Here is a 142,751-nt window from a genome sequence, read left to right as displayed (position 1 = left end):
CCTCTCTCTCCTTTATTGAGAAGCAAATTTACCTTCAATTTGGGTTAATTTAAGTCGCGTTAATTTCAAATGCGTTAATTAACAAGAGCGTTAATTTCTTATAATAAGGTACTCGTTTGATTTAACTAAATAGGGAACGCCGCAAGTAATTTTCAGCTAAATTCGTACTGTTTTCCATCAGTTCATTACTGGTTCGGCCGCTTCGGCAATGCTCTCAATCGAACATTCGTCGGTTCCTCGTCGGATACGAAAGAAACCATCCTCGCCCCATTCCTCTCCCCAGCTGTTTTTCACAATCCAGAACTTCTCCCCAGTCTCCTTGTCTGCTCCATATCCCACGACCAGGACTACATGATTTGTTATCTCGAATGGGTTGAATTTGTCCGTCAGACCTGTGTAATTCCGCGGTATTAGAATGACAAACATAAGTGAATCGAAAACCTGACTGAAATACGTTCACAACAGTGGCGGAACCAGAGCTTGAGCTAAAGGGGGGGAGGGGGGTTTGTTTTGCTTGCCCTGGCGGCTTTTCTTCCTTCTATGATTTCTTCGTTTTCAACCCAAAACAAGGGGGTGTGGGGCCTCCCCTAGATCCGCCACTGCACAAAGTACGTGTCCCAGATAAAGATGTTAAGAGTGGAAAAGATTGAGGTGGGTTAGCTCCGGTCAAACTAGCTTGAAACATGATCCCACCCCGCCTTCATTGAGGACCTAAGAAATCTTAGGGTGAAGGGGGAGTCTTTAAAGACCGTTTCTGAGGGGGCTACTGTGTGGGTACCTTTGATCTTTTTACAGCATTTATGGCGCTCTTTGTCTCATACTTGGTACTTTTTACTTTTTGCAACAACTTCTCAATTTCGATTTGAATTTTTGTTGAGAAAGTTTGCTGAATGCTCGTTTGATATCATTTACCTTTTTGCTTTCGTTTTTGGGCTCTTCCGTATGATATTTTTAGCAGAAAGAAGCCAAGCGATTTTTGGTTTGGAATGTCCTGTAAAAGGAAGAGCGTTTTATGAGGCCGCAGTCCTTGCCCCACACAACGTTGGTAGGAGGATAAACAACCGCACTCCCAAAACGGCTGGAAGTCAAGCCTACCTAGATGCTGGTCTCTGGTCTAGACGGGAAAAACTAGACTGCGGTCAAGATGAGTGCAAGATCGATTTTAGCCAATCACGTTCGTGAATTATGCAGTTCTCCGTCCTTGCGAAGACACAGTCATAGTAGGTAAAAAGCCTGCCTCTTACCAATCAGATCTGTTTAACACCACATGGCACAATCTATGAGTAGCTCACCTGTGTGATGATATATTCCTCCTTTGTAATTCTTGAAGTCACTATACACTTCAAAAGAGACTGCTATTGGACCATTTTTGAGCAACTCTAATCTCATCAACACTTCGTTACAAGCTCCATAGAAACCACCAACGTAATGGTAACCAGTCCCAAACTGCCTTGGACATGCCTGCTCATGGCAGGGAGCATCTTGGGCTTCATATGGGAAACACTGTTCATCCACCAATCCAAAGTCTTTAGCATACTTGCTGATGAGATAAGGAAATCCTGTGTAGATAAGATAAATTGTCATTTAATAAATGAGCCAGGTATGTGAGGACCTAACCGTAAGATACTCATGGTTCATGCTCCTCGTCTTACTTTTTGTCTTTTTTCCTATTTAGACTAATAATAAGATTATATGTACAGCGGCATCGATTTTTATTCAAATTAAAACATTGTCAGAACACTTCTGAGGTGATGATACATGTATGACATGACTTCTCCTTCTACTTAAGTTCAGCTAAAGCTACCTTGATAAACCTGTCAGTGTAAAACGAAGACTGCAGACTGCAGACCGGGGGTAAAATGCAGACTGAGGGTAAAATGCAGACTACAGACCGCAGACTGCAGACCAGGGGTAAAATGTAGACTGAGGGTAAAATAAAATATTAATAACAAAAAACGAGTCATAAGAATAAAATAAAGAGTGTTTTGCTTGATTAAAGGAAGTTGAATTTTGAACACGTTGAGTTTTGGCATCTTTTCTATCAAAATGGTCTTACTAACGATTATTTGAGAACGCCGAAATGTTATTATTTCTCGGGTTTGCCGGGATAGCCGACTGTCACCTTTCAGCAAATACCAATTCACAAACCTCTTGATATATTAAAGTCGAGTACAAAGATTGAATGTCTTTCACAAACCAGGCTCGATACCTACAAGTTTAGCTTTCCTGTTGTTGTGCTGTCGTGTTTTGCTTGCCTTGTGTTCCGAACAATTCCAAGGCCATTTGAAGCAACTAAGACACGCGGTGGTTTGAACGTTTGTTAAAGACTTTGTCGATGAAAACAGGATGAAGAAAATGTGCTGCAAGAGTTGGTCGGTCCCAGACCTGATCGCGTAAACAAAATTCAAAATGGCCACCACGTAAACAAAGGAAAGATGCATAGAGTTACGTTTTTTTGGGGCCCTTGTGGGAAACTTGGTTCAACAAAATGGTGAGTTCAAGAACTCGAGGTTGATAATATAATGTTTGACTAAGGCTAGGAAACGCCTTTTCGTTTGAGTTTTCTGGATTTTGGAAAAAAACTTACGGTATGGGTACGAACACTCCCAAGTATTCATTTGATCCAGATTTGATCCTCGTGTTTTTACTAATATTTTATTTTACCCTCATGATTAGTATGCATTTTAACCCAGGTCTGCAGTCTGCAGTCTGCAGTCTGCATTTTACCCTCAGTCTGCATTTTACCCCCGGTCTGTAGTCTGCAGTCTGCAGTCTGCGTTTTACACAGACCGCTTGATAGCGGAGCTCCGGCGGCCCGAAGGGCCGCAAGGACGAAGCCCCATTCCTTAGCAGATTTGGTAACCCATCAAGCCGGGAAAATTTGGTTATTACGTCACCGTACGAGCGAGCGAACGCCGTTCGTACAGACTCTGAGGGAGGGGGAGGGGAGCCTCGTGGTAACGCGAACAGGGGAACGGAAGAATGCCATGTTTTTTTGGCGGGAGTTTTAAAGAAAAGAAAACTCATTTCTATTTGTTATGTCAACAAACGATAGCGGAGGTTGATCCAACGTTTTTAAGATGGGGCTGCACTGAAGCAAAAAACAGAAACAGAAAGCAAGAATTAACAGGCAAAGAAGTAGCGAAGAAGATCGCGAAAGAGAGCGGGACAGCTCTGGGGAAGGAGGCGAAACGAATGATACCGGTTTCGCCCCATGGTGAGTTCGCCCCCAACGAGTTCGCCCCCACTATAAAAGCTCTATTTCGAGTTCGCCCCAAAATTTTGTATTCGTATTTACGTTGTTGTTATCGAGTTATTAAACGTTTTCTTAAAACAATTTCAGTCTATGTATGTTTGATAAGTTTAGATGATGATTGTTAGCTTGTTGCAGCCGGCGCGCGCACTGCGGCAAAGTCAAACGGTTACCGGTCATCTCGCCACCAACGAACTCGCCACCAAGCGAAGTCACCAAGCGAAGTTTCCTCACTAAGGCTGTGGATAAAAGAACGAGGGATGATCTCTATATGCGACTCGATCTGGTTGGGGGCCCGGGGTTGGGGGCGAACTCGATCAAGTTGAGTCAATGTGCGTGCGTTTAGATGAAAATGATGTGGGGCAGTGAGGCGACCTCGGTGGGGGCGAACTCGCCATGGGGCGAAACCGGCAGCTACCGTGAGGTCAAGATGGCTGGATATTGGCCAAGTTCTTTTTTTGCGACTTTGTGGACCGAGACGGAGTCGAGATCCATAAACTCGCAAAAAAAGAACGAGGCCAATATCCAGCCATTTTGACCGAACAAGCTTGGTCAATAAAGGATTTATTATATGGCTTTCGGGGAAATTTTTCTTGCGGGACACGGTGGGTAGTCCCGAGCGGGCAAGATAGCTCCATGTTGCCCGCTCGGGTAGCCAATCACAGCGCAGGATTTGATTCATCTTGCCCGCTCGCGGAGCTTGCCATATAATAAAGGTTAATAAACCATTTTGAGCCGAAGCGAACAGGATTTGCTAAACTTACTTGTGACATATTGTGATTACAAAGTATTTCCTCGTTTTGTTAGTTCAATTTGTTCAGTTTGGCGAAATGCTTGGGTGAATTTCCAGGTTGATTTGGTTGAAAGCTGGTAAAGCTACCGCCGGTAAAATGACTGCAAAGCTAAATTAAGCCGACGGAAAAAATACACACTGTGATATTCAAATCTATGCTCAAGCGTAAATAATTGTTAAACGTTAACACTGCAAGCTTAAACAAATTTTCTTCATGCTTTCTTTTATTCGGTCATCCTTAATTGAGAAGGGATTTGCTGTTTGATATCCAAATGTAGTGATATGCATATTGTGTTTATAATGTAGATTTCCTCGTTTTATTTTGTTGTTGTTCAATTAGGTCGGTTTGCTGAAATGTCTATAGTCGAGTAGGCGGTTACGCATGTAGACCCTGTCGACAAATAAAGTTCTACTTTGATTTCGATTTGCTATTTCATTTTATTAGTGCCACTGCTTTTGGTTGGCGGTTACATGGCCCCTATTTTCCTAATGAGAGGTTATTCCCCAGTGCAGTATTTACATTTAAGGAAATGTTCCATAAAAGTGAGATAGTACTAATTAGAAAAAAATACTTGGGAAGCGCTTTACTCGGTTATGAACAGCGTAGATGACATTTACATACCTAGAAAAAGTTTAGGACGTAGAACTCCTTGCCCTGACCATTTCTCGGGAATAAAAATCACTTTGATATCCATACAAAATTTAGTTGGCGAGAGCGCTCGCCTCTCTCTGCTCTATTCTTCACACTAATTTTTTTATTGACTAACTTATTAACTGAATGTCACTGACTGTTTTCTTTGATGTACTGTACTCTTTTGCTCATCGAAGAAAGTTCCAGTTTCTTCCTAGCTGTTTCCTTCGTCCTGTCTGGTACCAATTTGTTTGTGATATAACTTTGTGAATTTTCTATTCTCATACGATTTTATCTCATCAGGGTAATAGAATGCACTTGAAGAGTGTTCAATCATCGTTTTCAGTCGCTACAATTTTCCGCAAAAAAGCAGTAATTTTCTTAATTTTCTTTTGCTTTGTTTTAGGACCTTTTAGCAGGCCCGTAATCGGGCTGTGGGCATTACAGACTGAAGAATAGTTTTCAAGTAAAGAATTAGATTCATTTTAGTGTTAAGTATTTTTAAATTATTATGAATGAGGCATTTCATTTCATTTTTTTTATTTTTGTCACACATGATGTTTTACGATTTTACCGAGGAATACCATGTAAATGTAAATAATGCAATAGAATTAGCCAAACAGAGCGTGCATCATATCGGCTTAAAACACAAGCCATATATAATAAATGTAGGTAAAAGATATTTTTATGACAGAGAACTGGACAGGGCAAGAACTTCCTCTTTTGTAAATATATTAGTTCCTCTCAGCCCTGTCAAAATGTCTCAGGAACCTTCATTTTTGCAACCTAGAGTCCATTATTTTCCACCACACCTAACACAGAAGCTCACCAAATCCTTACTAATAACTAACATGGGTTTATCTCTGGCCTTTACTTTGTACCACATGTCTATTCTGATATCCTGCCTTAACTGCTAGAAACAATTTTGACAGAGCTGTTTCAACAGTTTCACTTAAATTGATTTCCAGTTAAACAGCGCTGCATGTAGCAGTGTAATAATGAGTATGAACTTTATGGAGGGTTTTAAGTGCTTTTTTTTTTTTCACGATTACAGAAGACAACAAAATATACATGTGTATACATTATAACCTGATGTTGGTGTTGGTTGTGAATCGTAGTTCATATTAGTCATCCTATTACAGGTAAGGGGAAAAGTTCAGAAAGTTCAGAACATCTCTTCCTCAGCATTTGAGTGCCTCCTTTGCTAAAATTAGTCACGCTTTAATTGTTATCAGTCCCTATGAATTCATAGAGAATTACCACCTAATGTGGAAGTCCTTTCTTCAAGTGAAGGAAAATGACACTGCAAAAAGTTACAAAAAAAAAAGTTACAATGAAAGTAAAAAGAATTGTGAATGTTGATCAGGACTTGGTGTACATTGTACATCATGTAAAGGTATTTGGTTAGTGCCAAAGGCATAACATTTCATGTATTTGCTTTTTCAGGACAAATGATACAACAGGGATGTTTTAAAAGATGTGATCAGAAAAATAATGAGTATCGTCCAGGCAGCACCAGTTAATGGATGGCGTATACAGACAGTAAGAGGTACTGTAAGCATCACCAGGTAATTAAGTTAGTTTTATACTTATGACTTCTTGTACTTGGATTTTGTGTCATTTCATCATAAGAATAGGTAATGAAAGATGCATTAGTTGATGCAATTTATTTTCGAAGACAAACTTAAAAGTCTGTTTATGGTGGATACCTGCGATGTATTAATTGAATGTAAAGCAAACACACTGTTATAGATATACGTGCATCAGTTAATATTGAATAATCTGAAATTTCAGCGAGTTTGAAAATATCTGTGACAGTTGTGAGGTGAGGGCTGTTACATGTACACGTAAATGGCTCATACGCGATTTTTCACTTGTTATCATTTAGCTGTCAATACACCGAATGCAAATATGGCGGACCGCTCGGTTGTCGCCCGGGACGAGTCGCATGCAAGCGAAGCTAGCAAGTCAGGCTTTGATGCTTTGTTTTGACAGAAAAGTCTTGCCTCGCCGTCGATCTGGTCTGTTCTTGTTTGGCCCTCCCTATAAATTGTTGTGTTCCTGAATACCACCAGAAGGAATTGCATGAAATCTTCCACAGCAGAGAAAGTGTATTTTTTTTTTTTCGTTTCCGCGGTCGCCTCTCAGGGAAAACAGACGAAGGAAAGTAGTTCACGATCGCCGAGGGAACTGTTGAAGTTTGTTCTTTTCACTGGATACAACAATGGGGGCAGTCGAAGTTCATTCGCTTGGTTATTACACCGTAGTATTTGTTTCGTCCGATTCCGTGCGAGTGGACGCGAAGTCAACTTCTTCCTTTGAGACAGAGGATGTTGTTCAAGAGGAGCTTTTCTTTACTTTGGGGAAGGTACTGGCCATGTAAATCGTGTTGGAGCACCACCAGACACTGCATAAGCTCCTCATTTATACGATTTTTGTAAGATCTTCTAATGTAAAATGTAGCAAACAAACTTTAGTTCCTGCAGCGATCGTCAACTCCTTTTCTTCGTCTCAACGAATTGGATTGATCCACTATTTTCCCTAAGCATAAGAGGCGAACGGTGGAAAATTTATATCCCTTCTCGTGGCGTTCAGAAACACAGCAGCTCGTAGCCACAGCTAAATAAAACTGACCAGATCGACGACGAAGCAAGACTTTTCTGGGGAAGCATTGTCAAAACAAAACAAAACATCAAAGCCTAACTAGCATCGCTTTCATGCGACTCGTCCCGGGTGCCGACCGAGTGATCCGCCAAATTTGCATTCGGTGTATATGTTCTGTAAATCAATTTTAATAGTCATCTGTTAGTGTGCAACAATCTACAGCAATATTTAACCAAATAATGTATAGTGTATATTAATTAACCAAATTATGCTGTTTTCAGTTGGCCAATGCTACTACATTGTAATGTGATCTTGAAGCGCACAAATTTACAAACATGCCTAGTGTCAACTTGTCAAATGTTTGAACTGGCCAGACAGTCTAGATTACAAAACTTTCTGAAAGTTGTCATTACCAGGTAAGATATTTCTGAAAGCATGTTTTGTAATCAATGATTTCTTCTCAGACATTGTTTTCTTCAAGAAAAGATTCATACTCCACATAGAGATTTTTTTCTTTAAGAGCTCCCTCCTCCTCATACTTTGGAATTTCTAATGAGTGGCCATGAATGGGTGTTAGGTGTGAATATCTTCTGGAACTGCACATTCAGATTAAGTCAGCAAGAACATCAGTATTTATCCTGACAAAGTCTGATTTTCAGTTATATGTACAACCAAACAGCCTGGATAGCCCTTTGATTGGGACTGTGCACCTTGTTGTACTGCAGTGTTCCAGTTTCTTGTTTAAAGCAAATTGCATTTGCTCTCGAAAGCAAGTCGCCAAGTTCATAACAGTTATATATGTTTGCTTTTCATCTCAGGGCAGAGCCTGCCACTGTGAAAGTTTGGATACCATCATCCTAGCATTTGATTCACTAGTGTAGACACTTAGTAAACAACTAACAATAAAGTACACTGTATAGCAGTAAAAGGAATGTCATCTGTAGGTAATAAATTACAATTGATATGTCTTTGTATGTTCACAGGAGTTCAAGTAGCAGCTATATACAGTATGATTACATCCCTGTTCTGGTAAGTCAATGTATAAGCAGTGTACACATGGGCAGCCTGGATTGAAACATCAATGATTTTCAAAGCAACCATGGCCAGGTGAGATATTTCTAAAGAAATATAAATTCAAGGTCCTTATGATTGCTTATAGGGATTGATTTGTATTGTAAACAATATCTTACTGAGTGTAATTTGTCTTGTGTACTAATTGTTGTAGAACACAGTGACCACTGTTTTCACAGGGATATTAAAAGTGAAAAGTTTCATAAAAAAATGCACTGGGAACAAATTAAATCATCATAGATGCAGCTTCTGAGAGATCCCCAATATTAATGGGACATACATTGTACATACATGTAAAAGAGCTCAATAATTTATTACTTAAGATTTTAATGCTTTGCTTGGTTTCTCTGTATTTACAGACAACTTGATGCCATGGTAATTTCTGCAATAAGTTCATTGAACAAACTGACTTGGAAGTTGAGTTCTGCAACCCATACTGTTTGTAGTAATATCATAGCTGCAACATTGTGACAGATACACTGTATTACATTTTTAAGAAACACCTATGATACATATATTAACTAATTATTTAAAGTGCCTGTTAAATTTATCAGTTTTTCTTAGAGATACATTGCTCATCATGTCATGATTTGTTTAAATAATTGCTTTTTTGGCTTAAAAATGATATTTATTGTGCTTGGTTTATGGTGCTCGTACATCAATTTTGTGATAACCTGCATTGGGCATGGCATAAATTAACATTTTGGCAACACAAAATGGAGAACTAGGTCTAAAGCAGAGTTGCAGGATCATTATTTTTGTTGTAAGAAAGAGTTGAGAAATTTGTGACATTCTACGGACAGCCTTACCATTTGCAATGTCCAATAAGGTTAATTTGCTCCCTAGTGTTGTACAAATAGTGTTCTCTAAATTTTAAATTATTTCAATTGTTGTTTAAATGATTGCCTTAGAACCCCATGTCCAGCTTTGGTGCATGTAGGATACTGATGTATTGTTTATCCATTTTGTTGTAAATTATCTTTAATTGATGTGCCAATCAAAGCATATCTTGGATGTGTTGGGTTTGTCTGACAAATGTACCTATGCCTCATAACCTTTTAGGGAGGCGTGGTGGCCTCATGGTTAGTGTGCTCGTCTCCAGATTGAGTGGTCCAGGTTTGAGCCCTGGCCGGGGACATTGTGTTGTGTTCTTGGGCAAGACACTTTACTCTCACAGTGCCTCTCTCAGCCCAGGTGTATGAATGGGTACCGGCGAACTTAATGCTGCGGGTAACCCTGCGATGGACTAGCATCCCATCCAGGGGGGAGTAGAAATACTCCTAGTCGCTTCATGCTACAGAAACCGGGATAAGCTCCGGCCTGATGGGCCACTTGGCTCGCATGCAGACTTTACCTTTTTACCTACCTCATAACCTTTGAGTGCATTTGTTGTGTAGTGCAGACAGAATACATGCACATAACATAACTTATTCATAGCTTACTTATAATTCTTGGTATAATTTAACATGATAGCAGAATTAATTAAGGGAACCCAATAACAGCTCCTGCAGTCCACAATCTCAGTCGAGAAAAAGAACAAATCACATTGGAATTGAATAATAAAATTATATCAGAAGCCTATGCAAGTATTCATGATCAGCAACAAAATATCATATTGAGTTTGCTTATATTTATACTTTGAGAGATGGTGCAAACCCTTCCAGCAGGAGGAGACTCCATACAAAAATGAAGATTGCTAACTGTATCTTTGGGGCTCAAGTTAGAAAACAAAACTTTTTTAACTTTTCACATTTGTATACTATTTTGGTATTTTTGTGAGATTTCATTTGGTAGAGATTTGGGGACTGAGTATATTGTAACCACTGCATTTCAATCATGCCCCACAACGAAAAAATGTATTAACTTCTTGTTGTGTGGGAGTTCCCATGTTAAATAAGAAAGAATATAGTGATTAATAACAATGTCTTGTCTTTCTCAATAAGAATGAACAAGAAATGCCACTAAAAAGCACAGAAGACAGTTATGTTATGTGATCAACATTTTTGGTGGCTCCACTGAAATCTTTGAAATCATGGCTCTATTTTTATCATCACACCATCTTGCACCTCGATCTGCTGATGTAATCCTAGTTTAGGCTGAAACTATAAAATCGTTTGCAATTTACCTCACATACATGTACATGTTGGCTTATTTTCATCAGTAACAACATTCCAAAAACTAACTTTAGGCTTGGCTAAATCTATATATTAAACCTGTAGTCATGTCAATCCACGTCAGCCCTCTGTTTTAACTCCTATTCCCTGTGCCACCCCGACAAAAGCACCTTCTGGCCCACAATTCCCTATCTCACCTGAGACCCATATCACCTGATCTGTACCCACTACCCTATACATGTAGCTAATCTTCCATGACCCCACACCTTGGCTCGGTTCTCCCTGTTCTGTTCTAGCTTTAACCCAATACTACGATCACAAAGCAGTTAACACCAGCTATGCAGGCTACAACTACAGCTATCCCAAACCTAAACCCCCACCACATGATAACTATTAGCCATCTGCTTACTGATCCCTTTCCTCCTACGTGACACCCTCTGCTACCCAACCCCATTATCCCATCCCCCTGAGTCCAGTTTTATCCCAAAGCTGCTACTTGGCAGCATTCCCTATCTTTAAGCCCCTATTCCCCAAGCCTTTATTTATCACTATCCCCTTAGAGTCATATCCCAGGGCCTTTTGACTTCATAACTCCTATCCCTTGCCCATAGTAATCCAGTTTTGCTGGCCAATTCTCTTGGGAAAGATGGTCACTCACTCCCTAGTGTTGCATGACAAACTCATGAGAAAGCCAGAACTGCACAGGGGAGGATTGAGGATTTTTCTTAGGGGTGGGGGGGTGCAGCAGTAAGGAATGTCGTAACTGACTGATGAGGTATACAAATTTTAAAAGCGAATGCGAAGAAGGAGGATTCATCTCACGGGGGGCACACCCCTGCACCTTCCCCCTAGTTCCACCCCTGCTGGAATACTCCACCCATACCCTCTCCTTCCTGACTCAATTCCCTATTAATGAAACCTGCAACAACAAGTAACTTACCTCCTTCACAACCTTGAGAATATTCAGAACAGCTCACAATGTCTTGAGTAGAGAACACTGGGGTTTCAGTGACATTCGACAAAACACGAACACGAGCCTCAAACATTGCAAGGGTGCCAAAAGCATAACAACTACCACAAGTGGCTTGATTTCTTACTGGACTGACATAGTTTTTCCCATCAACATCCCTCCAGTCAAACTCATCTGGAAGTGACTTTGCTTTTAAAAGATCTTCCTCTGTCACTTGGCTGAAAGATAAGATAATATAACCTTATTTAATTGCCTGATTTAATAAATTAGAATCTTATGTAACTGGTTTATATGCCTGTATTGTATTTCATAAGTTTAAAAATACATGGCATCAAATTAGATATCATAGTTTAAATAAACATTTTTTTTTCAAGGTGGGAGAGCTCTGTAAGCTTGACAATGTAAGACTTACTAGAAAAAAAAACAACAACAAAAAAGGAAAACTTGATTTAAGCAAAACACTGATACATGACACAATTTAGATGTGCAAAGCTAAAGGAGTTCTGTAAGAGTTTAGGCCACTCACCTTGGTTTGGGGAAATTAAACCTCTTTGGCCCACCTGCTCTGGAAATCAACTGTGCCACAGTCATCCCTTTATATTCATCATACACCACAGCTCTCCAGGCACTCTGTGCATTGTTTATTTCATTGACAAACACCGGATTAGGGATAAACTTCCTATTTTCAAGATCTGTCAACAGCTTCAAGTTTTCTTCTTTAGGTGGAACCTTCTCAGAGACTTTTTTTCCTGTGTTTTTAAAATGAAGCACGCAAAAAATAACGTACAGCTGACATCTTCACGCTGGTGTCATGTACCTGCAAGTCCCTTTTCCTGTTGCCAAATTTGTGAAGTTTGAGTACTTCTTCATTGACATAATCAATTTTGGAATCGTTGGCAGATTTCAGGGGGTGCAACATCTCTGACAATTTAAAACTATTCGGGGGAGGGAGTATACCCTGAAACTCCTCTCCCCTGTTCTTTTCTGTCACACCAACAGTTCTTATTTTGCTTTAACATTTTTTAAATTAGCTTTGTTGGATGAGTTCAACAAGGTGGGATTTAAAATTTGATTGCTAAAGAACTTCCTCATACATATTTATGTGGGAAGTTTAAAATTATTCATATTTAACAGTGGGGATTCAAACTATTCGATTTTTTTTAATGGGGAGCTTAAATCTTTGCACTTTTGTAAAGATATGAAAACAGTGAAAGCCCTCTAGGGATCGATATAGACACTTAAAAACTGTTTTGACAAATATCTATAATTTTCTAATGGAATATTCATACACTATGAGTGTAACTCAAAGCAAGCAATTCAAAGAGGTTATTGTTGTAGGGTTGACTGAGCTGTTATACTTCATAACCCTTCCTGAAAACCCTAGTGACCATATTTCAATTCTCCACAATTAGATCATTTCACAGCAGTCTGACCTTTCAAAATATGTGTGCCACTAATTAACAGTAAAGCAATTTGTGCTCTCCTGCAGGTTTGAGGCATTTGTCAAATGAAACATCATAAACGCCTTTGAAAAGCGTTCTTAATATCTTCATTTAAAAGAGCAAACTTTGTAACCTATTCCACATATTTCAAGACTCGAAAAGCATGCCCTTGGAGGCAATGCAGACCCTTACGACCTCTATGGTACAACCCACTCCCCCTTAGGAAAATATGAAACAAACGGAGAAGTGATTGATCACGTAACCACCACCCCCCCCCCCCCAAAAAAAAAAGAAAGCACGAATAACCTCTTTATATATGGCATTGACGAATTCTTTTTAAGAAATAATGTACCTACCACTGTAGCATGCCCAGTTTCCGGGTTTGTATTTTGCAATGTCATGGCTCCAGCCGTTAAGTGTCCTGTCGCAGTAGCTAACAACTTTCTGGCCGCTTTTCTCGTAGGCAGAAAATGCAAAGTACACCTTGCCATTGATCTGAACTTCAAAACCTTGATTGTAGATCAAGGTCCAAAATCCAACATTGCCTTCATTATCAACTGCGACATCGGGAAAGAACAGTTGGACTTGAAGTTGCGACACAGCTTTGAACTCGGAACAGTTGATCGTGTTGTCGTGGCCTTCCTCTCCGATAGAAAAAAGCCACGTCCCTCTTATTTCTTCATACGTGCAGTTAGCGGGGGTATCTGCATTGACTGAAATGCAGGAGGAAAGCAGAAAAATGCACACCGCAGCAGCAAGGAGAAACGCCATTTGGTACTTTGAGATAAGGACTACACGCGACTTTTTATGTCACGCAATTTACCTCTTAGGCACGTAAAGCACGTACAAACAAACACAGACGCCTTTGTTTGTATTGGATGTCTAGATCTCCCGGGGTGTGGAAAACACGGGGTCGTGTGGAAAACACGGGGCCGGGTCTGGTGGAAAATACGGGGTCTGGTGGGAAACTTGGGGTCTGATGGAAAACACGGGGTCTGGTGGAAAACACGCGGTCTAAGTGCAAAACAGGGGGTCTAAGTGGAAAACACGGGGGTATAGTAAAAAATGAGAAGTCGAAATTTTGTTAGTTTAAAATGCAATGAAAATCAATTCAGCATCTCGGCGTGAAACGCATTTCTCAAACATTTCGTGAGAAAGAAAACCATTCAAGGGCCAACGTCCGTGCAGTGGTATGTGTATGGGGCGTCTATTTTATTTTTCGCAGTAACTTGAGTGGACTTTTTTTACCTTTATAAAAGCAATATTAAAAACATAGGCACGCAAGGCGTGTAAGAATTATTATTTTTTTGTTTGTGTTAAGTGTCGGAGATAGGAGCATTCATGGAGCTGTTTACAGTAATGATTTGGTTAATTTGACAAGTTTTTTTTGGTTGCGATGTACAGCCAGAAAGAAACTGAGAATTTATGGTGTACATGCGATGTTACGTCGGTCATGGTAAGATAGCTAAATAGTAAGCCATAAAATGTTTGACTGAACAAACTACAGCAATCTGACACGTCTCCAGATTAATGTACATGCCATCTTATTTTCAAACAGGCAATTTGATTCGTTCTTTGATACAACCCACACTGTGATTGGTGAGACACGCGGACATGCATAACTCCCTCACTCACCGATCACATAGCCCTTCCAACCCCCAAGAGGAATTTTTGCTCAAAAATACTCAAGTTAAATAAGAGACCTTTTCGCATTTTATACGAGTCGTAAGTTTACCCTTTTTACACAACGCAACACAACACTACGTAACCGAAAATAGAAAGAAAGATAACAAAAACCTCTCTGACACGTTAAAAGTCTGATTTAATCAAATTGCACACTAACTTGGTGCTACGTAGTCTTCAAAGAATATTTGAGCAGTTTTCATACTTTTTACCTTAAAAAATATCGGACTCAAATGAATGTCATCAAATAAAACTATTAAACTGCTACTGCAGAGGCGTAAAAACCGTCCAGAAATGAGAGCTTTTTTATTTAATATCCTGGAAACAATAACCGATAACTTGTCAGCTCTAATTGAATTTACTCCCATATAAAAAACAAAAGTGTTAAGTTACCATTTGTAACTAAAGATAGCAAACATCTTGTGGGAAAGAGTGGTGACGATTCGTCAGCTCTAATTGAATTTACTCCCTTGTGAAAAACAAGAGTGTCAAATTACCCTGTGTAATTAAAAAATAAAAATATCTCGTTATATTTGTATGCAACAAGAACACAACAATCGTTACCTGCACTTACTATTGTAAACATTAGAACTGTTTCAAATCTAAATAGTCTCGTCTCCTCTAAAACATGTCCTAAGAACTAGAAGCGACGATTGGTGACCTCTAATTTAATTTACTCCTTGTGAAAAACAAAAGTATCAAGTTACCTTTGTAACTAAAAATGAAAATATCTCGTGCCATTTGCATACTACTAACTCACGAACTGTTTCAAACCTCAAGGCCCATCTCGTTCTTAACTAAAATCCTCAGCCTAAACCACAGAAAATGTCGAAGTAAACCCAATATATGAATACTTCCTCCTCTTTTATAGAAGAATAAATATGGCCGTTCTGAACTCTATCGGGGTCGAATCTTCTCACATACCATTTATCTTTACAACAAGAAATTTGATTGGCTGTTTATAATAGATCCAATCTGATTGGTGTGACATACATCTCACTCACTCACTCACTCACTCACTCACTCACTCACTCACTCAATAATAAAGATTGTTTTGCTTAGTATCTTTAACTATGAAAAGCGACAGTTGCCGTATTTGCTCGATTAAAAGCCGGTTACCTGCAAGCTGGACTTCAAGAAATGCAACAAAAATTACCGTAGAATACAACGAATAAACAAATAAAATATGCCTGCCCAGCCGGGCCAAATTTGAAACAGAAGCTAAGGGAGCTTAAAGGGTTATTAATCGAGAAATAAACAAATAAAATATGCCTACCCAGCCGGGCCAAATTTGAAACAAAAGCTAAGGGAGTTTAAAGGGTTATTAATCGAGAAAATACAGTAACCTCCTTAATTGAAATGCCAGTTCCAAAATAAATTCTTGTGTTCTTTCAAATAAAACAGAAGTGCGGCGTAGTACTGTAGTTGCCTGCGTTAATTTCAGCGCGAATAATCTCCACTCTTACGAATGTGGATTTCGTTTTTGGTGTCTCCTTACACACGAGTTAACAAAAAAAAAATGTTGGTCTAGTGAAATCAAAATGTTATTCCCTTTACATTAACTATCGACTGGGACCTCACTAGCGATTCAGAAATGATAGAGTTCAGGTTTATAATTACTTCTGTGGTATTGTCAGGGACCGGTCATTATTTATCGCCTGGAGGTGGGGGAGGGGCGGCGGAGGAACTTTTTTTTGGGGGGGGGGGATCATTGGATTTTTAGAATGACAGAAGGGAGGATCAGTCATAACTGAGAGCCCAAAAGGAGGATCACTAAATGTCACATGCCCATACAGACTTGGTGGACGGCTATTTGGCACTCTACACTGGAAAAGTTAAAATTTCCATGGACATGTCAATTTTCTTTGTAAATTACAATTTACATGTTGGGGTTTCGTAAAATAAAATTACAGAAAAATTATAGATTTTAGTACAGCATGTTAATGTTCTGTAAATAGCGATTTACATTGTCTTTGTCGACGATGACTATTTGAAGAACACGTAAAATATTTTACGCACTTTTACAATATCTCCCGTTATAAAACACATGTAAATTGCCGTATTAAACATGTAAATAATTCAACCGAGCGCTGTAGAAAGTTTGGAAATGTTATGTTTGTAACCCTGTGAAAACCATGTAAATGAAAAAAGGGGGCCTGTAAGAAACATGTAAAAACAATTTAAATCAAAAAAGGGGGCCGGTAAGAAACATGTAAAAACCATGTAAATGAAAAAGGGGGGCTTGTAAGAAACATGTAAAAACCATGTAAATGAAAAAAAGGGTACTTGTAAGAAACATGTAAAAACCATGTAAATGAAAAAAGGGTACTTGTAAGAAACACGTTAGAACCATGTAAATGAAAAAAGGGAGCCTATAAGAAATATGTAAAAACCATGTAAAGGGAAAACCTAGAAGTTGCACGGGTGCGGTGGGGGGCTGTAAATAGCCTGTTAAACACATGTAAATTAAAAAGGGGAACCTTACAAAGGCTGTGAAAACAATTTAAATGAGATAATGGGGACTTTTCGAAAAACTGTAACGACCATGTTAATGTAAAATGGAGACCCTTTGAAAAAAGAGATCTGAATTTAAGAGAAGGCCTGCTTAAAGATCGGTAGTCAGTAAAATTTTTCGCCTTATGTCGTTAGTCGGTTAACCACATTCAGACCCTCCTTAAACTTTGCAAAACCCGTGTAATGGAAAAGTGGGGTCATTTAATAGAACTCTCGTGTAACGGTTCAACCAACGGAGACTGTTCAAATGATGTAAATTCCAAGTTATCGACAAAATGGAACTTTCACAGCACGAAATAGCAAATTTACTCAACTTAACGACTAGCGTAAAGTTGCCGGTAAAGTTGGAGAGAGCTTTATGGCAGTATTAGGCCCCAGTTATATGGTCTGGGGTACCCAAGACAGCTCTCCCTCGGAGGCAACTTTATCGAGCGTTTATATGTGAAAACGTTGTCCCTGTAGTCCGAGTCAAAATTGACCCTACACGAGTATTCATAACTGGCCCTTATTGAAAAATCAAATGTTCAAGTATCTCTCTTTCTTTAAGTTTTCCTAGGTGATTCGATCAAAGAGGCTTTTGCGGAGTTAATTTTCACTTCTTTGATACAAATTTCTGCTGTAAATACTAAATCTAGACATTTCGTGACACTCGCCACGCCGAGAATTGTCTCGGTTAGGCGAGCCAAATTGTTTATATGAAGAAAAGGTTGTCCCGTCTGCCAGGGTCACCCTACCTGCCGAGGCGAGACAACTCGCCCACCCGAGTTGTCTCGCCCCCCGACGGGTTCGCGATCCTCTTGTAAACGGTTGGTTGAGTTTTACAAAGAAATAAGTGAAAAGTTTCCTCGGCCAGGGTGACTTGGGGTGGGGTTGTTTCGATTAACAGAGACCATATAAATGGGGCCTTTAAAAGGCGCGTATAGTTAAAGTGTAACACCGCCAAAAAGCTCCGTAACTCTATCGTGAAGCCCCCTTTTGCGTTGAAGCCAGAGTTACAGTCCTCTAAAGTCTCAGTGTGTGCAACAGTATGCTTTAAATTGAAGTTGCGTAAGAAGGTCTGCACAAAACTAAATCGCTGCATTGATCGACACTGCACTAAGCTGTCTTCTTGTGAACTTTCCGCGCACCCAGAACGACGACAAAACTAGAATTTTTACTGCATGCACATGCAGACGTCCCAAGCTCACGTCTCGAGAAAAGCGAAAAATTAATTCTCGGACACGTACGTACGTACTGATTCATGAAGGTCCATGAAAACGTCACGTGTTGTCTGAGTCCAAAGCGGAAAGAGCCCTGGTAACTGAGTTAAAACTGAGCCTCTCCCCACCCCCCCCCCCCACCCCTCCCCGCCTCACCCCTCGTGATCTACAGCGCATTGTTGTTGTTGCTGATACTGAGTTTTAATACCGCTGTTGTTTTTATTCACGGTAGGTTATTACATGGGTTGATAAAGACTCTACTAAACATGACTGGCAAGCGGTTTCCAGTCCCTTAGATGTTGGTGAAGCGGCTGTAGATATCGCACACAGCTCACTGAAAACTCCAGGTAGGATGTGGCCATTATTTAGCTGTTGAGTTGTCTTAGCTTTTGCACACCTAGGTCCGTCAATGAGATAACACGGGTCTTAATTAGCTTTGCCATTAATAATTATTAATCAATTATTAATTAACTAGTAATTATTTAGTTAATTGGTGATTAATTCAACGCCAATATTGGGGATTGGTCTAAAAGAAGGAGTACAATGCCCTCTCATTTCGTCAACCTCTGTTTTGTTCATTGTTCGTGCCTTCCTCTCGTTTTTCTCGTCAGTCTCGTAAAAACAATTTTTTTTTTTGTTTGGGTTTTTATTAGCCCTGATTATTTCCCAACCTTTTTCTCACCACGGGACAAGAACTTCAGTTAACTAAGTCTTAGAAGCCACTCTCTGGGAGAACCAGAATTAGCGGCATGAAAAGTTACTCAAAGATTTTATCCAGTGGTAAAGTATGGCGCTTTTTATTGGTTAATGCTGTCTATTGTTATAGTCTTTTTAGATACACTCTTGCTATTGGCTCAGAATCAGGCCGTATCTCTCTTTAATCCTGGTGCCTGAATGAAGACACAAATAGAGGTGACCAATAGATTCTTCTTCAAGCTTTGGAACAATCGTATCCTTGTTTATGAAAAGCTGTCTACGTTCGAAAGCTACGGAATGCGTTATTGTTTTGTAAGTTTTCGTAGATTTATTAAAGCTAATGGGTTAATGTAGAGGGAGAGGCTTGTACTGAAAAAAAAAGTCACCCGGCACTTTATTAAAAAAGTCTTATTTCTTCCAACGGTTTTTTCTTTTACGTTACGTGTCGTATGCAGGATCTGTCACGTGCTCGCCGTGCGACGGTTGCGATGGAGGCGAAAAAGAGACTTTGACGACAGCTTATGTTTACAGCTGGTAAGTTGTGGCTTGGATCGCAGTGTTAAAATATTTGATGTGACTGTTTCAGCGTGACTAGTTGTGTTACTTTCACGCAATACTACCTTGAAATTACTTACGCCTACATTCAATGTAAGCGATACAGCTTGGATCAAACTGCGGCCGCAATGTGGAGGCCTCTACACAGGCACTGTGCTTTTAGTTGACGACAGCGCTTCCTTCGTGTTAACGTAGCGAAGGGTCTCTGTTTTTGCTGGATGACAGCACAACCTGTTTAAAATCAATAGAACAGAGAACAGACTACAAAGATCAGTAATGAGACTGAGAATATAAATTGCGACGCCTTTTATTGAAATAAAACGATTCAATTTTAACGTAAGCTATCCAGAAGCTTTTATTTTTTTGACGTTTTTCGTTACAACAAGTGACGATGACGAGTCGCTGTTCCCAATGATAAGTTTTTTGAAATCTATTTTCAGTTTCGTTGCATGTAGTACTATTGTCATATTGTTCACGTTTTCCTGACCTCATACTTCGCGCGTGGGAACCTCATTTTTTTCGCATAATGTTTTTACAATGGATGACAGCACAACCTGTTTCAAATCAATAGAACAGAGAACAGACTACAAAGATCAGTAATGAGACTGAGAATATAAATTGTGACGCCTTTTATCGAAATAAAACGATTCAATTTTAACGTAAGCTATCCAGAAGCTTTTATTTTTTTGACGTTTTTCGTTACAACAAGTGACGATGACGTTTCGCAGTTCCCAATGATAAGTTTTTGAAATCTATTTTCAGTTTCGTTGCATGTAGTACTATTGTCATATTGTTCACGTTTTCCTGACCTCATACTTCGCGCGTGGGAACCTCATTTTTTTCGCATAATGTTTTTACAATGGATGACAGCACAACCTGTTTCAAATCAATAGAACAGAGAAGAGACTACAAAGATCAGTAACAAGACTGAGAATATAAATTGCGACGCCTTTTATCAAAATAGAACGATTCAATTTTAACGTAAGCTATCCAGAAGCTTTTATTTTTTTGTTACAACAAGTGAGGATGATGATTCGCAGTTCCCAATGATAATTTTTTGAAATCTATCTTCAGTTTCGTTGCATGTAGTACTGGTTTCATATTTTTCAAGTTTTCCTGACCTCATACCTCGCGCGTCGGAACTTCATTTTTTTCGCATATTGTTTTACAGCTACCTCACGAAACCAAAACCAACAGGTGTGACAACGTTACATCGATATCAGTCAGGCAGCTAAGTGCTTAAAATAACCATTCACAGTTTACCCCGGAAGAGGTTCCTGGATCATCCGCCCTTGGTTGCAGGCATGATCCTTTGTCACTGTGCTGTTTTAAGAGGAGCCTGGTTGGCCAATACCTGATTTCTTCTGACAATATTACTGAGCTCTTAAGCAGACGGGTGATGAGAATATAGTCAATTGGCGGACATACTATCTTGAGTTACTGTTTTACCCGGTACCCTAGCCTACCCATAGCCGCAATTCAATAGCTGTGTCTACTGTCTTGATCACCTGCAATATCAAATCACTGCTATGATGTCGCCGGATGAGCGAATTTGGGTACAGTAAATACCTAATCGTACCTTTTTTTGTTACCCTTTAGCAGCAAACAGCAGACTCTTTTGCTCTCCCCAAGAATATTGTGGCTCAACTGAGTCTCGCTAAAATACGAACTAAGTCTCAACCAAACCGCCTGAAATACCATCAAAACATACCAAAAAGGTTCTATTAGGCATACATTCCTTTAGATTTAATCTTTTTGAGAATGTGGTGGTTCATCGGGAAAATTTGTTTTCAGCGCCTGATCATTTTGTTGGTGCTTAAACCAACAGGTACAATCATAAGTATGGATTGCTGGTTACGGTGCGGACTTGTCGCTAATCAAGTTTTCCTCCGGGAGTCACGTGAGTCGAGTTCCTGGCCCATTAGGAGGCGAGATTCGTGTCTCTCTTTTCCCCATTCCTCTCCATTCCACCCCGACCCTATTCCAGACCCACCCTCGCCACCCCTCCAATTGTGCGTGTGACATTTTTGGTTTTTGCGTCTTTTTTCGCTTCTCACTCCAAAAAGTAAGGGAAAAGAAAAACTGTGGTTGGTTTGTCTACATCTTCACGTCATATTGATGTCATATGGCAATCTGTCTTCTTTGAATAAATACTTGGATCATTCTTTTTTCCTTCAAAAACGAAATACTGCACTAATACTTAATATCGTATTTTTGGGAAAGTGTTTTAAAAATAGCTTTGAAAAATTGCTCTTTACATTTGCCACTAACTGCATGTTTTAATAAACCTTTTAAAAGCAATGGTAACGCAAAAAGGCTTGTCTTGAAATTAATCAACAGGAGAATAATTTCAGTAGTCTCTAAATCGCTAACTAACGCGTTTTATGTAAACAATTGAGGATGGAAGATTATGCGTGCCCATCTCACAATAAATAGAAACCATTCTTACGAGTTAAAGACAAGCATTCCAAAATTTCAGTTTTTTCGGAAAACGAAAAATCTGACATGACAAACTTGAAAATTTCACTTTCTAATTTTCCCGCGCAACGTCTGATTTTATGAGATAGTTACGGATATCCGGTGTTTTACTTTCCAAAGCGAACAGTGTAAAACAAACCTGACAGTAAAGTTCACTCCATGCTAGGAATACAAACTGGTCTTCAGGCTTTTATTTCAAAATTCACTGAACATTGGCGAGGTGAGTACAACTTGTCCTGAATTGTATGTTTTAATTTAACAATACCTACGAGCTGAACTAAAGGGAAAAAATATTGTTTGGCCAAGGTATAAATACACGCGAAGTGTTCCCTGTAGTTTAGGAAAAACCTCATGGCAATAGGACAGTAATTAAGAAAAACGTTTTGGGCAAATGGGAGACTTTGCAACTAGGCTTTTAGCCTTTTATGCGCTAAAGAGAAAGTATCAGTATTTGCGGTGACTAGAAAATTTGTTTGTCTATTTTTTGAGTTGAATTGATTTAAAGATTTTAGTTAAAGAAAGAAAACAAATTAAGAGGGAATTCATTTCATTTGTCGTTCACCGTAAACGCCATTCTTCATCTCTGTTAAAAAGCTTATTCACTTATGGACCTGATCGATCACTCCGACTTTAACGAGGTTGAATTTACTTATGAAAAGTTTCCTAAAGCCAAAGTCGATTTGTACATTCCAACATTTTGTGGTTTGAGCGAATGGGAAATATTAAGTACAAAAGTGACAAATTGAACTTGTACCGTTAATTTATCTAGTCCATCAGACTTGAGATACAATAAACAGATTTAGAATGCTAATATGCTAAAACATGGCTTTTTCCAGTCCCTACTCTTCTTCGTAATGGCACAAAGTTCATTACGTAATGCGTAAAAATTCTACAATCAGCCTTAATTACTTGGTTTATATTTCAGTTACAAGACTTACTGATCGAGGAAGACGTCATGAATTACGTAGAAGAAATTTTACATGCTATCTGTATAGCCTTAGTTGTTGCAAATTTCCTTCTCAACACTAGTCGTGCTTTAAAAGCCATCGAGTTATGCAAGGAAAGCTTGGTTTTGCTCAGTAACAAAGTGCTAAGTATAAAAAAGCCATTACGGCAAAGAATGTACGGAAGAATCTATCATACCATGTTTCAGGCGTATCGCCGTGTTAACGATCAAACAAAAGCAATAGCGTGCGGCAGGAAACTTCTCACCATTTGCCGCGAGTGTGGTGATACAGGCAAAGAAGGTGCGCTTAGCATAACACTGGCACAGATATATCAGAGTCAAAGTATGTATGCTGAGGCAAAAGAACTTTTTGAGAGAGCAATCCCTCTCGTGCAAAAAAAAGGCAACAGGAGAGAAGAATCAATGGCTTTTGGAGGCCTGGGAACTGTGTTCATTTCTCTCGGTGAATACGTCAAGGCTAAAAGATATCATGAAAAAGCACTTGCGGTCAGCATGGAAATTGGTGACAGAGCAGGAGAACGAACATGTTATGGAAACCTAGGAAATGTGTTTCATTCTCTCGGTGAATATGTCAAGGCTAAAGAATATTCTGAAAAAGCACTTGCGATCAGCATGGAAATTGGTGATAGACCAGGAGAAGGAACATGCTATGGAAACCTAGGAAATGTGTTTCATTCTCTCGGTGAATATATCAAGGCTAAAGAATATTCTGAAAAAGCACTTGCGGTCAGCATGGAAATTGGTAACAGAGAAGGAGAAGGAGCATGTTATGGAAACCTAGGAAATGTGTTTGCTTCTCTCGGTGAATATGTCAAGGCTAAAGAATGTTACGAAAAAGCACTTGCAATCAGCATGGAAATTGGTGATAGAGCGAAAGAAGGAACATGCCATGGAAACCTAGGAAGTGTGTTTCATTGTCTCGGTGAATATGTCAAGGCTAAAGAATACTGTGAAAAAGCACTTGCGATCAGCATGGAAATTGGTGATAGAGCAACAGAAGGAACACGGAATGGAAAGCTAGGAAATGTGTTTCATTCTTTCGGTGAATATGTCAAGGCTAAAGAATATTATGAAAAAGCACTTGCGATCAGCATGGAAATTGGTGATAGACCAGGAGAAGGAACATGCTATAAAAACCTAGGAAGTGTGTTTGCTTCTCTAGGTGAATATGTCAAGGCTAAAGAATACTGTGAAAAAGCACTTGCGATCAGCATGGAAATTGGTGATAGAGCAGGAGAAGGAACATCGAATGTAAATCTAGGAAGAGTGTTTCGTTCTTTCGGTGAATATGTCAAGGCTAAAGAATATTCTGAAAAAGCACTAGCGATCAGCATGGAAATTGGTGATAGACCAGGAGAAGGAGCATGCTATGGAAACTTAGGAAATGTGTTTTATTCTCTCGGTGAATATGTCAAGGCTAAAGAATATTATGAAAAAGCACTTGCAATCAGCATGGAAATTGGTGATAGACCAGGAGAAGGAACATGCTATGGAAACCTAGGAAGTGTGTTTCATTCTCTCGGTGAAAATGTCAAGGCTAAAGAATATAATGAAAAAGCACTTGCGATCAGCATGGAAATTGGTGACAGAGAAGGAGAAGGATCACTGTATGGAAACCTAGGAACTGTGTTTGGTTCTCTCGGTGAATATGTCAAGGCTAAAGAATATTATGAAAAAGGACTTGCGATCAGCATCGAAATTGGTGACAGAAAAGGAGAAGGATCACTGTATGGAAACCTAGGAACTGTGTTTGGTTCTCTCGGTGAATATTTCAAGGCTGAAGAATATTATGAAAAAGCACTTGCTATCAGCATGGAAATTAGTGACAGAGCGAAAGAAGGAACATGGTATGGAAACCTGGGAAATGTGTTTCGTTCTCTCGGTCAATATGTCAAGGCTAACGAATATAATAAAAAAGCACTTGCGATCAGCATGGAAATTGGTGATAAAAATGCAGAAGCACTTCATTACGCACAGGAAGGCTGTTTTCATGGATCGCTTGGTGATAAAGATAAAGCCAAAGGCTGCTTTGAGAAAGCACTTGCGATTGCAGTTGAAATTGGTCACAGAAAAGGAGAAGCAATAAGTTCCCTCAAACTTGGGGAAATACTTCAATCTCGCGGCGATCATGACGTGGCCGAAGAATATCTTGAGAAAGCACTGTCAATAAGTGAAAATATTGGAGACGTTGAAACTGAGTTTGCTTGCTATTGTTGTCTTACATTGACGAAGTTATCACGAAACAACTTCCCGGACGCTTTTTCCCTTTTGTTTCGAAGTATTGAAAAATCTGAAAAAATGCGAGGTTTTCTTCAAGACAGCGACCAATTAAAAATATCCTTTGCGGACATGCATGTTTTTCCCTATCAGCAGCTCAGTGAATTGTTTCGTAGTGCTGGAAATCCTCAGGCTGCTCTTTATGTTGCAGAGCTTGGAAGAGCTAGAGCCTTAGCAGACTTGATGGCAACTCAGTACTCTGTTGAAAATCGCATATCAGCTGACCCGCAATCATGGACTGTTGTTGAAAATGTCATGAAGAAAGAAAGTAACTCTACCTGTCTATACATTTCTTATTTTGATCAAACAGTGTTTTTGTGGATTCTTAAGACAAGCGGAGTTATTCAGTTCCGAAAACTTGAAGTGGATAAAAAGACTCTTTACACAAGATTAGCAAAGGTTGCTGAAAATTTGGATGAATTTTTTGCTATCATGGCTGAAAGCTTCCGAGACTTTGGTATTTTACCCGAGGAGGTCTGCGAAGATCGATCCTTGAATGACAATAACATTGAAACAAATCCTGAATCTTGTCAGGAAGAGGATCCCGCAACTTTGCGACAAGGTAAGCCTGGGAATACGGATGATCCCGAACCGAGTTTAACATTGTTCTACGAACTGCTCGTCAATCCTGTATCGAACTTCCTTGACGAGCCTGAAGTCATCATTGTTCCTGATCGCAACCTGTATCGTGTTCCATTTCCAGCTTTACTCAGTGAAAGTGGGAAATATTTATCGGAGCGTTTCAGAATCCGCGTGGTTCCTTCTTTGTCGACCCTGAAGCTCATTCAGGACAGTCCTGCAGACTATCACCGTCAGACTGGTGCTCTGGTAGTGGGTGATCCTGATGTTGGTGTGGTGATTTACAGGGAAGAAGTCAATAAAAAGTTCGTACCATTGCCAGGTGCAAGAAGGGAAGCAGAGATGATCGCACGACGGCTGGGCGTTTGGCCTTTGTTAGGACAGGACGCAACAAAGAAAGCGGTACTTGAGAAGCTGAATTCAGTGAGTCTGATACATATTGCTGCACATGGTAATGCTGAGAGAGGAGAAATTGCTCTTGCCCCTCTAGATCCGGTCCCTCCAGGATCTACCACACTAACTGGAATTCCACAAGAAGACGACTACCTTCTGAAAATGTCCGACATTTTAAAAGTCAAGGTGCGAGCTAAACTGGTGGTGCTAAGCTGTTGTCACAGTGGTCGTGGACAAATTAGAGCCGAGGGAGTTGTTGGTATCGCTCGCACGTTTCTAGGAGCCGGTGCACGCTCAGTGTTGGTGGCACTGTGGGCTCTAGACGACAGTGCAACAAAGAAGTTGATGAGTCGTTTTTACGAGCACCTTGTTCATGGAGAAAGTGCCAGTAAATCTCTTCACGCGGCCATGAAGTGGATGAGAGATCACGGCTTTACCAAGGTTTCAAGGTGGGCACCGTTTATGCTAATTGGAGATGACGTGACATTTGCGTTTGAAAAAGAAAGGTATGTTTCTAATGACGAAGAAAAGGTTTCATAAATTTGGTCAGTTAGTTACTCATTAGGCTTGATTTCAAGCCGTTTTGTGAGCCCGCGGCTGGAAATCGAGCCTATTTACCTATATGACTTTAAAAAAAATTGAAACTCCCAACTTTTCTTCTTTCGTGTTTACAAGAGCAAAGTCTAGCTGTGCTGTACACAAAGGAGCTACAGAAGTGTATCAACATGTGTTAATTTCCAATTATTGAGAATCTTTATTTTAAACAAAGGACTTTCTTGTGCGGCACACTGAGATCTCTCATTCCTGTCATCTCTCGACCGTAAATTTGGTACTTATGCTTAAACGGTAAAGTGTTCTCGTACCATTGCCTAGCTAGTGCTGGGAAGGAAGAGATGATGGGACGCGTATGTCTGCAATTAATTAAACTGTATTAATCATCTATATGAATATATATATTTTTTAATGCTTTATCTTTTGCTTAACAGAAACTACTGTTACACAATGGTTAGGATACTTTAGATATCTTCAAATTACTTTTTTTTGGTGTTATAGGAAACAAAGACCTCGCTGATGAAATACTCCATAGATATACGAGAACAAGATATGAACCAAGAAAGACCAGGAACTTCTGCAAGGACAGTGTAAAATAGAAAAGACAATGCTGCATTGATTTTCTTTTATGGCCATTGTCTGTTACGAGCACAATTGTTTATTTTTCCTCAGGAGCAGAAGAGAAAAGTACGCTTCTTTGTTGGCGTGATTGCAAACTGATGTTTTTGTTGTCGAAAATAATCAGACATATCTCTTAAGAAGGCTAGCACCTGTCAAGCGACTTTGTTGCTTAAAGTTGATGCAATTAAGTTTCTTCGATGGGGAAAAGGGAAGGGGTGCTCATGTGAAAGGGGTGGGGATATTCCTTGCTGTCTCTTTTAGGATTGTCAATTGTGATTGTTTTTTTTAGCACTTAAGCCTTAAAGGTAACTTTGCAGTTTCCGAACACTTCGGATGTTAGTTGCTGGTATGTGAACTTACATCAGTCACACGGTTCTTAGTGGAACGGCGGAATTCTACCGGCTGTAAAATCGAATGTAGCCACCTGTTCCGGTGATTAAAATTTCTCCACATATAACAATAAATTAAGACTTGCACACTGAGACGTTTGAAGAAGAAAATAGTCTTTTAATTAAAAAGGTGACACAGCACTACTTGCTACATCTAATTTTATGATTATAAACAACTCATTTTCCGTGTTACTTTGCCCCCCCCCCCCCCCCCCCAAAAAAAGAAATGCATGAAATCGCATCTTACGCTGGCTTGCCCCTTCGGAAGAATCGGGCCCGCCTGTTATGCTTTATTGGACGCCTGTGAAAACTTCTGCTAAGAACCCTGATCAGATATCGAGAATCGAAGCCGACACGGATCAAGAGCCTGAACCATTGCGGCTTCATTAGTCTGTAAGTCAGCATCATAGTTAGAAATATTACTATCGTATGACCGTTAAAAGCATTAAATATACAAGTCGAAAGGTGAATATGTGTGCGAAGACATTGACGGAGGGATCACGAAATTTATTAATAGCTCTGAGGGGGATACCAATAAAATAACATTTAAAGGTGGGATAAGCTAAATGTTTACTGTCTTAAGCCGAAAATCCTCCGCCACCCCCCGGGCGATGAGTAATGATTGGTCCCTTAGTCGCGCTGAACGCGCAGGTCTACGGTCGAAAGTGATTATTTGTATAGAAAGGCTCTTTCATGGTTAAAGATACTAAGCAAAGCAATCGTTATTTTTTCATTATTTCTTTCTCAAAGGTATAAAAAAAAACCCACGTAAGTTACTGCGAAAAATAAAATAGACGCCCCATGCAAAAGAAAACCACTGCACGGCATGTTGGCTCTTGAGCTTTTGAATGGTTTTCTTTTCATGGAATGTTTAATTTGCTTTTTTGATCGAAAAACGCGTTTCACGCCAAGATGCTGAATTGATTTTCATTGCAATTTAAAATAACAAAATTTCGACTTCTCATGTTAGTGAGGAAAATTTATATTTTGGCGAAAAAATGTTTCCCCGTGTTTTTCACTTAGACCTCGTGTTTTCCACTTAAACCCCGTGTTTTCCATCAGACCCCGTGTTTTCCACCAGACTCCGTGCTTTCCACACCCCGTGTTTTCCACACCCCGCGACCCGGGATCCCGAAACCCGTATCCCGGGACCCCGGCCCCGCGTTTTCCATCTAGCCAGGTAAAATAGATACAAGGGCACAAGACTAAGACTAAATAGAACTAAAAACCATTTTTCGTCTGAGACGGATGTGGAACTAACGCGAGCTGTGATTGGTCGGTGACCGATGTTTCACCAATAAAAAACGTGTACAAGCAAAGAGTTTTGATCATTTTTTCGATGTTTGCGCCTAAAATAACCCAATTTTTCTTTTTGGTCTTGGTTTTGGTTTGGGTATCAGTTGCAATTTTTGGCTTTTTCCTTTTTTTTAAGCATTCGGTTTTCGGTAAGAAAACTACAAAAGAGGATTTTTGTTTGGTTTCCTAGTTCCCAGACCTCTTTATATCACCTCGGTCATTCATTTGGTCCAGACAGGAGCCATAATCGGGGACGGAGACCGTAAGCGCGCGCCATTTCAAGTATTGGGGTTGTCCCCATGATATGGGACAATAATTCTATTTTTAGAACAAATTGCGCCATCACCTGCGGCACACGCGCGTGCATGCTGCGAGGATTTTTGCGGATGTCGCGCGGGGGAAATGACGTCCGAAATTCCCGAAATGTTTCATGTTTTTGCCCCACAACTCAACGCGTTTACGTCTGTTGGAGTTTTGCTTAAGTATTTTCGTCGTAAGCTGCTCCAGTTTGAGTGAAGTAAGACAGTGTCGAATTTAGGTATGTTCCGCTGTAAGCTTATATATATCGCTGACCAAGTTGTGTTCCGACTGATGCTTCTTTTACATGAGCTGTACATTACTCCACTTTAAATTTCACATATGTTGAAGATTAACAGCTTTTCCATTACACAGCAAAAAACTAGCTGGATATATTTAGATATAGCAGAGCTTCAGGACTTCATAGTTTCATAGCTCCTCTTGCCACACGCTTGCGAGGAATTTGTCAGTCTATCGCGACCGAAAAGTAAAACAAAATAATTGCTAGTTTGAGTTTCGCTTGAATTGTAAGCAACGCTTGATGTTTCATCGAGGCTTAATAACTTTACGTCCGTAGATACTGCTCAGTTTTATTCGTGTAAAATCCAGTAAATTCTCTGTTGTCGACGAATGAGAGCGCCCGCCGATGCGTGTTTTGTACAGTCAGTAAACATGACAAATTGTACTTCCGCCGCACTTTCGTGTGAAAGCGTACATCGAACTCAAACAATAGCTCTATAGTTTTTAAATATGTTTAAGATTGATAAATGTTTGAGAACATATTAAAAGCTAAGCTGAGTGAATAAAGCAGTGAATAAAGCAGAAACAATCAGCAAAGTTACGATGACGCTTTCTTTAATCAACTTGGAATAACGATTTCGATTTTGTTGATCGAGTTATAAAAACTCCTTGTCTATTTTCATTTTCGCAGTGTAAAACTTCACTATGCTTATGTTGAAGAAACACATATGATGTTAGTAGCCTTTTTTGCATTCGTGAAATTTGTTGCAGCATCTCAGCACAAAAGATAACGAAAGAAGTCTTTGTCAAGATTTGTTGACAATTGAAAACACCGACTCGGACTTGAAAGTGCACGAGCTGCACTTTGCAAATGAGCTAATTGTACGCGTCAGACTTTCCTTTGAAAAACCTTTGCAAACTCACCAAACAAGCAGAGACAATAAGAAACCATCAAAACAGGTTTTGGTTATGATTAAACATTGTCTGAGAAACTCACAAATTAACTCGATACCAGAGTAGAGAGTTTTCTTGCTATATTCTTAAGCATACGCGTGAGCTTACAACTAGCGTGAGCAGATCTTATTATTCATTCCCAGCGCGAGATTGAAGTCTTGTTTTCGACCCTGAAAAACCCACCTTTTCCGTTAGCTCAGAGCATTAAACTACATATAAGCGCCCTGGTTCGTATTCCCTTGCCTTATTCCCTGCCATCGCTGTGAAAAATACGCAAGAGAATCTCTAACTCTCACCATTTGATCACGCAACTTGACAACATCCACGCGAGAGCCCCTGACATGTGCGTGAATCCGCGCGGATATATGACGTCAGGATGGCGCAATTTGTTCTAAAAATAGAAAAATTGTCCCATATCATAGGTGCGCGCGAATCCCGAGACTTACGGTCTCCGTCCCCGATTATGGCTCCTGGTCCAGATGAATTCTACACGAATCAGAAAAAAAATCCATTTAGAAATTAGAATTATCTTTTTCTCTATACCAAGAGCGCCATTTGAAAACTCTCTACTACAGCAGCGACGAGAAACGATATCTGGAACACACTTCGACATGGGACTGCGCATGACTTGTTATGTCACGCGATATACTCGAATGTTTCTCACCCAATCGAGTTCGCACCCACCGAGTTTGCGCCTCTGAACTCATTATAATCTTTCTATTTCGAGTTCGTCTTCACCTTCAATGGATTAACGAACGAGAAATAAAGATGTTTTGTTTGACTTTGCTTCAATATCAGGCCCTAAGAGAAATATAAATTTTAAGCACTTGATCGCCAGTTGAATCGATGTGGGTGCGAACTCGGTGGGTGCTAAACAGTCCAGCTACCACTCGAATTCACGACAACAAATCAAACTCGGAGCTCAGAGGATGATTCTGCACTGGATATGCCAATCTGTTTATAAACACAGTAGCTATGCAAAAACTTTCAGATAAAAAATGGAAACAAACGTACAGAAACTAGACTACCATATAAACACACCATGATGGATGTGGAAACAACGCGAGCTGTGGCTGGTCGGAGTGGTAGAGGGGCGTTGAAGTTTTCGGTTTCACGATTTGCTTTGTATTCCATTTTTCAATAATGGTGAGCTCCTAACATGTTGAAATCGCTGCATTTTTATAAACACAAAGCACTATCATGCACATAAGTTCAAACTAAACCCCGCAGATCTTGGATACAATAATAAATTGCCATTTTTAATCATTTATTATATTGTCTTATACTCTCCCGTATAAATACCCTACAGATTTACAAATATGCTGGGGTTTTCAATGCCACAAACATTGATAACATTTGTAGTTTTGAAGGTTTTATGAGACACTACGATTCACTAACAACTACGATATACCACACAGTTTTGCAAATAGAAATGAAATTTTCTGAGGCTTAAAAAGGCCATAAAGTTTGGCAAACATGTCCTCATAAGGTATCATTATATATAATTACGTTATTACATACTACCGACGATTCTCGGTGTAACTCGTAAGTGTTTGGCCTATTTCCTGATTGGACAATATCTAAGAATCGATAAAAACGAAGCAGTCTTAGTTGCATGAAGCCATAATCAATCTTGTGTTCCATTCATCTCCTCCCTTCCCGGGTTTATCTCCGGCGACAAACTACAAAGTGTATTGTGTGTAAAAACAAACAGAAAAAGAGTTCGGTCACAATACTTTTCACGCCTACAATTCGCGTAGGGCTTTCCTTTGAAGAATTACAGTGGCCAGTAAAAATGTCTTGAAAATATGATATGATAACAATTTACATTCATGACTTAATTGAAAATAATCTTATTCTAGTCAACCCAGGCGATATAACGTTAAGCTAGATTGAGACATTTCTTGACGGTTAGGACGACATTTTGCACTTGAGGGACAGAGTTTGTTTCTAAGAGGTGCGCGTACGGCATAGGAATGTCAGCTCCTGTAACTCGGAAGATTGGTGCATCAAGATAGTCAAATGCATCACCTAAGAACGAAATAGAAACAATTATATTAATTGGTATTATGCTGTACAAGGTGATACTGACTTTTTAAGTCTGTGGATAAAACCCTAGTGTGTGGCAAATCAAATGAAAGCTATTGAGCAGTACTTCCATGTGGTACTGTTTATTACACTGCAGAAGGTGGTTCTAACTTTTAGTCTATTATGTGACCATTCAAATGAAAGCTACTAAGAAGCACTATGATATGGTGCTGTACAAATATACAAGGTGGTTCTAAATTTGACATCTAATTCTTTGAAGGAAACCCTAGTGTAACTATTCATCTGAAGAGCAACTGAAAACTATCGAGCAGTACTTTAAGTTAGGTCGGTTCTAATTTTTAGGTCTGTGAGTAAAACCCTGGCGTAGGACCATTAAACAATTGATTGAGCAGTGCTTTCATGTTGTAAAGATTACTAAACTCTACACATGTGAATTTTTAGGCTTTCAAACGATGAAATGTACGTCTTTTCGTTGGTACAGTTCGTTTTTGTTTTTCATTATTTTGCAAAACGAAATTTTAGATTCTTTGCAATTTCGAACTAGGGGACCGTTCATTTTTTATAAGGTAGGGGGGGCTGGTGGGATTTGGGGGGGGACCATGCGAAAAAAAATGGCTTTCGAGGGGGGGCCATCCCAAAAAAATAAGGGAAAAAGGGGGGGTCACGTGAAATATTTCAGTAAAACTTTAAAATGGCATAATGTTTGAATATCAAAAAAATTGCTATAGAATAAACATAGAAGGCAGGATACAAATTTATTACAAACTTTCCTTCTGCTTTAAAAAAACGTTTGGCGACAAAAAGCATTTGTAGCTACTGAAAAGAAGTATTTAACACTGTTATTTTCGAATGCAACTTTCACCGGCACTCATCTTCATCTCCGCTGTCGTCGAGTTCTTCGTCGCCGCTTGTGCTGCTATGGGAGTCTCTTTCACCAATGCTGCAAGAAGCAGCAATGCTTTCCGTCAGAGTGTACTCTTCAGGGTACATGAAGGTGTAAACATAATCTCTGACTTCCCGCTCAAGGTTGGTGGTGATTCTGCTTCTTGCAGCATTGGTGAAATAATTCCCTTCCAAGAGCTGGGCGATGTATGGCCCATCTCTTCTACATATCGACGTGGCAACATCCTCAACTTTAAGACACTCTTCCGGGACGGCCGTTCTAGGAGGGTACACAAGGCATTGTGGAAGATCATTTCCTAGCGGGTTTCCAACACAGATTCCATAAACTCGTTGGACGTTGTTTTCAGTCCGCTTCTTCTTTCTTTCATTTGACTTTCTGCGGTTTTCTTTTTTCCTTCTCCTTTTGTTGATGTGCTGTTTGAGTATGCCTTTGAATATGCTGTTATAATTGCTCTTCTTATATTCTAGTGCTTCCATGTCCTGCGTGACCTTCATCAACTTAGCTTCTGTACATTTGATCTGTTTTACATTAAAACTGTGGGTAAATTCTTCGTCCTGCTTTAAAGCAAGCCCGTTGGACTGAAAGAGTGTGGAATCGTGTTCCTTTACATCTTTCAATATGACATTCAACTTTTCCACCATTGCTCTGTGCTCTTTGATGGAGAAGTTCAGTTTTCTTCCATCACTGGGCTTCAACTGGTACCCTTGCATGGAAAACTCACTCGCCCTTTCTGAACAGCCATCCGCACCTAGAAAAATTGCTTCTTTTGCTTGTAAGATGTCAAACTGCCTGGATCGTTCAGCTGTAAACCTTTTCTTAAACGACTCGTCGCTTTCGCCATTATTGCGCATTTTGGAATGAGCCTCTTTCATGATGCTCATGTAGTAATGCGCTCTTTCCCCGATTGGATTAACAATATAAAGAAGAAAGAGCATGGAAGTGGCAGGCTGGTTTTATCTGACCCAGAGAGCGTTGCTCTATTTGCAGATAAGTTTATTCTCAAATCGAAGTTTGTGGTGGATTATCCTCAGCATCTTGAAGTGCTGGAATTTAAAAGGAAAAAGAGAGCAGAAGAAAAGGCAAAGTTAAGTAGGGAGGAGGATTATCCTTGGACTGAGTTGTGCGAAGGTCTAACCAAGCTTAAAAAGCTACGTGTTCCAGAACAAAACAAGTACTTGAACCACCACGGGCTGAAGCAGCATTTGAAAAGCAGCAAGAGTGAGAAAGTAAAGGCAATTGTAAGACATTCATGCTTGCGGCAGAAGAGTCCTCTCAGAGCTGGCCAACCAACACTGAGAAATGCCAGGACATTGACACAAAATGACAACAGGGCAAGTGCTGACAGCAGTGAAACGGATGAAAGTGACAATGATGAGTATGACAGTGATGCCATTGACTCTGGGGGAGGAGATGACTCAAGTGACGTCATTCTTGCATTCATCAATTCAGATGAGGAAGATGCCAATGAGAGGCCAAATGCCACACGCTCAGGGCGAGCCATAACTAGGATATCCGAAATTGACTTCTCTTTCTTTTGATTTGTTTTTTAAACAACAGCTCTCTGTCGTATAGAGATTGTAAATATTGTCTTCATAGTGAGCACAATAACGTGAAGTAGGGGGATAATAGAGAAATATTAAAAAAGTTGAAATCTAAATATTGTTTGTTCAATTTTTTTTTTTTGGGGGGGGGGGTCATCCCAAAAAATGACCGCTATAAGGGGGGGCCATGTGAAAAAATTGGTAAGCTGAGGGGGGGTCATGCGATTTTTAAATGGTGCTTCCCAAATCCCACCAGCCCCCCCTCCCTCATAAAAAATGAACGGTCCCTAGGTCGCGTTGCTAGGATTAAGAAGGAAACAAAAATACATGTATACTTCTATCAACTAACTTTCCATAACAGTAGCAGCAATTTCCGCCCCCACTCCAAAATGAGGCCAGCCTCCTTCTACTGTGATCAAATGGTTTGTTTTCTTGAGGGAGTTTCCAATACACTCCGCATCCATTGGACGAATGCTACGAAGATTGACTACCTGAATATAAACAATAAAAGACTGCTAATTCCACGGGGTACAAAAGGAACTGGGACACCTTTTTTTCGTTCATTTTTGATATTACATATTACAAGAATTTAAGGAGCTACGTCATGGTTTGCGTACTTGAAAAGTTCAGACTACATTTTTCAACTTCGTCATTTGTAATCCGTGTTAATCTGCTCCATCCTTAACCATCCTTGTTCCTTTATGGTTTAGTGTTTTTCTATCCTAGAAAATACGACGCGCAGCGGAGTATTTTTGACGAAATTCGAGGTGTTTGCATAGCCGATGAAACACTGTCTCGAGTGTTTGTTATATCTTCTCAATCGAAACAAAAACTAAAGAGTAAACGGAGAAGTAAAATCGTCAAAATCTATGCTAATAAAGTCCGGGTATACAAACCTCCTTCACGTTTGTGATTTCTTTTGTTTTAACTTTATGAATTATTAACGAGTTTGAAAAAGACCTTTCAAGACCTTGAATTTACATGTTCAAATTCAAGGGCTTTTAAGCTGTATATTAACCCAGGATGTTGGCTGAATTCTCTGTTTATTTCGGGCAATTCTGTTGAAATAGCAATGCTAACCTCTACTCGATTTTTTTCTCTTGGATTGAAAGTTGGTTTATTATAATGGTGGCAAGGAGACCTACCTCACAATCAACACCTTCTGCCTCTAACTGTTTGGCAGCATCCAAGGCAATCTGAACGGATCTCGAGTGTGCCACTATGGTGATATGACTTCCTGTGGAACAATGACAAAAAGAATGACATATTGTGTTCTGAATATATTCAATATGCCTTATTTCATATTTAATGCTGTTAGAATAATTATGCTCCAAGACCTGTGATGTTCATTCAGTGACGGTTGAACTGGTTTTGTATTTCACATAAAGTTGAACCTCCACTTCTAGCCACCTCTCTACAGTGGCTCCTTTTATTGTCCCAGTGAATGGTCCATTTATCCACACTTACAACCTCTCTACAATGGCGAACCCTCCACAACCGCAACAGCCAATAAAGACAGTGCATCCCAACTGCCAAAATCACTTCTCATCAAAGGCTTGTTAATCAATGACTGACAAATGGTATTTATAAAGCACCCTGTCCATTGTTATTTTTTATTGTAACAGGCCATGGAACTTGATATATCCACACGTCATTGGTCTCTGTTTCTGTTTGATCTCTGCTGTATTGATATATTTTGATTGTGTTATGTACAGATATGCTACAATAAGCATTTTAAATAAAAATTTTGCAACCCTGAAAAACACAGGTGTCATATTACACCCCTACCTCCCATAACAACCACCTCCCTACAGACAAAGTAAGTGGCGGTAAGAGGTAAATTCTGACAAAGTAGGCCAGACAAACCCCTGTGTCCATTTTCCCTCTGTCTCCAGGTGGACATTGTAGAGAGATTTGCCTTAAGTTCCTCTGCATGTACATGTTTAGTGAGTCACTCTGTGCTTTACTTTCCATGTTTAGCCAAGGCTAGAGAAGAATTACCTGCTCTCTCAACTTTTGCTTTGCCGAAGGGAATTACAAAATCTGGGTCCATTGCTTCATCTGACATCTCAAACTGGGCACCATACATGACTTCATTTTCAAGAACCACAACTAAAATAACACAAACACATCAATTGACACAAAATAAAATTAATGTATGCCTGTAAAATTCAATTAGACATTTCTGTTCATTGATCGAGGCACAGAAAAAGAAAATAAGAATTAAAAACAAAAAAAACAAAACAATGCAAAACAAAAAAAACAGCAGACGAATGTCTGTGTCGGTGTACACACCTAATCTTATCATCATAAAAGACAGAGGCAAAATCCTAGCTAAACAAAGTTCCTAGGAGAACACCCCAGAAAGTACAATTTCTCCTCACCACCAATTCATTCAAAAAAATAAAGTGCTGGTAAAATGAGATAAGATAAAATAACTTGCAGCCAGGTTCACTGGAACACCAAAATGGAAATTTGTCACATTAAGGGACACATTTTGTGAGGTCACAAACTCTATGGAGTATCAGAATAACTCAATATGGAACATGCTGTCTAGCATGACCTTCTACTTAAGGTTACAGCTGTAAATTGCTGTAATCTTCATATTTAGCATAAAAAAGTCACATTTGATAGCCCAAGCCTGGGGGATTTTGCAGTTAGGCTAGCAGATTTTGTTTGTTTGTTGACATTTTTTTAGTTTTTCACAACTTTTTAAATTATTCCAACAATATTGTAGTAACAATAATATTTCATGCAGTGTACCTGGATCATTATCTCTGACAGCTGCTTTTATTAAACCTTTGGCATCTTCAGCAGAATATGGAGACACCACCTGAAGTACAACAAAGGCAGACAATCAGATGGTGGTGAAAGAAAATACTAAATTGTTACAAAACATAAAAACAGATCACCGCTCACTCATTGCCTTGCCTAATGTTTAGTGTACAAGGGTCGTCTGCATATGAGCCAAGTAGCCCATCAGGCACCAGGCCGCTGTATGTTTTCATATTTCTACCCCCCCTCCCCCTCCCCCTGATGGGATGCTAGTCCACTGCAGGGTTATGCAGGTCAAACGCACTAACGATAAAGGGGGTCTTGGTTCCATCCTTAACTGGGTCACGGTGTTGTGTTCTTAGGCTAGGAATTTTACTCTCAAACTGCACATTGCAGTATTATTTTGCTTACCTTGAGACCAGGACAGTGACCGTACCAAGCAGCATAACATTGTGAATGCTGTGCAGCCACTCCTGCTGCTGCACCGTTTGGACCTCTAAATACAATAGGGACTGGTACCTAGTTTAAATCGCAAAATAGGAAAGTTGAATTCATGGCTCCAAATATATTTAACTTACATTATTTGATCTGCATTTCTGTGAATGAAACAATTTACTTGCAACAAACACAATTCTGTGCTATGTTGTTGAAAATTTAAAAATAACAATAATTCCTTACCAAATATATTTCTGCAACGATGTGATAATGAATGCAAAAAGATATTGATGCAATACTAAAGTAACAAAATTGACAATTATTGCATTACCTGACCGGCAGACATGTAGAATGTTTTTGCCGCTGAATTTATTATCTGCAATGCAAAGAAAAGTCTCATATCCTGTAGATATTCACATACAAAACTCTTTTCACATATAGTACAACTATAATTTTAAATTTTACAAACATGCTTCTAATCAGTGGAAACTTCTGCCTTCTTTAGTGTCAATGTTGCAGAAGGTACAAGTTTGAAGACAAATAACAGTTTACTGCTAATTAGCATGTACTGTAATATGCAATGTGCATAAACATACATGTAACAATTTCAGCAAGAGGGCAACTGGTTTTCACAGGCGGGCTAATCGTTTTGAAATGAACCTATTTATAGGAAAAACGTTCCTCTAGATGGTCAAACCAGGTGGGCAACATCATCCTTGCAGCCGATCAATTTGCCTGGTGCCCAGCCCTTGATAGAACCCTTGCCGTACTGACAAAGATGAGCTCCAATTAGCATGCTGAAGTTTACAGAGGGTTTTTCTCAATTTAAGATGTTTGAAGGCAGTTACATATAAGCGAGTTATTATCCATATGGCTAAACAGTCATATAAACTGTTTCAATCACATAAAACTAAATTACATGCAACGCTTCCTTACCTGATCAATAGCTTGCATTGCAAAATTGAAAGTCATGAATTCACAGATGGGTCTTAGACCAGCCTAAAATGGTATGAAGGCAGATTGCTTAAATATAACAATTGCAATCAATTATTAGAATCAGTTCTTTTCCATGTGATTAAAAGTTAACTGGTGTGCAAAATATAACATATTTATCCAACCAAAAATGCATTTCAACCACAATGAAAAAGAGGAAAACCCCAGAAGCCAATGGTTTTGGCATTTTTCTTGTGTAACAGGAATTGTACATGATTCACCAGGGCTGTCACTACAAACTGCATGGGGCCAGTATTTTCCTGGGCTTTAATGAGTTAGAGTCCCAGCTACTTCTGATGATTTATAGCCTGTGTAGCAAGCATTCCCAAACAAAGAGCTTTTTTCACATTCTGGCCACACGCAAATTGGCGCAAGTCCAAGGGAATCAACGAAGCAGTGGGTGGTGGGGTAATCAAGGGAATTGGCTACAAAAGAAATTTGAAAAATGATACACCTATCCCCAGCTGGAATGGCAATGACACATTTGCCATATATGTTTATGAGTATTTCTTTAAAAGCAGATTGTCAAAGAAAACGCCTATGATTCCCTGGCTACTTTATTTATTGTTTGCGCACCTTTGTCAAAATTTAGTCATGATTGAGTGTAATCAGTTTTGAAATTAACAGTATTAAATCAAACTAAGATAAAAAATCAGAGGGCTTCTTACCATAGCTGCACCTACTGCAATACCAGCAAAACCCATCTGCAATGAATTTGACTGAGTTAGAGAAAACCTGGACCACATCAAAATTAAACATCTTTACAAATTCCCTGATCCTTACCCATAAACAACAAAGTATGTAATATCATTGCCAGCTTACCTCACTAATAGGTGTGTCAATCACTCTCTTGTCGCCAAACTTTTTCCACAACCCTTTGCTTACCTGTCAAGATACATGTACATGAACATGGCTGTAGTTAGCTAACAAGGTTGTCACATAAACAGGGTTCAAACCCCAGACTCCTGTGATACGTGTAGGTACGAAAAGCCTTTTTAACCCAACTAGCTCATGCAGACATGTAGCTCTCAATGCTTAACACTGCATGTATACTAGTTTCTGCACCATGCGACAGCTAGGAGTTTACTACTCCCCCCAGATGAGATGCTAGTCTATAAAATGCTACTTACAAGAAAGCTTGCAATAGGCCCTTAGAACGACCCAGTCACATGGTATGGAATTCATTATGCTGGGACGCAAGCTACACAGTGGGGCTTCCAAGACAAAGGAACTCGTACCGGCCAGTCCAGCCTGGCTTTCCTTTGTTTCGAAAGTCCCACTGTGTAGCTTGTGTCCCAGCATAATTAATTCTGTAGCATGTGACTGGATCGTGCAAAGGGCCTATTTGCCAGAACCCATCTATAATACACCTGGGTTAAGAGATTGATAGATAAGAGTCTATCCATTTCACAAGAACATGTTTAATCTCCAATTGTCAACACTGAATGATGAGAGAACTAAACGCATATAATGTCAAACAACACAGAGTGATAGACTCATTCCCAGGTCCCTATCTCTGAGGTTGGGTAAATTATCCTTTTATGCTCTATCTCCCCCCCAAGCCTTTAGTGTTCCTCATTTGGATAATGACGTAAATCTAGAAAGAGGGGGCAATAAAGACTGACTACAGTTAATTTAACATAATATAACAGGAGCAAAGTGTTGGTTGATCAATGTTCATTGTTCAGTGTTCAATGTTCACAGTTCACCGTTCAATGTTCATTATTCATTCTTTAAGGCCTTTCTTGTTGTAATCCATCAGTTGCCACAGGGCTAATGGTGGTTTCTTGGGTGGGAGTTCAGTTGCAAGAGAAGTTGAAGCTGGTGGGCTCACAGGCATAGGTGGTGGATCTGCGACAACCTGAGGTGGTTTTCTAGGGCATGTGGTGGTGGCACTGCCGGGGTGGCACAGGGTTTGTTGTCGGCTGCTCAGTTTGCGTGGCTTGAGCTTAGGTTTGCAGCAGGTGCATTGCACTGTGAGAGCAAAGTGTCTTGCCAAAGAACAATGACCCTAGCCTGGGCTCACACCTGGACCACTCAATACAGAGTCCAGCAAGCTAAATGTTAGGCCACTGCACCACACAACCTCTGTGATATACGTGCACTGTATGAAGCCTTGATAAATTGGGAGCAAGTCAGCTTTGAAACCAACAACAATTATTGACCTGCTGACAAAGCGTATCAAGGAAACATGGGCGTTAACACAAGCTGTCAAATAACGTGGTTTTAAATAATCACCTTGTAAGCTCCATCATACATGGCAACTTCTTCACCCAACAAGAAGACGCGGTCATCTCTCTTAATCTCTTCCTCCATAGCAGAGTTTAAAGCATCTCGAATAGTCATCTGTTATAAAAAAAATAGAACTTACAATCACAGGATAATAATAAAAGAACTGTGAGAGTCACAACATTATTGTATTCAGTTTTATCAGAACAATAAGCTGATAGTGCTGGTAAAAAATAAAAATCATTGTATCACTTTCTGGTAACTATAAAACTACAGTCATGTGGAACCTCATTAATCCAGTCACCAACAGGCCACAAAAATCTGGCCACATTAACAGGTACTTTTGTTTTGTTTGTGAATATCTTTGTGTGATACTGCAGGAAACTTGTTCTTTTATTCTCATTTACCATTGGGCTGCAGATCATGGTAATACTGGTGCTTTTAGAGTTGCTGTGTATTGTAAAATCTGGCCTTTCTTACTTTTGCCTTGTATCATGTTTGGAGCACAAGTGTAAAGGTTGGAAATCATAAGGCAAATGGTGGCTGCTTGTGGCAAAGATTATACGAATCTACTTTTCAAATAATCGGGTTTACCTTCGAGAAAAAAAGTACATAATATTAGATTGATCAGTAACCAGGTTTTGGTTAATGATAGCGCCAGATCAGATACTACTGAACATTTGAAGGCATGTACTAAACATAGTGCATGCATTCAAGATCGATCCAGATTGATTATCGTCTTTGATTACCTAAGCTTAGCTACCCAAAATTGCACAAGTAGTACATAAGCATAAAGTAATCCAAATAAACGCTACGATTGAAGAAGTTAGTTTAATGTTTCCAAAACACTGTCTTGCAAAACATGATATTTCCCGGGATATTTGCACTCACCGTGGCAGCGACGCGAGGAGTTGTGCTGAAAGCATTTCGACAAATCGAAGAAAGGACACCCTACGATGAAGAAGTGCAAATCAAGCAAAAGTCTAGACGTGTATTGTTGGCAGGTGTGAAAGGATTTACCTTGCTTGGGGTCCGTAGAAAGGTTCCAAAGAGCGCCATATTTGTCTGTCCTGGTCTGCGCAGAGAATATTCGGACTTCCGAGCATATTTTTTTCAAAATGAAGGACCGCAGGCTCAAACTTTTGAGGCGAGGGCTGCTGGGTCGACAACGCGCAGGCTTAGGAAAGGGCGTCATGCAGACCTTCGAGCTCGTCACGCAATCTTTTTTTCCCCATGACTGGGACCTCTTTTAAAATACGGACTCCAAAGGGAAACAAACAAGTGGGAGAGGGTTGAGGAGGGGCATATTTTAGCAGTGTCCTTCTCAAGAGATAGAAGGTATAATGTGCATCTCGAAAACATGACTTAGGGGGCTTAGGTGGAGAGTCGGCTGTATTTTAATGGTCGCTCTTATCTTAGGTTAACCATCGGTCTTCACCATATAAACTTAGATTGGGATATAAGCCTCATAAGGTGTTTGAAATAGTGACGAAGCCGTGCATGATTAACCATGCTGAAAGAGCCAAAACTAAGCCTCGTGATTAAAGTTAAGAAAAGACTCGATTTCAAGCCAGTCAGGGTGGCAAAGGTTTTAACGAGTGCGAACTTCTCAGTAAGAAAAGAGTGCTGTGCTCAGCCACTAGAGATAGAGGCACAGAATAACAGATTGTAGACAATTCAGTGTTCACAGCCCTCTGTTTAATTTTCTCGCATTCTCATTCGATCGTTGAACGCGCGGAGAAAATCGCGCGACTGACTGAACGCCAGCGTAAAACGGGAGACTTGCTCACCTCCCCACCCCCACCCCGCGTGCTTCGCGCTCGCCTCGCTGGCTTTTTTTTTTTTTTTTTTTCGCGTGCATTGAAAAGTAGAGAGGCTGTGGACAGTGTAAAAGATTGTGCATATGACGGCTCTGTCGATTCCAAGCCCGTCCATACCCCCATACTCCCGGGCAATGCACACGCATTTGACAGCTTGTCGGTCCCCTTCATAGGGCATTTGCTCGCTAAAGGCTGCCCGGAGGTGGGACATTTGACAATTTAGTCAAAAAGAAAAAAAAAAAAAGAATTATACATCAGTGCTTTGTGAAAACGGAAGCCTGCTTTATTAAACATCAGAGAAATTAACCCCACGTAAAGAACTTAGTTGTAAATTATCTTTCTGACATAATCCACTCAAAGCTAGCTCGTCAGTGCCCTGCCACCCCCATACCGGCAACCTCGTACGAGAAAATTGAGTCGAGAAGCGATGGCGAACTCCATAGACAACGATCATATAAAAACATAAGCTTATTACATAAAACACACAGGGATAGGCCTTTCAATGAGTTTTCTTTGCAAGGATCGTCTTTGCAAGTTTGTTTTTGGTCCCGTCCACAGTACTACGCCGGAGGAATTTGAAAACGGTGGTTTCACTCTGAAAATGCACCAAATGTTTTCCACCCACACTACGCCAGAGGAATTTAAAAACGTATAACAATCACCAGTTAATTATTTTGGATTTGTGTTTGAGAAAAACTTGGATAGGGAAATCAAATGATAATCGTGACTCCATCCTTTTCAAAAAGCTCCTTTTTCAAAATGTTTTCCGTCCACACGAAAACGCAAACTGCGCGGCGTTTTCAAATTCCTTCGGTTTGAAAAGCGTTTTCGATAAGCTTTGTTTTCGTGACGGATTAGAGCGGCAGTGGGCGTACGTAAACCGTAGAAATAAAGCTGCGTTTTCAAATTTCTCCGCCGGTGGTGTGGATCGACGCTGCCTTTGTCTTTGTGGAGATCCGTTTGCAGACCAGGCCTGACTCTTGACCATGTTCGAATCAATTTCAGTAACAGTCATAATCAAACTATAACAAGATTACAATACCAATTAACCGAGGATGCATTTTCACGTTAGCGGCCATGAGTACACGGCAATGTCAAGAGTTGAACTTTAACTTTTAATATGGGGTATTTGCATTGTTCTCACGGCCCCGCCGAGGGGATTTTGTATGGACCAGCTTCTCCACGGTGGGGCATTTGCCACCTTATGAAAAGAAAATGTCAAATGCCCGTCCAATACCCGGGCGGGATGGGCAGGCTTCGAATTGACAGAACCATAAACGTTGTAGTGGATAGATTTCTGCATTTTAAAAAGTCCATAAATAGATTTAAATTTTAACGCAAAAAGTTCACGTCTTGACTGCTACACTTCATTTGCTTGGCTTTGAAATTGTAGTCGTATGCGCCATTGATTTCTTTATACAATGGAACCCCGCTCTTTGGACATGGTCTACGGTCAGTTAACAATGGTTTTTTTCTCCAGAAATTCAACCAATCACGTATATAATGCAACATAGCTTTGATTTTGTCTTGTGTTAAAGCAGTGTGGAAAAATTCCTCCTCTTCCTCTACTGAGATCAAAACGGCTGGCAAAGCTTGAAAACGCTGTATGCACAGCTGTAATTCCATTCAAATTGTCGACTTTTTCCACCCATATTCTTCTGCGTTCCACCCATATTCTTCTGCGTTCCACCCATCCACCGCCGCCATCTTGAATTCGTTGATGCATCAACTTTTTCCCACGTTTTCCCCATTTGTTTCCTTTTCTAAATAAATAAAAAAAAGAAAATGGGAAACTTGTTTGACTCAAACCAGTTTCAAACTGCTCCTATATATTATGTTTTTAATGAATTCCTTAACACTCCGACCAAAATGTCGTAAATTAGTCCTTACAAGTGACGTGTTCACGGGGCAACACGATCTCCTCCTCAAATGAAGTATAATCATCATTTGTCATATACGTACAAATGAAGTATAATCCTTCAACCCACCTTGTGCACTATTACTGGTGCCTTCCTCAGAAAACTCAACAGTTTCTTCATCGCTTAAACTTGCATCAAAAGAGGGCCCTCGGTTCATCAAAATGAAGGGAAGCGCTAATGATAAATATTCTAAGAGGATATAGTTTATTTAAGCTCATATCATGCGTTTAATAACGACGACTTGATACATGTATTTGACTCTCTTCTAAGAACGAAGCATGTAGAAACAAAAAGAACCATTCAAATTGAATGAGATGCAAATGATTGGCCCAGTATTTTACAATCTAGCTTAATCTTTTTTGAAAAAAATAATTATGCTTAATAAGTTCTTAATTTTAGAGCGAAACCGCCACTAAAATGCTCGAATAAAGCTTAATGCTTTTTACCTCACTAATATGCTAAAAAAGAGCCGAAGAATGTACAAAATTAAAGCCTACCGATACAAAAAGACAACCAAACCTTCAAAACTGCTGTAAGTCGCTGATTTTGAAAACTCTGATGGCTTTCGAGAACGCGGACGATATTTGTACGTGTTTATTCGATGCCCAGAGACCGAATCTCGATAAAACTCGAACTCGGATTCTCCTGCTTTCCTTTTCCGTGGCTTCTCCTGTTCAAAAAGGGCTTCTGCTTGTTCAATGAGCTCATCCAAACTCGCGGCGTCTTCGTCCGCCATTTAGTAAATGGAGAATCCAGTCTACTTTGGACATCACGGTCATTTGCAATGAAGGATTATACTTAATTTGCACGTATATGACAAATGATGATAATACTTCATTTGAGGAGAAGATCGTGTTGCACAGGGACTAGGCAATGCGAACGGCAGCGAGACAAGTCTTGGTAAGTCTTGCACACTTGCCCCTTCAATTCGGACCAGTTTGATTCGTTGTAAGTCGTAGGAGCCAATTTAAAACCATGCACCCTGTGGTTAGTCTTTCTGATAAAATTATACATGGTCTTCATAGGCTCGATTAGGTGGATAGAGCAAACTACGCAGCTCAGCTTGCGCCTGGCCGCCATCTTGGATTTATACGCCGGAGTCCTGGGTATCAGCGGAAATTCTCTGGGTTACGCAAGCGCACAACAACTCTTGACGTGGCCTAGTTCTTGTCATTGATTCCACGCGAAAATAAAAAGGTCTTTGCCGTGATCTTTTGCCGATTTTTACACGACCATGGGACTCACTATATCAAGTTTGTTCAACCGGCTCTTTGGCAAGACAAATATGAGGATATTGATGGGTAAGATTGCTCTAAATTGCTCGTAAAACCTTCATCTTTCACCGTATAATTTTGTTGTAGTCCAGTGGAATCTCAATCGAAAGAGTTCCTCAAATGCACTAAGGCAATATAGCCACGCAATTAACTTTATTTTTGCCTGTATTCTAGACTGTGTGATTGTCTACTTGTAGCAAAATCGGTTGAGTCGACAGATAGGTGTATCTCTCTTAAGTTCATAACTGTGGTGTCTTTTTTATTTACAATTACACATTGTGAAAGCTTACTTTCAGTCAATAGGTATGATTGAATACAGTCTGCATTATGTAGACTTAAGCTTAAGTAATTATTTCAGAATCAATGAATTTGTCTATAAATTTGTCATAGCAAGAATGGCAACTTCTTTAATTATCACTAATCAGAGGATGTAGGGCTAGTGTAAACCTCAATGCTTATGGTAGTATCTTTAATTTGTGTACAGTGTAGTTTTTGGCACAGGTGTAACTGGCGAATACCCGGCCTTTTTTTAGCGTTATTTAAGGTGATTCCACTTAATAAAGAGAGAATATTAACAAATTGGAAAGAGAATGTCAAAGCCTTATGTGCCTTGTGGCATAAAGAGATATAGGATATAGGCTAGGATTAACAAATTCTCAAACTTCATCTACTTGGTAATTATATTATGTATATCAGAAAATGCATTAAAATATAGGGGTCACCGTGCTCATTTTTGCACAACATGGATGGCCTTTATAGCAACTTTACGACCGATGAGGTTGTCATTACCTTTGGGTTATTGACCAAGTGTGAGGTCAAGATGGCTAGATATTGGCCAAGTTCTTTTTTTACGTGTTTATGGACCGAGATGGACTCGAGGTCCATAAACTCGCAAAAAAAAGAATGAGGCCAATATCAAGCCATCTTGACCAAACAAGCTTGGTCAATAAATGATTTTTTTTTTTTTTGGCTTTTCGGGGAAATTTTTCTTGCAGGACATGGCAGGTAGTCCCCAGCGGGCAAGATAGCTCCATCTTGCCTGCTCTGGTAGCCAATCACAGCGCATGATTTAATTCATCTTGCCCGCTCATGGAGCTAGCCATATAATAATTAACCTTAGTTAGCAGAAAGGGGCACTAGAAATTCTAAGAAAAGCACTCATTGGATTACATTTATTAGAGAAGTTAAACAAAATAGACCCTGAACTTACAATTTCAACCATGTTAGTTAGACAGGAGTTATGATTCTACTACAAACTTAAGAATTCTCTGTGTGTGCACATACCCAGCACTACCTATAGACTTGTTCTTTACAGGATTAAAATCAATATAGTTTTAAACAGAATTTCAAACTATTCTTCAAATCAAGATATATTGTAGATAACCTTGTGTAATTTCAATTCATGCATTTAAATGTGGGAATCACCATGCTTATTTAAGAAAAAACGAGCATTTATTTCGCTGTCGAGCTTAGCCTAAGGGAAATCCCTATGTTTTGTACGCGCACACACTGGCACATGCGCATGCACTAATGAGGCGTAAATTGTGCGGGATGCACAGTGCAATTCTGAGGAATCACCTTAATCCCAATGTAGTGGTATGTGTAACTGATTAGACTTTGCCTTTTGCATTTGACAGTTGGCCTTGATGCTGCTGGGAAAACCACCATTTTATACAAACTTAAACTTGGAGAAATAGTCACTACTATTCCTACCATTGGTAAGTACCATACTTTAGATAACTTAGATCAACGAGAGCAAAGAAACAACGCACACACATGAACAGTCATGTATTTTGTTTTAGTAGTACATGTATGTATCGAAAGAACAGAAAGTACAGAAGTACATATGCATAGTTTATCGGTGTATGACATTTGCAGAAGGCAGACTGCAGACTACATTTGGGCCAAAATAGCTGGTTAGCCAGAATGTCACCCAGGTTAGCCTGAATAGTGCTCAGGTTATCCTTTTTATGGTTAACTCTGGATAATGGAAATGGGAATACATGAGAATGCAATGAGTTAAAACAACAAACATTCTGCGGTCTGCGGTCTGCAGTCTGCAAATGTCATATGTACACCGATAGTGTATCTATACATCTCCCCACTGAAGGTTCATTGGGTTAACCTCCCATCCACCTCTATACTGTACTTTCTTATCAAAATTTTGGTATTTGAGCCCATTCACCATCCCCCCACCTTGCTGGAATTTCTGATAAGTTATTGTGTGTGTTGTAATCTTTGGCCCATATGAAAATACAGACGTTTGAATAACTGTATTGTACAAAGAATTGTATACATGTAAGTCAGATGAATCTAATGTGTTGCGCAGTGCCAATAGTAAAACATTTGGATTTCCAAACTTACATGATTCTGTGGTTCAGTGTTAATATTTTCTCTTCCCTCTGTTATAATAAAAGACAGATTGTCGTATAGTGGGCCACTACTCACTTATACCGTATTTTAAGAAAATTCCATCTATTTTACCCTTTTTACCAGGCTTCAATGTTGAGACAGTGGAGTACAAGAATATCTCGTTTACTGTTTGGGATGTTGGTGGCCAGGACAAAATTCGACCACTGTGGAGACACTACTTCACAAACACACAGGTGAATGTTTTGTTCTCTTGCAATTACAAGTCCACCCTGCAAGACAGTTCCCTTCTCTTTCTGTTCAGAGAGAGATGAAAGGCTTAAGAACCTCTGCTTACAGCTGCTCAATTCCCGATTGTGTATGTACAAACTACATGACCTGCACATCACATGCTGTGCTTTGTCATACAAAATGTTATGTACAGCTATTTTCATTTCACAACAAATTGTCCAAATCCCTGTTTTTTTGTTAATCACAAAAACTACAGAATTTCATTCTACAAAGAACTGAGCAGGAAAGTTACGTGTAGTCCAATATGTTTTGAGCCCTACAGTACCGCTCAAAAGTAAGTTACCACCTCTCGTCTCGTTTCTCGCGAGACGAGACTCTCGTCTCGCGAGACGAGACTCTCGTCTCGAGAGACGAGACTCTCGTCTCGCGAGAACCATTCAAGCGTATATTTTGGAATGAATTACAAGCAATTAGCTTGCGAGAAAACGATTAAATTCTCGCGACGCGGTGAAGTTTACCCCGCGAGAGCATCTGGTTTTGCAGGCTCTTGTTTCACACGCCACTTCAAGGGAGCCAACTTTAACTTACAAGCGAAAAACTTAAATGAAAGTGATGAAAAACGAACGGCAAAGACGTTCGCCGAAACTCGAGTTCGGCGGTCGCTTTAATTATTTCATTGCAGCGTGTTGACTTTGCGTAAATATGAACGACAGCTTTTAAGTGGAAACTTGCTTCGTAAGACCCAATACTATCATCGCAAATGAAGAAAGTGAATGGAAACATTGCTTTTTATTCTCAAATCAAGACGTTGGTGAAAGTGCTTGAGCAATCGATGAGTAAAGTGTCAATAGTTTACGGATTATTTTTAGTCCGTAACGCAGTGAATTTGCATAAGTGTACATGTCCTTTGAACTCGCTTTTGAATCGTAAAACCGTTGTTTTCATCCATAAAATTGAATGTAATCAGTCATAAAAATCGAAATATTAACCACCGGAAAGAGAACTTCGGTAAATCTGTACATGTTTCGTCTGACAGCGAGAAAGGAAGTGAATTTTTGATTACATAACAAATCGAAAACGTGACTTTGACTTTATGCACGCGTCCTTTGCTAAAATAACAATCGCACGTGGTAGAAGTGTTCAAAGAATTGGAACGTGAAATGGAACGCAGAAGACGTCAGTTTGAATACTGAAAGTTATGTTGATCCTAATTTCCTTGTTAAACGCGCTCACCAAGAGAGACAAAGTCTGTTGAGCGATTGATGGAAAGATTGCGATCCTTTGGTCAAATTAGTTGTGTTGATGTTGAACTCGCCTACATGTACATCGATCGATAAAAGGCTTTCGGAGAACCCTACAAACAAAGAGAAACGTTTAAAAAATGAAATGGCTTTATAGGAGTTTTTAATAGCAAATGCTGCGAGATAAGCTGTGTCACAGAACTCGCTTAACTGCAAAGTTAGCAACGCGCGTCGATCAGCGATCGAAACACGGTTATGAAAATTGTGAACCGCTCGAAGGCCAAGAATGGTCCTGAACGGTCCGTGTTTGCTTTTAAACATGTCACTGTTAACCTGTCTTTCATGTATACAGCACCTTTCTACTGAAGTGACGTTAATGATTTCATAAATCGCAGCGCTAGTTTGGCGAAAGAAGCCACTGGGATCGACCAGCAAAAGAAGCAATTTCAGCGTACAGGTCTGGACACCATGGAAGTCATGAACGATATGTTTTCGATTGAAAACTGAAAAATTTGCGGCGTATATATTCACAGATACCATTCTCAAACCATGTGGGTTGAAAATTTCTGGAGTTACATCTTTTATGAACGTGGTAAACATGGGAAATCCGGCGCCGGCGCTCGCAAGCGAAGCTTCGTCAGATCGCGCAAAGTTTCGCTGTGTTGTTGCTGCATTGTTTGCTTCACAATAGGCTATTAAAATCTCGCGAGAAGTTCAGGCAACCGTACTTACAGTTTTTTAAAGCTCTCGCGAGACGAGACTCTCGTCTCGCGAGACGAAAGTCTCGTCTCTCGAGACGAGAGTCGCGTCTCTCGAGACGAGATTCTCGTCTCGCGAGAAGGTGGTAACTTACTTTTGAGCGGTACTGTATTTGTCATGTACCATAGAATTCCGACAGTAACAGTCCCCCCAAAAATAATGGCCCACCCAAAAGTAACGGCCCTTTGAAGAAGTCACTAAAGAGAAAGTCTCTGCTCTCAAGTGCAATGTAGATGGAACATCCTGACTACAAGACTGAACACTGACTTAAAGAGTTATTTGTGATTTTATTTCAAACTGAAGTTTTCTTGAAACTATTATTTATGAGCTGTATTTGTCTAGCAGCAGAGTCAAATGATGTACTGTAACGTAATCAGATGTACTGTGATACATGTATATTGCGACCATTACACTTTTGCCCTACAGTTCCAACGTTTAGGGCCTTTTTTTGTTTATACAGTCTGCTTTGTTTATGTGGGTAGTTAAGAACATACATAAATGGAACTTTTAAATTCATGTGTTATGTGTCTGCTTTGTCTGAAGCGACTGTTTACTTACCATACAAACGTATTTTAACCATCTGAAAGTTAGGGCTACCCATAAGTAAGGGCTACCCGAAAGTAACGGCTACCCTTTTGCCTGCTAAATCCGAAAGTAACAGCCCCCATTGCTTTCAGAATTCTATGGTATATATTTTAAAAACTTGTTGAAAACCAGTATATAAATTCGTTATTTGCCTGATTTTTGATGGCCGCCCATCAAAGGATCTGGCAGGTATGAGCAGAGGTTCTCTCTCGTCTCTACTTGACTAGAAAGAGAAGGGAATCTTTATTTCACAGGGTACTGTGTACATTGTAAGGCATAAAATTAACGTGTGTATATCCTGGCATAATCAATCATATAAAATCAATCCTCAATTACATTTCTAGCATATTGATGTGATCACACCAATGCTAACAGTTTTGATTTTAGTTTTGCGCACATGTGTTTGATGTTTATGTTGCTGTTTTGTTTATCACTGTTTTTTATCTGTCTCCTAGGGTTTGATATTTGTTGTTGACAGTAATGATAAGGAAAGAATAAGAGAAGCCAACGATGAACTGCACAAAATGGTAAGTCATGTTGCCAGTTATTCAGAAGAAGCTTTGACATCTGAAAGCAAACTGTGCATACACTCAATTGATATGCACATTTTTTTGTATAAACACATATGTGGATGGCCGTACCCGCATATTAAATGCACATACATGTTGTAGGTCAAAATGAAATTCAGGTTAAAATGAAATCCTTTGTCTCTTAACCCTAATTATTCATGGATCTTGATGATTTCCCTAACAATTACATAATGCAAGCCTGCAAATAATTTTTGTCTGTAAAATTTTTTTTCGTGGATTTTGTAACACAAGTTGTTTGTTCACACGTGTATTCTGTATTTTCCCATGTATCATGTTTCCCACGATGTCTAAGGAAGTTTCATTAAACAATATTACAAAATGCTAATTTGCAACTTACAGCTTCAAGAAGAGGAACTGAGTGACGCTTATCTACTGGTGTTTGCAAACAAGCAGGATTTACCAAATGCCATGTCAGTCAGCGAATTAACAGACAAATTAGGACTTCACAACATTAAAAGCAGAAAGGTGAGAAATGCTAGATTTGGATCACAGGGTTCGTAGCCTGAATCCATGAATGGGTTTTATATCTGATAAAGTCTGCATACAAGGCCAGGTGGCCCAGCATGCTGGTGGCTGTCGGCAGTTTCTGTTGCATGATACAACTAGGATTATTTTTATCCCATACCTAGATGGGATGCTAGTCCCTCACAGGTTTACCCCCCAGCACTAACTATTTGGGTACCCATTTATACACCTGGGTGGAGAGAGGCACTGTAAGAGTAAAGTGTCTTGCCTAAGACTGCAACAATGTCCCCAACCAGGCCTCCAACCCTGACCGCCCGATCCAGACTCAAGCACATTAATCAAGAGATGACCATGCCTCCACAGGTTTTATGTCTGATATAGTCCATTCTCTGGTGTACATTTGTCTCTGCCTACAGCATAAGATGTGGCTGTTACATGGTCATGTTTCGGTAGAGAGATTTGTAGTTGTTTTTCATGTGCAAAAACATTTCCGGAATTGTATTTGGGAAGTTATTTCAGTTCATGATGAATGTTTAAAGTTTCCCAGAAGAACTTGCCATTTTTATTGAGCCACAGAATTTGGCATGGTCAAAGAAACATGAAAGGCTTTGAAAATGATACAAAACCGTAATTAGGACCCAAAGTCCCTTTGGAAAGGCCCAACAGGAAAACGAACAATCATTTTTAGGAGTTCTATTTCATCTACAAATGTTTTGCACATGTTCTATGAGAAAGGAACCAGCATGAATCCCGTGTATGTACATGAATTAATAAATGTAATAATAATTATAATAAATTAGGACAACATGATGTTCATGTGACTTCCACAGCGTGAAAAGTAACCAATCACAGGAAATGACTTTTACACTGTTGAGCTTACTCATTGACTAGCTTAAAGGTTGCGAATTTGTTTTAATATTTTCCCTTTTATTTTCTCATTAGTGGTATGTGCAAGCAGCATGCGCCACTGAGGGAACCGGCCTGTACGAAGGACTCGATTGGCTCTCAAATGAACTTTCCAAGTGACCTTGCTGAGTTGGAAACGTAGAGTTTTTATACATTAAATATTGTAAACAGCTAATTTTGTTTGACATTTCAAGATCAGTTTCTAATGGGTCAAGGTATTTATAAGCGATCAAGTCAGTCAACTGTCATTTACTTGTGGTTTGTAACTTAACAACCTCACATAGTAGATTGTGGACTTCTTGTTGGTTCTGTACAATTCTGAACAAGTTGACTGTGAGGACACTCGAGCCATGAACACTTGAAACTTTTTTGTTACTTTTTTTGTGGCACTAGAATGAGGACTTTTCATATTATGTAAAGGATTAGCCATCGTACATCCTGATCTTTTACATAAGATATAAAAAGGCTTCATTTTATAGTCACCAAAAAATATATAGACAAAGAAATGTTATGTGTTGCGGCTCCAGTGTCCGTACTGTGAGAGTAACGTGTTTGTTGTAGGCACTTGTGAAATTAGAATTATCAAAAGAGCTCTGTATTTGCATTGCTATCAAGTAAGGGACCTTTAAGGTTAGATATATATTTTTTGCGGTTTATCAGTAATGTAGGCTTGCTTATACAAATTTATTTTGATGGTAACTGGACAAATTGGTTTGAAATCGTACTCCAACTGAAAACCACGATCAAGGTAATTAATTTACTTCTATCGCGGTTTAAGAACTTTTGAGACTTTTCAGTTAAAATAATGTTTATTTTACTACAGTTCACCAGATGGCAACGAATTTCAAACTCCACAGAGCATTAGCATTAAAAGAAATCCTTTTATACAAGAGAAATTGAAACGTTGGTTAGCGTTTTCTTGTGGATTAGTGGAAAATCGGTTACTGAACAACTCGGCTTAGTCTTGTTAAAGCTGTTGGCAAAAGGTTGAATTGGAGGACAAAATCCGGTTACCGATTAATCATATCTGTCACAAAATTTGAAGAAGTGTAGGCAAAGCAACTGAAAATCTCCCATCAGAACAAAGGACAAAAATTCGTTTGAGTGTGAAATTATTCAATCACAAGACGAAACCCTTATGGGTGTTCACGCTCCATTTCAATGAAGACATCGAGTGTGTTATCAGCCAATCTCATTCGAGAATTGTTAGGTTTGATTCTTCAAGGAGGAAATTACAGTGTTTGATTAGTTTTTCTGGGAAACCTTTAACTGAAAAATGTATTCAAGCGAAAAATAAAATGCTTCAGTTTTCAACATGAAACTAATCCCACCTCAGTAGTGCATTTTGATTCGTTTACAAATTCTTATTGTTAGCCTGTTTGTAACTATTGTAGTAATTTAAGTGAAGCGTTTAGAAGAATCCTTACTCAAGTCAGTATGATGTTTGTGGAAAAGCGTTTAAAGATATATAAATAAAAAGAGACAACTTCATCTTGGTGGCATCGTTATGATCATTCACTCAATTGAAGGGTGGGTTGGGGAGGAGGAGGTGGTAGACGACAGTGAGACCAATGTCTTATCTCGGGGAAGGGTTTCGTGGGGAAGGGGGTCCAGTCCCCCTTTTTATGTTCCAAAGTGTGACTAAAAGGGCCTGCACCTTTTGGAGCAAGATAAGCCCGTCTTTATCCATAAACATTTTGCACCTTTACACAGATCTCTTCTTTTTTTTTTTTTTTTTTTTTTTTTTGTATCCGTTGAAAATTGACTTTATCACTATGCAAACAAAACGCATACAAACACCTACCAGTATTGACAGTTATAATTCTGTAATTGTCTGATATCCCACTCATAATTACTTTATACCAAAACTTTAAATGTTAGGTTAAACAGGTGTGAAGAGCTCGACTACAAACTAGTTCAAACTCAACGTTTTTTAGTTCAGAGAGCACATGGCTTTATAAACTACTTTGACTAATGTCACGTACCTTGAGACCTCATTTAGACTATTTTGTTATATAGTTATTAAAAAGACGATTTTCACTGAGTGTCAAAAGTAATTCGCATTTACTACAATTGTTTTCAATTGCCAATTTATTATACACTACTCAGCCAATCACAAACCGTGGTAAAACCAAAACTAAGACCAAAGTAATTGATTACTTTCGACATTTCATTGAAAACCGCTCTACTAAGCTTACTGAAAAAAAAGAAAAAACAAAAACGCGCCACTTTCTCAACCAATCAGAAGTAAAAGAGAAAGCAATCGTTAGTGGCGCGGACATGTTTTCCCGCGCTTTACGTCGACTACTTGTATTAACTTCGATTTTTTGATTGGTCCAGTGGGATATCTCCGTGTGACCTTTGAGATTGGCCAGGGATAATTATTTTGCTTTTGGTTTTACAAGACTTCGTTGAAAAACACTGTAATGGTGAATGAACCGTTAGCTGAAATAAATATTTCGAGCGTTATGAGCCCATGCTGTAGAAAACGTTTCTCCAGGAGCCATACATTAGTTTTGTTCACCCAACGTTTTAAAGTTAGAACGTTTTATTTACAATTGTATTAACAAAGCCTCAAACTGAGTTTCCTTAACGAATTCCACACGCTGCGTTTTTTTACTTTGAGTTTATTTCATAAATGATTCCCAAATCACCTTGAAATAAGCCAAGATCTGAATTTGTGTAGAAGAAAGAAAAATAATTGTGCCACAGGAAAACCAACAATCAAGAATATCGATAGGTAAGCTGTGTAAATGAGCGGCTCGTCACCAGACTCCAGCGAGGGGTAAAATACTGGATTTAAATTGAGATCAATCTTCACTTCCGTTAAAATAAACACTATGGTGAAAACAACGTACGCGGCACCGAACATGTAGGCGTACATGACGTGAAAAAGCCTCACGGGGATGTGACTGGCCAGTGTGTCCACAATCATGAGAACAAGATGAAGGACATGCTTTGGAACGTCCAGGATCCCAAGAAAGGTGTAACGCACTTTAAAGAATAACGCAAAGTAAGCGATCATACAGACGAAGGAGCTGTCTGCGGCGAGGGTGTGTAACACCCACAGGACCTCGTGGTGCCAAGAGAGATGGTTTGTAGTTGGAGGTAGGCTGTCGTCGTTCTCGTCTGGTTTTAAAGCGCAGGAATTGGAATTCAACGGGTCACTGCTATCTTGGGTGATTCTGTCATACTGGTCACTCTCTTTGGATCCGCACATCGAGCGATGGAATGCGGTCAGCGAGCCAACCAGAAAATACAACGCGGTCACCGCTAGGCTCCAGTTTCCCAAGTGAATGATCCAGCCCCCTGTCGGTTGATCTAAGCCAATCCAAACCAGGTGACCAATGGATAGTGCAGCGTAAAATAAGCGAAGGAAAGCGAACAGTGGTCGTGGCAGGCCCTGTATTGACAAGAAAAAAATAGAATAAGATGTTGTGGAAAGACCGCCTCACTTGTTCACAGTGCAACAGGGGTGGTTATTGAAGCAGACCAGATTACGGGACATCGATACAACTCAATATTGAAGCATTTCTTAGTATAATCAACTTAAAAAAATAAGTAAATACTTTGCAAATTACACAGCTAACGTTCTTCATCACAAATACTACAGAATGGTGTTTGTTATGATACGGTTAAACCGGCCATAATTTTGGATGATGAAAAAAACACTCAAAAAAAGTTCTTTTTTTCATTTTGTCGACGCAGCTATATATACATGTACTAAAGCATGATTGGAAACTTCAGTCGTTGATTCTCGAATCTTCGCGAAGCTTATAAGCTAAGCAAATAAACCTTTCGCTGTCTTCGGTCCTTTTTAAAACAACAAGTCGTTTACTTGAAGGCTTAAATGAAACATAAAAGATTTATTCTTCATAACCATCCAACCATCGAGTAAACGATATAACTGAATATGATTAGCGCGCTTTTTATAGTCAAAAAGTTGAAAACTTTGATCAATCTGTTGCGCTGTTGTTCTCATTTCGCTTCTGAAAAACAAAAGTTTGCCGAAAAGCCTCTGTCAAATCATTGCAGTTTTATTGAGCCACTAACTCTTTTGCTGACTTTTTTAAAGGCGTAATTAAAAATTCTAGTCATAATTATTATTATGTATGCAAATCCTCCGACCTGTCTAAGAGGCAACCTTTGATATGCTTACCACGAAACAACGAAAACAAGTTCATTTTTATTCACATCTACCATCGTTCGGAGACAAGTCTCTAGTTCTATTCTTAGCTGGGGTCTGGCCTGCTCAGTTGAAAATTAAAATATAACTTTTAAAGCTCACTTCCTTCCTGCAACGAAATTTAGGCGGTTAATTAATAAGCAGAGGAATATAATTTAAATGTTGATTTAAATGGTATTCGAAGAGAAGAAACATTTCTACCAACAGAACGCAGACTTGTATAACTTGCGATTTAAGCTATACAGATAACACGTTCCCGAACTAGGGCAGAGAGAAATTACTGTTATAATTCGAATTCGTGCCTTAAGATTCCGCAATGCTTCAGCGTGTTGTGAAAACTCATCTGTTTGGCGCGTGAAAGTATTTCACTTATCGGCATGGCTTATAACAGGACTAGCGGTTAACAACACACTTACCGGGGCATCGGTAAAGGCCCTGGAGTCGTGATATCGTAATCCAAGCTTCCTAATGCTACATTCCTCGCCGAGGGCCTTACAGCAACGGCCCATACTTACTCTGACGAAGGTCCTCAGACGTCAACAACAAGATACCAACTGAACAAAAGAATGGTCTAAGAGAAATGCAAATCTACATAAATCGCTTTTAGGCGGGAATCGATCCCTTTCTTTCAAGCGAAAACAATGAGAATTGAATGTTCATTCAAGCTTGAGTATTTTAAGGGTATTTAAAACAACGCTAAAAGCTTGCTCGCGGCAAAAGAAAAGAAGGCTTTTTCATTTTTAGAAGTGTTTGTAATTAAGTTATATTTCCTCAATTTGAGATAAAATGACTCGTTTTGAGTTCCGAGTAGAGGCTATTGCAATTGTTGATCTCAATCACTCGTACAAACTTTCCTTATTAATATTCTGGTAGCGATTTCTTGACACATTCTCTGTTAAATTCACTGAGGCGTTTAACATTTCTTTATTATTTACTTCATCAAACGCGCCCCACCGTTAACTCCCGCTCAAATCTGCATAGCGCTTTTTGACGCTTCATTGCTTAAATGCTTTGCTGCGTGAAAAGTGCGCAATATTTGTTCAGTTTGTTCCAATATGTCGACCATCAAAAAGTGGCTGAAAGTAGTATTCTCCGAGGAATTTAGTATCCACAGCTTGTCACTGAAGTTTCCAAATGCCGAGTTGTTTTCAGAATCACCGGTAAGTAAGTAATTGGTGCTGAAGTTCCTAACAGACAAGACTCATTTGTAAACAAAATCTAAAATTTTTAGCAACTCTTCGGTCGTTGTTGGAAGTTTATCTATTAAATCCCGTTTTGCCGCGTATTGCAAGCTTAGGCTTTTTAAAAAAAGTCCATAAAAGGTCCATAAAAGACTTCTGCTTCATCTTCTTTGTATCATGTCTACGATGTTCCGGTTTAATCGGCCCAAGAGGAAAGATTGACTTCGTAGTACGGATATCCCTGCGCTTTCGTCACCTTTTCTTAAATTCTCCTAATTTGATCAAATTTACTTCTTTCTTTGAAGGCTATTTCGTTGCTCAAATTCTGGAGTTTGAAAAAGCACTTGGCCATCGCTCTTGAAATAGCCGCTTGCCACTTCCTTCCTGTGACCGGCTGTACATGTAGCGATGTAACCCTATGTTCCTGTGCGAAAGCTTTTTTCTTGCCTATATTAGGTGCTCAGTTTAAGTCTATTTTCCCATCATTGTTACTAAAGAACGAAATAGTGTTTTAATTGGAATTTAGTTGTCATGATTTAGAGACTATCGGGAATCCCATTGGGCTGCAATATCTGTGCTATTTTGAAAACACTCAAGTTTTTGAGTTGTTGTCATGTTTTTCTTTACTTTTCTTTCTGCGAACATCGGCTTCAATGAACTGAGAAGACAGCTACTGAGTCTCGTAATTGCAAAACAGCTAAGGCGTAGAGTACATTGAAGTACAATCATTGCCCAGGGGTAACTTCTGGAGTTTATTTTGTACATCGATCCTTCAAAGATCTGATTGGTTTTTTGTCACTGCGTGCGACTTCTTGTCCTCGCGCGAGCGATCACGGTAACCAATAAGAAATCTCCTTTGTGCTACATGTGCGTCATTGCATGAAAATTTCAACCCGAATTTCAATCGTTTTTCTTTTATCGCAGAATTGAGAGTGGGGAATAACTGAGATTAAAAATGTTGTCCGTTAATATCTTAGTTTTTCCCACGCATGACTTCAAATGAGAGACAATTTTTTTCAATTCAATCCCGTTTCAGTGGTTCCCACCGGCGTTATTCATCATTTACCGTCTCGTGTTGACGTCATGCTGTGTGATCTTCACAATGGAAAGTATTCTCAGCACTCCCAGTTATCTGTGGCTGTTGCAGTTGGACAACTGGAGTATTTCCGCAGTTTGTCTGTATTTCGTCCTTTCCACTCTACTCCTCGTTTACCACACAATTAAAACTTGGAAAGATGACAAAAGAAGAGAAGAGGAGGAGAAAGCGAAACACGAGCACCACACGGAAAAGAGCCACTTGGCAGAGGAGGAACTGGGTGCAAGCGAAACAGACCTGCTTTGGGCGGCAAGCGAAGATGGAGAGTCACACCAGGTAGATTATCACGAAGACAAACTTCCCTGTTACCACAAAGTAGTGTGGCTTTTGCAAACCATGGCGGGAAATAGCATATTGGTGGTCTCATTTTGCTACCTGGTTCTGGAGGGGCAATTGAACTCTTTAGTCCTTGCCATGTACTTTACATTCACTGCCTTCATGATCATTGAGGCAATATTCAGCTTCGCACCAATCAGGTTGCTGCATGTTGTTTATTCATACATTTTTACGCTAGCATACGTCCTTGTTGTTGTTTTATTTTACTTCATAATTACTGATCCTAACAATGCGCCTGATGACCTGCCTCGATTTGTAAATAGGATCCATGATCCATTTTCTTCTGCAATGGTATTTCTCATTCTAATAATTGGACAGCCTTTATTTCAGTTGCTGTACTTTGCTATCCATAAACTTAAATGCTTCGTGTATATTAAGTATTACGGTTACTAAATCAATTGTTTTGTTCACTTAGAGGATGAAATACTATGTTCGGCCTGTTTTGCCATAGATCAAGTAGTATTTTTATATATACAGATCGTTAGAGTAATGAAATTAAATAAAAGATAGATTAACTTTTATTTCATCGATATCTTCATATTAAAACAATCTCAAAATAATAGTATTTTGATAGGATTTTATGAAAACCAAAACCAAAACAAGCAAACGAACAAGCAAACAAAAACTTAAACACAAAGAAATTTCCTCTGTCAACCACTAGTTCCAAGGTACAATTGAATAATGGAATCCCGTGAATTGGAGCTCTTATTGTTTCGAACCTTTCTATTATTCGAAGTAACTTTTTGCTCCTTTGGCAAACCAACAACAACAACGACAACAACATAGGGTGAAAATTCGAACCTTCCGATTTTTTTCGAACCAGTTTCCATTGTTTCCAAAAATAGGTCTTCTACTGTACTTTAATTAAGTGGAGAGATACAGATGTCCTTGAACTAAACCGAACCCTATAACAGGCAAATAATGCCATTTTATTTCATAGAATAACTGAGCTACTACGCGCTCTCTCATTGGCCGATAGGTGTGTCTGTATGAAAGTATGTAAACACGGTTGTGACGTTTTAGATTCGCGTGTAGTTTAGAGAAATATTTGATAAAAGCAGTAGAGGACTATTTTCCGCTTTTACATAGCTTCATCTAAACACTCGGGTGGTTGGGAGAATTCTCGAAAGTTATCCAAACTCTCGACTGCGTCTCTGGTTTGAATAACTGTCTCGAATTCTCCTAAACTCCGCCCCCTCCCCCTCCCCATCGTGTATGGAAGAGGCCATGTAAATGCGGAAAAAAATAATCTATTGCTTAAATAGATAGTGCAACTGTAAATATAGGATCCGAACCAGATTCATGTGCTGTATTTGATCGCGTTTCGTAAGGCTGGACCAAAATTGCTGGCCTGAAGTAAGACGAAAAACGGTTTCTTCTTGATAGAAAACAATTTTCTGTTGTACCTTAAAAACATTATATCTTCGTAAGCGTATTGTAGCCTGCAGAACAGACGGATTAGCGGGGCAGTGAGCGAGACGCGATACACGAGCGCGAAGCGCGAGACGAAAAACGCTTCGCGCTCGTGATCGCGTTCCGCGCTCGTGTATCGCATTTCGCTCTCTACCCCGCCATTCCGTTTCTGCAGGCTAGCGTATTATAAAACTGAGACCTGGAAATGCTATTTTTCTGCACGGACTTATTTGTAGTACAATAACAAGAGGTTGTGAAACTTTTACTGTATGCATTTGATGGGACAAACGGCAAAATACCGATTAGTTCCAACTGCTCTGTTTTGTCATTTCCTTCTCTAGAAGCAAAGTGTGTAATACAAAATTTACACAACATTAAATGCTGGAGTAGAAAAGGATGAGAATAAAATTTAGAATGAAAAACCTATCAAGGGAATATTACAACGTAATAAAAACGGTACAAAGTTTAGAACAGAATTGGCTAGCCAACGTATATTTTAGATGTTTTACGTTGTCAACAAAAATTACAAATTTCTTGCATGTTTATTTGTTGTTGAAGGTTAATGGTTTCCCCGTTTTCGTAGCCTAATACTGCAGCATTCACTCAACATTGATGATCTGGGAAGCCTTAACTGTGTCAAATTGAACGAAAATTAAATCTCTCATTTCTTTGTGAATAACCAGTGGCGTCGTGGGGTCATGTTTATCCTTTTTTTCACCTTTCGTAGCCCGAAGTTTTTCTTAGAATTTTAAAAAAAGAGTTCTCTCCTTACTGCTCATCGTACAGTTAGGCAACTCCACACTACGCCAGGGAAATTTGAAAACGCAGCTTTATTTCTACGATTACGCCTACGCTCCACACTAATCCGGACCAAGAAAAGAAGCTTTTCGAAACGCTCCTCAAACCGTACCGGGGGAATCTCAAAAGGCCGGCTTGGTGTTTTCAGTGTGGACGGAAAACCGTTTGAAAACAGAGCTTTTCGAAAACGAAGACTTAACGATAATTATGGTTTTCCTTCCCAAGATTTCCTCAAACACAAATCCAAAATGATCGGTGATCACGGTTGTGTTTTTAAATTTCTCCGAATTAGTGTGAACGGAAAACACTTGATGCGTTTAATTTCGGAGCGAAAGCTTCGTTTTCAAATTTCTATGGCGTAGTGTGGACGAGGCTTAAAGGGAGGAGAGGTAAAAGGATATATATTGAACATTTTCTACAAAATGAGTTATATTTTAATATTCGTTTGACTCTCTGATATGCCCGATAAACACAATTTAACAAAACCATGTTAATATTAGTACCAGGCAGTAATGGTTTGCTAAAACTAACTAATCCTGAAACATATCAGTGGAAAAAACAAAACTTATACTATATACTTGTCCATCGAGATCCTGAGATTCCTAACGTTGCACCAATTGTGTAAATAGCGCGAGGAATTTGAAAACCCAGGTTTCACTCTGAAAACTCACCAAATCAGTGTTTTACGTTCACACTACGCCGGAAAATTTTGTAAATGCAACAATGGCTAGGCGTTGTTCGGGAAACGCGCCCGCGCTCTCGGGGAGGAACAAAGACCGGACGCGAGAGAGCGGGGAAAATCGAGACTACCATGACCGGTCATTTTGGATACAGGGAAATCACATGATTATCGTGACGTCATCGTTTTCGAAAAACTCCGTTTTCAAAATGATTTCCGTCAACATGAAAACGAAAAGTTGGCTTTTTCAAATTTCTCCGGTTTGACGAGCGTTTTCGAAAAGCTCCGTTTTCGCGAAGGATTAGTGTGGACCGCAGGCTAGGCCTAACAGTAGAAATAAAGCTGCGTTTTCAAATTTATCCGGGACATATGATCCTGGCATACGCTACATGAACTGTGAAGTTGGTATTGCTTGTTTTGTGGATGGTCAGTGTTTGTCATCAATTTACCTGCCTGTCAAACTTTGTAAACAATTTCCACATGGATATATGACTGCTAAATTAATGGCCCTGGAGAAGATGAAATCGAAGATTGGCAAGTTAGATGCCTGGCATTTTTTACGCAACTAACATTACAATGAAATTTATGAAGAACAAAAAGAAGTTAAAAAGATCAGTTGAATTGAACTCGGTTTAATTCTTTGAAAATGTTCAAATATTGAGGCCGGCTGATTGACTGGGAGAGGTAAAGTTGTTTTAGTTTCCTAAATATTTGAAATTATGTTTGAACAAACTGGAGCATTTTTCTTGTTTGTTTAACAATTTCCGGGCCACGTATACTACAAAATGACCGTTAAAATTAAAAAAAAAAAAAGGAACTATAGGCATAATTTTTGTCTGATCAACATTTTTTGAGAAAATTTTGTTATGGTAATGATTTTAAAAGACATAGATCAGAGTTTTCATGAACACAGCTAGCAAGCTTTCGTATGAATTTTGGAAAGATAAACGGTGGGACTATTTACTTCATTGTTCTGTTAATTTTTCTCTTTACAGCCATCGAGTTCTTTTGTTAGTTAAACAAAGGTTTGAAAGAACCGATGCGGTACGGTTTTAAGCAATTGTGTATGGGGGGTGTTGTTCGTTAAACAGGACGCATTTGTCCTAACTAATATCAGGGACCCGAATTCTTTCCAGGAGCTATTCAATGTAGAAACCTTACAACTTGAGAACTGAATGACTGCAAAAAGCTTTTGACTCCAAAATTACATGGACGGAAAAGCATTGCCAGGACCGAGAACACAACAAAACTCAGAGGTACTTGTGTTAAATTTTGAATTCCCAATGACCGCTCTTTTCGCATAATCTTCACGGTGTTTGCCTTTAATTTTTCAACAACCCCACCATTCCACGCTTGCACGCCTGTATTTGCAAAGCTGCGATTTTTTCGAGCTGCACAAAAGTATATTATATTATACGACTTACATGCCGTTTCGTTCTTCCACAACTAACTGTTATCATTTGACCAGCCGCACAAGAGCAAAATGTTTGTCGCACATTTTGTCCGTTTTGCACTGATTTTGCTCATTTGCCGGAGTGAATTTTGCCATGGTGAGGAAGAACAACAAGCAAAGGACAAATTACAAGGTATGTTTTGTGGCGTAGCTCACTTACTGAATAATTACGCCAACTTTTTGTTGTTTTTTTCTGGGCCTGTCCTCGTGTACTGGTCCATAATAACCGATACAAAAGACCCATCAATATACAACACAGCTAAACAAAGGCTCGTAAAGAAAGGGGTACAATGGTTATTCCCTCTGTGTACCAGTACAACAGAACACAACCGTTTCTTTCTTTGCATAGACTCGCAAGCGAGTGAAACAGTTCATTACACCATTATACAAATCGATAAATTCTGCCAGGGAAAGTCGGGACCTCTTGAAGTCTTAGAAATTGTTTGGCGTGAAAAAATTCGCAACAAACAATTGGTCCTTTTTATCGTGCTTGTTTTAAAATAGCGAGCTCTAGACCAGAAGTTTTTTTCTTGTTTTGTGCTGAGATTCTCCATTGTCAACCCAACGACCATTGACAAAACGATTTACTGACACATTTAGAGATGAATACTTTCCAGCCAAAATTGTTAATCTTTTGTTCACATAGTAACGAGTATATTTTAAGTTAAAATTTATTCAAATTCGGCTTCTAAGTTTTCCTTTATTGCGTGGACGTGGATGTCTGAAACTTGTATCAGATATTCGAAACAATATGGGGTATTGTAGAAGACTTGAAGAAAGCTGTCACCTTCTTTGCTAAAAATTAAAAAGGTTATTGATGAAATCATACTTTAAAATATTAACTTTGAAATAGTCACTTTGTGTACTTTACCGTAAAAATTGTTTACGTAGCAAGCATTTTAATTTAGAGTCTAGTTTATTTACTAAATTAATGTTTACACGTTTCAGAAGCATTGAAGTCAGTTGAAGAGTATAAAGTCAGAAACAAAAGAGCAGGTTTGTAATGGAGTATTCTGTTTTATATAGACTGAGTAAGGTAACCGTAGTAACAGGCGTGGTTTTGTCAATATCATGAACGTGACTGATGCCCAGAATACGAGTACATCTCACCCCCACGATGTCGCGCCGCCATTTTTTTTGTTTTTTTTGCGCGGTTTTCTTTCGCGTCACGCAAGACGGACTTGGCGAGAGAGGGACTAGCCGTGGTCTAACTGACGCCATGAACCACCAAAGAAAATTTAATTCCCGTCTACACTATAACGGAGGAATTTGAAAACGAAGGTTTCACTTCGAGAACGTATCAAATGTTTCCGTCCACACTACGCAGAAGGAATTTATAAACGCAACAATCACCGGTCAGTTTGGATTTGTGCTTGAGGAAAACTCGGTCAGGAAAATCACCTGATTGTCGTGACGCCCTTGTTTTCGAGAAGGATCCGTTTTCATAATGTTTTCCGTCCACACGAAAAGGAAAAGCCAGCGTATTCAAATTCCTTCTGTTAGGTCTACCGTCCACACTAATCCGTTACGAAAACGAAGCTTTCCGAAAACGCTCTTCAAACCGGAGGAATTTCAAAACGCCGGCTTTGCGTTTTAGTGTGGACGGAGAACGTTTTGAACGGAGCTTTTCGAAAACGATGGCGTTCGATAATCGTGTGATTTCCCTGACCGAGTTTTCCTCAAACACAAAGCCAGAATGACCGGTGATTGTTGCGTTTTTAAATTCCTCCAGCGTAGTGTGGACGGAAAGCATTTAAGGTGTTTCAAGGGTAAAACCTCCGTTTTCAAATTCCTCTGGCGAGTGTGGACGGGGCCTTGACGATTGATTGTAAGAACAATTAAGACTAGGTTTACACTAGAGAAGATTTTTTCGGATTCGTAAAAGTTTCCGGATTCATCAATATTAGAGTAGTCGGATTAGTAGGGGTTTACACTGAAAGGATATTCGGATTCCTTACCGTTTACGCACGACGATAACTCCGAGAACATTCATGATGGAAAGGTTAAAAAGTCGACAACGAGAAACAAAATGCCTGTGAAAACAAGGCTAGGACCGGCTAGGGGAAGGTTGAGACAGTCTGAAGTTTTCTTTCCACTAGCTGACCACGGTACTGTTGTTCATCGTGTCATGTCCCTCCAGGCATTTATTCTGGTCTTTATTTAATATCTAGAACCGTCGAGGTTTTCGATCGTGCCATCGTCGTCATCTGCGCAGTAAAGTATGTAGGTATGGAAGGCGTCGATATCGATTGCGTCGATAAATTGGATTTCTGATGATTATGGCATTACCCATTATAAAAGTGATTGCCTACACCTTTAACAGCACGAGGTAATCAGCCAGCGATCACCATCAAATGGCCATGAATGTGCCTACGACTCGACTACGACTGGATCATGTAATCCGCCATTTTCGTTCCTCCGCAAACTCAAAAGATCGCAGACAAAACTCTCCGGATCAAGAGTTTTCGGATTCAAAGCTCCCACTTTAAATTCCGGATTCAAAATCTCCGGAGACACGTCCAAACCGGAGAGTTTTTATTTCGGATTCGTCCACTTTTGTGTAAACGGCTAAATCAATCCGGTACTAAAACGTTCCGGACTCATCACGAATCCGGAACAATTTCGTCTAGTGTAAACCTAGTCTAAGTATATTTTCCTGGTTGCACCGTATCTTTGAAAGCAAGCGTATGTTATCGTGACGAGCCAAAACACAAGAAACGAACTGAATATACTATGATGTACTGCAATGATATAAACTGACCAGTGTAGTATGTTTATTATCATCTAATAAGAGTTTTTCTTGTATTTCGCATAATGATTTAAGGTTCTTTCGATATAGTTATCAATAAGGTTAGGAGCTCGAGATGTCTATCACATGACAGTTGATGAGGCAACCTCGTTTCCAGGGTCTCTCATCTTCCCGCCCTCCCAGAGCGAGAGACCCTCGGAACGAGGTTGTTGACGAGGACGCAGCATTCACGCCTAGAAATCGAGAGAAAATCGGATCTAATTGTTTTAGTATAAATCTACTAGGAAGGCTACTAGTCATTGAAAACTTTATCTAAATCCTCTTCACTGACACTTTGAAAACGCAAAAAATCGAGAATTACTAGTGAGAGGATAAGAGAATTAAACGGCATCCTGATAGAATGCTTCTAAATTTATGATTAACTTGGGATATAAGCTATGTGTTCTTTCGCTCGCTTTCTTGTTCTCTGCTGATGATCAGGAAAAAAGTAGCAGTCGCCCAAACCTGTTTCTCTGAAGTGCTATCCTCGTAACGCATCATGACAATCAAAATGCACTAATTATTGACAACTCTGGTATAGCTTCCATCGTTATATGCATTCATTCCTGCTTGAATTCGTTATATTTCTCTCAGCACCTTGCAAAGATGGCTACCATGATTGCTCGATTTACAAGCCTTACTGTAAACACAACTCTTATAAAGAGTTTGTCAGCAAATACTGCAAGAAGACGTGTAACCTTTGTCCTAAACGTAAGTTGCTTATTTTCTTATTATATAATAATTTAAAAGATATGGTCCTCCCCCCCGCTCTCTTAATGATTACATGTTTAATCATAGCGGATATTTTTTTTTGGGGGGGGGGGGGGGAAAGGGGAGGCAAGACAAATGATGTCCTTCCCAGAGTCGATTTTGTACTGAGGTCCTTCCAGTTAAAAATTTCGAAAATTTAAGGTGGCTCTGAAACCTGTCAAGAATTTTTTAAACTTTGTAAAGTTGCATCTTATCATGCTTATCACTATTCGATAATAAAAAAAGGGGGTCACCGAGCTCGTTTTTGAGTAATAAGCGCTTAAATCTAAAATTAAGGGTGTTTTAACAGGTTTTACCGTTGCTATGGTAGTCTGTTATAGATAAACTTGTTTGCCAATGATTGGGCATTTGTGCGATGCCATTATTGTGGCATCACTTGTTTAACAGTGACAGTATCCATCCTTCAAAGTATAGCTTTTAGAAAAGTGTTTGAAACTGTTGCTAGCCTCCTTAATGGTCTCCCGTTGTATTGTTCACTGACTTCGTTCCAAGGGTTTAGAAAAGGGCAGCACTGTTCTTAAGTAGGTACGTAAAAGGGGTAGATTTTTTTATATATATAAATGCTATGCGAAAGGGTCACCTATTCTGTCAAAGTGGTATGCAAAAGTGTAAGGGGTAGGAACTCGAGGCGGGGCTTCCCCGTATAAAAGTTTGCTGAGTAACCCCCAGAGCTTTGGTACCTCTAAGTAAATTTGAATTTGAAACGATCAGTATTAAAGTACTTGAATATTATGTTAGAAAACAAAATAAAATGAGAAAAAAATTGGCTAGAAAAATTGGTATAGTTAAATCGAACAGCACCCCAAAATGGCTATCCTGTCACATTTTAGGATTTCTTTCAAAATGTCTGACGATAACTTTCTTTCGATATTTTATTATCTAACCAGAGGCTTATTTAGGGGATTTTCTCTATAAGCCTTTCGCTGAAATTTATGAGAGACCACTCAGGTTTGAAACATAAACTTACAGAGTATTGTAGTTTTTAGGGGTTTTTGTCAGAGACAGCTCCGTGTGAACGAAAAGCTTTTAGCTATAGTTGATGCAAACTTGCTAAATATTGCAGCCTTTATCAAAAGACCGTATCATAAGCTTCAAAAAAACATGGCGAATTTAGTTTCAAAACACGAAGCACGAAGCACTGAGACTAGTCTGAAGACACGATTGCCACTGTTTCAATGAAAAGTTTTTAACTGTACTGAAGACGAAATGCTTTCACTAGTTAGCGTTTTGTCTACAGTTTAATTATCATAACTACATGTACATGAAAAGCACCCAGTTTTTTACTCTTTGTTGTCGTTGTTGTTGTTACTGTTGTTGTTGCTGTTGTTGTTGTCGGTTGTTTCAGAATGCCGCGATATAGTTCCCTATTGTGAAGTAATTAAGAATCGGTGCCAAGACAAAGTCATTGGCGTGTCAATGAGATTCTACTGCTCGAAGACCTGTTCAGTGTGTGGAGGTAGGAACTCACGATATCACTGATTGAAGGTTATAAGCATCATGTGATCAGCTGGAATTTAAGCTGTTTCTTTCCTTAGCATATTTAAAACCCGTAGAGTTCCGATATCAAGTTTCCCCTTCCCCGAGATAAAAAGCCAATAAGGCTCTTTCTCAATCCTTCACCGAAGAGACCATTTTACAGTTGTCTGCTCAGTGACCTGGCCTTTGGAGCTGACCTTGTTTTGATATAGACCTCACTGCTTTTTTGTGTAACAACACCAATCTTTATTCACACCATTCAGGTACAAAAGAAAGGTAAGACAAAAAAAAAACTATAGAAAACGAACTATAGAAAATGTAAATCAAGTTGTTTTAATGCTAATTAGTTAGTCACCTTTTGCCTCGCTCCCATTCAAAGGCTAGGTGACCGTAAAATGGTCTATCATGGTCTATTATGGGCTTATATTCATGCATAGCTTTCAAAGAAAGATGTAAATTCTGTTAATTACAAGCTCTTGTTGTGTCCATACAGTTTGCTGAAAGAGTTGTACTGTCTATTTGAAAGCAACATCTTCTTGTGTTTCTGAAACATCCCTTCTATACCTAAACCCACGCATTTTTTTAAAACCTTTCCTGCTTAAAATAAGCAATCCAAGTAACAGAAGACCCCTCCCCTCTCCCTCCCCCCTACCCTCTCTCTCCCCCCTCCCTACCCCCGACGTAAAGCACCAGGATCATGAACAGCCTTAGCTTCGAACCAATATAAGCACAAGTCTTAACTTTCGAATCTTATATTACGGTCAAATGAAGAATGGCATTGACACCTCTCAGATTTGAAAGCTCTGATCGGTCTAGAGTTCGCGTTGGTTTGTTTGTTATGTTATCCTCGAGGCATTTTTAGTATTTTCAGTCATGATTTGTTCCATACCCTCTCACTACATCCACGTATTATACAGATGTCACCACAAATAAACAATACAAACTAGTAGGTTACTGTATTTATGTATATCTTTGGTTTTGGTTATTTTGTTTAGTACCAACGACTGCGCCACCTACAACTATTCCACGCACAGAACAGTATATAGACCAAGGTAAAGAAAAACGAAACCTAATAAAAATAAACCAGCTTACAATTGTTTTAGTTGGCATGTCATTATTTTGGTTCAAATCGCTTAAGAAAAACGAAAGGAAGAGAAACCCTTGTATCATATCCACGAGCTCTGTTAACCAATATCCGACACGCTTTTATTTTATCCCATCAGAAGCCAAACTATGGACAATATAAGCTTGTTTTCCCCGCTAGTATGCGAGTTTTGTTGAGTTTGTTGTGTTTGATCAGCTGTGTTTCCTTTTGTTATGGCTTTTCGTCCACAGTCATCTGAAGGCCTCTCATGAGTGTTAGCCCTTTCCAAATTTGTTGCAACCTTTCACAGTCCAATGGCCTTATAAACTCCTTTGGATATTTATCTTAACAACGCATGTGTTAATCTTCTTCTGACAGTTTATTTCTTATCTATTTGAACTTGAAAATGGTGTCATGACGACTCCGAAACTTTGTTCGCTATTATCGTTGAAGAGCTTTTACTTACCTGTGCATTACAAAACCGGCTTTGCTCATAATGAGAGACAATTAGTCACAATTGCTACCAAATAGAACGTTCCCTCCCTCAAACAATGTTGCAGCATAGGCAATTATAGCAGACATTGATTTCCACTCAACACAGTAATATAAAACGGAAGGGGGCCGGGAGGTACTAGATATTCTCCTATTTAAAATGAAAAACAAAGGTCCCAAGAGTTATGACAAGGGTTGTAGCACCCCCTCCGAGACGAGTAGCATTGGTCCAATGGTCCTAATGTCTTCATTCTACAAAAACCGGGGCTTGAAGGAGTTCAGTCACGGTATTTTGAGTTATTTTGGCCACATACAAAATTACCTTTAAATTGAATGAAACCTTAAAATAGTAGTTTACTAAGACAAAGAGATTCTAATAAACCATATGGGAAGAAGGATGGTTAAGGATAGAGAAGATATTGACACGGATTACAAACGACGAACTTCAAAAATTTAGGCGAAATGGTTTCAGATACGCAAACCGTGATCGACGAAGCATTGAGGCTCCTGGTTCCTAAGATATCTAGCATGTGAGCTGACTTAACTGCAATCTCCTTTCATTAACTAGGCAGCGTAGAGTGTGGCAGAAGAGTGGTCGGTAGCAGAATTGTGGGGGGCACAAACGCCAAACCAGGGGCTTGGCCATGGCAAGTGACAATGGACTACACTGGGCACCATGGCCCTCACTGGTGTGGAGGATCCATTGTGACTTCGCACTGGATTGTCACTGCTGCTCATTGTTTTGTGTACGGAGTTGATCCTAAAGAGTACACTATCGTTGCTGGTAGGAAAAGCATTAAGTTATCGCTTACTTGGGGATTTGATCAAGTGTTCTTAGCATTTTAGCATCTGAACGAATTTTTCATGTTAAGTGGTCTTAAATATAAGCTAGAAATAGAGAAAACTAATGTGAACTCATCAAATAATTCATTATAACAAGTGAATGAAATAAAATGCTAACTACCCCGATCAAATGTGGCTAACTACTAAGCTAAGTCGACAGAAAATTTAAAGACTTATTTTGAATTGGTTCGTGGTTTCACAAAGGGATTTGAAAATCGAAGAGCTCAATAATTAAACATGTCTATATATTTGCAAAGACCTCACCGCTGGGCATCACTTCGTCATGGTGGCGAGGCTTGTGTGACACTTACGAAAACTTGAAATTCTCTCCACCACGAGTGTTATCTTCGTCCTAGCACAACGACCTGCCGAGCTTGTAGCCCGATTCACCAGTTGAAGAACAAGAATTGTTAATGATGATTTGCAAAGGCGTTCTAAACCATGGTTGACTGGCGAACCTAAAATTAACAAGCTAGAACCGTAGTGGTACTGACAAAGTTATGTATAAACTTTAATTATTTTCAATATAGTAGCTTAGAAGGCTTCCCTTGGCAGCTTCAGACATAAGCCTTCTTGGCGGACATAAGCCACGGAATATTTAGAAAAAAACAGATCGGTCAAGAACAGTTTTTTTTCAAAGTCAATAAAAAGTCATCAACTTAACCCTCGGACGTACAAGCTAACTCGCACCCCCACCGTGAAGAAGTGGACGGGGGCTGGATGGAACCCCCTCTTGGTTTTCGTTATGTTAGGGCAGAGCGAAATAAATTTACATTGATTAGATAACCCTAAGCTTGCTCTACAAGATGATACCATTTTTTTTGGTAATGACGTCATATGACGTCAAATGACTGCAGAATTATCTCAAAAAAAGTTGATTATTAGTGATACCTACATGAAATTTGATGGTTGCCATGGCAACGTCAAAAATAATGGAGACGTAATTAGCACATCAAAATTTCCGCAGAGAGTGAAGGTACAGCAACCGAAAGTTTTAGCCCCTTAGAGTAAGACGTCTGTTCAAAACTTTGATGAAACCTTATTGGGAAATGGCATCTACTCCCCCTTGTACGTCCAAGGGTTAAAACAAAGGAAATCATGACCGTGTCGAGGTTCGAATATCTGATCTTAATTACCATACATTTTTACGATTTTATTTTTCCATTTTCTCTTTGGTTTAGTTTCGATTGAGAACAAATATCAAACACTCAAGACGGTGCTTGACCACATTTCCAAACACCTCGAGTTTCGTCAAAAAATACTCCGTCACGCGTCGTATATTTTCATTTCTCTTCTCGGTGTTTCGAAATGTGGCGAAACACACTATTTCGCATTTGATATTTTACTAAAAAAAACCGTTTCCTCTGTATTTCAAAAAGGATCTTACTCGATAAAAAATGTTTTTCTTTTTCAACTCCTCGACAGGTGAATATGATCTTAATGGACTGGAGGGCTACGAGCAAAACATGACCATCGACAGAATCATCAAACATCCAAAATATGACGCGTCAAGCAATCACGATTATGACGTGGCGATGATAAAATTGAAGAACCCAATCAAGTACAATACTCACGTGAGACCTGTGTGTCTCGCCAAGACTGAGTTCGACGTTGGAACCAACTGTTTCATATCTGGGTGGGGCCACACTACGGAAGGTGGAGAAATCCCCCAGGTAGGACGGAATGATATGGGACTCGTGTCCTCGTTTTGCACGGCGAAGAATGATTTAGTTTTAGTTTCTGCAAAACAATCACCACTGGGCGAAGTTTTAGAACTTGTGTTAACTTTTTCTGACTTACTAGCCTAAAACCTTTCACCCCGTGGGGGGCATAGGTCCTTAAGGAAGTCTCTCCATCCCTCTCTGAGCTGTCTCGTGACTGTCTCTCCAACTGTTGCCAATTGAAGTCTGTCTTCCTCGTCTCCCCCTCTATTTACCGTCTCCCCCTCTATTTACCGCCTCGTCTCCCCCGTTGTTCCTTGGCCTCCCTCTCTTCCGCTTCCCCTGTGGGTTCCATCTCAATGCAACTTCGGAATTCATTTGTTTTTAATTAAAGGAGCCACGTCACTGGTTACGCATCTTGAAAAGTTTAGCCTAAACTTCAAGTTCGTTGGTTGTAATCCGTGTTAATCGTCTCCATCCGTTACCATCCTTGTTCGTTTATGAGCTATTATTATTTTCTTGGTGTTTTGCATCTTAGTAAACTACTATTTTCAGATTTCCGTTAATTTAAAGGAAATTTTGTTCGTGGCCAGAATAACTGAAAATACGTGACTGAGGTCCTTTAAGTGATTCGTAGGACCACTAAATTGTACACATACTAGATATTACAAATTGTAACTGAAATTGTGCGTGGAAATACTGTGCAGTACTTTGTATTGTGTCATCAGGTAGTGTAGGTATCCTACGATTAATGTGGTATTCACCTGGGCCGGGTTGTTCAAAGCCAGATTAAGCTAACATATCGTTAGCGAGAATTGTGATTTCAGTTTTGTAACTTTTTGGTGAGGTTTTGTCATATTGCTTGTCCTTTAGTTTTGAGTTTGAATAATCTCAAACTACACAAAAAATGAAATGCGAAAAACACTTTTATACAAGAAAAGCTAATACTTCGGTTAACTGGTAATCCAGGATAATTTAGCGTTATCCGGCTTTCTAACAGCCTGGCCCTGGGTCTCGCAGTTATTAACCTGCTAAAACGTACCGCTCACAAAACGAAAAAATTGTGAAAGCAGCGAATATATTGAGGTTTTTCATGGTATAATTAACAATTATTCCACGTTCGTGCGTTGGATATGAGATGGTAGATAGCCAACAGGGCGCATAGCGCCTAGTTGGCTAAAATCATCTCATATTTAACAAGCGCGAGTGGAATAATTGTTTTATTAAAAATGCCCCCAAAATATAGAAAACGAAAATAAAATTAACACCCTCCCCCCCTTCCCCCAAAACAAAAAATCAAATAACGCGCACTCTTACTATATTTGTAGAGCATGGTATAATGACTCATATATCAAGATGGCTAAGCCAATGAAAACTCTTGAATCTCATTATTCAATGAACCAGAGTTTGGCAATAACACTTGTCATACTGAAGAAGTTGCATTATTTTGCAGGTTTTACAGCAAGCAGAAGTTCCTCTTGTGTCACGTGACACTTGTCAAGAAGGATACGACGACTTGAGATACCCCATAACAACACGCATGCGCTGTGCAGGTTACTCCGAGGGAGCCATTGACGCATGTCAAGGAGACAGCGGAGGACCGCTGGTCTGTGTGAGGAATGACAAGTGGTTTCTAATGGGTGTCATTAGCTGGGGGATAGGCTGCGCGCGCAGAGGAAGATACGGGGTGTACGCTGACATGATGGACCTCAAGTTTTGGGTGCAGGAAACGATTAACACAGGCTGATGTATGCAGTAATGTAATCAACACAAGCTAATATATTCAGTTTTCAGCAAAATACAACATGAATAAATTATCGTCCTATCCACGTAACTCTGACTGTCTTTATCTTTTCCAAGCTCCTTGTACCAGTTGCGCAACCAAAATAGTCCACTTTTGGCAAAGAGCGTTGAACTGTGAATTGCAAAAGTATCTCTACCTAAAGAAAGATACGTTTTAAAGTTCCTATGTGGTCCTTTGTAAGGTTAGTGCGCCGGAAAAATGATCGTACGGTCTTTTGCTCGTAACTCTTTATGTTGCTCTCACAGCGCCTCTTTACACGAATGACTCGAATTAACGCTTGGGGTGTCCGTGCGAAGGATAAGCATCCCATGGGGGTGGGGGTGGGGCGGTAGAGTGATCCATTACGCCTTAGTCCGTCAAACCCTCGTAATAAGGGCCTTCAACTCGAAGGTCAGAGGTTTTCACGAGGCAGACAAACATTTTCTGCCAAAACTTGTTATATATTTTGGTACTCATGTCACGCTCTATAGACCCTAAGGTCGCAGTTGGAAAACAAAACATGAAATTAACGAGATCTTTGCCAGAAATCAAATCTCAAAACTAGCCATTAATTGTGTATTTTTCTTTAAAAAAAAGATCACGTGGCAAAATAGGTTTTTTCCTAAGCTCAATTTCGTACTGATACACCAGCTGGTTATTGCATTTCCATCCGATGTTGTCGGGACCTCGAGCAATCTTTGTGTTTGTGAAAAGCCCACTAGACGTCAAAATATTTTGTTCGCTGGTTACTGAATGGTGTTAGAAACAATTTGTTTAGAAACAATTTAGTCATTCTGAGGAGAAACACGATTATTGAGCGAACATATCGTAAAAAATTTGTTGCGTACCGTTAAAAGATCTGTTGTGATGATAATCGTCCTACTAGTAGGGTGGTTTTGGTTTTTAGGAGAAAACGAAGCGGTCGTCGCTTTTGAATAAGCAAAATACGGCAGTTTTCAGAATGTACGACCACCTATAACAGACCCTCTTTTGTGACGATGTTTTCAATTCATATAATCGTTCAGTTTCCTCGTTGATGATTTATCTATGCAAACTAAACCGAGCGGTGGTCACAAAAGCACGTAAAAACCGAAAACAACGAGCTAAATTGATGATTTCCCGCAACCGCGCGATAATTTCTTAACCGTAAACCACCCGATAAATGTGAATGTACTCCCCCCGAAAAGCAGCACTCAAAATTAGCTAAAATTGGCTTAAACCGCCAAACCACCAGAGTATATCATATACTCATGTATATAGACCCTCACAAAACGCTCAAACTGGCCAGATATTGCACATTTTCGAATAAAAACGTTGTTTTAAAACAAAAATCACACAATTTATGTCATTTTGTGTTTTTCAAAATTTGGTCCGCTTGATACTGCGGCGTAATTCTACATTTTGGATACAAACGATGCCCTTCAATCATTGTTTGCTTGCTCCGCCCACTCTATGAAGAGGAGCAACGTACTCGAAATTCGATTCCTTGTCGTGGGAAACGTGTGTTCTGGGCGACAAATAAATTTAGTTCGGCCAGTCTACCACCTTCTGAGCCGGGTTGGTTAAGGGATGGACTACACTACGTAATGGTAATAGGACTGAGTGAAGTCTGTAATCATACGAGTGATCACGTGCAGCGAGAGTCCGATTTGTTTATCACGAGTATGATTACAGACCGAATTGGACGACGCGAAGTCTTGTTACCAATTAATCATGAAAATTACAATTTCCGAGAAAAGAAGAATAGCCAAGTTATGAAAGAAAGGGAAATATGCATTAAAAGACTGTCAAAGGAGGCGTAAATTGTTGGTGATTGAAACCAAGGCTGTGATTGGTTGATTTAAACTACAACTTTGAATGTGATTGGTTGATTTAATTAATTTAAACAATAACTTTGAATGTGATTGGCTTATTGAACTGTCCGATAACAACATAGCAAGTGAATTGGTGGAAAATAGGATTTTTTTAAACAAATCACAATCCAGGAAATTGTCATTTTTATGATTACTATGGGATAAATCGCCTCAAATGAATAAGTATTAACAAAAAAAATTGTGCTATGGACTGTAGAGTGTTTCTTTTTAATTTGCCGTTGGCAAGTAATCCATTTTCACCGTTTATACAACCACTTACTGCCTTAGCGCAACTAAGTTATGGGGAGAGAGATTTTGCGAAGGTAGAGGGTCGCAAGACAGAACAGGAAAAGAGGTGAGCGTCGCCGAATGGGGGGCGGGAAAGACAAAAAATAATTCTGTAACAGCATAAGAGCGGCGTAACTTGGCTAAAGTGACCGAAAATCGGAGAGTTTGTTAAAAAGGACAAATGAGACCCCCAAGGACTCGTTCGACCTACAGTAATGGCCAAAAGTCCCTGGGACACTTCACAAAATGACAACGGGTGACGCATTATTTTGAAGTGGAACGTCATTATTTAATTTGCCCACACCCTCTCCTCCCCACCCCTCCCCCCCCCAAAAACACAATGTTGGAAAAGTGGGTTTACTTTGGATGAATCAACATCAACGTTGTGTTGGGGGTGGGGAGGTGGAGGTGGTCGGAAAGATAATACGTTGGCAAAAGTGCAAAGTGTCCCAAGACTTTTGGCCAGTATTGTCTGAATGAACTCTGATGTTAAAATTGCTCCTTATAGCGATAAAATGACTACAATGTTGGGATTATTTCAGTTTACTTAAAACGGTTTTACTGTAGACACTGGGTTACAGCCTAGAAATTGTGACATGTAAATTCATAAACGCAGTGGGGAGGGGTGGGTAAGTTTTTGAGGTAAGAAGATGACTTGCAGTTGTTGATTTGATAAGTTGTCCGTCTCCAAGTGCTTTTTCTCATACAGATCGCCATGTTACATGGCCAATTGATGTGCTTATTATTGCAAGAAAAATGATGGAGCAATTTCAATAGATATTGTACCTGTTCCATCAAGCAGAAGAATCGCGTGATGAATTTATTCATGGGAACAACACAAAACAGTCAAATACAAACATTAATTAACCTCTGTGGCTCTCTCAAAGTCCAGATATGGTCAGACATGAGATATGTTTGTTGATGAAAGTGGCGTGTGTTTGTTCACCTGAAATTTGACACCGAAGGTCACGCAAGGCCCTGCAGTTAGTTATTGTTAATGAGTAACGCCAACAACACTCACTACAATACTCACCAGCATTTTCTGCTCTTTAAGACCTTTATAAGCTGTTGTTCAGCAGGGATGCGTATCATAAGTCTGATAAGTGGCCAGAACGATCAACTCGGTTTTATCCAAAATAGTCGTTTTATGAAGTGGCTTTTGATAATAACTCACGTTTTCCTCTTTTTTTTTTTTTGCGACAATACTCGCATGTTAATAATAAATAAACAATGAACTCAGTACTTTATTCTTGGCTTCACAAGGTGAGTAATAAAAACTCTTATTCTTCGGCCATTTCAGCTTGAGTTAAAATAGAAAACAAACCGCGGTCATAAACATGACAAAACAACGCATGTTGTAAAAAGCTTGATCTAAGAACTTAACGTTTCGTAAGCTTCTACATACATCATCAGAAGTATAAAAACGGTAGCTGCATTACAATAAATTTAAACGAGAAGACTAGTACCTAATAGGGAAAACCGGTACCTAATAAGGAAAGAAATGACAAGGGATATAAATGAAAAAAAAAGAGACTTAAAATCTGCTAAAAAAAAACAAAAAAAAAAAACATATAAATGGCTAGTAGAGAAGAAGTTTCTCACTGCCAACATTTTTATTAAGTGCTGGTTGCAAATCACAAATCAATAATATTTCTTTAATTTTACAATGCACATCAGATCGTCCGGTGGCTAAAATGTCAAAGTGATCCCAGTTTATCGTGTGGCCTGTCAGGGTCATATGGTCTGCCACGGCAGAAACGTGGTTAGTACTCGTCAGCGCTTTAAAATGCTCCGTTTTCCTGTCATGCAACCGACACTTTGTTTTTCCAATGTAAAAGGCATTACAATCCCAACAACCAGCCTTGTACACAACCTACTGTCCCCATAAACGAAATTTTCACAGTTTTACCTTATCTAGGGATTCAAAGTAAAATTGCCACACAGCAGCTTAAATCATGCATCCACAGGTTCTATGGTTGTTTTAGTCTTAAGATTATTTTCCGGAACACTAGTCGAATTAAGTCTTTTTTCCCCTATAAGAGAGGAAAACGGAGCATTTTAATGCGCTGGCGAGTACTAACGATGTTTCTGTCGTGGCAGACCATATGACCCTTACAGGCCACAGGATAAAATGGGGTCACTTGGACATTTTAGCCACCGGACGATCTGATGTGCATTGTAAAATTAAAGAAACATTATTGATTCGTGATTTGCAACCAGCACTTAATGAAAATGTTGGCAGTGAGAAACTTCTTCTCTACTAGCCATTTATATGTTGTTTTTTTTTTCAGCAGATTTTAAGTCTCTTCATTTTCATTTACATCCATTGTCATTTCTTTCCTTTTTGGGTACTGGTTTTCTTTATTAGGAATTGAACTAGTCTTCCCGTTTAAATTTATTGTAATTCAGCTAACCGTTTTATACTTCTGATGATGTATGTAGAAGCATACGAAACGTTAAGTTTTCAAATCAATGTTTTTACAACATGCGTTGTTTAGTTATGTTTGTGATCGCAATTTGTTTTCTCTTTTTACTCAAGCTGAAATGGCCGAAGAATAAGAATTTCTACGAGTTGATGTTCAGTTCCCCCTAACGTTTAGACAACATTAAAGATTAAATTTGTAAAAATCGTGAAAGTTGCACCGTTTGTCTTTTAGGTAGTTTAACAGTGATACTCTAAATACATACTTTGGAAAGCTTGTCAAATATATTTTGTGGCCACTAAGAGTTATTACATGGTTTAGATGCCCGTTGGCGCATGGGGTAAGTCTCCGCAGTTACCATATGCACAGATTTTTTGAAAACTTTGCCAAAAGTTACGTCTCATCAGGCTTATTAAAATTAAATAAAAAAAATTCACCGTGCCGTTTTTTAATTATAAGCCCCTAAAGCTGTAATTAAGGGTGTTTTTAGCAGGTCATACCGTTGCTATGGTTACCTATTGCGTCACAAAAATGATAACAACGTGTTCACCAATGATTGGGAAGTTGTTTTGATACAATGATGGTAGCATCAAATGATGAAGAGTGGTTATGATGACCATCAAAATCTAACAGCTGGAAATTGTTTTGAGCCACCTTAATACTATTTTAAACGCCCTTCTAACTCCTTTCGTATTACATATAGAACAAAGACAACACAAGCAACTTCTTCTGTTTCAAATAATTTATTAATTTAAAGAAAAAAAGTGTGCTACACAACATTGAAAAAATAAAGAATTGAAAAGACGATTTAAATTCAAGATTGATGTACTTGCCATCTCATCAGTTCGTGATTTACACACATGAATATTTCACCTGAATTAAACAAGTTTATTTGAAACATCAATATGAGTCAGTTAAACTTTAATAACAAAGGAGAATACTCTGTAAAATATGACTTCAGAAACAGACTTCGGCTTTAATAATAAATAATCAAACCTATTTCACACTCAAGGGGGCAAAAAGCTGTCTTTTTATAAAATTACAGGTTTATTTAGAAAGTTGAAGAAACGAAGTTGAATTCCATTACACGTAACAGTTAATTTCCTAAGACATGAACTTTATAAATTACAGTGAACGGCTGTTTTCTTACAAAAATTTCATAGATTACAGTTTGTTTTGATCACATGGGGTGACAACTTTAAAAGCTCTGTTACCGACGAACAAAATATTTTGGCCAAAAATCAAAGGAATCGCACCGGATTATAATTCTGCTCAGAAATTTTGAGGTGACCTTCACCGGCAGATATTACTTTTCAAGCAGCTTTTATTAGAATTGTCACACCCAGTGCTCATATTTTTATTATACTAGCTTTACTTTAAGGATTCAACTCAGAAACTAACTACACTCGCTAACGTTACTGCTAAAACTAAGTTGGTTTTTATTTTGTACTTTTACTTTACTTTGCTTAACGAAGAATTTTACATGTCACTGTGTCTAGCGATTTTTTATTATTTTTACAATTTAAATTAATTACAGGCCAAGAAGTTACACTTTAATTTGTCCGGGAAAACCTGAAAGTAGAATAAACAGCAAAACCTGAATAGAATGTTTCGTAATACACAATTCATCAAATAGTTTCGCTCGCGCGCGATTGGTCTAAACTCGTCACGTGACCGAATATTCCCCAGCTCATACTGGGGAATATCCTAGAATATTCCGTAATTTTCAATAGTGCGCATGTTGCGAAAAATATTTAAAGGATAATAAACACAATAGCCTCCATTTGACTTTGAAAATATGCTCGGCTATTTGTCCTTGGACATTATCTGTTCCTCAAAGCTCACAGTTTTCCTCGAGCTGGGCTCTGGGCAAACTGTTCGCTCCTCGGAACAGATAATGTCCGCGGTCAAATATCCGAGCATACTTTCGCGCCAAATGGAGGCTATTGTTTACATATACTATAAAAATTTATAATTCATTGAATTCAAGTGCCTGATAACCAATCAATAAAAATCGTTTTATCCATAAATTAAAAAAGTTTGTGCTGGTATGAGAAAACTGGCAGCATTTTTAAAACTTGCACGACATAACTTCCTGAAAACTGTCACTGTTACCAGAAAAGAAATATTGATGATTAAAAAAACCTGTGGAATAATGGTTACCTGTCAGTTTGGCAAGTTCAACCGGATTCTGCGTGAATTTTAATTTCTCCATCGCTGCCACGCTGAAATGAAAATAAAACAAGTAAAAAAAGGTTGATTAGTTTCATTTGCACTTCATAGTTTAGTTTGAACGATTAATGCCAGGTTTCACCAAATAAAATGAACAAAAATGACACGATTGACGAAAACGCAGCGTTTTGTTTCCACTAAAGTTTAACATCAACGCACTATATAAGGCACAACACGTTTATACGAATGAAGAAGTGTTAATACAATGAACAGCAATTTGACTTAGTTCTTGTCGACAAATTAGGTATTTGAAACTTTTCAATTACACGCAGCTTCTAATCATATCAGCGTAGAAAGTGTATACATTGCCCGACAAGTTCCCTGGCACATTCCTTGCTACTTGTGGCTACTTGAATTCGTTTGGTGTACTCAAGCGGGTGTGGTGTGGTGTGTTAGCCCCAGGAATATAAGAAGGCCTTGAACTCAATTAGACACCCACCTAAAAAAGTGTCGACTTCTCCTGCTTTGTAGGTCAAGGCAGACCTGAACATACCAAGAGGGATTGTAGAATACAATACGCAATAGTTGCTCTCCAAGCCTGAGTAAAATAGATAAGGAAAAAACATAACGAAATTAATAAAATATTAAAGCCATTTTTTGGCGGGTTTCTTGAAGTAGTCCCTTGGACACAGGACTAATACATTCTCTCAGCTCAGTATTAAAATATATAAAATACATACATGTCCCCGAAAAAATTAATTCTTGGAGTCACTTATTTATTATTGGTCTAATTTAAGAGAGGAAACTTGGGGAAAATGATCAAAGAGGTAACTATGCTACGATTATATCCTTCGTTTAAAACTGGCGTTAAAATCAATGACAATTTTTACATTACAAAGATCGCCCTTGGGGGTAGAAAAGGTTTTGAGTGAAAACATTTATTTCATTGAAAATAACCGAAAAGTTCACATAACAACTGAAAACTTACCGGGTACACAGAGTGTCAAAAAGATCCCTGGCATAGGCCGATTGATCGGGCAGGTATGCGGTGTAACCAAGTCTTTGTTTGTATACAACGACAAACCTGCCCCGACCAATCAGGCAACTTATTGCCTCTGGTATGTAGCTGTGGAATGAATAAAAAAGATCAACACTAAATTGTAGTGGGAAATGGCTTCGAAACTCTTAAAAAATCGATTTTTTTTTGTCATTGGCTGTTTGTCATTTTTGTCATTGGCTGTTTTGTCATTGGCTGTCCAATAGGGAACTTAAGAAAACCACAACGGTAACGGTAACGAGAACGTCACCAGACAAAAGGTTTAATGAGCGTAACAATGGCGGTGCAGGTGCGTTACAAAACTTTGTACATTTCTTAGCCGTCTTCTGCACAGCAACAGCGTGACATGACTAAGTTCTGCGTATTTTGGAGAACGCAAACGACGGCGGCTAATTTTTCACATTTTTATTTGGAATTCAACGATGGCATAAAATTTCTAGCTTGAGCAATCTGTGAGACCAATAGGCGCACTGAATAGATCTAGACAACTGCGAAATTGAAAGATAAAATATAAATTCATTTTTTACCACTCGTTGTCCTCGCCGTCGTCATTGTTTAAGCTCCCTAGTAGCTCTAACTAACGTAACGACGACCACAATTTCCTTGGGATATCAAATAAAATTAACATCCGTCCGTTTTCATCTAGCAAGGCCAGAAAACAAAATAAAAAACGAAGCACTTACTCTGAGCTCTCGACGGAGGTACAGTATTTTTCGGAATCGAGTGTAAAAAGGTGGAAGCCATATTCATGAAGACCTGTTAAGGCAAATAAAATGATTAGAAATTACTTATGAAAATAAGTAGGTATTTATCCCGCAGAATGCAAATCAGATATTGGTGGTGACCCTGTGATGGACTAACACCGCATTCGGGGGAAGGGGATTGGGGGACGCAGTTAAGCACCGGCCTGATGGGTCACTAGAATCGAATGCATTTTTTCTTTTCACTTATATTTACCTTCATAGGTAAGACAATCCGGTAGCTTCACAGAGGCTGGGATTGTCTCAGGAACTTCATGAATGGCTGGAATGGATAAAAAGAAGTAAAACTACGCGATAAGTATTAGTTCTCTGACAGCACGAAACAGGTCTACATACACACTTAGCAAAGTCAGTGCTTGTACTTACAAGGACATAAAACTGCGTAGTTAAGGCTTAATATAATGAACAAAGATAACCACGAGCTAAATTTCTACAGCTAACTGATAAGCTCAGCGCGAATTTATTAATCAATGTCAAAAAATTATTATTGATGTTTTATATGTGATATTGTATACCTTCCTGGCTCGTAGGATCACCAAGTACAGTGTTGGGTGTATCAATTGGCTGAGGAAGAACTTCAGGAATTGCTAAAACAAAGTACCAAGCATAGCAACATTAAAGTCGATTTATCAACTAAGAAATATTGCAGCAACGAGACTTAGCTGTTAACAGCTGTCTGTAAATAATGAAATAATTCTAGGTCTTACGACCGGTTTGCTTCAAACAGACATAGGTTCAAAACCTGTTGGTGTATTTCGTGGTATAAGCAACAGTTTATGACGAAGACTCGTATAGCTGCATGGACAATTACGGACCTAACCTGTCACAAGCGGACCTTCGGCGTTAAGTCCAAGGAGCAACGAGCGCTCAACTTTAAGATATTGAAAAAAAAAACAACATCGGAAAGTATTTTATAGAAAATCTAGGCTCCATCAGTATGAAGCGTTATTAGGGTCAAAATTAGAATGCAAATTATGTTATGGTGTTTCGTATTTTATTCGGCCACACTGATGAATTAAGTTCGAACGTTTGATCGAATTGTGTTCCGCTCTTTTGAACTATGTTCGGAAGTTTGAATTTATTATAGAATACTATTAAACCGTTTGTAAATTATGTTCGGCTCTTAAGAGTTATGTTCGGAATGTTTAGCTTATAATTGCTTTGGCTGTTTTCTTGATTTATGTTTTGACTTATGGAATGCGGCTTCTTCGAATTATGTTCGGCAAGTGGATTGGAGCTTCGCGCAGGAAACTCACGAGCAGTCCCGGGACGAGTAAATTTTCCCGCGCTTTCAATATTTATTCCAATTATTACCAGTGTTGGTGTGCTGTTTAAATCAATATGGTGGACGAGTCGATCACTCGGATCACTTTCGAATTGGGCAGACATATAGCCACAAATAGCCTCCTATAGCCACAATTTGAAAATTCTCTCATTGATCCTTCCGCTATCCAAAGCTTCATCAGAAATATCTGAATATCTTTGCCTTACAAAAGTTTCATACTCAGGAATTCTCCGTTTAACAGTGCTTCCGCTAACACTAAGTAGAGATCTCTCTGGATTTAAACCCCAAGTCTAATAAAAACTTGAGCTGACCCTTTGAAATAATAAAGCGTGGTCTTCATCGTTCGCTAGTAGCCGTAATCTCTGCTTGAAGCGAGACACTGGACTGATTAAAATCGTCATTTTCTGTTTCACTTTGTCTCATAAGTTCCATGGCTTCGTGAGTGACGGCCATTACAGCTTCTCCAGATGGAATGAGGTCACTGTAAAGCACAATTGTACAACCAGTGAAGGCGGAATTGTTGAAAATCACTCTGACAAGCACTTCGTTCAATCAAATCGATATCACTTCATGTCTGCCCAATTAACTCCAATTCGAAAGTGATCGACTCATCCGCCATACCACCAACACTGGTAATAATTGGAATAAATTATTGAAAGCGCGGGAAAATTTACTCGTCCCGGGACTGCTCGTGAGTTTCCTGCCGACAGGCTCCAATCCACTTGCCGAACATAATTCGAAGAGGCCGCATTCCATAAGCCAAAACATAAATCAAGAAAACAGCCAAAGCAATTATAAGCTAAACATTCCGAACATAACTCTTAAGAGCCGAACATAATTTACAAACGGTTTAATAGTATTCTATAATAAGTTCAAACTTCCGAACATAATTCAAAAGAGCGGAACATAATTCGATCAAAAGTTCGAACATAATTCATCAGTGTGGCCGAAGAAAATACGAAACACCATAACATAATTTGCATTCTAATTTTGACCCTAATAACGCTTCATACATCAGGCATCCGATGAAGTTTTAGTTCTCAGTAATAGCTCCTGGTAGATAAGATAAATTATGTTTAAGTAAAGTGGATACCTTTCATTGTGGAAGTTGGCTTGCTGAAAACTAATTCCTCGTCCGGGAAGTTCTTCCCCCCCGTTAAAAAGCCAAGTAAGGAATATTCCTGGTGAATATTCTCATATATATGTTTAATGTTCGTAACACCCCTAGATGGTGTGGGGTGATTTTCGGTTGGTTTAGGGGGTATGGAGTAATTTTGTATTGGCTTTTTAACGGGGTGAACGCCATATAAGGTTGTGAGGCGTTCACGGCCATGGTATATCTTTGGTATCTAGAGAGAAACAAATTTGCAAACGTCAGCACTTTTGATGGACGAAGGAGCGTTATATAGCCTTGTATTATATTGTGAGCTGGAAATTTAGATTTAATTTAACGCAGCCATAAAATTCATAGATATTCTCTGAAGGCTACTCATGCCTGTTTTTTTTCGCCTGAATATGAAAACTTTGAATTCAAATAGGCGCTTTCTAAATCAAAATCATATGACCATAAAAATATTACTAGTGTACTCAAACATAAAGAAATAACAAGTGAACAATATGATTGGTTTTGTTTGGTTTGGCGATCTTTCCGTTCCGGATAATTCAGATACGTCAATCGGACAAAGCTCTCTCCATATTACCAATTAGGGAAATTATCGGCGGGAAAACATTCAATTAAGGATTGTTTTGATCCTCTCAATGTGGCGTTTTTCACGTGGCGTCCCCGTGTTCCGGCACCGTTCCCGGCAAAGAATGGAATGTTTCCTACTTTTCCTACTGCATCAATATGGCAGCTGTGAGAGTGTTCTATTACTGGCGGATGAATCAAATCTTGAACACTCGGGAAAAACAGTATGATCTGCCGTCAAGAACTCCCTTATGACGGTAAATTAGCATTTGTGTTTTTTAATGTCTTTTATACAAATGACAGGACAAAATTTAAAGTATAACATCTCATTCTGATACTTTTCGCGTTTCCGATAGATTGCGAAACAACAATGTCAGATTGTTTGATTTTAAACAAAGGCCGGGTTTCAGCAATATTTAAGAGAGAAAATTCCTCCATCTTAGCACTCGTGGTTTTTTCTGTGCTGCCGGTAGCCTGTCAACAGGCTCCCGATTGGGTTATAGGACGAAAAAAAATAGGCGGCTAAGCTAACCGAGAACTTCCCTCTTTTCTTTTTTTGCGCTCGCCGGGATCCTGTTCGCAGGCTATGATTCCAGAGGATTTTTAATCCAAAAAAATATTGCATTAAGCGTTCTTTCAATAATTGTGAAAATCGCTCACTGTCTGGGTGCAAAACCAGGTGTGTTTTTTATTGATCAAAGATTACTTTAACGTGCTTCTTCAGTATAATGATCTTTAGCAGCGTTTCAAGTATCGTGTCTGGAAAAATTCCCGGACTAAGACTACAGACACGTTGAATTGAACCTTGGGAGTGTTAAAGTGTTTCGTTTACTAGACAACCCTTCCCTGTCCCAGTTGCCTAACGAAAACGCTGAGAAAAAGCGATCGTGTGAAAGAAAACCGGAGTTTTGAAGGGTGACGATGTTTGAGAAGTCGCATTGCAAGTTACGATCCTTAAAATTCTGGTCATCCTGAATAATGTTCGACACAAAGACCTACATCACTTTTTTTTTTTTTTTTTAAAGTCCGCGTAGGTTTGACGCATTTTCAACAATCCTTAAGGCTAACGAAGGCTGAACTAAAACTCATGAAAATACCACCAGTGCGTGTGAACAATTAAGAATTGCAACCTCTGGAGATGTTCAAAACCTTTCTAAATACACGTCATGATGTTTGGACAATGTTACTATGGAAGGCATACGTAATAAATATTATGTATTCGGTGTGATCAAAATACAGACGGTTTTTTTTTTATGCAGTGGACATATCTTTTATTTTCTGTGTTCAACAGATGTTGCACGCGGATGTGACCGTTGGATTTGAATTTATTTTAGTCACCAGGTTTCCAGCAAAACAGTTTCGTCCCAGATCTCGCGCAAATTTCAAATTTGGATGGCGTGTGCATTAACGTCACAAAGCCTAACGGTTTTTTTTTTCTAATGAAAACCGTTTGAACAAACAGTCGCAGAAAAGCCCTACTTCTTCACGAATTCTGAGAAAAGTTCAGATTTATTTGAACTTTGCTCACCTTTCTCCTTTTCCGGAAGCTCAAAGCTTCATTTCTACTGAATACGCAACCCATAATCTCTTATTTGCCAAGCGAACGTCGTAAAGTTAACCCTGCAAGAGACAACGAGAAAATGACGATTCTTGTCAACGCGCGTCCTTTTATACCTGAATCCATTGTGACGTCATAGAGCGCGCTGAGCTGACGACAACTCAGGTTCAAACTGACACAACAGGCAACGATTGGTCGAGAAAAGCGTCCACATGTCCATCACGTGAGACTGTGCAAGCCAACGCTTTCACGGCGTTTTACCATGGATACTTTCAAGCCACTGAAAGCTACTGAACGCTTTCACGGCATTTCACCATAGATACTAACCGTAGTTTCACTTTGAATCCTATTTTAGTTTCATTGCTTTAATTTTGTAACAGTATGGGTGTTTTCCAGAATGAAACAGAGTAAAGACAACTTTGTTTTGTAAAGCGAGTCCTCGATAACATATGGAAGAACATATGCTCTACTGACATTCATTTTGGCGACTTGAAACTTCGCTTGAAACATTTTGTATTGGTACGTACCCCATAAATGCGGAAGTTTGTCTAGATAATTGACACGAGAGTTCTGTTTTTAGTTCTCTTTTAGTTTACTTTGCCGCCTTTCTAGATATTCTCCGACGTGTTTTAAGCCCAAAGTCACTCTTAAAGAACGCTCTCGCAAGCGGACAGCTCTGCTTACGATCCCGTTTGAACTCTCTACTTCTCATTCCCGTAAGCGGACATCCTCGTGAGCGGCCGCAGACACTTGGAGGGCTTACGATCTAGACTTTTCTTTCAATTTGTGTTAAGCTCCCGTAAACGGACTCTTGAAAGGAATTGGGCGGATTTGGGCCTGACTTTGTAAGATAGCTACAAACATTTGTAAACTGCATCACTGCTTTTTGTTGCAACGAAACTATTAATGTTAATGTTAACGCTGGCTGCAATCATGATTTGTTCTTTCAGTTAATCACTATCGGCCAGTTCTACTACTGCAGAACACAGAAGTTTGTACAGTCGAACGTTCGGTGGCGACCACCTCTCATAAGCGACCTCGACCGCCTCTCCTCAGCGACCAGTTTTCCAAAATACCAAAGTTTCTAAGTCAAATCACTATATTTGGAACCTCTTGTAAGCGACCACCTCTTGTAAGCGACCACCACTCGTAAGAGATCGCGACCACTGTACTTTTAGAGCTAAAAGTTTGAAATATTCTTTTGTTTTAAACCTCCCGTAAGCGATCTCTTGACAGATAATAGAGCGAAAATTGGATGATAAAGTGTTGTAACATTATTGCATTCCTGGGTAGTACAAGAGATTGAAATTTCCCGATTGATAGTACCGAATTTTTTCTCGGAATTGACTTTTCACACGAATAAAACATTTAAAACACGGGGTAAGTCTCTGCAGCTGCCATATGCTAATGAGGCACAATTTTGACCCAATATCGTCCAAGCTCTCGTAAGCGACCACCTCCTGTAAGCGACCAAGTAGACTTGACATTTTGCGTGGTCGCTTACGGGAGGTTCGATTGTAGTGAGAATAACCGGTTACAGAATATCGAGACTGAAATGTGCGAAATTTAAAGAATATTCTAAGAATAAACCTGCGGCTGAGATTTTAAAAAGAAAACAATTTTGTGTGTTGGAAATTTGTAAATACAACACAATTATATGCTTTTTACGAAACCGTATAAAATTCGTCATTTCTCTAAACGGCAAAACTAACCAACAAAGAAAAACTACAGCACTAGCCGTGTGTTCGATGCTGATAACATTTCTGTAAGAAGTTATGTGTCAGCCTTAAATCATATCAGGCTTCATTGCCTGTGGCCTGGCTCTAAAATTACTTCAACTAAGAATTCTCACAAGAACAGTTCAGCCTAAAATCGACAGAAAAACAAGAATATTCAGCCTGGACCGGAAAAACAATTTCTTCTTTTAAAAAACGATTGTATACATCCTTTGACAAACTGAGGCCTGAATCACAAGTTTAACGTCCGGTAACGGATGTTTTTCCCACTGTGCTTTTACTAAAGGTGAACCTGTAAAAATTAAAACGCTGAACAAATATTTAGGAGAGAAGATAAAGCTCCAATTTTGATTTATTTCTTCTCAAACTCGTAGATAATTTACCAAGTTAAATCAAGGGAAATCACAGCTGTGACAGTGTTTGGAAACATTTTTGCAGATTTTTGAGGGGAACAACCAGGGCATTTTTTGCCTGTAGAGTTCATGTATGAACTGGAATCAACTGCATTGTCTGAGAGAGTACGAGCTGTTGACATATCATTTTCTCGCAGCTGTTCAAAATATGTGCTCAGAAAACGAGCAAAATTAAAGGATGTTGCTTTTCAGGAGAAAGCAAATCACATGGCAAAAATCAGAAATCAGCTTCTAATTAACACACCAACTGGTAAGAAGGTTTTTTTCCCATGTGTTAATTCAGTTGGCAGAGAATAAAAAGCAGTAAATTGAACGATCATGAATTGAACATTAAAGATAAACATTTTTTTTTTGTAATAATGCTCTTGAAAATTAACATTACTCGACTGCGATTGGAATACAGTTTTCATGTATAACACCAATCCAAATTTGAAACACGAGTGCAAATTTGAAACACCAGTGCGAATTACAACGAAGATATCCCAAGCTAGTTCGAAGACACTCATGACTATCGACGGTAATCCGAGGTATTACCAAGGTGGACAAAGCTCACCCGAAGCCTTCCGAAGATAGCCGAAGGTATTTGGATATTTTCCGAGCATTTCCAAACATCACCCGAACCCCTCCAAGATCAACGATTATCATCCGAACGTTTTGGAACACCTCGGACGATCACCTGAACATTTTCGTAGATTTCCGACGATTTCCGAAGATTTTCGATGATTTTCGAAGATTGCCGAAAATCACCCGTAGCTCGCCGAAGTCTTTCGAACATTTGGGGAAGTTTTGCAAATATTTTTGGGAATGTTTGAAGGTACTTGAAGACCAAGCACACACTGCAGCCTAACAAGGAAACAATGTGCAGACGACCTTAAGTAGCATGCTTTTATGTGTATTATTAACAGGTAGTCACATGATTATGCTCGTGCAATCTGGAATAATATTGCACGAGCCTGTAGGGCTCGTGCAATTTTGTTAGCCTTTGAAAAATTTACTTGTGCTTATTTATTCCAAATTGCACTCGAAATCATGTGATTATTACCTTTACTTCGTAGCCTGTGTCATAGCCTCGTACTCTCCCGTTACGAAAACATAGCAACGATAACTTCGCCAGACAAAAGGCTTAATGAACAGTAAAAAGGTGCTGTACTTGCATTATGCACCTTTGAACAAATCGTAGCCGTCCTTTGCATGTTCGTAGCATATTTAGCAGGGGAAATTTGTACAGACAGACACAGATCTATATAACTGCCAAATCCTCAAGTCAAATATAAACGCACTTTCTAACAGGTGTCGTCCTAGTCATCGCCGTCCTATCTGGGTAAAGTTCCTCAAAAATCGGAGAGAGCTTCTGTGTGTTACTTTCTATTCTCTTTCGCGTCGCTCAGCCGCATAGAAAACATTTCTGTTATAAGTAAAGGAGAAAACTGATACAACAAATAGCGGAGGGGCCGCCAGCAATCGAGTTAATTGCTAAGTGTGTAAAAAATACGAGAAATATTGAGCAAACTGATATGAAGACCTGATTGATGTATGATCTTTCATATATTCACTTGCATTGAGTAAACTGTCGTATTAGACAAAAATACCAAAACTGAACCTCGGCTTTGAGTATGTTTTTCTTCCCATTTGGACCTTTCATCGGCACAGCTGTTGTAAATTGTGTTTTAATAAGTATGACTGAGCTTGGTAAAGTCTTGCCTAATTGCTGTGCAAAACGCCAAAAGTGATGAAAGCAAAGAAAACATCGACTAATGCGAGAAACAAAATACTGAAGTTTCCCTTTTTACAAAAAAAAAAAAAAAAACGCTAAACAAAGAAAGTTTTCATCACAATTTTATTTTTTTTATTGTAACAGCTGCAATACTGTTTTTCTTTCCTTGTTTTCTACAACTCGCAAAGATTGGAATACACGAAACTGAACTTATGCAAGATTCAATCACTAGTGATAGACGTGTATCAACTGGAAACACTGGTTTTGCTAAGTTGAAGGCAAATTGGGGTTTTCTTGCGGAGCTAAAGGTAGATTTTGGTGGCGTGAGGCTGGGAAATCATCTTGGCATTCAAGTAAAATAACAAGTCTTGAATAGAGACAAGTACTGCGAGGAATTGTTATTGATTACTTTAATTGTGCAACGCACAATAATATTATGAATATCGATCAAAAATTGGAAATTTTTGCGTTTGATTGGTTACCATTAATTGATCAAGTCTTTTGTTTAATCCCATAATTTGGGTCACTTTCTTACCACCAGAGAGCCGCATATCTCACTGAAACATCTAAAAAAAAACTCCCTCAATATACCTCATTTGCGTGTTTTTCAAAGTTCGGCCTGCTTCATACGATAGCGCCGCATAAAACAGTCATAGGATGACAGTACCGTAGTTTGGAGAATGAAGCATTTCATATAGAGAGTTATTCTCTAAAACTTTTAAATTTTATCATTGACTTCCAAACTATCAAGTTTGTTTTCAATCTAATTTTCAGATAAAACGCACAGATAATAATATGAAACGGCCCATAGAACTTGGGCATTTTGGGTACAACAGCGCTCTTCATTCATTGTTTTTCCCGCCTAAGAATCTACAGACAAATGTATGGTGAACTAAAAAGGAAGCTGGACGCTTTCTAGTACTACTACATCTCTCAAATTACATTAATTAATGCAATCCTTTCCCCAGTTTCGTATCTGCGCTATTCATTAATTTGTTGGAAATTAATTCCTATGAAGACACTGCAATTTCTGACTCGTGTTGCCTACCCGTCAAAAATGGCTTCCAAAAAAACATGATCAGTTCTATTCTAACTAAGCGTACGTGCGGCGACCATTAACCATTGTGTGCGATGAAAGAGTTTCACATATGTAATTTCCCACCAATTTTATTTGTTGAGTCTGCAGTTATAAAGGCAAATCTATTTCCATTGAATAAAATGCCCATTAGATTCAGATTAACATTCATTCTGCTAAACTTTTGATTGGAAGCGAACGTGATTCGTGTCAATATGAACTAACTTCTTTTTACATTGGAGAAGAATGCAATTCAACATATTCATGAGGTATTTTCCAAAGTCGCAATAAACAACGCAAACCTCGCGTCCTTCGCATCACGTTTTCTGGCGTACATGTCAACCGCTGATGTCATTAAACATCTTCTAACGGTGAGTTACAAGTATATAAGTGGTTCTACGTTCCTGTTAAACACATTGCCTTTTAGAGTAAACAAGTGTGAGATATCTTCAATCAATTTAACCGTATCTTAACGTTGCACCAATTCTTGACAATAAATATTCCTGCTGCTGGGAGAAAAAGCGCAATCATTCGTTTTCAAGGAAAGAAGTAGGCATCTCTACCTAATCAAAGGAATGAGGTTAGTGTAACCTTACCATAAGATCTTAAATGTTTTAAGAATTTCGCTATCGCATTTTTTCGGCCTCTTCCATTAGTAACGAAAAGACACAATGTTTTCTTATTTAAAAAAAAAGAAAGAAAACGTCATAACGTAAACATTGGGATACATTTGTGTTCATGGCACGCAAAAACCTTGCAAAATTCGCGCATACGCACGGTTAACATGCAATCATTGAATTTCATCAGAAAACTTGTTTCTTTTCTGGTACTACCCAAATTTTATAGGCGTGTGTTTTCTATGGTGTATTCCCAACAAGCTTTTCTTCTTGTGCAATGTCTCGAAAAGCAGTATATTTTATAGTTTTTTGTGAAAGATTTAATTTTCTGTTACGAGGAGTATCTATGTTGTGAGTTTTCCAATGTGAAGAATTTTCTAAAACTAGGTTTTAAATAAATTGGGCAAATGCTTGCATAAACAAAATTTGGCCATACATGTAAAAGGTTGGAACAGGCCAAAATTAAAATCCTTTATCGGATCAGGCGTTACTCTTCAAACAGTAGGACAATTCCAAATCCCCACGCTATTACCTTCTCTTGCAAATACAGTGTGTTTTCTTAACATTTAGATATCGCTTGTAATCGGTTGAAACTGAGGACAACCTGGAATCTGATAGTAGCAACATTGAAACCAGCTGGAAGATTGCTTTACCAACAGTTTAATACTAAAGGTAAGAATTTAATATATATTTTAAGTTTCGTTAGTTTAAAGAAAAATGAAATTGCAACAAATTCATTTACGTATTACCGTCTCTGCATAATTACCAATGTAATGTTCAATCAAATAAAAGGAAATTGGTGAAAATTCCTGTTCGTATTGATACAAGCATCTGTAATAAATGTAGGCCCCGTACGCGTCCAGACGAAACCGTAGGAATTTCGGCAAAACGGAGGTTTCACTATGAAAGCGCATAAAATGTTTTCTGTCCACATGGGTTAATTTAAAAAAGCGACAATCACTCGTCATTTTGGATTATTTTGTGTTTGAGGAAAACTCAGACAGGGAAGTAACGTGGTTATTTTGACGGCATCGTTTTTGAAAAGCTCCGTTTTCAACTACAACAAATGAAATTTTATCCGTCCACACGAAAACGAAAAGCCGACGTTTTCAAATTCCCCCAGTTCGAAGGGTGTTTTCGAAAAGCTCCGCCGGTTTTCGTGACAGATTAGTGAGAGCGATAGCCCTAGCCACAGAAATGAAACTACGTTTTCAAATTTCTCCGGCGATGTGCGGACCCTGCCTACCTTATACTCCCACGTGAAAAAAAGGGGCGGGATAAAAAACCTCCGTTTTGCGTTTGACGGATAGCTATTGCTCTACGCTAACATATAACGTCGCACGATGTTATTCCAGCATCTTGGATTTGCAATCTTGGATTGCGCAATTTTCTCACGAAGTCATAAAATAACATAAGTTGATAGAAAAATTAACTAATAAAGTAATGTTCAATGCTTATCAAGAAAAGTAAATAATTTAATACACAGGCGTAAATTGTTTTTGTTGTGCGTGTCAAAATGTGGCTGCTATGGTAGTGTCAAATGACTCAGAGCAACAGCTGACAGATCAAAGTTTTGAACAGGGATTAATAAACAGTGATTGTTAGCATCCTAGAGGAAATATATACTGAAATACTCTCCGGGTGAAGTGGGGTGGCCTCCAGGCATCCACCCTACCCCTCTCCTGTTGTACGCCCGATGGTCAATAATGTAATGCTAATGAAAATTCACTTTCCGTTTTTGAAGATAAAAGCTGTACCATAATTAGTATTTAAGCTCCTCGCGAAATTCAGCTTGCTCTGGTTGGATTCTATTGCTTGCTCAGGGTGGTTTTATAGTGAAAGGAGAGTCGTCAGTTTTGCCTTTGTTGTTGTTGTTGTTGTAGTTGTTGTTATTGTTGTTGTTGATAAGACAACCAGCTAACTCAGCTAGTGCGAGCATAGTTAACAGATGGAATGGTTATGAAACCCGACAAAGTTCTTTGTTGTCTTTGTTTTTGTTCACTTTTTTGGCCTTGACCGTGCGCAAAACACAATAGTTGTTTACTCCGTACTGAGGAACTAACCGCATAGTAAAAAGATTGTCCAAGGTCGTGGACCTTCCAACGTAAACCTTGAAATCTTTGTGTGCTCGTTTGATGTTTGCCGGGCTTCATAACCAGTCCCCTCTATTAATCGTCAGCTAGTTCTCTTTTTCAATTAGTTCTCCTCACAGTGACTGCTTCAGATACAAGTTGCGAGAGCCAAAATGTAAGAGACAGCTGGCATTTCCGTCTGCACTTTGTAAAGGTATGTTTTCCACATGATTGTGCTGTGAGACATTTTACATTTTAAAACCTTTATGTTGCTCCACACATGCTTACTCGAAAACTGAACAAACTTTTAAACGAAATAAAACTTACAGTTCAGACGATCTTACTCTTCAACTAATACGTTTTACAACACTATCATGTTTTCGATTTCACACGGCCCAAAATGCAAAGGCTATTTGAAATACTCGGTAAATAATTTTGCAATGTAAGAGGCAGTTCTCTGTACCTTATAAATGTTGCTTTTCTCACGTAAGTTTAGATCTTTAGAGATTCTACAATATTCTCGTTTAACATGATTATATACAGACTAATTGTTGTGCTATGAAAACAGGGCCAGCTGCTAAAAAAACGAATTAGGCTGAACCGCTGGAATAGATTTCATTGCTGAAGTATTTCAGTAGATTTGCCTGTTTTAGGCCAAGAGTTGAATAAAATACAATTCACAGCTTAAAAACTACCTCATTTCTTCTTTATTACGACTTACATATTTTTTTTTCTCTTCAGAAGGCCAACATGGAAGACTCGCAGATGTTATCCAATCAGTCTGCTCTCTTCAACAGCACAGAGATGAAAAGAAGAGTTTACCTGTTCACACCAGCAGGTTTCACCACTAAACTCGTTCTTTTCTCACTTTTGGCAACTATTGGTATTGTAGGACTTCTTGGCAATATGCTAATTTACTACTTTATCTCGACAAAGAAAAAGACCAAGTCATTTATGCAAACCGCTCCATTTGTACGAAACTTTAACTTTTACATTAAGAACTTAGCTCTTTCAGACATACTGAGTAATATAATTTCAGTTCCTTTGATTTGTATTCAGATTATGTTTGATGTGTTCCAACATAGCTGGACATGTATAATTGTACGATCTCTCACCATACTTTTCCCTTCTATAACAATGAATAATTTAATGGTAATAAGCTTGGAGAGGTATTTGGCAACCCGTGCCGTTCCCCGCTCGTTCAGTGTCTCTACTATTCGCAAACTAATCTTTACTGCATGGCTTATAGGCTCAATTTTCATTTTAGGGCCAACAGCAACGTTCAATGGGGTAAGATATGACCTGAACGACACACATTATACTGTAGTTTGCAAATATGACAACAGTTATTTTACCTCTAAAATAATAGTTCTATGTTATTCAATACTACAGCACGTTATACCTGGTGTTATTTTAAGTTACCTTAATATTGCCGTTGCGAAGACATTATGGACACGACAAAAAAGAAGAATAACTGTTCAGCACACCAACGCCATCAGGGCCAACTTGATAGCTGCTAAACTCCGTGGAACATATATTCTTATCGTTTTAACGTTTGCTTTCATCATCCCATATTCAGTATTACCATATTATGCAGCCTATATAGCTTTGGCTAAGCCTTCCATTGATTTTCAAACTGATTTCATGACAAGGTATCTTAGCGCTGCCCTACTTTATTCAAACAGCACTATTAACTTCATTATTTACTTGGTACAGATGAAGGATTTCCGCGCTTTCTTAAAGAAGCTGTTCTGTGGCAACGGTAATACTATGAATGCTAACCCACCCGGGGACGGGATTCAACTCCCGAACAATCGTTGACTTCGCTTTAAAGGAGCTCAGTCACGTACAAAATTACCTTTAAATTGAAGGAAACTTGAAAATAGTAGTTTACTAAGATAAAAAAAAACCAAATAGATAATAATAAATCATAAAAAAAAACAAGGATGGTAAAGGATGGAGAAGATTAACACGGATTACAAACGACGAACTTGAAAAATCGAGCTAAACTTTTCAAGCTGTGCAAACTGTGACGTAGCTCCTTTAGGTCCTCTCGGGAGCTTACATAAGAAAGTGAATGGGGTTTATTATTGTTGAAACTTTTGAGAGGGACACTGATAGTGTACCAGAATTTCCTTTTGTGGATTTCTAGGGGATTACAAAAACAGTAACTAAAATATTTAACAATACATTTTTAACCGTGATAGATCGGTTTTCACGGTAGTTGGTTTTGCATTACTTTCCGCTACACGATTGGCTTTAAAAAAGCTCACGCCACTCTTTTATGCATCCAATCAGAAGTAAAACCAAAACCAATTGTGACTCGTTCGCACGCGGTTTCCCGCACTTCGCGTCAGCTACATGCAATAATTGCTTCGAGTTTTGATCGGTTCATTGGATTGTCTTCCCTTTTACTTAACTGGAGTGTTTAAATTTGTTTTGATTTTGTGACAATCACTTAAACCTGCTATAAAGGCATTGTTTAATTTTGGGATAAACGCGTCCCCTTTTTCTCTGAGCGAAATTAGCTTGATATTAATTCTTGTGACCCCAATTTTACCAAAACTAACCACAAATAATCTCTCTGTAAAGATATTACATTTCATATATTCAGTTGCGCAGTCGAGTAGACTAGAACATTCTTGAATCACACAACAGTAAATTAAAATATCCAAAAGTCTGGTACGAAAATTATTTTGGCTGGAGCTAGTTATTCGAAGACTAGTCATGTTACTTTGGCAAAAGCCAACATGATCATGAAATTGAACTGTTTTCAAACTCGAGAACAAGTCCTGCATTAGTTGAAACATTGAAAGAGTTTCCGTAATGGCTTGCTCGTACAAAAATAATAAAATATTTCAGTAGACAAGAAGCCCTATCAACCCTTGCAAGTTTTCATTCGGGTCCTTAACTTTCTCAAACTAGGCCGTTTCCAGTGTTTTGTTAGTCTGGCGAACTTTTGAAAGAAGTGAAGTGAAGTGAAAGACTTTATTTAATGAGGGTGACCCGTGACAGTAACTTAAGTTGTCACATAAAAGCTAACACGTTAGCTTTTCAGCAAATTTATTTGTCACATAACAATTGGCCAATTTTACTCATCTACACAAGGAAATAAGAATTGTCACATGAAAATTATCGCGTAAAAATTCCTCGTGTAGACGACTCGTCACATAAAATGTGGCAAATATGTTCGTAAGCACCAAGATTTTCTGAGGCCATTAAGCAGCCCCGCCTTGTTTCTGCGTATCTCTGCTGTCCAAAGTCATTACTGGAGCACTAAACTTTGAGCTGCTAACAAATATTTGCAGTGCCATCTCTGACTCGATCAGATATATTTGTCATATAAAAGTTGACACATAAAAATTGCTCGTGTAGACGAGAATTAAATTGAGCGAGACCATGTTTGTAAACTTAGAAACGTCTACATGGCTTGTCTCTCAACAACAAAAACAACAATTTGTCTAAAACTAAAAGCAAATTTGCAAGCAATTCCTTTCAATTTTGGCAAAGTAACTAATCAATTTTATGGGTTTTTGCTTAAAGATATCTCAATCTGATTCTTGACATTAATAAAATATGATTTTAAGCACAAGGTGTAGACAACGGCATTATCGGAGATCTGTGTTAGTTTTCAGTTTCGATGAGGAACTTGGTGCTGAAATAGCAAGTTAAAATCATTTACCGAATTTTACCAACGAATAGTTTTTTCGGCAAATAACGAAAAAAGTTGCCTCGCCCTCCTGTCCCTTTTTTCCTTCTGATCTGAGTGCCAGACTGCATGTGGCATTTGTTTATACACCGTGCGCAGGGAAGTTCATTTTGGAATAGATTCCAGGAGTGGTACTCAATCTCTGGTAACACGAAACTGCCGTTGTCAGAATTAAAGGTTATGATCCGAATTATTCGTTGTTTAGCCCTCAACCAAACAAATATATCAGAGATTCGAACAAGTTGTGTACTTGTAAATAACAAAAAGAGCATTGTAAGTAGATCACCTGTAATTTAATTAGACTAGTGTAATTGAAATATATGTATTGTAAGTAGTGCAAGTATAAGTAGTTTAAGTGTCGTGTAAGTAGTGAGTATACCATAAGTATATATAGCTTATATGAGTAAGTATAATATAAGTAATGGTAATAGGACTGAGTGGAGTCCAATTCGGTCTGTAAATATACGAGTGATAACAAAATCGGATAACCGCGCAGCGGGAGTCTGATTAGTTTATCACGAGTTATTGACCGAATTGGGCGACAAGAAATATTATTACCAATTAATCATAAAAATTACAATTTCCGAGAAAAGAAGAGCCAAGTTATGAAAGAAAGGGAAAGTTTGCATTAAAAGACAGACAAAGGAGGCGTAAATTGTTTAATGATGCTCTGAAATTAAACTACAACTTTGAAAATGATTGGTTGATTTAACCTACAACTTTGAATGCGATTGGCTTATTCAACTGTCCGATAGCAAACTGCCCGATGACAACTTGGCTAGTGAATTAGTGGAAAATAGGGGTTTTTTAAACCAATCACATTAGACGAAATTGTAATTTTTATGATTAGTGTTGTAAGTAGTGTAAGTAACAAAAAAAAATATTATAATTAAGGGTTCGAACAATTAATGCACAAACAATATTAAGAGCTTTGTAAGTAAAAATTGGTAAGTAATTTCGTGATTGATAATGGTACGTAATAGGACTGAGTGGAGTCCAATTCAGTCTGTAATACGAGTGTTTAACAAAATCGGACAACCGCGAAGCGGGAGTCCGATTTGTTAATCACGAGTATGATTACAGACTGAATTGGACGACGCGAAGCCCTGTTACCAATTAATCAAAACTATGACAAACTTCGAGAAACGAACAAACCGTCGATTGAGCGCTGAGCGATTAAACGTCGTTATGAATGCTGAAAGACACAGCAGTTTACTCAACAAAGTGCACCGCAACAGCGCGCGCAAAATGACACGTACTGTCGAATTACAAGCATGACGCGTACACTGTCCAATTAATGCTCAAATCAGGCTGCTGATGGCCAATCACGTTCGAGAATTTTGTTATAGTTTTGATTACTTTGGTAATCGTAAAAGTTACGAACATTTTAGTACCGTAATAATATATTTAAGAAACACTAAGGTACGAAAATGCATTTAACCTTACATAACTGTAGACTTTTGATGGTCATTGTACATTTGTAGAAGATAGAAAACAAATAAAGTGTTTTATGTGGAGTCAATCAATTGTACATGCCTTCTTAGGACAACTTGTGAGCGTGTTCATTAGGTACATTTTAGTCTGTCAGTGGTTCAGGATTAATTATTTGCAACGCTTGATTCAAATCCCATTCTCAAATTCAATAATAATTCATCAAGTTAAAACAAAGGAAACCTTGACCGTGACGGTGTTTGGATATCTGCCATATATTAGCATAGCGCGTTTTTTGTTTAGTTTTAGTTTCGATTGAGAAGACATATCAAACATGAAAAATAGGGTTTGATCGCATTTGAAAACACCAAGAATTTGGTCAAAATACTCCGCTACGCGTCGTGTTTTCAACTCTCTTCTCAGTCTTTGGAAATGTGGTCAAAGACGATCTTTCGTGTTTGATATATTACTTCAACATACACTTCAAACGATCGCCTAACGATAACCTAATCATAACGACCAGTAGTCATCGGCCAAACACCCTACCCGTAACCCTTCCTGATCCAAGAGGTTATCCCTTCAAGGTACTGCGCTTAATTAGCCACTGTGATTTCGCACCGTTGGTATAGCAACCTAACTGGAGAAGGTTGCTATTGCTTTGGTGTGATCCGTATGTTTTTGATTTTAAAAAATATGCGATTTTTTTCAACTAATGAACGCAGGGTTCGGCAGAGCGGCCGAACCAAATATCAACTCATACAGATTGAGAGCAAATGAGCAATCTAATCTAATCATGGTAGAATTCTAACTATAAAATTTGGAACACTCAAATAACGCCGATGTCTATTGTTCCTGTCAGTTTTGCTACTTTCCAGCTTTAGAAAAATCGCGGAGACTGAATTGTTATTTGAAACTTGCAACAGTAAGCCTGCCCTTGCCAGTTTTTGTTGTTGTTGTTGTAAATTATTTAAGAATTATTCGCTGAAGGCGGAGTGAACATTGGTGAATATTCACCGAGACGAAGTCGAGGTGAAAATTCACGGATGTTCACTGAGCCTGAGGCGAATAATTGTTTTAGCATAATTTTCAGAGGTGAATAGCAAGAACTACAAAATAACGGACTAAAACAAAAAACACAGACGCAATTGTTCGTTAACATACGGGTATGTAGCCGTAGGTTTGATAACAAGCTTACATGTACATCGGTTACGAATCAATTTACTCATCGATTTTTTTCAATAAAACAAGCGAAACACCACGAAAAATAGTATAAATATATTCATCCGGTACCTTTGTTTTATCGTTGTTAACTTCATTCACAGTCGCCGTCATCGTCTTAAAATAAGTAGCTTTAATTAGTTTGAAGAAAAATAAATTTCGGTCAATCGATCTGACCTGCTGGCGATCGTAACTACTGTGTTACGATTCTTAAATGCCTTAAATACGAGTTCTTGAAAAGATTTTTGGTCCAATGGCGACAGCAGTCATTTTGAAAATTCTCCATATTTCAAATATCCTGGACTTGGAGTGATGTCTTTCGGATAAATGAAGATTTCATTCACCAACTGTCTTTCCTGTTTACTTGCCGCGATGGCAAAGGTGTTGAGCTTAGTAATCAAGCTCAGAAATGTTATATTCACCTTCAAGAGCGGTGAACATAAGGTCGCCGTTATGTGGACGATCTCCAGTCATTCAACATTCATGGCAAAGTGTACTATCGTAAGCAAGGAATATTGCTAGCGAAACATTGCTATAAATTGCATGCGTCCGAACCAATTAATTTAAGGAACGAGATATAACACAAAGAACACAGGAAAAGCTCGAAACATTCTTAAAAATTTAGCCCTCACCGCTCATCACTAACCAGTTATTTTGTACAATCATCATTATATGGCTAGCTCCGTGAGCAGGCAAGGTGAACCGAATCCGCTGTGATTTGCTACCAGAGCGAGCCAGAGAGAGCTATCTCGCCCGCTCGGGATTACGCGCTGTGTCCCGCAAGAAAAATCTCCCCGAAGATCACCTTTTTTTGGTATTCTTTATCCCATATAATAAATCCTTTATTGACCAAGCTTGGTCCGTCAAAATCGCTGGAAATTGGTCTCGTTCTTTTCTTTGCGTGTTTATGGACCATAAACTCACAGGAAAAAAAAAAGAAAAAAAAAAAAAAAAAAAAAAGAACTTGGCCAATATCCAGCCATCCTGACCTCGTACTTGGTCAATAACCCATATATAACTAGTTTTTTTTATCATAAATTGCGGGGTTAACGATTAGCATTTTTGCGTTTATTTCTAGCGGAGAGCGAGGTTAAACTTTTTGTAAGTTTTATGAAGAAAGAAAGAAAAAAATTAACAAAGGGAGAGAAGGAAAGAAAAACGAAGTTGGCAATTATAAAATTCGCTCGTTCTCATACACGATGATATATGGAAAACGTTTTCAGGTGCAGAAGTATATGCTGGGTTATTAGCAAAAAAAAAAAAAACAGGCTTAGTAAAGTTGATTATCCAAACAGACACCAAGATAACAAAACTATCTCACTTAAATTTTAATTGAAACTGTCAGTTTTCCTGCAATTAGGAAATTTGCATATAAAAACTAAAGATTATGGCCAGCTTACTGTGGCCACATCTGACGGTCAAGTATAAACCATGTTGTAAAATCCTGTAAATTGTGAATCATAGAGCACTGTGCACAATTTTAAGCCGAATTTCACCGAAACAGGTAAGAAGCTATCGGTTTGTACTTGTAAGGAAATAAAGGCGACACGTCTGTCCTTGTCTTTCCTGGCAAAAGGCAATCATATCGATTGATCTAAATGGTTGCTATTTTTGTGTTAAAAGTCAGCTGCCATACAAGAACAATGCACTAATGAGAGTTTTCAAACCGAATTTTACATGTCATATAACAATATCTACATACGGTTTTAATTTCGCTACTTGGCAAGTTGTTAACCCATCAATAATTTATGATCAAGCTGTGAAAACGTTAGCCTTTTATCGCTAACAGAAGAGGTTTCTTATCAATTTGAAACTTCCGTAAAACAATCATTTTCTTTAGTCAGTTAGAAGTTTGTGACTCTGTCATGATACCAGCAAACGTAACTGATCCAAAGTACGATTTTTATTTGATGATAATCGATGACAAGGCATACTGGCTGAGTTTAGCTGTGGTGGGATTCATTTTAGCAACAGTTATTATCGTAGGAAACTCCATTCTACTCTTCACGACTTACAAGGATCCTCGTAGATCACTGCGTACACCGCCATCTTTCCTGATTACGAATCTGAGCGCATCAGATTTACTGCTGGGACTATTCAATGTTTTTCTTGTGGCTTTGAGAGATGTCTATCGATCACGACTTGAACATATGCCTTATGTTTTCGTGTTTAAGACAATCATGTACACCGTGCTATCTACAACCCTATCTGTGAGCAGCTATTCCATAATAGCCATGTCATTAACTTGTTACGTCGCCATCAACAAGCCCATGGATTACAAATCCATCGTCACCAAGAGAAGAATCAAGATTTTTATTGCAGTGTTGTGGATGGTATCTTTAGCGACGTGTGTTCTCCCTATAACGAATATATCCGAGAAGACATACACGCTAATTTATCTCCACACTCACGCTTCGCTACCTGTCATCTTGTTGACAGTTATCTACGCAAATGTGTTCCGTGCTCTCGCGAGACGAACTCGAGAGCTTCAGCTAGGAGGGTGTGACTCGATTTCAAGTATTTCGTTGCGAAAAAATCGAAATATGGCTGTTACAATTATCATTATTCTTTCGCTGTTCTATTTCTCTTATATACCTCAATACATCACTCTACATCTACTGTACTTTTGCAAACCCTGCCAACATTCATTAACTTTCCACAAGATTGACGTTGCATTGTCCCGGTTTTTGTTCATAAATTCAGCGGTGAATCCATTTGTCTACGCCTGGAGATTGCCAAAGTATCGAAAAAGGTTTAATGACTGTTGGCAGTTCATCCGAGGCAAGTTGAGAATTCCTTGCAAGGGACTTTTGAACCCAAGGACACAGTCGAGCCAAACGAAAAGTGCTTGGGTGTGTCAAAGAAGATTATGGCGAAATAGACGAGTTGATATTTCATGTACTTGCGATATTTCCAGTATTGAACTGAAAAAGATTAAAGTGACAATCGTGTAGGAAACTAAACATTTTTAAAGCCTTATTGCACTCATGTTTGCAGAATGAATATCATTAGTGGTAAATACCGTGAATATAGACCTAGGCAGCGTCCACACTAAGCCAGAAAAATTTTAAATACAGTTTTATTTCTACGGCTAGGCCTACCGTCCACACTAATCCGTCACGAAAACGGAGCTTTTGGAAGACGCTCTTCAGACCGAAGGAATTTGGAAACGCCAGCTTTGTGTTTTAGTGTTGGGGTGAAGACATTTTGAAAACGCAGCTTTATTTCTACGGTTAGGTCTACCGTCCACACTAATCCGTCACGAAAACGGAGCTTTTGGAAGACGCTCTTCAGACCGAAGGAATTTGGAAACGTCGGCTTTTCAATTTCAAGTGGACGGAAAACATTTGAAAACGGAGCTTTTCGAAAACGATGACATCACGATAATCACGTGATTTCCCTGTCCAAGTTTTCCTCAAAACACAAATCCAAAATGACCGGTGATTGTTGCATTTTTAAATTCCTACGACGCAGTGTGGACGGAAAATATTTGATACGTTTTAAGAGTGAAACCTCTGTTTTAAAATTCCTCCGGCGTAGTGTGGATGGGGCCCAAGATAGATCAAGTTTCGACACAGATAAAACGATCGTTTGACACATATTTTATGCACGTTCTCGATGTATCACGTAGTTACCGGTTGGTGATGACTCACAGAACCATAATTTACGGCAGACAAAAAAACACGATTCTCAATGCATTGACAATTAGTTATGGTAAATCAAGGCCAGCGGTTATTAAGGACATATCATGTTTCATATAGTTGTTCTAAAAATAATATTTATTATTTAATATTTATTATTTCCCATCCAAAAGAATAAAACACATATACCCAAAACATATATACGCTTTGCCACTCTCTTTTTCGATAGTCCATGTTATGTCATGTTGTTGGAGCTTGTCATTTCAAATAGTAGATTTCTGCCTGACAACCAAATCGAGAAGTCACCGCCAAAGATCTTCTCTAATCTCACCACGATAAGACGCTGTAAGTAAAAGCATTATCAAGGATACTCATATATTTCTAAAGGGACTTAAGGCAATCTTCCCCTCTCCTCCCCCCCCCCCCCCGCCCCCTCCATCCCCTCCACACACACACAACTAAAAGTCAGCCAAAAATAAAAGTTTCCTTTACTCGAAGTCTCACAATAATGGTAACAAAGGTAAAAAATAAAATTACTGGAAAGAGTAAGAAAAAAATTCAACCAGGCCAGCGAGCAGCTGTTTTTGTTGCGGATGTAAAAGCAAATCATCTTTTTTCAATGGATTATAAATATCTCTTCGTGATGATAAGTCAAAGATATTTTCATGATACGTAATGTCGCGATCGGAGCTCTCATTTTAACATCTTTTACAGGCAGATTACCTGCTGAGAAACTGAAGAATTGCGCACGAATTCTCTGTACTCACGCCGCTGTTAACTGACCTAATGAAGTGCTGACGCAATATATTCCACAATATCGATCCGTTTTGCCGGTGATCTTAATTTATATCGTTGGCTTTCATGAAACGTCTTGAAATAAATATTGTAAAATCTACACGGTTGATCCTACAAAGCTCATTGTTTCAAATATTATGGATGGGGGAAAAAAATATATGAATATAAAGAAATATTATATATATTTAGCCAAGCCTAAGGGCGGAGCTCCTGGGCCGGGTTGTTCAAAGCCCGATTAAGCTAAGCCAGGATAAGCGAGGATTTTGATTTGATTTTTGTAACTTTGTGGTGACGTCTTCTGTTTACATTGTTTGGCCTTCTGTTTCGAGTCTGCATAATCTCAAGCTACATAAAAAAAAGCAGTGAAAAACATTTTAATACAAGAAAAATTTATTCTTCGGTTAATTTTTGATCCTGGGTTAGCTATTCCGAACAACATTGCCCTGATTAAAACAAGTAAACCTGACATGAGCCTACGATCCAATCGAAAACCAGCTCTTGGTCAGCGGTCAAATTTAAAGAAAAACGCGTGTCCTCGATGAGCTCTAAACCTGAGCCCACGATTTGGTCACGTGATACTGGTCAGCGGATACATTGATTTGACAGATGTCAATAAACCGTAACATGGATGTCCAATATCAAAGATGTACGCTGCAAACCAAGACTGCATGACGGTATTAGCTGGAGTATGGCCGCCATGTTGCGCGACGTTTCGTCGTTGTCGTATGGCGCACGCGCTCGTGGTCCATGCCGTTAGCCATGTTGACCATCAAAAGAGAGTTGCACGGGTTTCTATTTCTATGCATGCATCTGGTTCTCTTCCTATAGCTATGGTGCTACGCTTTGCCGCCCATGAGGCCGCCGGAATAAACCCAATTGTGCCCAAATTTGGTTGCTTTATCTATATTTTATTTCAGTTCAAGGTGTCAGATTCTTCTTTCCTATCCCGTTAAGAAAATGAGTTTCCCGATCGGTTATGTTCGCCAACTCCATGCCAATAAAAGAAATGATTCCTCAAGGTTTATTATTCTCCCATGAGAGCTGAAAATTATAAAATGGATTTTAGTTTCTATGTGAATATAATGTTTGTCGAATTTCAATTATTTTCTATACTTTCCATATTCGTACTCGACGTTTTATTGATTCTATCTGTGAAGCTCGTCGATAAGCCTTAGCCTTGTAGCCTTGTGAGATAGGAGTGAGGTACATACAGAAATTTCTCTACTGAAACGGTCTGTTCGCAAAAAAGAATCATTTCTTCATTGTAAATTAATATAAAAACTTGTTTATAAATGCATCGTGATCCTCGATTTTCCATGTAGTCACAACCATTATGCGTAAGTATAACGAACAAATAAAGTAACACAGGTGCTATTTTAAAAAATAAATAAATAAATAAATAGCACTTACGTATTTTAAATTACACTTTTCTGCGACAGGAAAATTGAAAACTGTTAAATACGACCGTTTTAAACGTTGCAGCATTTTTAGTAAAAGCCTCAATTTCATAACTAATGTATTATGCTAATGTCAGTGATAATCGATTAACTTTTATTTGTATTCCAATTTTTAAGTACGGAGGATTAATATAAGCGATGTTTCAAAAAAGAATACATAGAGGATATTGCATGCATGGCCGCGCGGAGATACGAAATTTCTCTTGGAGTGTTGAAAATATTTTACCAACGCGCGCAGCGAACAAGTGAAATAAGTTTTTCAACACGAGAAGAGAAATTTCGTATATTCAAGCGGCCATGTAATGTTTTATTTATTATATAAACACGAAATAACGAACCATTTAACTTCGCTGCAAAAGGCGCAATTTTTTATGTTACCGTAGCAACGCGATCTTTTCACATGTGAAAATAACATGTTATTTTCACGTGTGAAGATATCATGTTTTCGCGGTAAGTTTATAAAGCGTTGGTTTTAATGTAATAAAAAAGTTATTATACTTTGCATGTTGCGTTTACTAACTGCCCCGATTGCCCAAATAAGTTAAAATTGCCGCTTTCAAAAGATTTCCATGGAAAACGGCGAAAACTTACTAATACGATTATCATAATAATACTTCACGGAATAATCGAACGAGTAATTTCGAAGCCTGACAAATATGAAAACTTTCTGAATTGTATCAAAACCAAAACCAAAGTAAATTCCTGATTACTTTCGACACGCAATTAAAACTCGCCCTAAACCGTCTGATATTATGTACGGTTTGTATGTTTGACTGCACAAACATCAGGTCTCTTGTGAAAAACATAGGAAAGTGTTCCACTTTTAAGAACTTTAATTTTAACGTGTTAGCTCCGCAAACGACCAACTATTTTAAATATTTTTAACCTCGAAAAATGCTGTATAAAATCTTTAAGTTTTATGTAGATCTTTTTCTTTTATTTTAATTAAAATATTGAACCTTTGTAATCGTTTTGTTTCAATCAGTTGGTACACCACCCACAAGCATAAAGCTTTGACATGTATGTAACCGTGTTTAAATAAAGGCTCTATGAATGTATGTATATTTCGTTGGAATAGTGATGCGACTTTTCACATTTCACGACTGTAGACCTTTCTTTGTGTTTCATGTTGCCATCTTTTAGTGATGTGTACCGTGCGCCGCCGGTATTCTTGTGTGGAGCTACAAATACATCGCTTAATTTCAACATCGCTTTCAACGTCGCTTTCAACAGCGCTTTCGACGTAATTTGAGCAACACGGTATTAGTCCAGGGCTTTCGATTTTAACACAATTTTCGTTTTGGTAATCACTCGTAAAATCTATTTAGAGAGCGTGGATTAAGTTGTCAGTAAAATGAAAAGATTCCAAAACGTTTTACCAACCTAATCCGGGGGGAATACTCTCTATATGCCTTTTTCATGTTGATGGTAATATGCATAAAACAGTTGGGATTTCACCGCTGAAGTATCGGAGAATGGTAGAAAAACTGTCATGGCGCTAGATGTATATAAAATTGGCGCTATTCAAGAGCCGAAGGAGCTCAAGAACTTTCTTCAGAACCGTCTAAAAACGCTTAACATAACGCGAATCGAATACAGTCGAACCTCCCGTAAGGGAGGTTCGACTGTACATTAAGCTTAGGTGCTCGCTTATTGGAGGCGGTCGCTTAGGACAATTTAGACCATATTGGGTCAAATTTTTTCCATTAGCATAAGGTAACTACTGAAACTTACCCCATGTTTTAAATGTTTTATTCAAGTGAAAAGTCAATTTTGCGAAAAAAAAAAAAAATATCCGATATTTCGCACGCATTGAGAAATTTCCATCCCTTGTACTATCCAGGAATACGATAATGTTACAACACCTTATTCGATCCAATTTCCCCTCTACTGTCTGTCAAGTGCTCGCCTACAGAAGGTTAAAAACAAAAGAAAATTTCAAACTTTTAGCTCTAAAAGTGGTCGCGGTCGCTCACGAGAGTTGGTCGCTTACAAGAGGTTTCAAATATAGTGATTTGACTTGAAAACCTTTGGTAGTTTGGAAAACTGGTTGCTGAGGAGTTGTGGTCGCTTCCGAGAGGTGGTCGCAACCGTGGGTATGCCCAACGACGAGCTTATCTAACCAATTTATGTAAATACTAAGCTGAAAATATAGTAGAAGTCGGTCGATTATTTGTCAAATGTAGGTACTACAAAGGGTTATCATGTTCCTTTCGTTAGTCTTATTATTATTTCCGAAAAGTCACCCTTTTCTTGGAAAAATGGTGAATACATATTGGAACGATTTATTGGAGTGGACCTTCCCTAAAAACTCTGTTCAATAAACCTCCCCCCTGCTAGCAAAATAACCTGACATAATAAAGTGTGGGAAAAAAACGAACAAAACATTTGTGATGAGAATCTGATCAGCTTAAACATAAAAAGATAATTTCGAAATCAGCGAAAACTCATTTAGCTAACATGGTCAATGATTAATCTCCTAAGATAATATTGAAGTTTTTACACACTTAATTAAGAGTCGGTGACATTTACAGTTCTCATCTTCGGCAGCAATAAATACCGTAACATTTCTTATTCAGAGACAGTAAAACGCTCTCATTCTACGTCGTCCTATAACATGGCCTACAACCTCTCCGGTTCAAATTTTAACAACTTTACAAATATTAGCACGGAAGGCGGAACACCAAATAACCCACCCGAGGTTCATCTTATCATCACCATTATCATTAACATCATGACAAGTCCCGTGACAGTTTTGCTCAACGTGTTGGTGATAATGGCCGTGAAAAAAATAACAAGACTTCAGAGTTACCCCAACATCTTGCTGGCCTGTTTAGCGGCAACTGATGTCTTAACTGGTCTGATCGTGCAGCCGTCGTTTATCCTGTGCAGAACTTTCCAGCTTCTTGGTATGAATGAAACTGAAATGATTCTATGCACTTTTCATTACTCTTCTATACACGCCCTGTCTCTTTGCTCTTGTCTCCATCTGATGTTGATAACTTGCGAGAGACTTATAGCCATCAAATTTACTCTTCGCTATACAGCTATTGTCACAACGCGAAGAATTAAGGTGGCAGTGATCACATTCTGGATCGTTTCTCTAATTTCTGGAGTAACCAGAGACTTGGAAAACAAAACGTTGTTAGCATTTTCACTTGCCATTTATATTTTTTGCGTTCTTTTCATTGTATTTTCTTACTTGATTTTGTATCGGGAAATACTTCGCCACCGGAAGATGATCAAAGCTCATCAGCTGCCTCAAGAGGAAGTGGAAAGATTCGCTAAGGAGCACAAAGCGCTCAAGACAACTGTGATTGTGATCGGTGCTGTTGTACTGTGCTTTGTGCCCGTAGTTTTCGTTCTCGTATTAGGCGGTTTGGGATTAGCTCCATCGGCGTTAGTGTCATATGTTGCCACATTCGTCACGTTCAACTCGCTCCTTAATCCATTGATTTATTGTGGGCGACAAGAAGAAATGAGAAAGTTCGCGTTTAGATTTAAATCTGAAGCCGTTGTTGCCATTAGGTAAAATTAAAAGCAACGAAAGACTGAAAAACTGTTAATGCTTTATTAAAGTACAAAGCATTCAATACAGAAGATGACTGCTATGTAAATAGAAATTCATGTCACTGCAAACTACATGTTACGTTTTTTTTCAATAAATTGCACTGGTGTCAAAAAATGGCAATTAAATGAAATTTCAACCGGAACAATGCTTCCTGAGTTTCTTTCTTTCTTTTCTTTTTTTCTTTTGTTTGTCTTTTGGCGAGGGAGGGGGAGAGTTGACTGAATTGGGAAAAAACAGACAAGTGGGTGTGTTTGTACTCACCTTTAGAAACACAAATTAAAGCAAATTAGAACCTCCTGGTTAAAAGGGTTCCTTCACTTTAAAAAGGTTCACTTCCTTAGGATGTTAGCAGTTCATCCCAGGGTAATCCCCACCACTCCCTCCCCCTCAAATCTCCATAAACACACACATTCATACACACACACACACACACACACACACACACACACACACACACACACACACACACAGTATATTAGCCACTGAGAAGACCTGACAATTCACCGCTTCTTGGTGGAGAGAGGCAATGTGAGGGTTATAAGCCTGTCAAACGCAAACCTCTCATGACGGGACGCAGGGAACTTCTGCTGTCAGTACCGCAGAGAAATGGTAGGAAATTTTCCTAGCATTCCTTACATACTCTCACTAGGGTTCTTCGTCTTGCGGCCAGGGAAGGCGTCATAATCTGTTTCAGAGATATGTCGATGATATTAAATAAAAAATAAACCAGAAAGGGCCGATGGAATATGAGACAAGCTTTAAAATGAAGTCACGATATTAATAGTGCTTTAAAAGTAAATAGCGCGTTCGAATCATTCCCGATGCCGCGGCTTTCAAATGATGGCGGACTCCATCAACGCCAATAATCTGGAACAAAACAAGGTCATTATATATCGGATCACTTCTAAACACACTTGAAGAAAGACTTGAAGAAAGGCAGGAAAAAACGTGAGGGGACAAAACCGGGCAATGTTGATAAATCAAGTAATCCCGCAATGAAGAACGAATTACATAACATGAATCTTCCTATGCTTCTGCCCCTGAACCAAGTTCAGATCTACGAACTGAACTTAAAGATACCAAAGTGCCTACGAATGGATGTTGAGCGCGGCGAGCAGACGTAAATGTCTTGTTTACCCAACGAAAGCCATTACAATAAACTCTGAGCTTGCATCGAGTTGCTTGTCCGGGCGTAAAGGAGCGTTTGATTAATCAATCTAACACAGATCTTAAGGAATAAAAACCCAGATGATCTGGAATAAGGCTGAGTATGTCGTTGGCAAAGGGAGTCACGTGCAGTATTATCATGCTCGGCAATTGAAGTTATTGTGTAGAAAATATCGCACAATTACACAGCCGAGGGCAAAAAAAAAAACAAAAACAAAAACAAAGCGCGAGGAGAAACTTAGTACATGGAGCTAGAATAGATTGTCAGTGCTTTAGTAGACCATGCACGGCTACCAATGGCTTGGCCAATCGCTTGGCCAATGGCTCGTACACGCAACGAATCGTAAAAGTCCTTAAGTAACGACCTCCGAAAGAAGTGAGCCCACCCCCCATCCCCTGGAAATAGAGGAACTAAGGTTCAATAGCATAATTATTTTTTCGATCAATAACCTAAATAACGTTCGATAAACTGATGACGATTCAACTAGGGAAGGTATAACTTATTCCAGGAGGCGTCATGAAGCGCGCTGGTAAAACAAGCCAGGCAAAATTTTCATCAAGTAACAAGAAGGTACAAACAGGACGTTTTCTTCAAATTGAAATGACTAAAATTGACAATTTTGAATCATTTTTTACAGGCACGCATAAAAAGAACGTTTAATCATATTCAAATTAAAAACGCGACCAGAGCAGTTAAATATTTATAAAGCAGACTAGCGTAGCAGTGCATCATGACCACTAAAAATAGTTTAAGGTATCTTACATCGATCACGGTCTACACATAAAGTGCCCACCCATGTGCCAGCAACATAAATTTCAACTGCATTGAAGAATTTCTAAACGATTTATAAGAACTCGGTGTTTTTACAAATTATACCCACAGCCTTAGAGAAATACAGCCCTGTTCTCATAGAATTTAAGAGTGTGTCCATGGGTGCACCAGGCAAGTCTGCTACATGCCATCTCACCGATTTCAATGAAACTTAGCCAGTATAAAGGGTCTACCCCAAAACTCAGAAAGACACATTGGTTTCGGTTTTGGATCTTTCAGGGGGGAAGTAGATCACCCCCCCTGGTTTTACTAGATTTTTGCCAAGAAAATTGCCTCAATATAGGCAAAATGTATGAAGCTCTCAGAACAACTGTATTTAACCTATTGCTACCAAGTTTGGTACACATATTGGCATATCTATAGTAAATGGAAGAGCCAAGTGACAGTCTATTTGATCAGCCGCTTGTCAATCAATGGACATAAATATGTGACTGTGTTTTTAGACCTTCAAATATTTGACGATTTTGAGGTCAATTATCTCCCCTTGCCAAAAAGGTATGACACTAATTTCAACGTTCCTTTGTCCGTCGATCATTTATCTTTAAAAAACAGTTAAAATATCTTTGGGCACTGCCGTATTTTCGCTTCGGATGCCACTTGAAAACTGCACCTAAAACAAGCTTACTTTAACCTTATCCGTCATACAATGCTGGCAAAAGCGGCCACTAAAGAAAATAAATCGACATTTACAAGCTCGTTTAACAAGAAAACTGCACCAGAAGGGAAAGTAAGGCTAAAAGGTTTCGAGATTTTGAGAAGAAATTGAAGATAACGCGTTTTTAGAGATACGTGTCACCAAAATATCGATAGTAAAATCGTAGTGTTTGTGATTTGACGTTTGTTATTTTGAGATTTGCTCGCAAAATCAGCTGTTGGCTATCGTGTGGCATAAAACACTTTTCAGTCTTTCATTCAACTCTTTATTATCAAGAGGTCGTGCTGTTTATAATGCCCTGAGGAGATTTCAGGGTCACATGCCGAGTTGTTGTTGACAAGTACATTCCAGCTAGTGTGCAGCAACATAAACTTGCACAAGCTAAAAATGACATTACGAGGAAATCTTCCTTTACTGACTAAAAAGGAAACGCAGTTCTAACAAATTCGTTGGTTCAACCATGCATAATTCTAGAGGAAAAGACTGCAAATGTTTTATTATTGTCACTTACCACGGGTTACCACCATCGAAAATTTCCTCCGGGAAGTACTTGTAGCGTGACCTGACAACCTTTCAGAATTCCAACAAATTGTTCATCCCGTCAGTAAAGAAACGCTTTCAGAATGTTCTACGAATCTCTATAAGTACATTTATCTACTTTCTGGTCGGCATATATCCGCATTTTTTTTAAATACATGTTGTTCTGACTAAATCTGTATCTCTCTCGATCGCCAGCGTTGAATTGCGTTACATAAAGGTTGAGCCAGCAATGTGTTGACCAGCAGATCTCCACGTGTTTCCCGTCATTTGCATCTTCAGTCGACTCTTCAGTCATATTCAGTTGTTCGCAAAGGGAAAGATAGTGAATTTGAAAAAAGTTAGATTAGCAGTAAACATTTACATTTTTTTCTAGCTCACCTCTATTAGTACCTTCCTACTTGTAGTCTTCCCTACGGAGGGCAGGTAAGGTTAAGTTTTTTGCTTTCTTTCAACAATCCATATCAGACTGGGGGTTTGGGCGGGATTAAGTGACAACTGACAAATTGCTAAAATTTTCACTAACAACTGAAAAATCGCCTTTAAAATGTAACGGGCTACTGACATTTGTAGTCCGTTTTACTGACAACAAGAGCGGTTTTTAATTGAGTATCGTAAAACTAAAACCAAAGTAATCACTCTCGCCAATCACAAAGGACACAAACAATACAGTGAACCAATCAAAATCGAAGTAATAACATGTAACTGACGCAGAGGTAAAACGGGAGAAAGCGCGTTAGAGCGGGGCAGCATTGGTTTTACTTTTACTTGTGACTGAATAAGAAAGTGGCGCGAGATTTTTAAGTCAATCGTGTAGCAAAGTGATGCAAAACCAATTACTTTTCGACGCTCAAATGAAAAACCACTCTAATAAAACACTTGATTGCTATTTTATTCTAATCTTTTTCGATCCTATTTGGCTAATAATTCTGCATTTTAATTAATATTAATTATTTAAGAAGTTATTATTTTTACAAACTAGTATTGTGTTCTTATCTCTTGTGACTTTTCACCTAAATCAGTTCCGACAAAACAAAATTAAGCTAAATTAAAATCAACTGATAGATGGCACCGACCAATGATGAATAGGCCATTTTACAATTGTGTGCTCAGTTATCTGGCCTATGAATGCAAGCGAGACTGGAGGTGACCTTCCTTTGATATAGACCTCTCTGCGGTCCTCATTGCCAACTAGTGAGCATGCGAACAACTTGATTTACACAACCAAAGCAGTGAGGTCAAGAAAAGGTCATCTACAGCCTCGCTGCCATTCAAAATCCGTGCAGGCCACTGAACAGACAACTGTAAAATGGTCTATTGTCAAAAGTTACATTTACAACTGGCATTTTTAACGTCCTATCCAGACCCTCCCTCCTACTTCTTTACAAGGTGATAATTGCACCCCTATCAAAACTCGGCTAATGATCTAAAGTTCAAGTTCTCTCCTTATCTGCTGCCTTCTTCGGACAGTTTCAGCCTCAGCAGCAAGATCATCGGCATCAGCTTCCTCGCCCTCATTCATACTTACAGAGCTGGTCCTTTGTAGTTGGCCATTCTTATTCAGGGCAGAAAGTCGGCTAAAGTATCGAGCGATCTGTTGCTCTGTCAACCAGTCGATCTTGGTGAACATTTTCTGACCAGTCTCGTCTCTTAAAGACTTCATTCTAAAGGCCACATCGGAAGCGGTTGCCTTCTTACCAGTTTCTTCTCTCATCCAGAACATATCTAACAGATAGCTCTTCGGTTTTTCCGAAAAGGCCACTGATTTCCGTGTTCTCCGAAGAGCCCATCCGTGTTCCACTTGGTCAGCCGGGGCGGGGGAATTGGCCGTCAGAACTGCTGGCTGATGTCTGACCACGAACGTAGCCACCACCTACGGAATGACACGCCTCCGTCCATTTCCGTTTGATCTCGTCGTACGCGGACTCCTTTGCTAGCTTCACCATATGTTTCCCGACGTCCAGGTGCTTTTGGAGGGCGGCGAATGACTTGAACGTCTTGATGCATCCTTCTTCTTGACAGGAGAACATCTCACTTAGAACATCTCAATTGTTCGCAATGTCTGTTGTTCCCTGCCCTGTATATCTATCACTAGAGTTTAATCCGTAGACTCCCCCTCTTGCGTAGCTGAAATTTCGAAGGGACTACAGGATCCCCGTGTCTCGGTATAATTTGTAGGAATTCTCATGAAAGGTTACCAGGTCGCGTCATGCTACAAATACCATGTATGCGTGGAAATTTTAGGTGGCAGTAAGCCTTGGTAAGTGACAATAATAACACAATAATTGTAGTCTTTTTTACTGGAATTATGCATTACTGAACTAACAAATTTCTTAGAACTGCATTTCCTTTTTAGTCCGTAAAGGAAGATTTCCTCGTAATGTCATTTTTAGCTTGTGCAAGTTTATGTTGCTGCACACTAGCTGGAATGTACTTGTCAACAACAACTCGGCATGTGACCCTGAAATCTCCTCAGGGCATTATAAACAGCACGACCTCTTGATAATAAAGAGTTGAATGAAAGACTGAAAAGTGTTTTATGCCACACGATAGCCAACAGCTGATTTTGCGAGCAAATCTCAAAATAACAAACGTCAAATCACAAACACTACGATTTTACTATCGATATTTTGGTGACACGTATCTCTAAAAACGCGTTATCTTCAATTTCTTCTCAAAATCTCGAAACCTTTTAGCCTTACTTTCCCTTCTGGTGCAGTTTTCTTGTTAAACGAGCTTGTAAATGTCGATTTATTTTCTTTAGTGGCCGCTTTTGCCAGCATTGTATGACGGATAAGGTTAAAGTAAGCTTGTTTTAGGTGCAGTTTTCAAGTGGCATCCGAAGCGAAAATACGGCAGTGCCCAAAGATATTTTAACTGTTTTTTAAAGATAAATGATCGATGGACAAAGGAACTTTGAAATTAGTGTCATACCTTTTTGGCAAGGGGAGATAATTGACCTCAAAATCGTCAAATATTTGAAGGTCTAAAAACACAGTCACATATTTATGTCCATTGATTGACAAGCGGCTGATCAAATAGACTGTCACTTGGCTCTTCCATTCACTATAGATATACCAGTATGTGTACCAAACTTGGTAGCAATAGGTTAAATACAGTTGTTCTGAGAGCTTCATACATTTTGCCTATATTGAGGCAATTTTCTTGGCAAAAATCTAGTAAAACCAGGGGGGGTGATCTACTTCCCCCCTGAAAGATCCAAAACCGAAACCAATGTGTCTTTCTGAGTTTTGGGGTAGACCCTTTATACTGGCTAAGTTTCATTGAAATCGGTGAGATGGCATGTAGCAGACTTGCCTGGTGCACCCATGGACACGCTCTTAAAACAAAAACAAAAACACCACGAAGAGATAATTACAGTAGAAGTCATTTGCGTCCCCTCATGGGGTGAGAGATTCTCGCCCATATCAACTTTCTTTTCTCTCGTAAGTTCTCGCGCGTTTAGAGATGCGCCACACTCGCGTTTAAGGAGCAGGGATCCCAACCGATGCTTACCGAACTTTTTCAAGATTCTACATTTAGCCCTGCCCCAAATCTACACACGTGTATTTTACTTGTGGAAAACTATCGATTTGCACAGTGTTTGGATTGGAGATTCTCGCCCATATCAACTTTCTTTGCTCTCGTAAGTTCTTGCGTGTTTAGGGATGCGCCACACTCGCGTTTTAAGTGCGGGCATCCAAACCAATGCCTACCTAACATTTAAAGATGCTACTTTTAGCCCTCCCTCAAATCTACACACGTGTAATTCACTTGTGGAAGTCTATCGATTTGGAGAGTGCTTGAGTAAGAGATTCTCGCCACTATCAACTTTCTTTTCTCTCGTAAGTTCTTGCGCGTTTAGAGATACGCAACACTCGCATTTTAGGTGCGGAGATCCCAACCAATGCTTACCTAACTTTTTAAAAATGCTACTTTTATCCCTCCCTCAAATCTACACAAAAGTATTTAACTTGTGGAAGTCTATCGATTTACAAAATGTTTGGGTGAGAGATTCTCGCCACTATCAACTTTCTTTTCTCTCGTAAGTTCTCGTGCGCTTAGCGATGCGCTCACTCGCGTTTTAGGTGTGGGATCTTAACCAATGCTTACTTAACCTTTTAAAGATGCTACTTTTAGCCCTCCCCCAAATCTACACACGTGTATTTAACTTGTAGAAATCTATCGATTTGGGCAGTGCTTGGGTTAGATATTCTTTACCATGTCCATTTTATTTTGTCCCGCGTGTTTTCGCGCGTTTAGCGATGCAGCACGATCGCGTTTTTTGTGTGGAGATCCCAAACTATGCTTACATGGCTCTTTAAAAATGCTAGCTTTGGCCCTTCCTCAAATCTACACGAGTGTATTTAACTTGTGGAAACTATCGATTTGGAGAGTGTTTGGGTTAGATATTCTTTCCCGTGTCAATTTTCTTTTGTCCCGCGTGGTTTCGCGCGTTTAGCGATGCGGCACACTCGCGCATTTTGTCTCGGGATCTCAAACTATGCTTACATGGCTCTTTGAAAATGCTAGTTTAGGCCCTCCCCAAATCTACACGAGTGTATTTAACTTGTGGAAATCTATCGATTTGGACAGTGCTTAGCTTAGATATTCTTTCCCATGTCAATTTTTTTTTTGTCCCGCGTGTTTTCGCGCGTTTAGCGATGCAACACACTCGCGTTTTTTGTGTGTGGATCTTAAACTATGCTTACATGGCTCTTTGAAAATGCTAGTTTTGGCCCTTCCCCAAATCTTCACGAGTGTATTTAACTTGTGGAAATCTATCGATTTGGACAGTGCTTGGCTTAGATATTCTTTCCCATGTCCATTTTTTTTTTTTGTCCCGCGTGTTTTCGCGCGTTTAGCGATGCAACACACTCGCGTTTTTTGTGTGTAGATCCCAAACTGTGCTTACATGGTTCTTTAAAAATGCTGGTTTTGGCCCTTCCCCAAATCTACACGAGTGTATTTAACTTGTGGAAATCTATCGATTTGGACAGTGCTTGGCTTAGATATTCTTTCCCATGTCCATTTTTTTTTTGTCCCGCGTGTTTTCGCGCGTTTAGCGATGCAACACACTCGCGTTTTTTGTGTGTGGATGCCAAACTATGCTTACATGGCTCTTTAAAAATGCTGGTTTTGGCCCTTCCCCAAATCTACACGAGCGTATTTAACTTGTGGAAATCTATCGATTTGGACAGTGCTTGGGTTAGATATTCTTTCCCATGTCCATTTTTTTTTTGTCCCGCGTGTTTTCGCGCGTTTAGCGATGCAACACACTCGCGTTTTTTGTGTGTGGATGCCAAACTATGCTTACATGGCTCTTTAAAAATACTAGTTTTGGCCCTTCCCCAAATCTACACGAGCGTATTTAACTTGTGGAAATCTATCGATTTGGAGAGTGCTTGGCTTAGATATTCTTTCCCATGTCAATTTTCTTTTGTCCCGCGTGTTTTCGCGCGTTTAGCGATGTGGCGCACTCGCGTTTTTTGTGTGGGGATTTTAAACTATGCTTACATGGCTCTTAAAAGATGCTAGTTTGGGCCTTCCCTCAAGTCTACACACCTGTATTTAACTTGTGGAAATCTATCGGTTTGGACAGTGTTTGGGTTAGACATTCTTTCCCGTGTCAATTTTCTTTTGTCCCGCGTGTTTTCGCGCGTTTAGCGATGCAGCACACTCGCACTTTTTGTGTGGGGATCCCAAACTATCCTTACATGCTTCTTTAAAAATGCTAGTTTTGGCCCTTCCCCAAATCTACTTTGAGTGTATTTAACTTGTAGAAATATATTGATTTGGATAGTGCTTGGGTTCGATATTCTTTTCCATGTCAAAATTCTTTTGTCCCGCGTGTTCTTCCGCATTTAGAGATGCGCCATACTCGCGTTTCAAGTGCTGGGATCCCAACCATAGCTTACCTACCTTTATGAAGGTGCTACTTTTAGCCCTCCCCCAAATCTACACAAGTGTATTTCACTTGTAAAAGTCTATCGATTTGGACAGTTCTTAGGTTGAATATTCTCACTTATATTAACTTTTATTTCTCCCGTAAATTCTCGCGCGTTCAGAGATGCGCCACATACGCGTTTTAGGTGTGGTGATCCCAACTAATGCTTACTTAACTTTTCAGAGATGCTACTTTTAGCCCTCCCCCAAATCTACACACGTGTATATTACTTGTAGAAGTCTATGGATTTGGACATTGCTTGGGTGAGAGATTCTTGGCCATATCAACATTCTTTTCTCTCGTAAGTTCTCGCACGTTTAGAAATGCGCCACACTCGCGTTTTAGGTGCTGGGATCTTAACCAATGCTTTCTTAACTTTTTAAAGATGCTACTCTTAACCTTCCCCAAATCTACACACGTGTATTTTACTTGTAAAAGTCTGTCGCTTTTAGCAATGCTTGGGTTAAGGACTCTCGCCGATTTGTATCTTTTTTTTACTCGCGTGTTTTCGCGCGTTAAGCGATGCGGCACACTCAAGGTTTGTGTGTGAGGGTTCCAAATTATGCTTACGTGTCTCTTTAAAAATGCTAGTTTTGGCCCTCCCCCAAATCTACACAGGTGTATTTTAAATGTGGAAGTCTATTGATTTAGACAGTGCTTGGGTTACATATTCTTTCCCATGTCAATTTTCTTATCTCCCGCGTGTTTTTCCACGTTTAGATATTCGGCACACTCGCGTTTCAGGTACGAGGATCCCAACCAATGCTTACCTAACTTTATAAAGATGCTACTTTTAGCCCTGCGCCAAATCTACACAAGTGTATTTTACTTGTGGAAGACTATCGATTTGGGCAGTGTTAAGTTTGGAGATTCTCGCCCATATCAATTTTCTTTTCTCTCGTAAGTTCTTGCGCGTTTAGAGATGCGCCACACTCGCGTTTTAGATGCCAGGATCCCAACCAATGCTCAACTTATATTTTAAAGATGCTACTTTCAGCTCTCTCTCAAACCTACAAACAAATTTTTCACTTGTGAAAGTCTAAAGAAATCCACCACCACCACCCCCCCCCCCCCCGCGTCCCCCACCCTTCAAATCTACACAAGTGTATTTCACTTGTAAAAGTCTATTGATTTGGACAGTCCTTAGGTTAAATACTCTCGCTTATATTAAATTTCGTTTCTCTAATGAGTTTTCGCGCGTTTAGAGATGCATCACACTTGCGTTTAAGGTGCGGGGATCCCAACCAATGCTTACCTATCATTTTAAAGATGCTACTTTCATCCCTTTCCCAAATCTACACACAAGTATTTCACTTCTGGAAGTCAATCGATTTGGACACTGCTTGGGTAAGGGATTCTCGCCCATATCAACTTTCTTTTCTCTCGTAAATTCTCGTGCGTTTAGAGATACGCCACACTCACGTTTTAGGTGCGGGGATCTTAACTAATGATTACTGAACTTTTTAAAGATGTTACTTTTAGCTCTCCCTCAAATCTACATCCGTGTATTATACTTGTGGAAGTTTGTCGCTTTGGACAATGCTTGGGCTAAAGATTTTCGGCCATTTATATCATTTTTTCACTCGCGTGTTTTCGCGCGTTTAGCGATGCGGAACACTCGGGTTTTTTTTTGTTTTGTTTTTTTGTTTTTTTTTTTTTGTTGGGATCCAAACTGTGGTTACGGGGCTCTTTAAAAATGCTAGTTTTGGCTCTCCCTAAAGTCTACACAAGTGTATTTTACTTGTTGAAGTCTACCGATTTGGACAGTGCTTAGGTTGGATATTCTTGCCCATATATATTAACTTTATTTTCTCTCGTAAGTTCTTGCGCGTTTAGAGATGCGCCACAATCGCGTTTTAGGTGTGGGGATCCCAACCAATGCTTACCTAACTTTTTAAAGGTGCTACTTTTAGCCCTCCCCCAAATCTACACACGTATATTTCACTTATGGAAGTCTATCGATTTGGACAGTGCTTGGGTTTGAGATTCTCGCCCATATCAACTTTCTTTTCTCTAGTAAGTTCTCGTGTATTTAGATATGCGCCCCACTCGCGGTTTTGCTTTCGTGATCTTAGACTATGCTTACTGGACTTTTTAAAAATGCTAGATTTAGCCGTTTTTCTAATCTACACACGTGTATTTTACTTGTGGTAGTCTGTGGCTTTGGACAACGCTTGGATTGGAGACTATTGCTCATTTATACTTTTTTCTCTCGCGTTTTGGCGCGTTTGGAGTGCGCCCCACTCGAGGTTTTGGTGTCGACATCTTAAACTATGCTTTCAGATCCAAAGAGGTGTTACACAAGGTTGTCCCCTATCTCCTTATTTATTTATCCTTTCAGCGGAAGTATTGGCCAAAGCAATCAGAAACAATGTGAACATAAAAGGTATATGTGTTAACAACAATGAAATTAAAATTAGCCAATATGCCGACGATACTACACTGATTTTAGACGGGTCAGAACAAGCTCTTCTCTCTGCCCTTAGCATGTTAGATGAATTTAGTAAAGCCTCCGGTCTGAGACTCAATGAGAAGAAAACGGAAGCCCTTTGGATCGGTTCTAGTATTGGAAACGACAAACTTTCTCTGCCAGGAAAGGAATTAAAGTGGCCGGAATCCAAAGTTAAAACATTAGGACTGTGGCTATCAGTCGAGCCTGAAATAGCTGCTCTGCTAAACTATGATGAAAAGGTGGAAAAGATAAGGAAAATCCTTAGCTGTTGGAAGTACCGTAGACTGACCTTGCTGGGAAGAATTACTGTATTGAAATCGTTAGCCGCGTCGCAGTTAGTTTATTTACTATCTCCTTTGCCATTGAATTAGAATGCTTTAAATCAGATCAACAAGCTGTTTTATCAGTTTCTTTGGAACGGAAAGGGAGACAAAATCAAACGTAAAATTATGATAAATGATTATTATGATGGAGGCCTAAAGATGATTGATCTTATTTCTTTTAACAAAGCTCTAAAAACAACATGGATCAAGAAATACCTAGATACCACCAATAACGCAAAATGGAAAATTTTTTTTGATTTGGCTCTAAACCACTATGGTCGTGAGAATATTTTTGCTGGCAATCTCAATGCTAAAGACACCACAACGTCTATTAAAGCTACGGATGCATTTCTCAAAGGAATTTTGGAGGTCTGGGCAGAGGTCAACTTCGAACAACAAATAAAATCCCAGGTGCAGTTTCAAGAACAAAGCCTATGGCACAACTCTCTAATTAGAATAGCGAACAAACCAATATTCTTTAAGGACTGGTGTGCACAAGGAATTACAAAAGTGAAACATTTACAAAAACCAGGGAGCAGCAACTTTCTCTCTTTGAATGATTTTCAATTAAAATACAGCTTAAGTGTCTCTCCTCTTAAATATTACGGGATAATATCGGCTGTAAAGACCCTCCGTAAAGAAGTGGATGATCATGATAATAGTCAGGAGTACAAGCCTTTTTGCACTAAGCTTTTAGAGACTAAAAAAGTAAGCTCACTCGTATACAAAATTCTGACAAGAATCAAAGGCGAAGTTCCAAAAAACAGCCAAATGAAATGGCTTCTAGATTGTAGCTACTCAAGAAATGAAAATCTCGACTGGAGCTCAGCATACCTTTTGACATCACGATGCACCAGGAGTACCAAACTGATCGAATTCCAGTTTAAATTTTTACACAGACGTCTAGCAACTAATGACTTTCTATATAAAATTGGGCTTAAGGCAAATGATAATTGCACCTTCTGTCAAGAAGGCCCAGAGTCATTAATGCATCTCTTCTGGACATGTCACGAGACATCTAACGTTTGGAAAAGAGTATGAGAATGGCTGCAAAGTATAAAACTAATGCCCAAAACCTCCACCCTATTAAACATTACAGCTTTTGGTCTGAAACCGGAAACATCAAAATTTGCACTTCAAATTAACTATTGCCTTCTTTTAGCTCGACGTCATATCTGGCTAGCCAAATCTAAAGAAATGTCCCCTAACTTTGACCATTATTTACGCTTTCTGAAATCAAGGCTCGAGTTGGAGACAAAAAGCGGCGATATGGAAAAATGGGAACCTCTTGCAGAATATATACCTACTGATAGATAGCATCACTTCCTCTGAAGCGTTTGCAGCTATCAACTTTGCCAACCATCTCGTACATACGCTGTCACCTACGAGCTTTTCACAGCAATCTGCTCTTTATCTTCGCTCTCACATACTAGTAATGCTATACGTAATCAACCTAACAATACACTTGAAACACTTGTTTCGTTTTCTTCCCTTTTGTACCATCTTCATTGTTTTTTTTTTCTTTTTATTGTAATGTGTTAGATTTATTTTTGTGGATTAAACGGTGCTGTAAACACTATTAGTATGAACATTGTAAGTATAGTATTGTAAGAATAATAAGTTTCGTCTAGTACAATAGTTAATGTCAGCTCTGTAAGTAGTTATTCCCAAGTAGTATCTAGTATCTAGTATTGTAATCATTTATTCTGTGTTCTGTAAGGCAATAACATTAAATAAAAATAAATAAATAAATAAACTATGCTTACTGAACTTTTTGAAGATGCTTGATTTGTTCCTTTCGGAAATCTACACACGTGTATTTCCCTTGTGGAAGTCTTTCGATTTGGGCAGTGCTTGGGTGAGAGATTCTCGCCCATATCATTTTTTTTCTCTCGTAAGTTCTCGCGCGTTTAGAGATGCGCCACACTCGCGTTTTAGGTGCCTGAATCCCAACCAATGCTTACCTAACTTTTTAAAGATGCTAGTTTTTCCCCTCCCCCAAATCTACACACGTGTATTTCACTTGTGGAAGTCTACTGATTTGGACAGTGCTTGGGTAAGAGATTCTCGCCTATATATACTTTCTTTTCGCTAGTAAGTTCTCGCGCGTTGAGAGATGCGCCACACTCGCGGTTTTGGTGTCGGGATCTTTAACTATAATTACTGGACTTTTTAAAGATGCTAGATTTGGCCCTTTCTCAAATCTACACACGTGCATTTTACTTGTGGAAATCTGTCGCTTCGGACAATGCCTGGGTTAAAGATTCTCGCCCATTTATATCTTTTTTTCACTCGCATGTTTTCTCGAGTTAGTTTAGAGTCCCTGGGACTCGGAAATATCGCCCAAGTTCCTGGAAATCCACCCAAAGTTGGTCAAAATCACGCTTCGCGTAGCCCGTCTCGGCGACTTTCTAGTCACTAAGTGGCTTTATTTCGGCTAGAATTCTCATAACCAAGCGTTCAAACATTTTTCTTTTGTCCATTTTACTAAAAATCAAAATCTTCTCGAATTAGTTTAGAGTCCCTGGAACTCGGAAATATCGCCCAAGTTCCTGGAAATCGACCCAAAGTTGGTCAAAATCACGCTTCGCGTAGCCCGGTCTCGGCGACTTTCTAGTCACTAAGTGGCTATATTTCGGCTAGAATTCTCATAACCAAGTGTTCAAACATTTTTCCTTTGTCCATTTTACTAAAAATCAAAATCTTCTCGAATTAGTTTAGAGTCCCTGGGACTCGGAAATATCGCCCAAGTTTGTGGACATCGGCCTAAAGTTGGTGAAAATCACGCTGCGCGTAGCCCAGTCTCAGCAAGTTTCTAGTCCCCAAGTGAGTTAAGGAGGGGACGTATTTCGGCCAGACTGCTCATAACCAACCGTTCAAAGAGTTTTCTTCTGTCCCTTTTACTGAAAACCAAAGTCTTTTCGAATCAGTTTATAGTCCCTAGGACTCGGAAATATCGCCCAAGTTCCTGGAAATCGACCCAAAGTTGGTCAAAATCACACTTCGCATAGCCCGGTCTCGGCGTCTTTCTAGTCACTAAGTGGATAGATTTCGGCCACACATCTCATAACCAAGCGTTCAAACATTTTTCCTTTCTCCATTTCACTAAAAATCAAAGTCTTCTCGAATTAGTTTGGAGTCCCTGGAACTCGGAAAAATCGCCCAAGTTCCTGGAAATCGACCCAAAGTTGGTCAAAATCAAGCTGCGCGTAGCCCGGTCTCGGCGACTTTAAGCACTGTCCAAATCGATAGACTTCCACAAGTGAAATACACGTGTGTAGATTTGGGGGAGGGTTAAAAGTAGCATCTTTAAAAAGTTAGGCAAGCATTGGTTTGCATCCACGCACCTAAAACGCGAGTGTGGCGCATCTCTAAACGCGCAAGAACTTACGAGAGAAAAGACAGTTGATTTGGGCGAGAGTCTCCAACCTAGGAACTGTCCAAAACGATAGACTTCCACAAGTGAAATACGTTTGTGTACATTTGAATTGGGGCCAAAACTAGCATTTTTAAAGAACCCCGTAAAACCGCGAATTTGCCGCATTGCTAAACTCGGAAAACACGCGAGTGAAAAAAATAGATAAATGGGCGAAAATCTTTAACCCAGGCATTGTCCGAAGCCACATACTTCCACAAGTAAAATACACGTGTGTAGATTTGAGAGAGGCCCCAATCTAGCATCTTTAAAACGTCCAGTAAACATAGTTTAAGATCCCGATACCGAAACCGCGAGTGTGGCGCATCTCTAAACGCGCGAGAACTTACTAGAAAGTTCACATAGGCGAGAATGTCTTACCCAAGTTACTGTCCAAATCAATAGACTTCCACACAAGAAACACACGTGTGTAGATTTGGAAGACGGCTAAAAGTAATTTCTTTAAAAAGTTAGGTAATTACTGGTTGGGATCCCCGCACCTAAAACGCCAGTGTGGCGCATCTCTAAACGCGCAAGAACTTACGAGAGAATAAAAAGTTAATATGGGCGAGACTCTGCAACCTAAACACTGTCCAAATCGATAGACTTCCACAAGTGAAATACACTTGTGTAGATTTAAGAAAGGGCCAAATCTAGCATCGAAACGCGTGAGTGTGGTACATCTCTAAACGTGTAAAAACACGCGAGAGAAAAAGATATAAATGGGCGGGAATCTCCAACCCAAGCATTGTCCATTGTACCACAAGTGAAATACACGAGTGTAGGTTTCAGAAAGAGCCAAATCTAGCATCTTTAAAAGGTCCAGTAAGCATAGTTTAAAATCCCGACAACAAAACCGCGAGGAGGGCGCATCTCTAAACACACGAGAACTTACTAAAGAAAAGAAAGTTGACAGTGGCGAGAATCTCTCACCCAAGCACTGTCCAAATCGATAGACTTCCACAAGTAAAATACACGTGTGTACATTTGGGGCATGGGTAAAAGTAGCATCTTTAGAAAGTTAGGTAAGTTTTGGTTGGGATTCCCGCACCTAAAACACGAGTGTGGCGCAACTCTAAACGCGCGAGAACTTACGAGAGAAAGGAAAGTTGATAGGGGCAAGAATCTCCCACCCAAGAACTGTCCAAATCGATAGACTTTTGCAAGTGAAATAAACGTGTGTAGATTTGGGGCAGGGCTAAAAGTAGCAACTCTAAAAAGTTAGGTAACCATTGGTTGGGATCCCCGCATCTAAACGCGAGTGTGGCGCATCTCTAAACGCCCGAAAACTAACGAGACAAGAGAAAGTTGATAGGGGCAAGAATCTCCCACCCAAGAACTGTGCAAATCCATAGACTTCCACAATTGAAATACACGTGTGTAGATTTGGGGAAGGGCTAAAGGTAGCATCTTTAAAAAGTTAGGTAAGCATTGGTTAAGATCCCCGCACTTAAAATGCGAGGATGGCGCATCTCTAAACGCACGAGAACTTACGAGAGAAAAGAAAGTTAATTTGGGCGAGAATCTCTCACCCAAGCTCTGGTCAAATCGATATACTTCCACAAATAAAATACACGTGTGTATGTTTGGGGCAGGGCTAAAAGGAGCATCTTTAAAAAGTTAGGTAAGCATTGTTTGGGATCCACGCACCTAATGCGCGAGTGTGGCGCATCTCTAAACGCGCGATAACTTTCGAGAGAAAAGAAAGTTGATAGGGGCAAGAATCTCCCATCCAAGCACTGTCCAAATCGATAGACTTCTACAAGTGAAATACAGGTGTGCAGATTTGAGGGAGGGCTAAAAGTAGCATCTTTAGAAAGTTACCTAACCATTGGATAAGATTCCCGCACCCAAAACGCGAGTGTGGCGCATCTCTAAACGCGCAAGAACTTACGAGAGAAAAGATATAATATAGGGGCAAGAATCTCTCACCCAAGCACTGTCCAAATCCTTAGACTTTTACAAGTCAAATACACGTGTGTAAATGTGGGGCAGGGCTAAAAGTAGCATGTTTAAAAGTTAGGTAAACATTGGTTGGGATCCCCGCACCTAAACCGCGAGTGTGGCGCATTTCTAAATGCGCGAGAACTTACGAGAGAAAAGAAAGAATAGAGGAGCGAGAATTTCCCACATATGCTATGTCCAAATCGATAGACTTTCACAAGTGAAATACACGTGTGAATATTTGTGAAAGGGCCAAATCAAGCATCTTCAAAAAGTCCAATAAGCATATTTTGAGATGCCGACACCGAAATTACGAGTGTGGCGAGTCCCTAAACGCACCAAAACACGCGAGAGAAAAAAAGATATAAATGGGCCAGAATCTTCAACCCAAGCATTGTCCAAAGCGACAGACTACCACAGGTACAATACACGTGTGTAGATGACAAAAACGGCAAAATGTAGCATCTTTAACAAGTCCAGTGAGCATAGTTTAAGATCCCGACACCAAAACCGCGAAAAGTGGCGCTTCTCTAAATGTGCAAGAACTCACTATAGAAAAGAAAGGTAATAGGGGCAAGAATCTCTCACACAAGCACTGTCCAAGTCGATAGCCTTCTACAAGTGAAATACACGTGTGTACATTTGGGGAAGGGCTAAAAGTAGCATTTTTAAAAGGTTAGGTAAGCATTGGCTACAATCCCCGCACTTAAAATGCGAGGGTGGCGCATCCCTAAACGCACGAGAACTTACGAGAGAAAAGAAAGTTGATAGTGGCGAGAATCTCTGACCCAAGCACTGTCCAAATCGATAGACTTCAACAAGTGAAGTACACGTGTATAGATATGGCGGAGGGCTAAAAGTAGCATCTTTAAAAGGTCAGGTAAGCATTGGTTGGGATGCTCGCGCCTAAAACGCGAGTGTGGCGCATTTCTAATTGCGCGAGAACTTACAAGAGAAAAGGAAGTTGATATGGGCGGGAATCTCCAACCCAAACACTCTGCAAATCGACAGTGTTACACAAGTGAAATACACGTGCGTAGATGTGGGGCAGGGCTAAAAGTAGCATCTTTAAAAGGTTAGGTAAGCATTGGTTGGGATCCCCGCACCTAAAACGCGAGTGTGGGGCATCTCTAAACGCCCGACAACTTACGAGAGAAAAGAAAGTTGTTATGGGCAAGATTTCCAACCCAAACACTGTGCAAAAAGACAGTTTTCCACAAGTGAAATACACATGTCTAGAATTTAAGGAGGGCTAAATGTAGTAACTTTAAAATGTTAGGTAAACATTGGTTGGGCCCCTGCACCTAAGACACGAGTGCGGCGCATCTCTAAACGCGCGAGAACTTACAAGAGAAAAGAAAGTTGATGTTGGCGAGAATCCCTCACCCAAGCACTGTTTAAATCGAAAGACTTCTACAAGTGAAATACACGTGTGTAGATTTAGGGCAGGGCTAAAAGTAGCGTGTTTAAAAAGTTAGGTAAGCATTGATTGGGATCCCTGCACCTAAAGCTCGACTGTGGCGCATCTCTAAACGCGCGAGAACTTACGAGAGAAAAGAAAGTTAATAGTGACGAGAATCTTTCACCCAAGCACTGTCCAAATTGATGGACTTCCACAAGTGAAATACACGTGTGTAGATTTGGGGGAGGGCTAAAAGCGGCATCTTTAAAAGTTAGGTAAGCATTGGTTGGGATCCGCGCACCTAAAACGCGAGTGTGACGCATCTCTAAACGCGCGTGAACTTAAGAGAGGAAAGAAAGTTGATAAGGGCAAGAATGTTCAACCCAAACACTGTGCAAATCAATAGCTTTCAACATGTGAAATACACGTATTTCGATTTAGAGGAGGCCTAAAAGTAGAATCTTTAAAAGGTTAGGTAAGCATTGGTTGGGATCCCTGCACGCAAAGCGCGAGCGTGGCGCATCTCTAAACTCACGAGAACTTACGAGAGGAAAGAAAGTTGATATGGGCGAGAGTATCTCACCCAGGCACTGTTTAAATCGAAAGACTTCCTCAAGTGAAATACACGTGTGTAGATGTGGGACAGGGCTAAAAGTAGCATGTTTAAAAGTTAGGTAAGCATTGGTTGGGATCCCTGCACCTTAAACGCGAGTGTGGTGCATCTCTAAACGCACGAGAACTTACGAGAGAAAAGAAAGTTGATAGTGGCGAGAATCTCTCACCCAAGCACTGTCCAAATCGATAGACTTCAACAAGTGAAATACACACGTGTAGAGTTTGGGGGTGGGCTAAAAGCAGCATCTTTAAAAGTTAGGTAAGCGTTGGTTGGGATCCCCGCACCTAAAACGCGAGTGTGGCGCATCTCTAAACGCGCGAGAACTTACGAGAGAAAAGAAAATTAATATGGGCAGGAATGTTTGACCCAAACACTGTGCAAATCAATAGTTTTCAACAAGTGAAATACAAATGTGTAGATTGAGGGGGAGGGCTAAAAGTAGAATCTTTAAAAAGTTAGGCAAGCATTGGTTGGGATCCCTGCACGTAAAGCGCGAGTGTGGCGCATCTCTAAACGTGCTTGAACTTACGAGAGAAAAGAAAGCTGTTATGGGCGAGAATCCCTCAGCAAAGCAGTGTTTAAATCGAAAGACTTCCACAAGTGAAATACACGTGTGTAGATTTGGGGTGGGCTAAAAGTAGCATGTTTAAAGGTTAGGTAAGCATTGGTTGGGATCTCTGCACCGAAAACGCTAGTGTGGCGCATCTCTAAACGCGCGAGAACTTACGAGAGAAAAGAAAATTAATATGGGCAGGAATGTTTGACCCAAACACTGTGCAAATCAAGTTTTCAACAAGTGAAATACAAATGTGTAGATTGAGGGGGAGGGCTAAAAGTAGAATCTTTAAAAAGTTAGGCAAGCATTGGTTGGGATCCCTGCACGTAAAGCGCGAGTGTGGCGCATCTCTAAACATGCTTGAACTTACGAGAGAAAAGAAAGCTGTTATGGGCGAGAATCCCTCAGCAAAGCAGTGTTTAAATCGAAAGACTTCCACAAGTGAAATACACGTGTGTAGATTTGGGGTGGGCTAAAAGTAGCATGTTTAAAGGTTAGGTAAGCATTGGTTGGGATCTCTGCACCGAAAACGCTAGTGTGGCGCATCTCTAAACGCGCGAGAACTTACGAGAGAAAAGAAAGTTGATAGTGGCGAGAATCTTTCTCCCAAGCACTCTCCAAATCGATAGACTTTTACAAGTGAAGTACACGTGTGCATATTTTGGGGTGGGCTAGAAGCAGCATCTTTAAAAGTGAGGTAAGCATTGGTTGGGATCCTCGCTCCTAAAACGCGAGTGTGGCGCATCTCTAAACGCGCGAGAACTTACGAGAGAAAAGAAAGTTGATATGGACAAGAATGTTTAACCCAAACACTGTGCAGATCAATAGTTTTCAACAAGTGAAATACAGGTGTGTAGATTTGGGGGAGGGCTAAACGTAGAATCGTTAAAAAGGTCAGGTAAGCATTGATTGGGATCCCCGAACCTAAAACGCGAGTGTGGCGCATCTCTAATCGCGCGAAAACTTACGAGAGAAAAGAAAGTTGATATGGGCGAGAATCTCCCACCCCATGAGGGTGCGCAAATAACTTGTACTGTAGGTATCTGTTCCCTGGTGGTTTTTTTGTTTTGTTTGTTTTTTTTTAATTTTATAAGAACAGGGCTGTATTTCTCTAAGGCTGTGGGTGTAGTTCGTAAAAACACCGAGTTCTTATAAATCGTTTAGAAATTCTTCGGTCCAGTTGAAATTTATTTTGCTGGCACATGGGTGGGCATTTTATATGTAGACCGTGATGTAAGATACCTTAAACTATTTTTACTGTTCATGACGCACTGCTACGTTAGTCTGCTTTGTAAATATTTAACTGCTCTGGTCGAGTTTTTAATTTCAATATGATTAAATGTTCTTTTTATGCGTTCCTGTTCATAATGATGCAAAGTTGTCAATTTTAGTACTTTCAATTTGAAGAAAACGTCCTGTTTGTACCTTCTTGCTACTTGATGAAAATTTTGCGGGGTTTGTTTTACCAGGGCACTTCATGACGCCTCCAGGAATAAGCTCTACGTTCCCTAATTGAATCGTCATCAGTTTATCGAACGTTATTCAGGCTATTGATTGGAAAAAATAATTATACTTTTGAACCTTAGTTTCTCTATTTTCAGGGGATGGGGGGTGGGCTCACTTCTTTCGGAGGTCGTTACTTACGGACTTTTGCGATTCGTTGTGTGTACGAGCCATTGGCCAAGCGATTGGCCAAGCCATTGGTAGCCGTGCATGGTCTACTAAAGCACTGACAATCTATCTTAGCTCCATCTACTAAGTTTCTTCTCGCACTTTTTTTTTTTTTTTTTTTTTTTTTTTTGCCCTCGGCTGTGTAATTGTGCGATATATTCTATACAATAACTTCAATTACCGAGCATGATAATACTGCACGTGGTTCCCACTGCCAACGACATACTCAGACAAGTATTCCAGTTCATCTGGGTTTTTATTCCTTAAGATCTGTGTTAGATTGATTAATCAAACGCTCCTTTACGCCCGGACAAGCATCTCGGTGGAAACTCAGAGTTTATTGTGATGGCTTTCATTGGGTAAACAAGACATTTACGTCTGCTCGCCGCGCTCAACATCCATTCGTAGGCACTTTGGTATCTTCAAGTTCAGTTCGTAGATCTGAACTTGGTTCAGGGAAAAAAGTAGAGGAAGGTTTATGTTGTGTAATTCGTTCATCATTGCGGGATTACTTGATTTATCGGCATTTCCCGGTTTTGTCCGCTCACGTTTTTTTCCTGCGAAAGTCTTTGTTCACGTGTGTTTAGACGTGATCCGATATATAATGACCTTGTTTTGTTCCAGATTATATGCGTCGGTGGAGTCCGCCATCATTTGAAAGCATCGGGAATGACTAGAACGCACTATTTACTTTTAAAGCACTGTTAATATCGTGACTTCATTTTAAAGCTTGTCTCATATTCCATCGGCCCTTTCTGGTTTATTTTTTTTATTTAATATCATCGACATGTCACTGAAACAGATTACGACGCCTTCCCTGGCCGCAAGACGAAGAACCCTAGTGAGAGTATGTAAGGAATGCTAAGAAAATTTCCTACCATCTCTCTGCGGTACTTACAGTAGAAGCTCCGTGCGCACCGTCATGAATCTGGAATCGCGCACTACTGACTTGTCCTATTGTCAATACGCTTAGAACTGTTGTCCTTGTAAATGCTGCTGTAACTGCACCCATCTCAGAACCCTAAAAGCGATCGGAGAGATTTCGATTTCGTAACAATCGTGTCGATCATCTTAATTAAAACTTCTTGGACCTGAGGTTGAAAACAATAACTTGATGATGGGAGTCTTCCTTTCCTTAGCGTCCATCTCAGATAAAAAATCCCCCGGATATAAACAATCCATCACCCCCTGGAACATATTCTGATATATATGACCAGAAGAAGCCTTATATAGCTTGTTCCTCTGATCTAATGTAGAGCATGCGTTAGGCACTTATAGATTGTGCTAGTGACAGTAGCATATTACGCTACTAGCATTGCCCGATTATGCTCAAAATTATGTTCGTTTTTGAAAATTATGCTACATTTTTCTTAAAGTATGCTTTTCAAGAAAAGAAAGACAAAACCAGTTCAGATTATATCTATTTTTAATAACGCATGATATATATCTTCTTTATTTTTAATATGTTCTGAAATAGCATATTTTATCAGTTTTGTGACGACTGTAAAATCTCGTCGTTCACCTACCATTTGAAAGAAGCTGAGATGGAAATCACGTTTGTTTGCCCATTTTTAAGAATATCACAGAAATTATAAAAAAATTTTAAGAGTTTATATGGTTTTGGGGGACGCTGTCTCAACATTAGAGACGTTTGCATGGATTTTGATCCATGCCGATATCAAGTTCCATGAATTGGTCTCTGTTCAACCTAAAACGGCACCAAACTTAACCAAATAACTACTCTCAACGTGATCTTTCATGTAATAGTGTCACTTTATCGATTGGTTAAAATTTGAAACCCTTAATTCAGAGATTTCTTCGATTTTAAGACTAATTTTCGCTTTGGAGATCTTACTTGAAACCTCCTTACAAGGCGTGGCTTAGGTTGTCCGTATTAAAACGTAATAAAGCTGTACAAGCCAGTTACACAAAAGTTCACAAAGTAATTACAGTCAGAAAACCATGCCACAAACAGTGAAAGGGACCAGAAATCGGATTTGTGAAAGCAATCACAAGTAATCAACATGATATGCAGAAAGCGAATCACACAATAGTTACTAGCAAAAACTACAAAAGAAACGAACATAGATTTAAAACTACATGTTGTGCTAGACTAAAGGTCAAGAAAGCTAAAGAATAATACTCAAACGAAAACAAAAACAAAAACACAAAGTTAGTAAAGCAACCAAATAGCGATTAATTACTGAAACAAAAAGAAAACAAATACAAAAGAAACGAACTGAACCTTAGGCTCGATTACAGGCCGCTGTTCGGGAAAGGAGTCCGCGCTCCTCCCCCGAAGGTAGACCGGATTCGAGAAAGCGGCCGAAATCGAGCTTAAACCTAGCAGTAGCCACACGCAGTTTTCGAGTGTCTATTTTTTGACCTGTCGCTTCCGTATTTGAGCCTGAGAGAAGAACAGAGACAGTATATACACGGCGTTTGTGAAAATTATTTTCCAAATGCCTCGGTGTGAATTGAACAAGAGGCTGTAAAGCTAGCCTTAGACTAAACTGACGAAAGTTTCTTAGCTTTTTGTCGACTATGCGATCTGTAAGTTTATCACGACCTGTTAAAAACACCCCTACTTTGGACCTGAAGTGCATGTATTTAAAAGGAGATGTTTTTAAAATAGCTCGGTGATCTTCTTATTTTGTTATCGAATTGTTGTAAGGATGCTAAGATACAACTTCGCGTCAAGTGTGAGAAAAAAAATAATAATTAAAAAAAAAATTGTTGAGAGCCTTGAACTTCCATCCACAGAAAGTTTTTCAAACCTTGCAAACTTTTCTCAGTTATAAGCACTTCAAGCTGGAACAAAGGCCGGTTTTTTCCACATTATAGTTGCTTTTGTAACCCACTATTGTGACCACAACCTTATGCCATATGCCATATGCCTGATGAGGATAAAAACGTTGGTGGGTTTTTAGTTTTGGATTTTAGAACATGATGGCGTCACGTGTAAACGAAAAATACTTTTCTGACCAAAACCTTTTTGGTCGTGCCGTTTTATTAGAGGCCTGGAACGAGGCAAAGTGAGCAGACGCATGGAGTCCGGATGGAGGTCTTTCGCTGGCCAGCGGCAATCGTCACGAGCTGTCACGCGATCTGCTTTCACTACACAGTGGCTTTCACTTGTGCAAAGTTGTCATCTAAAACAACAAGATTTTAATCCATTTTCTCACTGAAACTGGCTTGGTCGTTATCTGATGGGAAACTGCAATCCACGAGCATTATTTGCCTTCGCCTGTGTGTCATCTGTGGCTGCGGAGGTCTGTTTCCTGAGTGTGTGTTTTCTCGAGGCGGAAGTAGGTAAGAAGAATTCCAGCCGTTCTTGTTGGTCAAATTTTGAGTCTGGTGCGTCCAGCAAGGATGTCAACTGCCCCTTGTTTGTGTTGTTCTTGGCTGCGATTGTAAATGGACTACTGCTTCTATTTACGTCGTCGTTTCTTCTGGCGAGGATCCTTGGTAGCGCTGAATGTTCCTTGAAGCGTATTCCAATATGTCGAGTTGCGCTTCGCTATGGCACGTTCTTCACCAATGTCCTCACCTCTCTTTTAATGATCGCCTTCATTGCTCTTATCATCGGCTTGAAGTCTAAAAAGAATTTCACAATTCTGAACAAGTCACACCGCGTCTACCTGGTTTTGGTGATTGCCGGGTTAATTTTAATCTTGATTGCTACTATCACGAATGGTTTACTCGCTTTCAGACGTTCGCGAAGATCGCCGGATGACGAATTTGAGGAGACTATTAGCCGCACTTACTCCGATCACAGCAGTGGACGTTTCTGGGATATCAACTGAACTGATGAGGAGCAAGTGAAGTTGCTGAAGGTTTAATTTAACTGCCGCAGTGGACGTGCAGAATCTGACATTTTGCTGACAGAAATTTTGTTAACTTAACTCTAACTAAGAGAAAAGGGAAATAATTTTCATTTTTAGTCAGCTTAGATTAAATTGAATTGGGACCCATGTTAGTCAGCTTAAATTAAATTGATACCCTTGATCAATACCCTCAATCGATACCTTTGGTCAAACCTTGATTGATACTCAATCGACACTCCATCGGCACCTCGGTTGACACTTGATTGACACTCCATTGACGTCTCGGTTGATAGTTGCTCGAGAGTCGACTAATTTTCGATTGATTCACATGAGTTGGTTGATACTCCGCTGACTATTGACCCATTGTTGATAGAGTGTCAATAGTGTGTTGACCAAGTATCAATCGGGATGTCGATCGAGCATTGATCAAGATGTCAATCGAGGGTACCGATTGAGAGTATCAATCAACACTTAGTACACATGATCTGACCTTACTAGGGGATGGCAACAAGGGGTAGCAACTTTATCTGGTAATCTTTTAGAAAGTTGGACTGCCGGGAATAGACAAGTGTTATAAAATCAAATTATCAATTGCATTCTGCCACATTTTCATGTACATGTACATACAACAGTATTTACATGTAATGCTTGTGCAGGGGTAACACTCTTCAGTTGGGTACTGTACAATACCAGTGTTTATATCCCACTTATGAGGCATTGTTTTAGTTGACACGCAATTAAGCCTTAACTCCCTATTGAACTCCGTACCTATTGTTAACTGTACAGTTAACCTGCAATAGACTAAAAAGAATGTTCCCGAATTTCTGACTGGAACCTGAAGATTTTCATTAGCTTTACAAACATTTGTGTTAAGGTTATTCAATGATTCCTACATGTATTTTACTGCCTGAGCATTTCCATTAATGATTATCTCAGGAACCAGAAACTGTTTGGTGAATGAGTACAGCTGTACATGTACATTTGCAAAACCACAATGAATGGTAGGAAAACAAAAATTGATCCAAACAGAGATTTAGCCAGATGTGAACATTAGGGACAAATATTTATATTTGCCGCAGTAGTGTAAATCCATTTACAAATTATGCATAGTTTAGTAATATATTGATAATTTTCCAGTTCATTCATAATTTTTTGGTTAACATTATTTACCAACGCTGCTCATTGAGATCCATATAATTTGTACACTACATGTATACTTGTCTATTAACTTAAGTGTGGGTGTGTTCAAAACAAGAAATGCTGAAATGATGAAATGGCACTATAGGTAAGAGTCAAATTATATGGGATACAGGTGTCCATAAGGGTTATCCCCCTTCCTGAGAACTATTTTCAGGGGCACAGCCAGGATTTTTCAAAGTGAGGGTACTTGCCAGATTGTCATGTTGTTTTCACCACCTGTTGTAGGTTGTTTGCTTTAAAAAGGCTTACAAAACGGGGGCGGGGGGGGGGGGGGGGTCACCAGCACCCCAGGACCCAGTTACGAGGCTATATGGAGTGTATTTTAGGCTAACTGTCATGACATTTCATGTTTTCAATTAGTCTGTCTTCAGACACTCTAAATGTGTTTAGTTTTTTGTGCCCTCTTTGTGGCTTCGCAGCTGCTTTCATACTCAGTACTCATAACAAAGAAAGTGTACATCTATGAAGAGACTTTTACTGTTTTTAAGCATGCCCATTAATACGTAAATTTCTGACATTTCATTCAATGTAAAGTGACATATCATAACAGATCAAAAACAAAATGATCTTATCACGTAACCTTTGTTTGAGTGTTTTTTACAGTACATATAATATACTCTTGATGTGACAATCCAACAAGGAATGGACCTTTGTACCAATGTCACGCAAATCAACAAATTGTTGTATTGGATCGTATGAACAAAAAACCACCTCCGAAGATTTATCGTATTGAATTTAGTAACTATGCTGATTTTCGTTAGATTCTCTGGGAAACTAAAGAAAATATGGAACTTATGAATTTTACAAAGAAATGTTATGTATAGGGACAGGATCACGTGACACATCCAGTTTTGCCTGCACTAGGATGTGTGTGCCTTTGCAGGGGTACATGTAATGCATTATGTAAGCCTGGCCTGCACAAAACATCCCCTGATCTTCTGGATGTTTTGTGCAGGCTTGCATGATGCACTACCCTTTGTAGCGACCTTTTCGTGTGTGCAACTTTAGTTCAATAAACAAGAGCGTGACAAGAGTGACGGTTGTTCTGTTTCCCCGTGTATTAAATATGCAAATGTTGCCCCTGGTGTACATTTGTTTGTAAAAAAAAAATGGCAAGTTTGGGGTCCCATTTATTTATTAGTTTCCAACAGAATCTTATTAAACTTCGCATACTTACGGGCGGTGAGGCTTATTTTTTGTTTGAATGAAAAAATCGGAAAAGCGCGACGTGACACCGGTGAAAAAGGTCATTGAACTTTTCATGCAACATACATGGAATGCCTTTCATCTTCGTGGCGCGATGATTGCTGGGAGTAGTAGTATATCAACCAATCAGAAGGCAGCTGCATACATTCGCGCCAAAATGTGCTGTATTCCGCCATTGTAGATTTTCGCAAAATTTGCTTCACGAAGCCTTGAAAGAAGAGGAAAATCATGTACATTAAACAGGTAAGATATTTTTCCTCTCATTGATCGCTTTGTGTAGCTTTCTACTGAATTCAAACGCTGCAAATATATATTCTGACTCATCGAGTTCCATGCGAAGTTCAGTTCATTCGATTGTCGTGCTCAGTATCATGGCAAAATTTACTCCGAAATGTTTTTCTTTTACATGGTAGATGTTACCTTCTTCTTTTTCCTATTTTGATTCACTTGACTTGCTGCTGGCGGACCAAAGGCCCGGAATCGCTAAGTGAACATAAAAAAAAAGCTCGAAAAAGTTAAAGCCTAATTTTGGTTTTCAGTTCAATTCTGTCCTATTTCTGCAATTTGCATGTATCGGCAACTGTCTTTGTGTCATTTCATGTAAGCATTGTACGTTGTAAAATTTAATCGATATTACTTAGATCTTGTCAGCAGAATATTTATTTGAGTTGAACTGTATTATGAATTATTGCTTTATTAAAAAAAAAAAAAAAAAAAAAAATGGCATCACAAAGTGAAAGCAATTATTAATCAGTGTTCTCGCTGTTAAAATTAGCCGGTTTGAGCTCAGCATAGGTCAGTTAAGCTTGTGATAAAAATTATGTAATGAGTTTACATTATTGAGTGATCAGGGGACACCTTGTAAGAAAGTGTGCATTTTATAGGGCTAAAAAAAGACTTGAATTCCAACTTATCCTTTGCACAAGCAGCTCTCAAATATTGCTTCGTGCGGGCAAGTCTTAGTTTACCTTGATTACGATTTAATTGGCCGATGACTTGCCTGGGTCCTCGCTCTATCAGGCAAGGGAGAATGAAAAAGGAAAATCTACTTGCCCCGGACGATGGGAAATGCCTTTTTTTTTAGCCCTGCATTCAAAGCTGCACTACTATTTACCAAATAGAAGATAATGTTCCATGTTATTCCAGATAATGCATGCTTGAGGTCTTGGAAAACTGTTTGTGGATGCATGAGCAGACTGCAAGTGTGTTCAGCAGTCTTTCTGGTGCTCTACTGAGGCTAATTTAACTGGCCCAGTGGCTGCCAAACTTCTTGTGTCACTTGCCCAATGGCAAAAGCTTTTTATCCTAAGCAAGCAATCTAAGGTGGGTTCTTTCTTGTCCTGGTGGAAGTTCGGGAGAATGAGAATTGCTCTAGGATTACAACCCACAAGTGGGTGTTTCTGCAGCTATAACATGATAGTTGTTTTCAGCAGTTTCAGTGTTATGTTGCTTTTCCACTACATGTAAATACCATTTGTTACATTTGTTGGTTTGTAGGACATGTTGTTCCTGGTGCAAAATGATAACTCACTAGCATGTCATTCGGAATGCTACTTCCCTTGCAGGTTATCATTCAAGGCTTCAGAAGCTATCGAGATCAAACAATCATTGAACCATTCAGCCCAAAACATAATATCATCGGTAGGTACCAGTACTTGCTAGTTACTGTTTTGTTCAAAAGTGCAGCAGCTCTTGTAGGCTGCTATTGTTTTATTATTGTTGCTGCTGTTATTGTTTTAGGGCTTGGGGTATTGTTTCTGTTCTTTGTTCTGTTGTTCCCTTGAAGGGTATCCAGCCATTCATGTGAGACTTTACGAGAGCTGCTACGTGACCCATTATGTTTAATTTGCAATGTTTTGTGACTGTATTTTTTTGTCATCAGTTGGCAGGAATGGGTCTGGAAAAAGTAATTTCTTTTTCGGTAAGTGTTGCATTTTCATGACATGTACCTTAGTTATAGTTCTGCTTGCAAGTTTATTAGGGCAGATTTTGACAGTAGTACTTCGCTATAAATTTATGTAAATTAATGCAAAAAGCTTTCATAAGTCTTCATCACAAATGAAATTTGGCTTTTTAAAATGTAATTTACCCTACAGCATGTCTTGACCCAAAGTAGAAAGATAAGTTGTTAGAAGTTAATTTCGCTATGGAAGCTAATTATTCCATTACCTGTTGATCACTACATGTACATGAACCTGGAATTCTTTTGGTAATTTCTTTCCAGCCATTCAGTTTGTTCTCAGTGCTGATGAATTCAGTAACCTGCGACAGGAGGAACGGCAGGCACTTCTTCATGTAAGTTGTTTAGAATCTCTATACCATGTTTTAAGCAAGACGCAGTTGTCCAAGTACTGTAGCAACTTACATGTACTTGTGATTTAAGAGAGCTGGCACTGGGCAAACTGATCATCTCTGAGGATGATTTTGGCTGCCTGGTTTAAGCATCCAGAGGAAAGTTTTTGTTATAAGGAAGTTCAGTTCAAAAAGTTTTGCCTACCTGTAAAAACCAGTTGTCCTCAGGGCAGGAAAAAAAAAAAAGGTCTGATTGCCTGGGACAAGTGAATTTTGCTCTTGGGCAAATAAAAATAGAAGTTCAGTGGCCCAGTGGGCAAGTGATATTAGCCTCAGTAGTCTTGTGAGTCTGAATAAAAATGCCAGCTTGATAAATGATAATTTTCAGGCAGCAGTTAACCTTTAGTTAACCATTACATGTAGGTTGAAACCATGGATTAGTTAGAAATCCAAGTATACTTTGTTCGCATATGTCCTCTGAT

General features: G+C 39.2%; 13 protein-coding genes and 1 long non-coding RNA gene across 15 annotated transcripts in view; 9 read left to right on the top strand and 5 right to left on the bottom strand.

Moving 5' to 3' along the window:
• The window catches only part of LOC110064571 (dipeptidyl peptidase 1-like), a 13,955-nt gene extending 245 nt beyond the window's left edge, over positions 1–13,710 (bottom strand). The window contains exons 1-5 of the mRNA XM_089286227.1: positions 13,235–13,710; positions 11,963–12,185; positions 11,407–11,654; positions 1,293–1,559; positions 1–392 (exon numbers count right to left, since the gene is read on the bottom strand). The exon at positions 1–392 is cut by the window's left edge and continues 245 nt beyond it. Of these exons, the coding sequence (XP_089142353.1) occupies positions 178–392; positions 1,293–1,559; positions 11,407–11,654; positions 11,963–12,185; positions 13,235–13,649 (1,368 nt within the window). The 5' untranslated portion in view covers positions 13,650–13,710 and the 3' untranslated portion in view covers positions 1–177. The remainder of the gene's footprint in view (positions 393–1,292; positions 1,560–11,406; positions 11,655–11,962; positions 12,186–13,234) is intronic.
• Positions 13,711–22,952: 9,242 nt separating this feature from the next.
• On the top strand, positions 22,953–27,921 carry LOC149117797 (uncharacterized). The gene is made up of 2 exons (XM_089296028.1): positions 22,953–26,725; positions 27,273–27,921. The coding sequence occupies exons 1-2, from the start codon at positions 22,959–22,961 to the stop codon at positions 27,289–27,291; spliced, it is 3,786 nt and encodes a 1,261-aa protein (XP_089152154.1). The 5' UTR covers positions 22,953–22,958; the 3' UTR covers positions 27,292–27,921.
• Positions 27,922–30,631: 2,710 nt separating this feature from the next.
• LOC110064307 (pyruvate dehydrogenase E1 component subunit beta, mitochondrial-like) lies at positions 30,632–42,599 on the bottom strand. The gene is made up of 13 exons (XM_020771346.2): positions 42,515–42,599; positions 42,386–42,445; positions 41,504–41,611; positions 40,088–40,150; positions 39,934–39,969; positions 39,209–39,271; positions 38,604–38,648; positions 38,249–38,356; positions 37,826–37,895; positions 37,064–37,174; positions 36,208–36,299; positions 35,412–35,553; positions 30,632–32,599 (listed from the first exon to the last, which is right to left on the bottom strand). Exons 1-13 carry the CDS (start codon positions 42,551–42,553, stop codon positions 32,451–32,453), a joined length of 1,086 nt encoding a protein of 361 aa, XP_020627005.1. The 5' UTR covers positions 42,554–42,599; the 3' UTR covers positions 30,632–32,450.
• A 750-nt stretch (positions 42,600–43,349) lies between these two features.
• Positions 43,350–46,331, bottom strand: LOC149117796 (uncharacterized). Of its 2 annotated transcripts, XM_089286222.1 has the most exons (3): positions 45,753–46,331; positions 45,303–45,380; positions 43,350–45,077 (listed from the first exon to the last, which is right to left on the bottom strand). In XM_089286222.1, the coding sequence occupies exons 1-3, from the start codon at positions 45,967–45,969 to the stop codon at positions 45,040–45,042; spliced, it is 333 nt and encodes a 110-aa protein (XP_089142348.1). In that variant the 5' UTR covers positions 45,970–46,331; the 3' UTR covers positions 43,350–45,039. The 2 variants fall into 2 exon arrangements, with proteins under 2 accessions (XP_089142348.1, XP_089142343.1); XM_089286217.1 differs by lacking the exon at positions 45,303–45,380 and having other exon boundaries at positions 45,731–46,331.
• Positions 46,332–46,370: 39 nt separating this feature from the next.
• On the top strand, positions 46,371–55,145 carry LOC110064334 (ADP-ribosylation factor 4). Its single transcript, XM_020771381.2, has 6 exons — positions 46,371–46,534; positions 48,145–48,225; positions 49,004–49,113; positions 52,149–52,220; positions 52,623–52,748; positions 53,691–55,145. Exons 1-6 carry the CDS (start codon positions 46,468–46,470, stop codon positions 53,772–53,774), a joined length of 540 nt encoding a protein of 179 aa, XP_020627040.1. The 5' UTR covers positions 46,371–46,467; the 3' UTR covers positions 53,775–55,145.
• A 227-nt stretch (positions 55,146–55,372) lies between these two features.
• LOC110064325 (uncharacterized) lies at positions 55,373–58,409 on the bottom strand. The gene is made up of 2 exons (XM_020771369.2): positions 58,257–58,409; positions 55,373–57,057 (listed from the first exon to the last, which is right to left on the bottom strand). The coding sequence occupies exons 1-2, from the start codon at positions 58,347–58,349 to the stop codon at positions 56,305–56,307; spliced, it is 846 nt and encodes a 281-aa protein (XP_020627028.1). The 5' UTR covers positions 58,350–58,409; the 3' UTR covers positions 55,373–56,304.
• Positions 58,410–58,835: 426 nt separating this feature from the next.
• LOC110064316 (uncharacterized) lies at positions 58,836–62,545 on the top strand. Its single transcript, XM_020771357.2, has 2 exons — positions 58,836–59,000; positions 60,058–62,545. The coding sequence occupies exons 1-2, from the start codon at positions 58,896–58,898 to the stop codon at positions 60,844–60,846; spliced, it is 894 nt and encodes a 297-aa protein (XP_020627016.1). The 5' UTR covers positions 58,836–58,895; the 3' UTR covers positions 60,847–62,545.
• A 1,147-nt stretch (positions 62,546–63,692) lies between these two features.
• On the top strand, positions 63,693–75,745 carry LOC110064104 (serine protease 33-like). Its single transcript, XM_020771115.2, has 10 exons — positions 63,693–64,293; positions 64,480–64,599; positions 64,812–64,929; positions 65,745–65,792; positions 68,179–68,295; positions 69,701–69,811; positions 70,827–70,883; positions 71,976–72,191; positions 73,676–73,923; positions 75,365–75,745. The coding sequence occupies exons 2-10, from the start codon at positions 64,552–64,554 to the stop codon at positions 75,656–75,658; spliced, it is 1,257 nt and encodes a 418-aa protein (XP_020626774.2). The 5' UTR covers positions 63,693–64,293; positions 64,480–64,551; the 3' UTR covers positions 75,659–75,745.
• A 6,059-nt stretch (positions 75,746–81,804) lies between these two features.
• Positions 81,805–89,130, bottom strand: LOC149117795 (uncharacterized). The gene is made up of 9 exons (XM_089276312.1): positions 88,740–89,130; positions 86,627–86,882; positions 84,764–84,835; positions 84,445–84,510; positions 84,171–84,243; positions 83,419–83,556; positions 82,930–83,028; positions 82,422–82,483; positions 81,805–81,830 (listed from the first exon to the last, which is right to left on the bottom strand). Exons 1-9 carry the CDS (start codon positions 88,800–88,802, stop codon positions 81,805–81,807), a joined length of 855 nt encoding a protein of 284 aa, XP_089132438.1. The 5' UTR covers positions 88,803–89,130.
• Positions 89,131–97,151: 8,021 nt separating this feature from the next.
• LOC110064550 (adenosine receptor A3-like) lies at positions 97,152–98,414 on the top strand. The gene has a single exon (XM_020771615.2). The coding sequence runs from the start codon at positions 97,156–97,158 to the stop codon at positions 98,224–98,226; it is 1,071 nt and encodes a 356-aa protein (XP_020627274.2). The 5' UTR covers positions 97,152–97,155; the 3' UTR covers positions 98,227–98,414.
• Positions 98,415–104,608: 6,194 nt separating this feature from the next.
• LOC110064266 (adrenocorticotropic hormone receptor-like) lies at positions 104,609–106,599 on the top strand. The gene has a single exon (XM_020771302.2). The coding sequence runs from the start codon at positions 104,629–104,631 to the stop codon at positions 105,715–105,717; it is 1,089 nt and encodes a 362-aa protein (XP_020626961.1). The 5' UTR covers positions 104,609–104,628; the 3' UTR covers positions 105,718–106,599.
• A 4,643-nt stretch (positions 106,600–111,242) lies between these two features.
• On the top strand, positions 111,243–112,366 carry LOC149117794 (histamine H2 receptor-like). The gene has a single exon (XM_089282112.1). The coding sequence runs from the start codon at positions 111,274–111,276 to the stop codon at positions 112,186–112,188; it is 915 nt and encodes a 304-aa protein (XP_089138238.1). The 5' UTR covers positions 111,243–111,273; the 3' UTR covers positions 112,189–112,366.
• Positions 112,367–136,734: 24,368 nt separating this feature from the next.
• Positions 136,735–139,350, top strand: LOC149117793 (uncharacterized). The gene is made up of 2 exons (XR_016210113.1): positions 136,735–137,056; positions 137,457–139,350. It is a non-coding gene; the product is annotated as an uncharacterized LOC149117793 (long non-coding RNA).
• Positions 139,351–140,099: 749 nt separating this feature from the next.
• LOC110061981 (structural maintenance of chromosomes protein 3-like) overlaps positions 140,100–142,751 on the top strand; it is a 23,039-nt gene continuing 20,387 nt past the window's right edge. Inside the window, exons 1-4 of the mRNA XM_089295901.1 lie at positions 140,100–140,220; positions 141,543–141,618; positions 141,860–141,898; positions 142,202–142,272. Of these exons, the coding sequence (XP_089152027.1) occupies positions 140,206–140,220; positions 141,543–141,618; positions 141,860–141,898; positions 142,202–142,272 (201 nt within the window). The 5' untranslated portion in view covers positions 140,100–140,205. The remainder of the gene's footprint in view (positions 140,221–141,542; positions 141,619–141,859; positions 141,899–142,201; positions 142,273–142,751) is intronic.

The sequence above is a fragment of the Orbicella faveolata genome, unplaced genomic scaffold (genome assembly GCF_042242905.1).
Source record: "Orbicella faveolata isolate gen_17 unplaced genomic scaffold, um_ofav_v1 contig_1, whole genome shotgun sequence".
Lineage (NCBI taxonomy): Eukaryota > Metazoa > Cnidaria > Anthozoa > Scleractinia > Merulinidae > Orbicella > Orbicella faveolata.
Note: the sequence above shows the minus strand (reverse complement) of the source record. Positions and strands in the feature narration are given on the sequence as shown.

Coding starts and splice junctions, on each gene's coding strand:
- LOC110064104 (XM_020771115.2), top strand. CDS start 64,552: ATGGACGGAAAAGCATTGCCAGGACCGAGAACACAACAAAACTCAGAG. Junction 68,296..69,700: donor GTGTAACCTTTGTCCTAAAC/GTAAGTTGCTTA, acceptor CGGTTGTTTCAG/AATGCCGCGATATAGTTCCC. Junction 73,924..75,364: donor AAGGTGGAGAAATCCCCCAG/GTAGGACGGAAT, acceptor ATTATTTTGCAG/GTTTTACAGCAAGCAGAAGT.
- LOC149117795 (XM_089276312.1), bottom strand. CDS start 88,802: ATGGGTTGCGTATTCAGTAGAAATGAAGCTTTGAGCTTCCGGAAAAGG. Junction 86,883..88,739: donor AAAGGAGAAAGGTGAGCAAA/GTTCAAATAAAT, acceptor GTTTCTCTCTAG/ATACCAAAGATATACCATGG. Junction 83,557..84,170: donor ACCTCCGTCGAGAGCTCAGA/GTAAGTGCTTCG, acceptor TTCATTCCACAG/CTACATACCAGAGGCAATAA.
- LOC110064550 (XM_020771615.2), top strand. CDS start 97,156: ATGGAAGACTCGCAGATGTTATCCAATCAGTCTGCTCTCTTCAACAGC.
- LOC110064334 (XM_020771381.2), top strand. CDS start 46,468: ATGGGACTCACTATATCAAGTTTGTTCAACCGGCTCTTTGGCAAGACA. Junction 52,221..52,622: donor ACGATGAACTGCACAAAATG/GTAAGTCATGTT, acceptor TGCAACTTACAG/CTTCAAGAAGAGGAACTGAG. Junction 52,749..53,690: donor ACAACATTAAAAGCAGAAAG/GTGAGAAATGCT, acceptor TTTTCTCATTAG/TGGTATGTGCAAGCAGCATG.
- LOC149117797 (XM_089296028.1), top strand. CDS start 22,959: ATGAATTACGTAGAAGAAATTTTACATGCTATCTGTATAGCCTTAGTT.
- LOC110064307 (XM_020771346.2), bottom strand. CDS start 42,553: ATGGCGCTCTTTGGAACCTTTCTACGGACCCCAAGCAAG. Junction 42,446..42,514: donor TTCTACGGACCCCAAGCAAG/GTAAATCCTTTC, acceptor TCTTCATCGTAG/GGTGTCCTTTCTTCGATTTG. Junction 39,272..39,933: donor TTGCAGTAGGTGCAGCTATG/GTAAGAAGCCCT, acceptor ATACCATTTTAG/GCTGGTCTAAGACCCATCTG.
- LOC110064316 (XM_020771357.2), top strand. CDS start 58,896: ATGTCGACCATCAAAAAGTGGCTGAAAGTAGTATTCTCCGAGGAATTT. Junction 59,001..60,057: donor AGTTGTTTTCAGAATCACCG/GTAAGTAAGTAA, acceptor ATCCCGTTTCAG/TGGTTCCCACCGGCGTTATT.
- LOC110064325 (XM_020771369.2), bottom strand. CDS start 58,349: ATGGGCCGTTGCTGTAAGGCCCTCGGCGAGGAATGTAGCATTAGGAAG. Junction 57,058..58,256: donor GGGCCTTTACCGATGCCCCG/GTAAGTGTGTTG, acceptor TTGTCAATACAG/GGCCTGCCACGACCACTGTT.
- LOC149117794 (XM_089282112.1), top strand. CDS start 111,274: ATGGCCTACAACCTCTCCGGTTCAAATTTTAACAACTTTACAAATATT.
- LOC110064266 (XM_020771302.2), top strand. CDS start 104,629: ATGATACCAGCAAACGTAACTGATCCAAAGTACGATTTTTATTTGATG.
- LOC149117796 (XM_089286217.1), bottom strand. CDS start 45,969: ATGGCGGACGAAGACGCCGCGAGTTTGGATGAGCTCATTGAACAAGCA. Junction 45,078..45,730: donor TTGGTTGTCTTTTTGTATCG/GTAGGCTTTAAT, acceptor TTATTTATTTAG/AAAAGGAAACAAATGGGGAA.